Source organism: Leguminivora glycinivorella, chromosome 4, assembly GCF_023078275.1.
Source record: "Leguminivora glycinivorella isolate SPB_JAAS2020 chromosome 4, LegGlyc_1.1, whole genome shotgun sequence".
NCBI lineage: Eukaryota > Metazoa > Arthropoda > Insecta > Lepidoptera > Tortricidae > Leguminivora > Leguminivora glycinivorella.
In genome coordinates, this window is record NC_062974.1 from 5,296,247 (window position 1) to 5,440,425 (window position 144,179).

General features: G+C 38.8%; 8 protein-coding genes across 13 annotated transcripts; 6 read left to right on the plus strand and 2 right to left on the minus strand.

Annotated features, from left to right (window-relative positions):
* Window positions 1-2,195: 2,195 nt before the first annotated feature.
* Window positions 2,196-3,966, plus strand: LOC125225797. Its single transcript, XM_048129649.1, has one exon. The coding sequence runs from the start codon at window positions 2,245-2,247 to the stop codon at window positions 3,856-3,858; it is 1,614 nt and encodes a 537-aa protein (XP_047985606.1). The 5' UTR covers window positions 2,196-2,244; the 3' UTR covers window positions 3,859-3,966.
* A 6,977-nt stretch (window positions 3,967-10,943) lies between these two features.
* On the plus strand, window positions 10,944-73,031 carry LOC125225640 (zinc transporter 2-like). 2 transcript variants are annotated; one of them, XM_048129449.1, is made up of 10 exons: window positions 10,944-11,287; window positions 50,957-51,132; window positions 61,027-61,137; window positions 64,482-64,602; window positions 65,842-66,021; window positions 67,564-67,657; window positions 68,473-68,631; window positions 69,505-69,636; window positions 70,836-70,944; window positions 72,567-73,031. In XM_048129449.1, the coding sequence occupies exons 1-10, from the start codon at window positions 11,022-11,024 to the stop codon at window positions 72,710-72,712; spliced, it is 1,494 nt and encodes a 497-aa protein (XP_047985406.1). In that variant the 5' UTR covers window positions 10,944-11,021; the 3' UTR covers window positions 72,713-73,031. The 2 variants fall into 2 exon arrangements, with proteins under 2 accessions (XP_047985406.1, XP_047985407.1); XM_048129450.1 differs by lacking the exon at window positions 10,944-11,287 and adding an exon at window positions 25,249-25,434.
* A 4,891-nt stretch (window positions 73,032-77,922) lies between these two features.
* LOC125225706 (myrosinase 1-like) lies at window positions 77,923-93,036 on the minus strand. Of its 2 annotated transcripts, none has more exons than XM_048129536.1 (10): window positions 92,903-93,036; window positions 87,741-87,794; window positions 86,984-87,072; window positions 86,376-86,568; window positions 85,909-86,080; window positions 81,564-81,771; window positions 80,994-81,088; window positions 80,356-80,658; window positions 79,268-79,509; window positions 77,923-78,075 (listed from the first exon to the last, which is right to left on the minus strand). In XM_048129536.1, exons 1-10 carry the CDS (start codon window positions 92,947-92,949, stop codon window positions 77,943-77,945), a joined length of 1,536 nt encoding a protein of 511 aa, XP_047985493.1. In that variant the 5' UTR covers window positions 92,950-93,036; the 3' UTR covers window positions 77,923-77,942. The 2 variants fall into 2 exon arrangements, with proteins under 2 accessions (XP_047985493.1, XP_047985494.1); XM_048129537.1 differs by having other exon boundaries at window positions 92,895-92,946.
* A 645-nt stretch (window positions 93,037-93,681) lies between these two features.
* On the minus strand, window positions 93,682-98,214 carry LOC125225490 (hemolymph lipopolysaccharide-binding protein-like). The gene is made up of 6 exons (XM_048129231.1): window positions 98,074-98,214; window positions 97,698-97,811; window positions 95,714-95,848; window positions 94,991-95,179; window positions 94,267-94,515; window positions 93,682-93,985 (listed from the first exon to the last, which is right to left on the minus strand). The coding sequence occupies exons 1-6, from the start codon at window positions 98,129-98,131 to the stop codon at window positions 93,777-93,779; spliced, it is 954 nt and encodes a 317-aa protein (XP_047985188.1). The 5' UTR covers window positions 98,132-98,214; the 3' UTR covers window positions 93,682-93,776.
* A 3,269-nt stretch (window positions 98,215-101,483) lies between these two features.
* On the plus strand, window positions 101,484-102,238 carry LOC125225301 (protein lethal(2)essential for life-like). The gene has a single exon (XM_048128944.1). The coding sequence runs from the start codon at window positions 101,562-101,564 to the stop codon at window positions 102,129-102,131; it is 570 nt and encodes a 189-aa protein (XP_047984901.1). The 5' UTR covers window positions 101,484-101,561; the 3' UTR covers window positions 102,132-102,238.
* A 4,572-nt stretch (window positions 102,239-106,810) lies between these two features.
* Window positions 106,811-108,115, plus strand: LOC125225278 (protein lethal(2)essential for life-like). 2 transcript variants are annotated; one of them, XM_048128901.1, is made up of 2 exons: window positions 106,811-107,516; window positions 108,054-108,115. In XM_048128901.1, exon 1 carries the CDS (start codon window positions 106,947-106,949, stop codon window positions 107,472-107,474), a length of 528 nt encoding a protein of 175 aa, XP_047984858.1. In that variant the 5' UTR covers window positions 106,811-106,946; the 3' UTR covers window positions 107,475-107,516; window positions 108,054-108,115. The 2 variants fall into 2 exon arrangements, with proteins under 2 accessions (XP_047984858.1, XP_047984859.1); XM_048128902.1 differs by having other exon boundaries at window positions 106,811-107,509; window positions 108,047-108,115.
* An 8,548-nt stretch (window positions 108,116-116,663) lies between these two features.
* On the plus strand, window positions 116,664-120,810 carry LOC125225747 (zinc finger protein ZFP2-like). 3 transcript variants are annotated; one of them, XM_048129588.1, is made up of 6 exons: window positions 116,664-116,995; window positions 117,114-117,261; window positions 117,407-117,487; window positions 118,005-118,064; window positions 118,584-118,646; window positions 119,125-120,810. In XM_048129588.1, the coding sequence occupies exons 1-6, from the start codon at window positions 116,867-116,869 to the stop codon at window positions 120,675-120,677; spliced, it is 2,034 nt and encodes a 677-aa protein (XP_047985545.1). In that variant the 5' UTR covers window positions 116,664-116,866; the 3' UTR covers window positions 120,678-120,810. The 3 variants fall into 3 exon arrangements, with proteins under 3 accessions (XP_047985545.1, XP_047985546.1, XP_047985547.1); XM_048129589.1 differs by having other exon boundaries at window positions 117,120-117,261; XM_048129590.1 differs by having other exon boundaries at window positions 116,666-116,995; window positions 118,584-118,720; window positions 119,125-119,410.
* An 11,207-nt stretch (window positions 120,811-132,017) lies between these two features.
* LOC125225167 lies at window positions 132,018-133,265 on the plus strand. The gene has a single exon (XM_048128744.1). The coding sequence runs from the start codon at window positions 132,018-132,020 to the stop codon at window positions 133,263-133,265; it is 1,248 nt and encodes a 415-aa protein (XP_047984701.1).
* Window positions 133,266-144,179: the final 10,914 nt, after the last annotated feature.

Consider the following 144,179-nt stretch of genomic DNA (forward strand, 5'->3'; position numbering starts at 1 on the left):
CCGTGAGTTCAATCTCACCCAATGCAGACATTATCCACTTTTAAATTTATTCTAAGCCTAGTGGCATCAAATGCAGACGTTTCTCCTAATTAGAAGTTAAAAATTTGGCTAGTTAATTTTTACTGTATCAGTTAATATTAGTTTGTTTTTTATTTTCGAAATTAAATAAAAAAAATACATAGTTACGAATATTTCACATGCATTTCTTCTGGCACGTCCTCACAATAGACGTGTATTTAAATACCTGTAAGCAGGGCCGGATTAAGGGTAGAGCGAGTGGAGCGGCCACTCTAGGCGCCACATGGTAAGGGGGCGCCGAAATCGAGAATGTGGAAAAATCCATACAAAAAAAATATACGTTGCGTGGGCGCGCACATATCACAAAATGGCGAGAGGAGTCGGGAATGAATCCACTATTGAAAATCTAGATTTGTAATTCAGATTAAGTGGAAAGTTGCACCACATTGCCAACATTCATAAGGGCGCTGTTGCTAGGGCGCTGTAAAAGGAGGATTTTAGCCCTTGACGAACCACATTGTTGTGCGGCGAACGACAAAGTTACGTCGCTATCCAAATGCAAAAATTTGAGTCTACCCGATAGTCCAAACCAAAGCGGAGTTCCTCATAAAGCCAAAGGCGCAAAACTTTTCAGAGAGACGCAATTTTGTGAGTCCCAGCAGATGGTGAGCGAATTTCAAAGCACTAAGATCACTTAGTGGCAAAATAACGAAATGGGCATGATAAAATATCAGGCCGTCCCTATCGCACTTACAAATAGTGCGATAGGGACGGCCTGCTATTTTATCGTCTATCGTGCGACCATGCTTCCCGTGCTGGACATCACGAGAGCCCGAGACGTATAAACGCGTCACGGCCGCGCCCCTGATGCGTGACGGCGAAGGTCACGATTACTTGAGTACCTAATAGTAATTACCAATATTTACTATGAGTTTTCCGCAACCGGTCGTCGCGTCGTGACAACAGAAAAGGTACAACAGATGAGCACTACACATGTAGATCTATATATATCTGATGATGACTACACATGACTGTGGTTAAAAGGCTAGATTCATACTAATAATCTAACGAGTAGCAAAATAAAACTTAATTTTTGGCAGTGCCCAAAAAATTATAAGTATAATATAGTTATTTGTTATACAAGGGGGCAAAGTTCCTGAACTTAGTGAGTTTTTGAATACACGAGAAGTAAAATACATTTGCACCCGTGTGTAACACAAAACTTTTCCCCTCACTATAGCGAGGAAACTATAACGCCATCGTTTATCACTGCTTCCAGTAGTTCCACAGATGGTACTGGTAAATCATCTTCATTACTAGATTCACCTACTTTTATAAATTTTAAAGCAGTTAATTTGACTATATTCAAGGTCAAATTACTTTACCCACTAGTGGATAAAATGCGTTTTTACCCGCTGGTATTAAAGGATAAAACACGTGTTTCCGAGGTAGTGAGGGGAAAAATAAGAAATGCAATGTAATACGCTCTTATCTGAGTCGAACGCTGGACTTCGCATGTTTGGTTAATCATGGCCACTCAATTTATTTCCTGAAAATTGGTTGCGTTGCGTAATTTTGTGGTAGTCTGGCTCTGTCGCGACAATACTCAAGTGCGACAGAGATACATATCTACGAGCGTTTCGTTTCGTGAGCGTTTGTGCCATTCGGCTACGTCCCAGGTCCTCGGTCCTCGGAAGTCCGGGTACGATCCGGACAGAAGTTCGTAGGTACCTTCTAGTCACCAACCACTGACCCAAATCCCTCATAGTTACTTACCTTGTTAATCTCCCAGGTCGCCTACGTAGGCAAGGCCTCCACCCGCTTCACCGTGCACCACCATTGCGATCCTTTTCGAGATGTCTTGGTCACAACCAAATTGCAGCTCGATCACCCTCGCCTCGAGCGGCACTGCGCACCGAAGGGATTGATTGAAAATATCACTTTTCATCTTGCCTTACTCTACGGAGGTTTAGAAATGTTGATACACTGAGACAAATTCGTTTTGAATTTTGATTAAAAGCTCGACTTTTGACAGTTCTTTTTTGACATCCTATTTATAACTCCGTATTAGTCGATCCTCTTTGCCCTGAAATTGCAAACAAATGTCTATTGATGACAATATGATGACAGTCCACACGTCACTGGTGTTACATCGAACGTGCATCGAACGTCATGGGTGGGTTTTAGTACCTTTTGTAATAAATTAAATATTCTCAAACTTTACTTATGGTAGTGCACTCTAATATTAGGGCGGACGTGATCATACTAGGATGTAGTCTTCCCGGCATAGTTGCTGCTCATAAGTTGAAGAAGACATTTGGAAAATCGATGGATATCGTCGTCTTAGATATGTCGACAGTTCGTAAGGATATCTCGAAAGGTAACGTAGCCTTTCAGGTAAATGACGATGATTCAGATGATGATGATGATGACGCCGAAGAAACCGAAACAGTGACTAAATTTGTCGATAACATCGCTAGAGACTACCTACTCAGATTTTCCAAAGAATTCAGTCTACCCCTACCTAATGCTATAGCCAACCCAAACGTAGTAAGGTCGCCGTTAAACAAACTCTTTCAATATCTCGACGGAAGCACAGTTATGTGCACTACTGACTACCACGACTTCGACTATCTGAATGTAGTAGAGAAATTTGAGTTGAATCAATATCAGAATTTACTCGACCAGAATGCGAGAGATTTATTTCAACCACGACGAGTCAACAGCAGTGTAGAGCGTAAAAATCTATATTATTTCGATAAAACTACGATGGAAAGTCATCTCTGTGGCGCTCTGCTCTTTGCTAATTCAAGAGCAGTCATGAGAATGATGGTGCAACTAGTCTGTGGCACCTCCGCGTACTCGGTGTCGGTCCTTTTTTACTTACACCAGTGCTACAGGACTTCCAGTGTCAGGAACCATTTAGACGGAGCCAACACGAGGTTTCGCGAAAAGCTATTCGGATACTGTAGAAAGCATTTCTCCCAAAAATTGCAAAAAAGTGTAGCAGATATTACGGTGATAGCGAAGCCCATTCAGAAAATTCGGTCTTATTCGAATGAACAGGTAATTTTAGAAACTATCAAAGGTGAAACTAATTATATATGTAATCTATTAGCAATGGCTCTGAGTCCTGATGAGCTGCTAAAAATAGCAGTAGAGGATCAGTTCATGACAAACAGAGAAGCTGCAGTTGTTAGTGCGATGTTACCTGGCAGAGTGATCAAATTCAGAATTCAGTATGAACGAAATTTCTGGAAGAGTCAAGGGTACAGCGGCGATATACTTAGTATGCGAGGACCCATCGTTTGGGCTATGGAACGTCCATTCTTTTCAAGCTCAGGTTCGGAAACCAGTGCAGGCCTAGTTGGAGTATTGATAGTTAGAGATGGCGTCCAAGACTCCAGGGAGGCTGTATTGGAACAACTAACGAAGTTGTTTGGAGAAGAAGCCGCAAGCCCTCTTATTTACAAAGAGAAAAATATTTCTGATATTTTTGTACCACGCTGCGGCGACTACGTGGCTCTGCGCAACCTGACGTCCTGTATAAAACCTGAGAGCGTAGTAGAATGGGGGGCGCTGGACGTGTTTGGGGATGGTGACGTGGCGGCGGCTTTAGAAGCGGGTCATAATGCCTACTTGCATCTCCTGCGGTGCCTGCGACCACAAGCGACGACATTCGAAGACTTGGAACTGACCACTTCACCGACGATCCTTGATGAAGGACCTCTAACCCGCTCGATCCCGTGTTTCAACTATATAAATACGATAAAAATGGTCGTATGCACCACAGCCTTGATCATAGGCATAAAACTATTACGATCTTATATGCGGAAATAACAAACGTGTCTCGAAGACCTGTACGTTCGATGAGTAGGTAAAATGAATGAAATTGTCCGTGTTATTTAGAAATGTCTTTTTGTTGTTTTGATTTGTTTTGTTATTTTTCTTTAGAGTTTTAGAAATTTTTACATTATTAAATAATAAGGTATTTTTAAGTTGTATTATTCCTCATAAAATATATTAAATATCTCTATGTGCGTAGCCGAATGCCCAAACGCTTCAAGATTCGCTCACAATTCGTGAGCGTTTCGTGAATCGTTTCACAGTGCTACGTCTCGCAAATCCAAACGTTGCTTAAGCGTTATTTGGTCTCCAGGGCAGGACATCCTCCTGCTTGGTGGCCCAAGGCCCGTAGCCAAAATTCCAATTAGTTACCTATCTTTAATTGCACTTCCGTATTGGTGCCATACAGACATGTTGCATGTCGTTCCCACGGAACCTGATGATTGCATCTCTAATGTCCACAGTCTCTAGCGTCCACAAAACCACACTAAAACTCAATAATTAAGTGTTGAATGTTATCTAGAACTATCAAATTGGATCATATTTAGTCAACGCATTGACCATAGGCCGCGACCTCCACCTCAGCAGCATGCAAAGTGTGTGAGTCGAATGTAGGCCCGCGGTCAATGTCACGGCGAGGTCGCGGTCACTATGTGAACTGTGTCATCTCCGCGTAAGTAGGTAACTGGACTGTTTGCCTAGTTCACGACGGTTGAGGTGAGGCTGAACTTGTAAAATCATCAAATTCTAACACATTAGTAGGCTAAAGTTTTTGCCTAATTAATGGCGGAGAGGATGATTTTTCGGGAAAGATGATTATTTTTCAGTTGATATAAGACTAATTGTTTTTATTAGTATTATCTGATAAATGTGATAAGTAATGAATTTGCCTGATATTGCTATGATTGACAAATCAAAACTAAAAAGAAAATGCCTATAATAGGTAACTTAGTTTTGCATTCGCATTCATCATACAGAAAGATTTTTATGAAAAATGTGTCAGTATTTCCGTATATCAGTGTTTACCTATCAATAAATTCAGTAGTGTTGTATAGTTTAATGTGTTTTCGGTGCTTTTTTTGTGAAATAAAAGTGAAGCGTTTGATTTAGCAGAGCCAGGACTCGTGTGGAAGGCAATTTGTTATCTGAAATGATTGCTCTATTGTTTTTTTCAGGCGTTAACACTTTTCATGTATTCACAAGTATGAGATTTCTTCGACCGCTTGGAAGGAACTGAAATTGGTTGATCATTCTCTCAAAACATCTTAATTACATACTGAGAGAAGTTCTAGATTGGGATTTCTCAGGAAATGGTAAACATGGACTACTAAAGTAAATTTTCAATTTGGAAAGAATGCCGAAATCAAACACTAGTCCCAAGAAAATATTAACTGTAGTTTATCAAACAAAATTTAGGGCATACAAAATGAAATAAAATTGCGAGCGTAGCGGTCGCGATTTTTTTCCCTAGTAATAATTAGGTAGGTACGTAATTTGGTAGATATCCAGGATTTGAGGATTTCATGAAAGAAGGGATGGGACCAGCATCGCATAGGGTTTATAATTACTTATAGTTGATTTGAACCTCACGATTACTTCTCATATAATTATTACGTTCAGTTATAGAGGTATTAGTTATTTGACGCTTAATAATAATTGTAAGTCCAAGACAAGACTGTCACATGTCTACCCATAATGACTAAATTAGGTAAGTAATTTACTTTGTTTATAAACAAAACTACCTTAATAATTATCTAATTTGTTCAAGACGGAAGTCCACAAAAACTGTGATTCTGAATTGCACGGAACAGGAAGATTTATCCGCTTCATCGGATCGGCAAGTGACGTATTTGTGATACTTTAGGTAAAAGCTGATAACTTTGATCTCTGACCACGCTAACTATGCACACATACTTAGTAAGAATGCGTTTGCATATGATACCTACATATTTAATTACATATCCAATATCCATTATGGTAAGACTTGCTGTGCAGGATTCGAATCCTGCGACCGCTTGGAACACCAGGGTGGCTAGCCGAATGGCACAATCGCTCACGAAACGCTCACGAAACGAAGCGCTAGTAGATATCTATCTCTATCGCGCTAGAGATAGATAGATATCTACTAGCGCTTCGTTTCGTGAGCGTTTCGTGAGCGATTGTGCCATTCGGCTAGCCACCCAGTCCAATCGCTTCTGCCAATTGAATAATTTATGTACTTGCGCCAAAAAGTTATAACGCGTGGTCATGTGAACGCCGTTTACATTTTTGATAAGTAGCCGGATTATTTAACATAGGACACCTATAGTTGTTTATGTAACACGCTTTCGTTTGATGTGACCGAGTTTTGAATCAGAACAAGCATGACTTGAGCCGTTTTTAACCCCCGACGCAAAAACGACGGGGTGTTATAAGTTTGACGTGTCTGTCTGTGTGTGTGTCTGTCTGTGGCATCGTAGCTCCCGAACGGATGAAGTGATTTAGATTTAGTTTTTTTTGTCTGAAAGCTGAGTTAGTCGGGAGTGTTCTTATTACCTTTCGGGTCTGATTTATTAACTTTGACAATGTGACTGGTTCAAGCTCTGAGCTCCCACCATGAAAGCACCTGTGATTTTTTGAACGTCAACCCATATGAAATAACAAGAATCATTACAAAAGAATCATCAACAGAATCATTCACAAAACATAACATAATTATAAACAATCTAAAAAAGTTCAACAACACCTAAAGAATGATTTAACACAGCTTTAAGGTGAATGGTCGCCCGTATTCCTAGCGAGGGCCATTCATCTTCAAAACAACAGTGAATTAAAAAAAAAAAATAAAAAAAAAAAACTCTGAGCTTAGCTCATGCGGTTTGGGTTTTCGGCCTAAGCTTCTTGCCAGCCGGTCTAGTAAAATTGACAATCGTTGACGCTACATACAGAAGAGCGATAGAGACAACCAGCTACGATAACGATATTATCGTAAACTTTGACAACCGGTCTGGCTCGGTAGTGACCCTGCCTGCTGAGCCGCGGTCCTGGGTTCGAATCCCGGTAAGGGCATTTATTTGTGTGATGAGCACAGATAAATGTTCCCGAGTCATGGATGTTTTCTATGTATATAAGTATGTATTTATCTATTTAAGTATGTATTATCGTCGCTTAGCACCCATAGTACAATCTTTGCTTGGTTTGGGGCTAAGTTGATCTGTGTAAGGTGTCCCCAATAATATTATTTTCCCCTCACTAGCTCGGAAACACGTGTTTTGTCCTTTAATACCAGCGGGTAAAAACGCATTTTATCCACTAGTGGATAAAGTAATTTGACCTTGAATAAAGTAAAATTAACTGCTTTAAAATTGATAAAAGTAGGTGACTCTAGTAATAAAGATGATTTACCACCTGTGGAACTACTGGAAGCAGTGATAAACGCATTTTTTGCGTTGTAGTTTCCTCGCTATAGTGAGGGGAAAAGTTTTGTGTTACACTCGGGTGCAAATGTATTTTACTTCTCGTGTGTTAAAAAACTCGCAAGTTCAGGATTCTATTCTCGAACCACTCGCTTCGCTCGTGGTTCAACTATAGAATCCTTTCACTTGCTCGTTTCTCAATTCCACACTCGGCGTTAAAATACAACTTTGCCCCCTTGTATAACAAATAACTATTATTTATTTTATTTATTTATTTGTGCATTTGGCTACGTACCTAGGATATTCTGGGTACGTAGGCAAATGCACAACCTACTCAGGCTTCGCAGTGACTATTAATTTGAGTTCAATCCAAGATCTGTCTTGATGCACTTTATATAGTTAGAGTCGTTAGCGCATATAGCCAGGAAGGAGATGATAATAATTAAATTTGAATGATGAAATTTTACACCCCTGCTGTCCTGAATTTGAAACCATGTTGTGATCTTATCAGATGAGTCATAGGAAATTCCACATTTACTGAGCCAGCCTCACCTGGAAGTTCCCAGCCATTTGACATATCCTAATTGAATTTAATCGATTGTATGCTGTGACCTCATAAATGGCCCTGAAGACTACGCTGCTGGCATATATGTGTCCAGCTTGAATATGTTTTACTATATTTACATGTCGATTGAGGTAGGTAAGTACTTCGAAGTGTTGGGTAGAATCAGTAGAATGAAAGGTATTAAATTAGATGCAATCACGTAAGTAGATATAGAAAGCCTACTTAATAAGGGATACGTCATAGAGAAGCAAAAAATGAAAACGCCAGCGTAGCCAGCGTAATTTTTTGTTTCAGTAGGTAAATATTAAGATTCAACAATTTGATGTTACACTACACTACACATCCAGAGGATTTGTAGTGTAACATAGATATTAAGTCTATACTAACAAGTTCTATGGATTTTTAATTGGTCCGAAAAAACATTTTTTTTTTATTTGTTACAGAGATGGGATCTTAGGACAATTTTATGCTCATTGCTGCTGCATTGGTTTGATAACTCGATCGGCCGGTCGGGGTTCGATTCTACATTGATTTTTATATAAATATCGAGTTATGTTTACACTAAGTATTTCAATATTTTATATATATTTGCCATTCCCACGCCTCCTGTGGTTATATTTGTGGCACGGACCTTGTGGTTATGATAGTCGATAACGAAAGGTGTCAGCTACAAACCTGCAGATAGCAAAATATTAAGGACATAATTACCTATATTTAGATAGGTACAATATTTATTCGACTAGATCCGCAAATTAAGAATACTTACCTAATCCCCAAAGAAGCCGTGGGTCTAAGTATCCGTAATACTCAACGAAGCGAAGCGATTCTATAATTCTAACTTCTAAGTTCTAACCGTATCGAGGAATCGAAGAGTATTAATATGTACCTGAGCTGAGCATAGTGAGTAGTGAGGGATTCGAGTGTTAACACCCAGAGTGGAATTTTTTTTTTCAGTACAGATGGTGTTTTTTTACGCACTAGTGCGAGAAGTGGTTCATTATATGCAAGGTTAAAACTTCGGAGTGCTATCTGTACTGAAAAACGTCGTACGATACACGTGCGAAAAGGAAATTCGTAACTCGTGTCGATTTAAACACTCCCTTCGGTCGTGTTTTAATTTATCGCCACTCGTTTCGAACTTCCTTTTTTACGCACTTGTATCGTAATGTACTATTTCTACCATGCTTTTCTCATTACCTATGAGACAAACCAGTCAGTATACGCATAACAACTAACAAACCACTAACTACCAAGTCCATTAAGTATAGTTGAATAATGATATATTATATAAGTTGAATAATGATCATATATTACTTATGTCCGCGCAGTGTCACTTGCAAGTGGCTTAGTAATCGGGCCACGCGTGAAGAAGGTCAAGTGTCCTCGTCAGTGGCCGTGGGCCCTGGACGTTATCAGGCCTACCACGAAACACCTTTGTGTTCCCTTTCTGTCGCACTTGGGAAATTCTACAACAGTGTGACAGGAAGAGAAAATGTGTGATGTGATTCGCGGTAGACTTGATGGCCGTCAGATAACGTTCAAGATGTTTGTCCATACTCGAGAGTTCCTTGCCATGAGGTGCAAGGACCTCTAGCCTTGAAATACCAAAATAGACGTCTATCGAAATCAAACTTTGATACCTCTTAGACCCAGGGTCGTAGCTATAATAATTAATTTCGGTAATAATGTTAGGCGATGGTGATTCTTAAGGTTGGGTTATGTATCTATATCTACATAGTTTTATGTTAGCCCCGATGTGCAATAAAGACTTTATACCACACCAACTGAGAGGTAAATGCTCGCTTGGTTCTTCAAAAACGCATGAGATAGTTGTATTTTGATCCAGAAGAAGTCCTGAAGTTTTGAACTTGATGTCCTGTCCCGAGCTCGCCCGAGCTCGCTTGACCTTAATATAATAATGATTTTGAATCATGCTAGATTTGATTTAGTATGATGTTATGATTGTTATACGATTTTATGTTTAACTCGGTGGCATACATACATACATACAATCACGCCTGTATCCCATAAAGGGGTAGGCAGAGCACATGAAACTACTAAAGCTTCAGGGCCACTCTTGGCAAACTCGGTGGCAAAAGTTGTTTAACCTTCGTTACTTAAAACCCTTGCAACGCTCAAGATTCCAGTTAAGCACTCTATGGAATTGGAACTATGGGCTTGATCTAGTGTCCATATTAGTGCGAGTGCATATACAACAATATTGTGAAACATTTTTTTATGACTATTAATTATCATATCAATATTTGTTGATTGAGTATTGAGTCTACCTAATATTCATACCTATAACGAAAGGACAATTCTACAAAAAATTAATTTGAAATTTGAAATTTTGAATTTAATTTAATTTGATATAATTTAATTTAGTTTGATTTAATTTAATTTAATTCGTATTTATTTTGTTTTAATTGTGGTTTTCATTTTAAATTAATAATTGAATTCTATAGCTTTAATTTTAAATATAAGTGTAACGTAATGTAACAATATGGACTGTTATGTCTGAAATAAACGAATACAATACAATACAATACAAAAAAAAACTACCTACTATTACGATATCGCCTACTCCTAAACCTATTTAGACTGTAGATCAACAGCAAGCCAAAGCCAGGTTAGAACTACACAATAAAAATAGTTGGAAACTATTTTAAACATCGCGCCTTTTTTCCACCGCAAGTGTTTTGTGGTTCCTTTTTTTTTTTCAAAAAGCGTTTTGTTTCTCCTTAAAACGGAAGTACTTCTTGCTAGAAACTTTTTTTGTCTCGTCTGTATTATAGCCATTATGGGGCATTTGTGAATCAATAGGTACACTTCCTATTTTTTAATTAAAGAGAAAAAAGTACTTCCTCACTGTAATTATTGTTTATTTATGATGAGTCGTATATTCACAATAGACTGCGATTAGCCTTCACCCTAGTTTTTGACATTGAAAGAATTTGTCGAACTTTTTCAAACGATTGTTGTCACGCGCCGTTAACACTGCCAGATGCGAATGTCCGTCCGCCCCCACAAATAGCAGTGGAGGGCAATGTCATCGTGAACTAGGTCGCATGCTATTGTTTTGTTCTGCCGCGCGACGTCTAGCAAAACGTTTGGTTTCACACACCGCACGTCAGTTCGCCCGCGCCAGCTGAGATTGACAGAACTGACGTAGCGCGTTGTTTGGTGCGAACTGCGAAATGTCATCTAATATAATTAGCGAAAAGTTGCAGATAGATACGAAACTGAACGGTTTGAGTGCTTCGTTGAGTGATAAAGGTCTGACGCCTCTGAACGGGCGGTATAAAGCTAAGAGTCTGTCGAGTGATAAGTTGAACGAGTCCAACGCGGATCGAGCGGCGATCCTGGACGATGTGGAGGCTCACCACATCGCGGAGAAGTCAGAAACTCCTGGGTGTTTAGTGCAAAATAAAGTGATGGATCAGGAAAACCATAACGGCAACGGGTAAGTTCCCAGCCCTCTATTTCTAGACTGAACAGTTTTGGGTCACCTTGGACCTTTTGACAGTTAAAAAGTTATAGAGTGAGTGACCGATAAAAATAAATAATTCTCAATATTATGTAGTATCTATCGATTACGTTACGAGAAACAAGCATGACGCCTTTATTGATTTAAAAGGAATCTATAGTATTTATGCAATAAAAATTCTTATAAAAGTTAAGTCATAAAATGTGAAAATTATTATAAATTTATTTAGGTATATTGGTTTTCAATTAAGTATAAGTGATAAATTTATACTTGGATAAAATACACTAACATATGTAATTTAACAAGCGGCTTAGTGGGCTAGTTCTGCCTGCCTAGATGGTCCAGGGTTTGAATTTTGGTAATTGTATTTACTTGTGTTATGAGCACATACTTGTATGGTAATAACAAATATTTGTATATTAGTTATATCAATGTCTACCAAGACCACTGACTGAATACGAGAGACAGGGTTCGAACCCAGAACACAAGCAAAAAGATTTTACTTGAGCTTACTGTGTGCCTCGATCTATTTGTAAAAAAATGTCCTATTTTGGTGCAAAGTATTTATTTACAACAAGGACTATATATTTTTATTACTTAAAGGATGATGCGTTATTATCATTACCCTAGACGACAGGTAAAGTGTTACATTGCTAATTACCACAAGTGTAGGAAAACTATTAAAATTATTATTTCATAATTTTTACATATTATTCTTATTATTTTTTTATTTATTTATTTATACAAGGAATTCCAACAGCTATGAATGATACAATATACATTTAGAATAGCAATACAGAGCCAATTATAGGAACTCACAAATAGAGACTGGATGGATAGTTTTTACACAGTAATTTAAATTATGATACACAATACACATGCACATGTGATTGAGATACCTAGTACATTGGATAACCTAAGTGGTATTAAGTAACTCGAAGTAAGAAACAAGATAGTTATAATGAATGAATACCTATTTGATACTAAGGTACATTAAGTATACATTATGTTGACTTAATTGGGTAGAACATATAAGTAAGACAATTATCAGTTGAATGAACAACGTGGACCAGACACAAAGTATTACAAATTAGACTCCAAGGCATCAACAGACTGGCACTTATATTGATGTGTTTCTTTTGTAGCCGGCCCTTCAAGCTTTATGTGATGGCAGCATACTGTATAATTTTAAAAATTAAATTCACTTTTGAATTCCCCAAATGTACCTTGTGATAAACTTGCATTTAATACAGTTTTTATCTAATATGTTTTATAACTATATTAATTTTCCTGCAGGTTGCACTTACTATTCCAAAGGCATGAAAATATTTGTAAATAAAAAATAAAAAAACTATTTAAATAGTAAATATGGGACATTCTTCAACATTTTAATCTAGTCCTCTTGGGATCTAAGCTCCTATTCTTCACCATATACAATTTCAAATAGCAACATACTGGTTTAAATGCATACATACAGTAATTTAGTTATTTATAAATGGTCAGGAACATGCATAACACCTCTGTTGTTTCAAGCGTCCATAGGCTAGGGTGATTGTTTACCATAAGGCCAGTTGTATGCTTGGTTGACACCATGTGATACCTGTCCAAAAAATGCTGTTAAAAATCATCTATCAGTTTTGAACCTAGAGAAATTACTCAATCAAAACATATTATCAATATTTATCTAACTTATTTGATATGGATATTTTTTTAATGGACTCGCCATATCTGTGGCTACAATTACTGTCTGCCTAAATGGGTGTGGAAATGGAAAGACTCTGCAATGTGCAAGTGTGGTGAAGAAGTCCATACTATGGAGCATATAATAAAATTCATTAATGCCCTCTGCACTCATACTCCGGACGCAATTTCGTGGCATTGAATATTTTTTTTATTTTTTTTTATATTTATTATTTATTTATTACAATAATTAGCACTAACAGTTAAACCTTACGTACTAATTTATAATAATTTATATGGTAATAAAATAAAGTAATCAATTAATAAAATAAGTGAAACAATTACAATTAAATGACATTTAAAACAATTCAATTACATAATAATAAAAAATACAATTGATAAAAATACAATTTAGATCGAACTTTGCGTTACAATAGTTTCCAAGTATCGACTGGATGCTGTCAAAAAACGATTCTCCGGCGTGAAAAAGATGTCCAGCTGGCTGTCATTGATCAGTATTTTGTTTAGTAGTGTTAATGCCTGGTGCAAGGGGGAGGACGCGAGCGCACGTGTCCTGGTTGGAGGGACGGCGAACAAGCCGCGGTTGCGCGGGCGCAGAGGCTTAGTAGAGGCAGGCGGGATTCGTATGGGAACAAGCGCAAGTAGCGACGGATTAGGTACCATACCTCTTATTAGTCGTAATATGTATTTGACCAATTGGATATTTCTACGCAATTCTAGAGATGTGTAGTCCATCATTCCAAGTACAAAGAGGGTCGGGTATAGGAATGGGTAGTATCCGTGAACCTTCTTGTAGAGGACTCTAACGAATTGTTTTTGCACCTTTTCCAAGAGAAGGATATACTGTTTTTCATGGGGATTCCAGGCTACAGCACTTGTTTCCAATTTACTGCGCACGAATGAATTGTACAAGATGGTAATTGCTTGCCGACTTGAGAATAACCTAGCTTGTCGGATAACAAACCCTAGAGATCTCCTAGCTTCGTTACAAACATTAATTATGTGCTGGTTAAATGTGAGCTGTGGGTCGAACCGAACACCTAGATCCTTTACTTCAGTAACTCGCTGCAGCGGTTTTCCTTCTATGGTATATGTATGTAGTTTAGGGAGACGAGCGCGCGTAAATGACATGACGACACATTTATCCTCGTTTAGGGTAAGACTGTTGTTTTGCGCCCAATTATGAACAGCATTTATGTCGGATTGTAACATCCAGGCATCGTTAGGACTATTAATAGGCAAAGCCAATTTCAGGTCGTCCGCGAACAACAAACATGTCGAATATTTAAGTGTTCCAGGGAGGTCATTGACAAGAATCAGAAAAAGGAGGGGACCGAGGTTACTTCCCTGCCCAATGCCGGAAGACACCAGGAAGGGGGCATACCTGGAATCATTATATTGTACATATTGGTGTCGGTTTGTGAGATAGTCTGCAAAGAGTACGAGTAGATTAGTCGAGAACCCGCACATACTCAGCTTCTTTAGCAAAATATCACCGTTAACGCGATCAAAAGCCTTGCGGAAATCAAAGTAGGCCACGTCGGTTTGTGTTTTTTGGTCGAGATTGTTCGCTATTAATGACACGACGTTAAGGAGATTCGAATTAGTTGAACGTTTAGTTAAAAAACCATGTTGTTCATCACAGAACCAGCCATTTAATTGTTTGGATATTTTTCCGTATATGATAGATTCAAAAATCTTTCCGAATACTGAGAGAACAGCTATTGGTCTGTAGTTGTGAACATCTGCTTTTGACCCTGATTTATGGATTGGGAGTACTTTGGTTGTCTTCCAGACTGACGGGTAAGTCTTAGTTTTTAATGCGAGGTTAAATATGATCGTAAGTGGATGTACAAATAGTTCACAACAGTCTTTGATAATATACTGGGGGATACCATCTGGTCCCTGTGTGTGTTTGGGACGCAGGCGTCTAATTGCTGCGCGAACATCTCCGTCGCTTACGTCTTCAATAGTGATAAGCCGATTGTTCGTACATGCTGTCTCTGCTGTAGCAGCTATGCAAGCAGCCATGACGTCGAGGCTTGGAGGATTGCTCAGGAAAACGCTTTCGAAAAACTTAGCGAATGCGTCGGCCACTTTGACTATTGACATTTAGTATAAATTTTAATTGTAATGTAATTTGTATTCTCTGAGGGATATCCACTACGATTAATTAAATAAATGGGTGATTCTCTGTAAGGATGTTCAACAAACAGTCCCCTGGCAATGATTTTTTAAAATATTTATTTATAAAATCAGAAATAGTTTGTATAATTTAATTAAGGCAAATGGGTTTTATTAAATTATACTAACTATTTAGGATTTCATTAATATATATTTCAAAAAATCATTGCCAGGGGACTGTTTGTTGAACATCCTTACAGAGAATCACCCAAATATCGAAACTCGTGCCATTGAACTGAATGCAAATAAAACTCTCGAAAGAGCATCGTTTGATATGGGTGTGGCAATTGAGATTCGCATCTCTGTAATGCAATAACGCATGAGAGCGCAATTATTCGTAATTTGCATTATGATCAGTTTATTGCCTGTTATTAATTTAAGTATCGGTGGCTGAGTGGTTAGTGGTTACGAGTGGACAAATAGGAGGTCGTAGGTTCAAATTGGAAATGGGTTTCTAGAAATACATTTTGGTCAATTATGTACCTATTAAAATATTTTTTTTTTGTAAAGGAAAACATAAAGAAGTTAACAAATTTACTTTCGTAATCTGCAATGTTTTTAGCCGGTACGATGTGACGCGTATTCTCTTCCATCGAGGACCGGCTCAGTATCACTTTCGAGGATTTTGAAAGGGATTTGCTTACCAAAAACCCTTTAATTTGGCATTTTAAGCAGTATGGGTTTTCATATGGGATACCCTTTCATATGGGGTAACCCCTTGATGGAGTATTTAAATTATATAAGGCTTATTCCAGTTACAACTTAATATTCATAAAATTAGAGTCGATTACTGCTTATCCTATGTTTAAATTAACGGACTGGTTGTCAGCTAGTTTACAGCACAGGCGTCATATTTTTTCAATATGGGGAAGGGATTAGGATTTTGGAGGTATATCGAAAGGGTAACCCTAGGGTAGGGGGGTAGGGTGGTGGGTAGGGTAGAGCTGTCAAATGCATGGGTAAGCACTTCAAAGGGTAAATCCTTAGGGCTGATCCATCTAAAAAGCGCCAAACCGCATTTTCTAAGCAGGTGTAGAACTGTAGATTCCTTTCCTAGTCCTTGCTGCAAGAAATCAAAAAGTTACCACAAAAATTAGCTAGATTGCTCTGAATCAACTTTGACTTTTTGAAAATTCGGTCGAGCTTACTCAGACATTATAGGTTAGTGAAGACCCGATGCTTCTGTATTTGATCCCTACACGCGCTGAACTATAATGTAATAAACAGTTGCATATGCCATTGTGTTAGATCGGTGCGGGTTTCAAAACAGTATATTAATGAGACGACGTCTACGCACGGCAAATGCATTCATGCTAAACAATACTAAATATTGTGAAAACAGCTGAGTTTATTTACATTTGTTTTATTTATTATTGAGTGGCTGTAAACTTAAGATCTCATGAACCCCCTAATCTGTTATGCCTGTGGCTCCGACGTACTGAAATATTTCAAAAATAAAATCGACATTTCTTTTCTAACTACATATATAAGTTTGCTGCTCACAAGATTTCGACCATTTATCTCTATCGCAGATCCCTAAGAAACAATTTATACGCCTGTAAGAGATTATGCAACAAATCCTTCCTTAATAATCAATACATTTTAATGAAAGGGTAAAACCCTTCAGTAAATCCGTTCAGTAAGTACTTGTGAACACACAGACTTATAAAATAAAATAGTGATATCCTTCTATTTGAATTTAACCTTTAGAATAGAACGACGTTCAACTCTTATATGTATCATTCAGAAAGTCCTTCACATGCGTAAAATAATAGATTACATGTAAATGCTATACAAATAATTACTATCTTGTTCTTGATAATATATGATTTCATCATGTTTACCTGAATTACGACGCAAGGTGTCCTTTTTCTTTTATGTTATGTTAATATTGTAATATGACCGCACGGTATTCGAATTCTTTAAATCGTTTATGAACATGACAGGAAACTTAAAACGTTTTTTAGGGTTCCTTCCGTTTCAAAAAAGGTACAGTTTAAGATTTGTAACATACCTAATCCTAATGTTGCAGGCGTCTACATCATAGGATTCATAGGTTACCGTCACCTGCTTACCATTGGGCGGTACGTATGCTTGTTTGCCTGTAAAAACTATTAAAATTGCTAAAATTGCTAGAACTTCCGATTGTACGAATTCAGGTTCCATAGATGATCAAAAACACACTGTAGTAGTACCTAAGATAAGTTATCATTAAATCAATCATATTTATCTTATCGGACCTAGTACATTTCCTGTGATGCCGGAACAAGCAGAAAGTCTTGCTCTGATCCTGATGTCAGATTAGGAAGTAAACTTGCAAGTTGCAAAGGCTTAATGAATTCAGGTGAAGTTCTGAGTTTCAGTATTAAAGTAGGTGTATTATGTACACGTTCGTCATATTTAAGTTTTGGCTCACTGTTCTGGGGTCGATTCCAGATACTCCAGATAGAATAGAGGCGGTGAAAGTCACAGCAGCTGCAGTACCAAAGTAATTAATAGTAATCGTTAAAAAAAAATGTAAATTCTAAAACGAATTTAAAGTGTTCTAATTTGGTTCTACTAGATAATAATGTAGCCAGGTAACAGGCAAGGTCAGCATCCACTCAGTGTACGCCTTAGATTACATTAAAATGTTATAAGGGTATCTACGTGTAGGCTTCGGTTTCCCGCGCGCTTCCCAAAGGCCCGGAAAACCCTATGGTTTCTGTGATGGGAAAGGTTCAGTTTCTTTATACAACATTATTCTTTAACATTAGTTAAAGAATAATGTAAACAATGACAAGGGGAATCCTGTTCCACCGTGATACAGTTTTTACTAGTACGGGGATCAGATGCCGCTTACTCAAAGTTTCATTCCAGTTACCATAAAGTTATAATTATAACTTATGTAACCGTTAAATCACGATATTTATAAGTTTACTATTAACTGTAAGCATATATGTACTACACAATGCTAAATAAAGTTATTTTATTTATTTTTATTTTTTTTATTTATTTTATACAGAGACCAAAAACTTCTTTGCATCAACGCATGCTTTTTGCTAAAACGAGTCTTCAGGTCAATGATATTTGATGAAATACTCTTGATTTTAATGTTTTTTTACACAATGATGAGGAAAAGATCTTTATAAGGGTGCTAAAATTTGGGATGGCTTGGCATCTTTTATTTTTAGCTCAGCGCAAATTTTAACACTACTTTAGAATTGAATTAGAATTGTCAGTAAATTATAATTATGAAGAGATAGATATTCTTCTCTACTTCTTACTATAAATTCATTCGTCAAAAGTTACTGGTGTCCTAGACAGACCCTAGTAACTTACGAAGAATCATATTTTACTTTATATGGTATACAGGCTGATTTTTTTGATAACCAGCAAAATTATGTGAAAACGTATGTAAGTATATTTACTTTTTTATACTGAGCACTTAATTGTAATAATAATAATACATTTTATAATAAATATATGTCCTGTAAAAGTCAAAGGCTGTTAGGCTTTATTAGACGGAATTAGTCATCAGAAAAATAACTACAAAGCATGATTAATTAAACCACAATTTAACCAATTGAATATATGCAACTAACTTTAATCTAACGGTTAAACTTTAACCTCGGTCTATTGGTTCAATTCTCAGTTGGTCGCTAAACCATAAATTCATTTAACCGTCCACTTCGCCAATTAACTTTTAACTCAATAAACATAAAAAATAAATCTTTGTCTAAGAAATGTGATAATAGTTATTTGTTATACAAGGGGGCAAAGTTGTATTTTAACGCCGAGTGTGGAAAAACGAGCAAGTGAAAGGATTCTATAGATGAACCACGAGCGAAACGAGTAGTTCGAGAATAGAATCCTGAACTGGCGAGTTTTTCAACACACGAGAAGTAAAATACATTTGCACCCGAGTGTAACACAAAACTTTTCCCCGCAACTTTGCCCCCTTGTATAACAAATAACTATTATCACTGCTTCCAGTAGTTCCACAGGTGGTAAATCATCTTTTCCCCTCACTAGCTCGGAAACACGTGTTTTGTCCTTTAATACCAGCGGGTAAAAACGCATTTTATCCACTAGTGGGTAAAGAAATTTGACCTTGAATAAAGTCAAATTAACTGCTTTAAAATTGATAAAAGTAGGTGAATCTAGTAATAAAGATGATTTACCACCGGTGGAACTACTGGAAGCAGTCATAAACGCATTTTTTTGCGTTGTAGTTTCCTCGCTATAGTGAGGAGAAAAGTTTTGTGTTACACTCGGGTGCAAATGTATTTTACTTCTCGTGTGTTAAAAAACTCGCAAGTTCAGGATTCTATTCTCGAACCACTCGCTTCGCTCGTGGTTCAACTACTTATAGAATCCTTTCACTTGCTCGTTTTTCAATTCCACACTCGGAGTTAAAATACAACTTTGCCCCCTTGTATAACAAATAACTATCATTACAAGATTCACCTACTTTTATCAATTGTAAAACAGTTAATTTGACTTTATTCAAGGTCAAATTACTTTACCCACTAGTGGATAAAATGCGTTTTTTCCCGCTGGTATTAAAGGACAAAACACGTGTTGCCGAGCTAGTGAGGGGAAAAAATACAAAACGCGAACATTTTCTGCATGGACTCTTTTACATGACATGAGAAACACTACTTAAAATAGGTAATTTACATTTATAACGATGTTAAAAAAAAAAAAAAAAATAGACCAATAATCTCTGTAGTGAATAATAAAAATAATAATTTTAAGGAGGTTCGCCTAGGTTACCCAATTTCCATAAGCCCTAAAAATACATACGGCTTGGTCAGTAAAAAATATAACGTGTACAAAAATAATACAGAAAGTTATATTCTAGGTACATAGCCGGATTCGAACAATATAACATGAGCAATATTAACAGTTGATATCTTACATCATTGAAAACAACGGTTTACTGACGATTCGCCAAAAAACGTTTCCCAAAGTTTCACATCCCAAACTATTATTCCCAAATTATCATTTCTCAAATAAACGTTTGGCAAAACAACTTATCGCAAATTGACATTTAGCAAAACTTTTTTTGGCAAGTATTTGTTTCCCAAAATATTTACTTGGTCAAATTTCATTTTACCAAATATTATTTAGTCATAGGTATTGTTAGGCAAAATTTCCATTTCCCAGTATATTGTAATTAAATAGCGCACTAGAAATGTGTTTGTTGATTTTATACTTTGTGTCCAAGATTTGTGTGAAATAATGTGTATGTCGTACTTTTTTTCCTCCTGCTGCAAATGTCAAGGATGACATTTTCACTTACATGTCCGGATACATTTTATTAAAAAGAAACCTTATGTTTTCAAGACCATTATGTTCTATTAATTTTTAATTACTTTAAAAAGCCATTTTCCGGTTTGCTCACTGTCAACCTAACACGCTCCTCCTCGCTTCGCTCGTCGTCGCACCTAAACTGACCCTGCCGCACACGAGTTTTCTGTTACAATACTAATAAAATTATTACATTATATTTATGCCTTGTAATATTTATTGACAAACGTGGTTTTGCATGATGTAATTTGTAGAAACATTTTTTAACAAAAAAATAATTGACAAAATAATTTTGTGCAGTAATTAATTTGACAAAAATAAAGTTGAGCATTTCTTGTCCAACTGAAGCCTTGGGAATAAAACTGAAATTATCATTTGACAATTTTAAGTTAAATTTGGCAAAAAATCTTCGGTAAATTAAATTAATCCCGTAGAAATGAAAATGCAAAATATTTTCGAAATTTGCGATGTGAAATTTTGACCAAACATGTTTTTGGGATATAAGTTTTGCCATTAAAAACGTTTGCGAAATAAAGTTTTGTCTAAATAAAATTTGACTAAGTAAAATTGTGCCAAATGATTATTTGACTAAATAAATTCATTGCGAAACATACCTTTGCCAAACAATACTTTGGGAAATGAAACTATTGCGATATGATTATTGGGAAATGAAATTTGACGAAACGTTTTTTGGCGAAACGGCAGGACACCGAAAACAACATTCATAAATCAAAGGATTCCGAATCTTGTCTGTCAATGATAAGGGTAATGCTCCAATCTGATAAGATTTAGGCACAATAAGTTCACATAATATATCTTCATATAATTTATTAGTCATAATATAGATGATGGATTATAAAGGGTATTTGTCGTAAAATAAAATTGAGTCGTAAATCCACACTAATGTTATAAATGGGAAAGTGTGTGTGTCTGTTTGTTTGTCCTTCATTCACGGCAAAACGGAGCGACGAATTGACGTGATTTTTTAAGTGGAGATAGTTGAAGGGATGGAGAGTGACATAGGCTACTTTTTGTCTCTTTCTTACGCGAGCGAAGCCGCGGGCCAAAGATAGTAATGTCATAAAGTGAAATTTGTGATAGTCAAGTTGCACTGAGTTCAATCTTTCGACTTCTCAGGATACATTTGAACCTAAGTTTTGTCAATTTGTCTCATAGCTATACATTGTTAAAAATATTAGTACCTAGTGCGACCCTAGACCTTAAAAGTAACCTATGTGTAGGCTATGTGCCAAATTCGGAATGTTTAGCATCAGCGGCTGCGTGTTGTTTTAAGTTAGTCAGTCAGTCACTCAGGACTTTGCCGTTTATATATGTCGCAGGGAAATGGCCAAAATAGAGATTTGAATGAATCACGCAGGATGTCAAAATGGCGAATCCATTTCATCATTTCTCTAGAAAATTTCAGTCATTTGACTAAATCCCTGACTCTGTTTAGTGAGATCACAAAATCGGCCAATAGACATGCCACGTTTTGTCATTTCACTAGATTTGTTTAGGGATTTGATAAAATCCCTGAACCACGACAGTGAGTTGACGAAATTTGAGGACGTTCAGATTTGAGGAGTACGGTTCTATCATCAGCAGTTCCACTGCACCAAATGTCACTGTTCTGGACGTAAGTGCATGCTGTTCTTATAAAAATACCAAAGTCACTATAAGCGTGCCGTTCAGATTTGAGGAGTTCGGTTCTGACCATCATCAGAAGACTAGTAACCTATTAGTAGCTATTAGCTATAAGTACCTATCCATAGGCTACGTACGCTTAAAAACACAAAACACGTGTGCACTGCCTGGAATTGAAGTTGGTTATCAGCAGAGGGCGGAATTGCTCATGGCAAAAATCAAACGTCAATAGAGTTGTAATGTTAAATTTTATCGACATTTTCAGCTATCGATAAATTCAGTCTCCTTTTACATTTCTGACTTTAACATTAACCTCTTTGATTAGCTATTCGACCATTTGATTTTGACCTCTTTGATTAAATTAAAAGTAAATTATATGACATATAATTACCATTTCTGTCACTAGTCCTTTTGAAACTAATTCACGTTTGAAAAAAATGGTTCATCCAAAACGAAAAACAGTCAACAAATGGATAAAGAAGTATCCTTGTCGCACTTACGTCGAAAACAACTCAACAATATACTGATAATTTCAGTGTAATCGATAGTCGATAGAATTCAACGTTCCAACTCTATTGACGTTTGATTTTTGCCATGAGCAATTCCGCCCTCTGGTTATCAGTTATCTAAAATAATCTAATAATCCTTATGTTTATCCGTACTCGAACTTGTAGTAGCTATATCTAACCAGCTAAAGGTAATGTATGGGCTTATTATCGTGTAATAAGTAGTTATAGTCGAATTGAAAGAAAACATCACTTTATGTAACAAAAATAATAATTTATTAAAAAAGTAGTAGGCTATGGTCGGCGATCTTCGTTTATAGGGTCTTGCGGCAGAACTACTTCATAAAAAAAATGTAACGTGGTTATGCATAAAAATAACTAAGTATAATAATTAAGAGATTTATAGAGTCTCTAAATGTCAAAACACATATAAAAAGTTATGATGAAAAAAAATACAAACTGATACAAATAAAAACAAACTAAAATAACTTTAGAGTTGTAAAAGACTCTAGATGTCACAACTATAAATAAGTATACTCAATTTTTTTTTTAAATATTGCCTTCGGTTACCGCGATAGTTACTCATGAAATAAAACTATGGAAACGGATTAAATCGCGTATAATGAATTTGCAATTCATCCCGACGTTTCGAACACTTTATAGCGTTCGTGGTCAACGGGTGACTGAGGAAAAATTACAATGTGCAAAAGCTACTCAAATACAAGAAATATTAACGAACCATGACCATAAATAATATAGATTTCTAAGGCAGGTTCACACACTATAAATAAAGCAAGTTATACAATATTCAAAAAATTTACCATTACTATGTTAAAAACAATTAATCAATGAATCTACACAAAATTGACAAAAACAAACTGCAAATGTCCAACACCATACAACATAAGCGCCTCACAGCCTTCGTCGTGCTTGTTCCATAATATCAGATGTACTACTGGATCCCAAGCCGGTGGTAAAGTAAAGCCATCTTTTCTATTAAAGTTTGGATATTTCTTGATCTCAATGGCCTCGCGCAACATTCTGGGTATATACCGCTTCCCCTTAGCAAGAACCAGAGGCTTATCAAACTTATTTTTTTTTTCTTAGAGATGTATATGGTCTCCAAGAGTCAGAAAGAAAATAAACAACCAAATCGCATAAACAAAAAAACTGTACATTACTTAAGTCCTAAGACTCCTAAGGCAATCCAATTCTGATATTATTAAATTACTTAGGCATCGTCAGATTGACGAAGGAAACTTTCTCCAGTAATCTACATATTCGTAAATATCAGAATAATACCTGAGTGTCCTAAGTACATTTCTTGTGAATTATTGGCATTTGTAATATTTATAATCCAGTAACTTTATCCAGAAAGCTTTTTAAAAGACGAGTCCTTTAGGGTTGTAATCTCCAAAATTTGAAAAAGAAACGATTTATTCGAGGTTTTTTCGATTTTTGACAAAGTTGCGTTCGGCGCTCGAGGTTACAAACTTGGATTATTCATTAGGCCAACATCATAAACAAGTCTGCAAAAAATCTGAACTACCGGATTTGACGCATACGGACCCATACATTCAGGCGACCATGTCACTGTACTATTATAGGTATTTATAATATTGAGTTTGACAAGGTAGACGATGCAGTCGGACCAATTGAATTTGGCCAAAAAAAGACTCATTTGAAAGATCTGAAAGTTGATTAGTATATAGGTATGTAGGATGTACGTATAGGTATCGTCTGGAGTAAAATCATGAACACATCAAAATATTTACAATTCTGTTATCCTTCATTAAACAATTTTTCCAACCGTGTGTAGCTCCTCTAATGATGTATTCTATGAAACCAAACGTCTTCTGCGAACGTCTCAAAGTAAACAAACTATGATAAAATCCAAAAGGCTTAACAGACATACATTATATCACGGGGTTCTATTATTTGTAAAATATTTTAATTTCTTTTAGGGATATGCTAGTCTTACTATTATTCTTCTTATTAGTCTTATTTGTTCAAGAAATTATTCTGTAAGTACGCACAGAAAAGCAAATCTGAAATGATAATTTTATATTACCTTTCTCAGTAGGTTACTAAATACATAACTTAACAGAAAGAAAGCTGGCTGTAGAACTTTAAGGGTTAAAATGATTTTTTATCGCTTCCAGAATTAAAACATTTTTGAATATCAAAATAAAAATTAACTTAAAATTTACCATAACTATACAGATAAATTCGTTTGATTGGGAAATGATTTGACCGATTGATTGCTCAGAAGTGAACAAAATCGGAATACGCCCTAACAACTTCTGACCAGTAGGCCTAGCACATGATTGCCGCGAGAGTATGTCGCCGCGAGATAGACTACCCGTCCTTATGTCATTAATACAGTTAGAAGAAGACGTGGCATCTATCTCGCGGCGACATACTCCCGCGGCCATCATGTGCTAGGCCTACTGACTAATGTTACCGATAAAGCGTCTAAACAAATATACGGGACCCTAATACAAACTGTGTACAGTATTATCGGCTCCTATTTGCACATCGTAATGTTATCTCCAATGCGAAGGAGTGCCCGGTAGGTGATAACCACTCAAAGTATAGATAAGACCCAGTAGTCTGAATTAGTTCCTATCGTGCGTTTATACTAAACTAGTAAAATTATAGCTGTGTGACTCAGAGTGGTTTTTCTATATTTACTAGTTAAATAGTAATAACCAACCAACTGACTGTGTTTAGTGTGTGTTCGAAGTGGCATTAGGATCCAAGGATGTCTGAAGACAGTAAGCCGTTGATTCAGTGAGTTTACCTAGCTTTCTATGGCACGTGTCTTGCACTTGCAATATTCGTAGTTGTTTACTAAAAAGTGACTACTTTAACTACTTAATTAAATAAAAGTTAAGCTTAGGAGTATATCAATAAAATAAGAAGAACACAGGTGGCGTTTATGGGTATAATGTGATTTCCTTGGCTGGCCGAGCTGTTATTTAATCGAAAACTTATTTACAAATAGGCCAGGCACCTATTAACATGCTTGATAGTACCTACATTATTCGTATCGATACGTACCAAGTAAACTAGGCGACAAATATTACTGCAACACGTGTGTGCTGCCAGCTTGGTTAGACCACGCGACGCGATTTTATTTGACACTGAGAACCAAATTATCCAGGACTTTGTGATATTTGTTAATGACGAAGAAATAAACTCAGCCCATTTAAAAACGTAACAGAGTTTATTTTTAACTGTCTGCTAACGATTCTAAACATTTTTATATTAAAGGAAAAAATGGAAAAATTTTACGCTTCCGGCGGGACTTGAACCCGCATCATTTGCAATCCGTGCAAGGCTCTTAACCAATTGAGCTACGGAAGCCACGCCGGACATCGCAAATCTTTCCATGCCTTTCCTTATGTACACACGTCTTGATTGCAAATGATGCGGGTTCAAGTCCCGCCGGAAGCGTAAAATTTTTCCATTTTTTCCTTTAATATAAAAATGTTTAGAATCGTTAGCAGACGTTTCTGCTTGTTAAAAATAAATTTAGTATGGGTTAGCACATTGTTACTGGTGAATTCTCAATATAACTTGAGACTCCAGTGCCGTTACAAGGTGTAATAGTCTGTCGGTAGATGGCGCTAGACGTCACCCCAAGACGTGTGTACATAAGGAAAGGCATGGAAAGATTTGCGATGTCCGGCGTGGCTTCCGTAGCTCAATTGGTTAAGAGCCTTGCACGGATTGCAAATGATGAGGGTTCAAGTCCCGCCGGAAGCGTAAAATTTTTCCATTTTTTCCTTTAATATAAAAATGTAACAGAGTTTTACAAATTTACTAGTCAATACTAGATTAACTCCTACCTATCCCTTAAAGGATGACAAAGCTCCTAAAATTGGGATACCAAATCAGTTGGTTTTTTTTTAAATGACAGAATCGTTCAGTCAATACTAGACGCATGTAGAATAATGTGGATCGTACATTTGCGGATGATTTTACGACACATACGCCATTGTCTTGTGATCTCTAAGGATAGGTCTATGCATTGTGTATTATTAGTGCATTATCTAGTGAATAGCATACTAATTATATATGTGCAGATTACTTGTCATGGTACTAGACACGAGTTGGGTTTAGGAGCTAAACTGCCTTAAAAGAAAAGGTATTGCTTGTATTACGGGAGTGGTCCGAGGAATCATTTTGCTGCTTCGTCTTTACGCCATCGGTCTTTACGACAAGATTTCCATCTTTACCGATGGTTTGCAGAGCTCAACTGTGAATTTTTCCTGTAAATTCCCGTCCCGTCCCACACATAGTATAGTACCTGATTATAGTGTGCTTCATATGCATGAGTAAATAATTGAGATGAATATTTTCCTAATAATATATTTAGAGAAGAAAATGAGGAGTATGTTTGTATGGAGAAGCAATCACGGAAAAGCATTCTAAATCTTAAACTAGAAGTTCACAAACTTCCGATCAGAGATTAATCTGGTAACCCCTTCAAAATTTTAAACGCTCATAAACGCTTTCGTTGGAGCCGTGAAAGCGCTTCTTCATACGTACTCGTTCCTAACCTCTAACCCCTTGATGGGATATCCCTAACGCTTATGTCAATGTCATCTTTCTATTTATAAAAATATTGAATTTCTATGGCCGATATCCTCAAATTTTAAACTTGAATTAGTCGCCGAAGCCGAAACTAATGAAGAAACGTAGCACTTCTCGAAAATTCTTTTATAATGACAAGATTATTAGAAATACTCGTATAATGTAATACTATGTATTACGAGTACATGAGTATTTGTAACGTACCACGCGACACCCAACACAACGCGAAATGAATATTAACGACTACGATTTGACACGCATCTGTTTCTTTTATTTGCGATTCGTTGCAACGGGTTACAATTTCATATAAATCTAAGACTACTAAAGCAGAGAGAATTCTAAACTTTATTAGCAATGAAATAAGATTTAATCATTCGGGCGTAGTTTTTTGACAATGAATAGTGCTTATCAGTCATAGTTATTTAGATTTAGAAACGTGACTGGAGGTGACTCATGTCAGTATCGTGGAAAAAGTCTACTGTGTGTGTACCCTCTAGTGTAAATGTCATGCAAAAACTTGGTGTAACTGTAACATAATTTCATTCAATAACCTTGCTTTGATAAATGTCATTGTGTTTCTTGACAATGTCAATTTAATACATATAATTTGATATATGTCTACAGTGTCTACACATTTCGCCTCTCTCCTATCACGCCTGCCGCCCGCACTGTTCAGTCCCCTTAGTGCGTTTTCACATTATCCGATCCGATATCGGATGTCGGACCGATATCCCATACATTACAGGCGCCATCTTGGATTTTTTCTATTGAAATCTTTCCGAGATCCGATATCGGATCGGATAGTGTGAAAACGCACTTAGTCGTCTTACCTCGCCTCTCCGCACCCCCATTACCGCGCGGGCAAGGACTCATTTAATCTGTCGGTCTATCTAGAGATGCAATATAGATGATTTATCTATTTAAATATGTATATCGTCGCTTAGCACCCATAGTACAAGCTTTGCTTAGTTTGGGGCTAAGTTGATCTGTGTAAGGTGTCCCCAATATTTATTTTATTTATTTTATTTAATATGGTTTTCCATCAGATATGTGCTTCATGCAATGTGCTTTATGAACAATGATGACTTTTTTTCTATTTATGTTGAAATTGTACGTGGAAAGAACCTTCTTCTACTTACAGCTTTTACATTAGAAACGTTAGGACCTTTCTGTAAAGGAAAACCATATATTTTATATAATGTTACGCTGTACGGGTAATTGTTATTGTTCCATTTTAAACTGAGACCTTATTATATCTTAAACGATTATGCAGTAGGTACATGCAGTTATCGATATTGCAAATAAAGAATTTCCAATACTAATAAAAGCAGCGATACGGCTGAGTCTATTGTGAGTCATGATCATTGATCAAACTTTAGATAAAGTCGAATAGCCAGACGTATTTTTATGAGTAGAGTAGAACGTGTAAATTTACATAGATATATAAACTAACGTCTTTATTCTCAAAAGGGGCAGGCAGAGCACATGAAACTGCCGTTGTTTCAGTGCCACTCTTATTTTATATTTTTTTTTATTGCACAGGGAAACAAACAGCATATAATTACACATACAGTTTAACAAATGTAGTTAACACAACGGCCAGAACAGTTTCCACTTGTAGTTAACACAATATGTATATGCTCTGAGAGAAACATTCAGCATGCACAAATAGAAAATACAGTTATTTATTTTACTTACTAACGAGTTAACATATTATAAATTTACAATACAAAACAAGAAATCAATCAATCAAATCATTAAAATATCAATTAAAGCGTGGAAAGGAAACGAAACTGTCTCAGTGAAATTGTATCTGTTATACCTAATTTGAAATTATGAACTTATTTCCTTCCATGCTTCATCCTCGATAGTGATTAAATAATATTTTTCAGGTATTCAGGACTGTGCTGGATGTCCAACAACCCCGTAAAACCACTCGATTGAGATTCAGTACTACAAAATAGTTCGGTACATATGGTCCACGAGTTCAGAACGAAATCAATGTTCTCTTTAGTATTATTATTTGGACTCAAAATTCAAAAAACATTCACACCTGAATCTGTAAAACGTTCGATTCTAGTTCATTCTGATCAATTATTTGGTACCTTTTGGACTATTATTCATTTTACAGTTGTAGTTTCATGTTTAATTTTGATATCTGATTGACGGCCCTTGTTCATAAATCAAGGATGCGAGCGATGCTGTGGTCCGCGTCTTGTTTAGTTCTTTTTGCCTCCTGCCGAATTTCTCCGAAGCATCGGCCACCATCGGCGTGTAATTTATACCTTTTTTTATTAAACGTTATCATATTTCAATAAATATGCATTTCTGAACGATGAGAGCACATCCTGGAAAAAAATTCTAAACAGAAATACATGTAACATTGATATAATAGTTCCTGATAAAGTCACTGTCATATTTTAATTGACGTAATTCTTTCTACATACGGAAATATTTTTAGGTAAAATGTAACTACTTATAAAATGTAAATTTTGTAAAAAAAGCTTGTCTATAAGTTGCAATATGAAATACCCAATTCTAACGAAAAACTGTCATTAGCTATAGTTACCTATAAAAAGGCAAATTAGATTTTGAGAGTTGAGAATCTTGATGAATTTGCTAGCCTTCAGAGAATGTCAATGTCAAACTCGTGGTAAGGCTTTTAAGACTAGTGTTATCTCGTATGAAGTAATAAGACTTTGTCCTGAAGTAGGTCTTAGCTTATATTTATTATTTAATTTAATGACAACTTATGATACTTACCCTTCTACTACTCATACTCACCCTTCTCATATATACTCGCCCTTCTTTTTGGCATTCTCTTTAACCCTTCTACTCCGCCTTATCTCAAAGAGCGTTTCAAGTTTCTCTCTTCTATCAGATGTTCTCAAACTCATATTCTTGCTCCTCCACCATCTACTTCTAAATTCTATAGCAACTCTTTTACCTTCCGGGCTGTACGGTTGTGGAATTCCTTACCAGTAGAATTAAGACTAGCAAAATCTCTTCCAATTTTCAAAAATCAGCTTAAATTATACTATCTATCTCTATCTTAAGTTGCCATTTTTATTTATTGTATTTATGTATGTATGTATGTAAGGTGCAGTCAACCCTAGAGGACAAGCAAACCGCTCTATGTGCGTTCCTTGATGTAGAAGGTGCTTTCGACAACACGCCCACAGAAACCATACTTAATGGTATGAAATCAAAGGGTGTAGACGAAACCACCACCAGATGGGTTCACAGCATGCTCTCAAACAGGGTAGCAACTCTGACGTTAAACCCGGTAGAGCATGAGTTTCATACCACTAAAGGGTGCCCGCAAGGAGGCGTCTTGTCTCCGTTACTATGGACCCTAGCAGTGGACCAACTTCTTGCAATACTGTCAGGCCAACATTATGACACACAAGGATACGCCGACGACCTTGTGATAATTATTAAAGGCCCGTGTCTATCTACAATATCAAATCTAATGCAAGGAGCTCTTAACACAATAATCAAATGGTGTAAAGAAAATGATTTGTCCATTAATCCGAGCAAGACAGTAATCGTTCCATTTACAAGGAAACGGGACCTCGGAAAACTAAAAGAACCAAAACTGAAACTTGGAACCCTCACCTGAGAAACATCACTCATAAAGCAAAGATGGCCCTGTGGTCATGCTGTCGAATGGCAGGAGCAAGATGGGGCTTAAGACCCAACATTGCTATGTGGTTATATACAGCGGTAGTGAGGCCCATAATCACCTACGCCTCCGCAGTATGGTGGGACAAAACCAACCAAACGACAGCAATACAAGCTTTAAACAGCCTGCAACGCACTGCTTGCATTACAGCAACAGGTGCCTTCTCCTCGACACCGGGGGCGGCCCTCGATGCACTGCTTGACATTTTACCACTCCCCCTGCAAGTGCAAAAGGAGTCCAAGCAGTGTGTCTACAGGATATGCACTCTAAATAGGCCAAAATGGCGCTCCCAAGCACTAGCCAAACTCAAGGCCTGGGTATTTGCAAATAAAACACTTAGCATGCCCACCGATGACACATACACAGAGTGCAACTTTACCAAACTGTACACGGTGGAAATACCTCCTCGAGACAAATGGACTAACGACCAAATGTACGTCGAAAAGGGAAGCCACATATGGTACACGGATGGTTCCAGAAAAGGAAATGATGTAGGATGTGGGATCTATGGTGAGAGACCCAAGCTCAGGGCCAGCGTCAGCATGGGCAGACAGGCCTCAATCTTCCAGGCAGAAGTCTTCGCCATTAACAAATGTGTGGAGATTAACCTGGATAGAAACCTAAGACACCAACATATCTACATCAACTCAGACAGCCAAGCTGCTCTGCTGGCACTAGATTCTCTAGAGTCCAACTCAAAGCTAGTCCAGAACTGTAAAACAAACCTAAACGCACTGGCCAACTCCAACAAAGTCACACTTAGATGGGTACCAGGGCACTCCGACATTACCGGAAACGACGAAGCAGACGAACTCGCTAGGAAGGGCGCAGACACACCCCTGATCGGCCCCGAACCGTTTTGTGGATTCACAAAACGAGAAGCATATTCTCTGCTAAATAACCTGGAAAAAAGAAGGGCAATCGATGGGTGGAAGTTCGTGAGAGGACAAGAACACTCGAAAGCCCTAATAAAACCGTTCAACAGCAGATATGCTAAAGAGCTCATAGGGCTCAAAAGACACAAAATCTGCGCGGTATCCAGAATATTGACTGGACACTGCAAGCTGAACAAACACATGTTTCAATTGGGGTTGAAACAAGAGGCGACATGCAGGTTCTGCCAGGAAACGGAGGAGACTGCAATGCACATCCTTTGTTCCTGCGGTCCACTAATGTCAAAGAGAAGTATCTACTTAGGGCGGCAGGTACTGCAACCCTATGAGGTACAAGACCTTACAGCCCAAAGAATCTGGAATTTCCTTGATTCAACGGGCATAAGTAAGGTTATCTAACCACAAAGGGCCGTCACAATAGATCTCTCTTGGTCGACGTGACACACAAAGGCCCACTATAACTAACAATAATAATAATAATGTATGTATGTATTATGTATATGTAAGGTATATTTATTTATGTATTCGGTATATATGTATGTGTGTTTGTGTTGGTTTTCTCTATATTTTTTATTGTTCTTGCACTGCCTGTTAACTTTTGTTTCTGTTCCGTTTTTCCAGCTACCCTAAGGTTGTCTGGAAGAGATCGCATTTTAGCGATAAGACCGCCTGTTGTTACCTAGTTATACTCTCACTCAACATTCTGTATATTTATAACATGTAAAATGGTGCAATAAAGAATATTTACTTACTTATGATATCATAATCATTACCTTGGCGCGTGCAGTCGTGCACTTACGATAATGAGCGCAAACGTCGTCTATGATCTATGGAACCTATGATAAATGAATGAATGAAACTAAATTGTTTAGGTACCAAGACGAATTACGTAAATTTACTGCGGGACAGGACAACATTCAAATGTGTCTAATCATTACTATATACACAAGCCTTGTTAATTCTGAATATTTTTACCTGAACGTAGCCCGTCAAATCCGTCAATGTCTTTCATCCGCTGTTAATCTTCTTAATTGGAACTATAAAGTAGAGGTAGTATGATAACATTGATTTTTAAACGGCCATAGTTCTTTGTCACTCTTGAGGAATTGAGTAGCTGTCCCCATTGCCCTTTGTTTAAATTAATCAGCAAATCCGAAAAAAAAATACTTCGCAGAATTTCAAGTACTTCTTATATCCATTCAATAATCTTACCGTACATAAAAGGTACCAACATACGACAGCATGCTTATGAACGAAAGACATAGTGTTCTTATTGCCTATTCGTTTTTGGGACATGACTGATGGCTGTAACGGTAGTGGTCGACAACAAAGCAATTAAGCTGTCAGGAAACTACGCAGTATTTTGTTTGGGAAAAGACTTGCATTTGGTCCTGCTTCGTTGGAAATCATTTTGGAATCGACGACACGATACGAAAGTACAGTCGACTTCACAAAGTATTTACTGGCACGCGATCTTAAGTTTTTTTTTTTTTGCTTTATTAGTTACATTGCGGACTATATTGAGTAACTAATATCAGTCGAAATCAGCTTTAGATTGTGAGAATTGAGCACATATCTTTTCGATAAGTGTTAAGTGTTCAATCTCAAGAGGGTAGTCTGAGTTCGTTGACATGACTCCGACCTTAATAAGGACACCGACTGAAACGTGTACTGATATCGATATACAAATAATTGATAACGCGTTTGGCATTTATCGAAATAGGTTTTTGTACCGCAAGTTTCTGCTAAGAGTCTATTTTATGTCAAGGTAGTAAGGTTAAAGGTGCTTTGACGTTGGGACGTGTAAATATTGATATTATTGAAGAAGAATAAACATCCGATTTAGTTTGTGGTACTAGTAATTTAAATATGCAGTTCTCATGGTACTTGTACCTATTATAGTTATAGATATAGTACACGAAACGACGCTCCAAAAGTATCTGAAATCCTGAAATTATTTTCAAATGCGTAGTTAGGGATAGGAACTTCAATTTGTCGCCAGATCGAAGTCTAAGGCTATCTAATATTTCTGCCATAGCCTCATTCATTATTCTACATATAACTTCACTCGATATGGGGCGGTCACGAAGGTAACTTTTATATTTAAGAGGCCGTCAATATCAATTAAAAATTTTGAAAAAACCCCCGACCGCGACATAGTGGACCGATTTTCATGAAACATGGCTAAGAACACTCCCGACTAACTCAGCCTTCAAATAAAAAAAACTAAATCGAAATCGGTTCACCCGTTCGGGAGCTACGGTGCCACAGACAGACACACACACAGACAAACAGACAGACAGACAGACAGACAGACAGACAGACAGACAGACAGACACGTCAAACTTATAACACCCCGTCGTTTTTGCGTCGGGGGTTAAAAAGTAGAAAATCGTAAAATTGGTAGTTTTCTACGTCCGGTTTTAGTTTCAGTATATAGTTATTGATAAGAAAAGCACTTGTTTTAAACAGCGCGTATTCTTATCTACAAAATCAGTAGTTAACATCAAGGAAAAGTTACTCCTTGAATTAATTATGATTTTTTTCCTGACGCTAGTTTAAGAAAACCCGCAAATAGTGCTCACGTCTGAGTGAGCTGAGCTCAATTTTGTATACTTTAGGCTGCTAAAATTGATGCTGTCGCATTACTTATATCCTAAACTAAAAATTCAGTAGTTTACATGTGTGTTATCATGCTACTAAAATACAGTAAATGGAAGTTAAACGACATCAATATTTGTCTAAAAATACTTCGAATCAAATGGCAATTACTTCGAAAACCTTTTAGGCAAACAAAAGGCTTTCTTGATAATTATAAACTTTAAGTATGTGTATGCAAAATAGTGTGTAATACAAATCAGGAAACACTTCCAATTTTAGATACATACTTACTTAAAGTTGTAACTAAAATGCGGTCGGCCCCTGTCGGCATCTTCATAAATTTGAATATGTACGACCGTGTTTTAGTTTTAAAATAATGTTATTTCATAAGCTAGATAACTGGACTACAGAATTATTACCTTTTCATATTTTTCCTTACAAAGAGAACGAATAAAATCAATGTTGAATATAAACTTTCGTAAATTTTCCATACAAACGTCAAAACTGCGAACAGATTCTATTGAGTCAGACGCCCGATCGGGCTCGTTCGGAGCGGACGTGTCGCCAAATTTGCTCCAATGACATTTGTTTTTGACACTGAAAATCATATACGGATACAAAAAGATTGCCAGTGCTATGAATGTATTCAAAAGTAATAAGGTAAATAAATATCGTCACGTCTAAAAGAGTCTCAGTTTAAAATCGTTTTTTTTTTGTGTTGTTTACTACTTATTATTGTTGAAAAATAAAAAAATATATCTAACTTTAATACAATGATAAGAAATATAGGTATTTTATGTCTTCTAAACTTTATTAAAATGAAAGAGTTTTAAAATTTATTTTAACTCGTTGGACTTTATTTTCATTATACTGGTCACATTATTTAGTGTGTCAGTGTGTGTAACATTCTGTTTCGCGAAGAGACATTCAGTGTGGCGTATGAAAAAACTAACAGAACTAATCATTATAATTATATTCTATAAACGATTATTTACGTAAATGGCGAAATTATTAATTGTAATAATATATTATCTTATCACAAAATTGTTCTGTATGACTTACCTTCTTACGTTCAATATAATTTTTAAATGGTGTTTGCACACGGGGCACGTAACCTTAGATTCAGACAACTTTAACTAAATTTTGAAAATTATTATTTTAATGAAGAATTCTATATATGGCAACAATTTTACATGTAAACTGACTGTCAACCTCTGTTCATACATAACCTCAACCTTTGTCTCAGTGCATTTATAACGGATGTTATAATGGCTAAACCGATCAGGAACAGTGAATTATTTTAATTCATTCGGAAAAGGGTTTAACCATTTATAATTAGAATAAACGAAGCACTGTTTTTTACACCAGAGTTGTTTTGATTTTATATGGTGTTTGCACAAATTTATTTTGAAAAATAATCGGAGTCAATTCGTGTGAGATGGTAACACTAAATTGACACTATCCGCAATCTAAACACGCGGCAGCGTGTCAAGCCAAATTCAAGTAACCGAACTGGCAGACAACATCGTGTGTAATATTACACGAACTATTTGGAGCCTCTATGGGCGTCCTCACAACAAAAACTATTTCACATAAACGTCTTAAATTTGGCTCTTATATTGATATTTGTGACATACATATTATGTGCCTGTCGTGATTGTTTCACCGGATGGTCTGATCGGAAGATTAGACCATTTCGTTGGATCTCCTTCTTGTTTATGTCTTATTATTTGTAACGTTTATTTTGTGTGTGTGTTAACGAATAAATTAATTATATTCTATTCTATTCTATTATAAAAGTTATAAGAAATGATATTTTATGTCATCAATTGTCATAAAACATTTTGAGGACTGCCATTGAACTTGGCACCCGTTTAGATCTCACTGCTTTTGTCGTTGACGCCAACAACTAAGGCATATATAATATTGAACTTGGCTCATATTTCCCTTTTTTGGTTTTGATGGGATTTTAACGTTACAATTACTGATCTTCAGTGAAACTATAGACCTGTCTTAAGTTCCTCTCACTGAGGTCACTGACCTCTTCCAGTAAATTGCGGTAGTGTGCGAAAAGTATGTTGGTGAGTGTGTTGGTGTGTGTAAATGGGGTAATTTGACAGATACTGAATTTTTACCCATCGTGACGGGCTCTTAACTAAGAACTCCCGAGTTCTTTTAAAAACATACAACTACAATATAGCCTTAAAAAGCTTTCAAATCCGAATGCTTAAATGAGTCTGGGTCTTAATAGGTTATGGAACAGTAGTATATTAATTTATACAGAGTGGGGCCTGTAATGTAACAAAGGCGAAGAATTGAACTCTAGGCTATTCTCCGTATACTGATCAACATTTGTTCGGCGACTTTTAAAAATAACTTGTATTTTGATTTTTATCACCCTTGAAAGTTTTTTCTAAGAGGTAATGTGTTGCGAATTCTGTTAAGTCTAAAGTGTGACAGACAACGTCAATGACAACAATAATGGCGCACATTGAAGCTAATATTTATTTTGTATGAAAAATTAAAAATTTAAAGACTTCATAATTTTTAAAAGTCACTGAACAAATGTTGATCAGTATAAGGAGAATAGCCTACAGTTCAAGTCTTCGCCTTTGTTACAGGCCCCACTCTGTATACTTATGTAATTAAGACACTACTGGTTTGGTCATTTCTTTTGATACCGATGATTTTATAACCTTAAGTTGCGTGAACTTGAAATTAATCATACTAATTTTACGTAAAACAAGAAAGACAATTACAAAAACAATGAACCGTACACCTCATTGCATCTGACCATTTTTTTGTTACTTATAGAAAACGTTGATAAATGTAACAGGTTAGGTAATAGTGTTTTTGCACATAAAATGTGAACAAAACTTCATGGCATTTGGAAAGACACAATGTGGCACAGTGTGGCAATTGATTTATTTATAAATTTGACTTTTAGTGTTCTGTTCAAGTTCGAGTTTATAACTTAGAGACGGAATTGCTAAATTCCTATATATGTAGTTGTAGATACGTATAGTAATATTTTATCATACATTACGTTTCGATAAAGGTACGAAAAGTTTCCATTGTAACTAAAAGTATGAGTTGCGGGTTTTCTAATTTTCGCACTTGTATCGTTAATATCGTTATGTATATGTTATGGACCAAGTGATTAATAAGGGCATTATGTATAATGCCCGGGCATTATGAATAATGCCTAGCTGTATTGGGCAAAGTGATTAATCATTGTCTAGACGCCATTTTTTATCACATTGCCCGGTCATTATGATAATGCTACGTGATCGTTGGGCAAATTGATAATAAGTTTAACAAGTTTGCATGAACGCCATTTTTTATCACATTGCCCGGTCATTATGATACTGCTACGTAATCGTTGGGCAATTTGATAATAAGTTTAACAGGTTTTTCTGAACGCCATTTTTTATCACATTGCCCGGGCATTATGATACTGCTACGTGATTGTTGGGCAATTTGATAATAAGTTTAACAAGTTTGCATGAACGCCATTTTTATCACATTGCCCGGGCATTATGATACTGCTACGTGATTGTTGGGCAATTTGATAATAAGTTTAAGAAGTATACTGGGTGTTTCCTAACAAATAATGAAATGTAAATTGCGCTTTATTGAATAAGCATACTTTTTAACCGCCGCCCTTAAATCTCAAGGAAGGTGGTTCTCAATTCGTCTGTATTTTTTTTATGTTTGTTCCACGATATCTCCGCCGTTACTGGACCGATTTAGAAATATTTTTTTTTGATTGAATGTATATGCATACAGATTCGTCTCATTTTTATCAGAACCCAGTTCTGATGATGGATCCTGGAGAAATCGAGGGAACTCCTCAAATCTGAAAGGCATACATATAGTGATTTTTATGTTTTTAAAGGAACAGCATGCATTTACGTACGCATTTTGCAGAGCTAGTTCATCATCTAAGTTTATTAACAATGGCTTTTTGACACCTACAGTGCTATTTTATCCCTCTCCTAACGAGAAAGGGACACTTGGTCATACCTACTAAACAAACTAGGCGTTTCACCATCTTTGCCATGCGTGAAAGTACACTTTTAGGATAGCGCTTACCGGTAGCTCTGCCTTATGGCTCTCGCCCTCCCCCGACATCATCTATGTCTCACTAAGGCTCGAAGCGAGCTCTGATCTGCGGCCTATGTCGGACTTGTCGTTTAACTCTAAATCATTGATTATATGTCCTATCTTAGCCATCCTTGACATCGAAAGGTCCTACGGCACTGCAGGCGGCTCGCGACGGTGTCCTTTGTAATTTGATATGAAACTGCATACAGTCTCTTGAACAGATCGGCACGAAAGTCTGCTGAAGCTGCGCCAATCCATCTATTAGCATTGCTACATGTTTTGCTATCGGGCACCTGACAATAAGTCTCACAATTGTAAATAGACAGGCGGTGACTTGCCAACTCATTGAGTGGGCCCTGCAATACGGCCGCACACACGGTGCGACAACAGAGCAACACTTAAAGAGTGGCTGAAAGGTTGTCGAGAGGTGAGACTGCAGTAGCCAGATTCCGGTGATCCGCTCAGCAGGCCGCCGACGTTATGACACTTTCCCATTTATAATATTAGTATGGATTCTCATACTGTGTAATTTTATTTGTGTAAATAAAATAAAAAATCTCTATTCTTGGGCAAAATTCAGTTATTTGGTGTGTTATTATTACTTTGCCCAACAGAGGATGGGCATTATGTATAATGCCCGGGCAAAATTCAGCTATTCGTTGTGGTATTATTACTTTGCCCAACAGAGGATGGGCATTATGTATAATGCCCGGGCAAAATTCAGTTATTCGATATGTTATTATCACTTTGCCCAATAGAGGATGGGCATTATGTATAATGCCCGGGCAAAATTCAGCTATTCGGTATGTTATTATCACTTTGCCCAACAGAGGATGGGCATTATGTATAATGCCCGGGCAAAATTCAGCTATTCGTTGTGGTATTATTACTTTGCCCAACAGAGGATGGGCATTATGTATAATGCCCGGGCAGAATTCAGTTATTCGATATGTTATTATCACTTTGCCCAATAGAGGATGGGCATTATGTATAATGCCCGCGCAAAATTCAGCTATTCGATGTGTTATTATTACTTTGCCCAACAGAGGATGGGCATTATGTATAATGCCCGGGCAATTTAATTATTTGAATAGTTATTATCAAACTGCCCACTCACAATGGGCATTATTCATAATGCCCGGGCATTATGTATAGTGCCCGATTTATCACTTGGTCCATAACATATGTTATATACTATCATGCGCGTAATGTACTATGCATGTTACTATGTATTACTAATGTGTATGTTACTTATTTTTAATTATCGATTATGCTAATTCAAATTATAGTGCTGGTATTGTAATCTTGACGCATTCTTACCTGCAGTACCTACAAGGAATTAGCAATTAAAATGGAGCATGTGTATTCTAGAAGTCTAGATCACATTATTAAAAATGCATTGGATTAGATTAGGAAAACGGTGTGGAACTTGACTCATATAAGTTTTTACAAAACCGAATAAATACCTGTAGGTAAAGCACACCAACGACATTGCTGACTTTTGCAGTTTTTAGGGTTCCGTAGTCAACTAGGAACCCTTATAGTTTCGCCATGTCTGTCTGTCCGTCCGTCCGTCCGTCCGTCCGTCCGTCCGTCCGTCCGTCCGTCCGTCTGTCCGTCCGTCCGTCCGTCCGTCCGTCCGTCCGTCCGTCCGCGGATAATCTCAGTAAGCGTTAGCACTAGAAAGCTGAAATTTGGTACCAATATGTATATCAATCACGCCAACAAAGTGCAAAAATAAAAAATGCAAAAAAAAAGGTTTTATTAGGGTACCCCCCCTACATGTAAGTGGGGGCTGATATTTTTTTCATTCCAACCCCAACGTGTGATATATTGTTGGATAGATATTTAAAAATGAATAAGGGTTTACTAAGATTGTTTTTTGATAATATTAATATTTTCGGAAATAATCGCTCCTAAAGGAAAAAAGTGCGTCCCCCCCCTCTAAATTTTGAACCATATGTTTAAAAAATATGAAAAAAATCACAAAAGTAGAACTTTATAAAGACTTTCTAGGAAAATTGTTTTGAACTTGATAGGTTCAGTAGTTTTTGAGAAAAATACGGAAAACTACGGAACCCTACACTGAGCGTGGCCCGACACGCTCTTGGCCGGTTTTTTAAACATTTTTACACTAAAGTTTTAAGTCTTAACCAATATTTACGCACTAAATCCATATATACCCACCTACCTGTTGGTCATCTAATTCTGCTATGAAATAGCCCCCATTATATGCATTGAATGAATTAATGATAGGACTAATGAAGCCTTTACCTTATGTCCCTGATACCGAACAACAACACACTTAGCTGACAATGTAACGTTTTTAAGGCCCCACGGATTCAGATTATTTATTATCTCACCCAGTGTAAACGTCTGAGCTTACGGCTCGGCCACGACATTGGTCTAAGCGCGACAGCGGTGAGCGGCAGTCATACGTGCGAATGAAAAGTCCCATCGCTGTGTCTCGCTCCAATGTATGGCCGCCGCTCGTGTGTGTGTGGATTGAGTGAGCACCTTCCGAAAATAAAAAAAAATATGCTGATCATTTAGTAAAAGTTCTAAAACAATTGTAAAACGAATCTCTGAATTTGTAAAAAGATAAATCAAAAGATACAGCCATTAACATGTGCTCACTCAGTTCTCACAAACCACCAATGAAAACAGTGAATATATTCATTTAACATATAATATTTATATACTAACATTTAGTAAAAAATAGGCCAACCTACCTCTATAAATATTAGATCACCTAGTGACGTATTAAATTTTTTACAAATAGTTTCTTATGCTCACTCAATCCACACACTTTTGAAAAGCCGAATTTTGATGAAAAACATAAGATTTAGACCGCTATTATATGTGTATAGTTTAGTAAAAGTGAAATGGGAATTTGTAAAATACAAAACGAACCACTAACGTGTCAGGTTTTTTTATAATAAATTTTTGTAAGTGCTCACTCAGTCCACACGTTTTGAGAAAGTTAAAAATGTAAATATCTTACGATTTGTAGCACCTAAGACACTCGAAAGTACTTCAACATTTAGTAAAAATTTTTACTAAATATCCACCATCTAATATTTTATATTCGTTGTCTGGTTTTAAAGATATTCAGACATAACTTTTCTCATACAAATGTATCAAGTAGGGTAACCACACTATGTCGGCTCCTGATTTTCCCCACCTTCCCATTGTCATATTGAGATTGGGGAGTTTCCTTCGTTCAATTTTGATAATATTAAACTAATACCATATTAATTCTCCATCTGCAAACTGTTTTTAGGTTATGTTCTTGGCCTAGTGATGATGTGTATTGTGTAATTTTTATCGACGTCAAGATAATAACCATATCGACATGCATGCATTAAAAAGGACATGAATGATAATTGGTAAGAAACAAAGAATATAATACTTCACTAGTAAGAAACCAGAACCTGGTAATCTAATCGCGCTAACAGATGAGCGTACCGGATTTGTAAGTGGGAGCGAGAAATAGTTATTCTTTTCTCGCTCCCACTTACAAATCCGGTAAACTATTATCAAAATTGAACGAAACTCCCCAATCTCAATATGACAATGGGAAGGTGGGGAAAATCAGGAGCCGACATAGTGTGGTCACCCTACTTGATACATTTGTATGAGAAAAGTTATGTCTGAATATCTTTAAAACCAGACAACGAATATAAAATATTAGATGGTGGATATCTAGTAAAAATTTTTACTAAATGTTGAAGTACTTTCGAGTGTCTTAGGTGCTACAAATCGTAAGATATTTACATTTTTAACTTTCTCAAAACGTGTGGACTGAGTGAGCACTTACAAAAATTTATTATAAAAAAACTTGACACGTTAGTGGTTCGTTTTGTATTTTACAAATTCCCATTTCACTTTTACTAAACTATACACATATAATAGCGGTCTAAATCTTATGTTTTTCATCAAAATTCGGCTTTTCAAAAGTGTGTGGATTGAGTGAGCATAAGAAACTATTTGTAAAAAATTTAATACGTCACTAGGTGATCTAATATTTATAGAGGTAGGTTGGCCTATTTTTTACTAAATGTTAGTATATAAATATTATATGTTAAATGAATATATTCACTGTTTTCATTGGTGGTTTGTGAGAACTGAGTGAGCACATGTTAATGGCTGTATCTTTTGATTTATCTTTTTACAAATTCAGAGATTCGTTTTACAATTGTTTTAGAACTTTTACTAAATGATCAGCATATTTTTTTTTATTTTCGGAAGGTGCTCACTCAATCCACACACACACCCGCCGCTCACCGCTGTCGCGCTTAGACCAATGTCGTGGCCGGGCCGTTATATTGGGCGTGCAGCGGTGCGCGGCGTGCGGCGTGCATGACAAACAATTGAAACTCATACAAGTGTCCTGAGTCGACGATTAAGATGTACGCGGGCGAGCCTGTCCCGCTATTGGCTACGTGCATGACAATTACGCCCACTACCATGTGAACTTGAAGTGGAAAATGTCAAAAAATTACATGTAAACAAACATTATATATATATATTTTTTTTTTATACCACGTCGGTGGCAAACAAGCGTACGGCCCGCCTGATGGAAAGCGGTCACCGTAACCTATGGACGCCTGCAACTCAAAGAGTGTCACATGCGCGTTGCCACCCCATTAGAAACTTGTACACTCCATTTTGCTGTGTTAAATACGCAGAAAAAGGAGTGTACACGTTCTAAGGAGGGTTCGGGTTGCCGACGACTCAGAGGACAATAGACGGAACAAGTTAGTTCCGTAAGTCCTCCCGTCATCAGCACACCGCACTCTCGTTGAGCTCTGGCAGCCTTACTCACCGGCAGGAACACAACACTATGAGTAGGGTCTAGTGCTATTTGGCTATTTTAACGATTTTTCGTTAATTTTAAATAAATCAAATAACAAGAGCTACTATTTCAAGTGTAATTTAGGTAGATAGATTATAAAGACATGGATATAATACCAAACATCAGTTTCCAAAGCATTACTCACGGTATAAACTTCCAACCCCAGACTACAGAAAGAGTCAATAAATTGGTGCTGGCAGGGCATATAAGGAATCTTGAAGAACATAGGAGTAATGGTACAAGTTCTTCGAGCTAGTGATATGGTATTCGCTAAACCTCCGTCCCGTTAATGCCATATAAAACAAATCTAAACGTAAGTACATAGTCATGTCCGCGGCTGCAGAAATATCCGACACGGGCCTATTCCCAGGCTAGGCCTGAATCTTTAAGCATAATCTTTTACGGTAGGAAAAACACTAACAGCGTATTGAACAATATTAAGGTAAACAAAGCTTAAATATAATTTATTATAATGGTTTGTTTTGACATGTCACTTACGTTTTCTTTTCACCGTAGCTATCCATTTAGTTCTTTGATCCAATTTCCAGTGTGCTCTAAGAAACGCATAGAACGTGCAACGTTTATGCCATTATTTTTACAATTAACAACGAAACAACATTGATGCCCCATATCAAACATTGCATATTGTATTATATTTTATTATGAGTTTCGATAGATGACAACCACAATCAGTGTCGATTTTGACCACCGCAAGCACTGCGATCGCTTTGCTTACCCCCTCCATGCACTTCGCACAAAGCCAATATACCTCACCGAACGCTCCACTCAGGTTTTCTTCAGTTAGCATGCGTTTTCACATTATCCGATCCGATATCGGATATAGGACCGATATCCCATACATTACAGGCGCCATCTTGGATTTTTTCCATTGATGTCCTTCCGACACCCGCTATCGGATCGGATAATGTGAAAACGCACTAAGGATTTCCTTTTTTTTGCCTCAACAATACGTGAGTCAAAATCTTTTGGGTTCCTCTTGTTTCACGGTGCATAGCACATATGTTAACAGTTTATTTATTTTTCTACTATAGATGGGCTAAGTCATGGCCACAGACTAGCCGAGGCGAAGACGTGGCCTACGATAGTGCGAGCTCGCCCAGTTCCTGTTCAGCCTAGTTGAAGTTAATTATTGGGTTGGTAAGAAAGTAATGAGCGATCGATTGAATTCCACATAAAATTTTTGAGAGAGTTTCTAGAATCTTCTATGGTCGAAAGTATATAAAGGGCGAGTCGCACAGTTTCTCGTCAGTCATTCACTAGCTGTCGCCGAGTTAATATAAGGAAGAAAATGGACGAATTAAAAGTGCATGTAAGGCATTGCTTACTATATGAATTTCAGTCTGGCCATTCAGCCGCCGAAGCAGTGCGTAATATATGTCAGCGTGTTGCTCCTGAAGTTGTGTCTGAGGCCACGGCGAAACGATGGTTCCAGCGGTTTCGTAGTGGCGACTTTTCATTATCAGATCAACCTAAGTCTGGTCGACCGGTGAAGATTGATGTAGCCAAATTAAAAACCTTAATTGAAGGAGATCCGAGGCTAACGAGTCGTACTCATGCTACCGAGTTAGGCTGCTCTCATGTCACCATAGAAACACATTTACACGAGTTGGGAAAAAACTACAAATACAGTGTTTGGATACCGCACGAACTTGATAGAGATCAACTAAACCGCCGTGCCGATATCTGTATACAACTTCTGTCTTTTCGCCGCACATTCAACTGGTTGGACCATCTTATCACTGGAGATGAAAAATGGGTCTTATATATAAATCACACACGCAAACGTCAGTGGCTAGCTCCAAACGAAAAAGGAATAGAGGCACCAAAAACAGAGCCTCACCCGAAAAAAGTTACGCTGTCCGTTTGGTGGGATATTCATGGTATTATTCACTGGGAACTCCTACCAAGTGGAATGACTGTTACCGCATCAGTATACTGTAATCAGCTTGAAAATTTAAACCAAAAAATCTGTCAGAATCGTCCACAGCATGCTAAAGTTTTTTTCTTACACGACAATGCTCGCCCACACATTGCAAAAGTGACTCGGCTAAAGCTATTGGAGCTAGGTTGGAAAGTGATACCTCATCCACCGTACTCTCCAGACTTGGCACCTACGGATTACGCATTGTTCAGATCGCTAAGCAATGCCTTGAATGAAAAAAGTTCGATGATCAAGCCCATCTACGACAGTACATAGCTGAGTTTTTTGAGTCTAAACCTAAGAACTTCTTCGCCGATGCTATTCATTCTTTACCAGAACGATGGAGACAAGTAGTAGATAACGAAGGCCGTTATATTTTTGATAAATGATTAAAATAATAAATTAAATAAAAATTACAATATTGGTTATGATTCGCTCATTACTTTCTTACCAACCCAATATTTATTCCCCTTCCACTCGCTTTGCGTATCAATATCACGTGTGAAGGTGTCGTTATTGTATTGCGTTACGTTTAGAGATGGGCCGAATATTCCGGCCCGTCTCTAAAATATTCGGTATTCGGCATATTCGGCAAGTTTTTCAATGTTCGTATTCGGCCGAATAATTCGGTTGCATTGCCGAATATTTACCGAATAAACAAAGTAAATAACTAATGAAGATCTTACGTATTCCATTGGATAATATGCTCCTATTTTAGTAGCTTTCTAAGGAACTACTAAAAATGCGTCAAAATATAAACACAATTGTTTTGTAAAAAAGTTAAAAAACCGTAGTTTAAGAGTTGAGAAGAGTTCAGGGTTGTTTTAATTAAGTTTTAGTTATCCACTAATCATCCTATCCTATCCACTATCCATTATCAATCATTTCGTAGTTTTAATTTTAACATTCGCTTTAAAAATATGGCGTAACCGAATATTCGGCCGAATGTTCGGTTCGGTAAGAGCTGAACCGAATGTTCGGCCGAATATTCGTATTCGGCAAAGTCCATATTCGGCCCATCTCTAGTTACGTTACATTGTACTGGTCATATATTATCTGCATATCGTGCGGCCCACTGCTCTAATTAAAGTGAAAGCGAAGTCCGAGCGTGGCTAAAGGCTCTAAGGGTTCCGTCTTGTGAAACAAGTTAGGATTTCAGTTTTTTGTTAGAATTTCCGAAAATCCAATAGTACATATTTGCGACAATTACACACAACCATCTACATTCCAGAAAATTGTGTAATTGCGGCTTTTCGTTAGTGAATGGCCTTTATGCTTGAAGATAAGATCCTTTGTTTTTTTTTTAATTCTGAAATTTCAACAGGCAGCACTTTTATGGCATCATCATCACTCATTTAAGAGTTGGACTCTTATCGGTGGAGCAACGTTCATGTGTGCCAGTACTGCCAGTATTCTCTGCCTTCACTTTGACTTCCTGATACGACACAACGTAGACTCTTTCCTTTATTTGGGTCATGTACGTTCTCCTTGGTCTTCCTTTTTTTTTATGGGATAGGAGGCAAACGAGCAGACAAGTCGCCTTTTTGCCTCTTTGCTTTAATTCTGCCTTTTAATGAATTCATCTTGTAGTAGCATTTTCCTCTTCTGTTATGCCAATGCCAATATTCAAAAGGTTGGCAAATAACTCAACCCCAAGTGTCTATGGGCGACAGTAATTGTTTACTATTGTTCGACTATTCGTCTGCTCCTGTTCCTTTCTTATATGGTCATATTTAGGAAATAAAGGTCGTAATCGGAACTACGCAATAGGTATTAGAAGTATCCTGGCATCCTAGCGTGGGTTGGGCTAATTATAATTCATAAATGCGATTGAATATACGGCATAAATGTTTTTTCCCCTCACTAGCTCGGAAACACGTGTTTTGTCCTTTAATACCAGCGGGTAAAAACGCATTTTATCCACTAGTGGGTAAAGTAATTTGACCTTGAATAAAGTCAAATTAACTGCTTTAAAATTGATAAAAGTAGGTGAATCTAGTAATAAAGATGATTTACCACCTGTGGAACTGCTGGAAGCAGTGATAATCGCATTTTTTGCGTTGTAGTTTCCTCGCTATAGTGAGGGGAAAAGTTTTGTGTTACACTCGGGTGTAAATGTATTTTACTTCTCGTGTGTTAAAAAACTCGCAAGTTCAGGATTCTATTCTCGAACCACTCGCTTCGCTCGTGGTTCAACTATAGAATCCTTTCACTTGCTCGTTTTTCAATTCCACACTCTACGTTAAAATACAACTTTGCCCCCTTGTATAACTATTAAAGGCTGTATAAACAGTGTTGTGAAGTTGTAATAAAAACCTGTTAATACTCAAGGAATTAGCAGTTTTTCCTCACGGGACCTTAAGAAGCGCATGGAAAAACGTCAGATGCGCTCGAACGCGCGCATTATGGGTGCGCAAGGCTGTGACGCGAATGACGCGATAATCACACTGATGCGGGTATACGCAAGCCGCTCCGGTGTGTGAGCGAGACAGTGCGGTCGATCTGACTTGCTAGCATGAGTTGCGTTGTCGCATTCAACTCCATATATGTGACGTTATCTGGGTAAAGGGACCTTATTGTCGGTGGTCCTTACGCCGTATTTGTATACGAACATCGCTCATAACGCCGTAAGCGCCATCGACAATAACCTAACCACAAAATTAAAATTTTGAAAAACCCCCGACCGCGACCTAGTGGACCGATTTTCATGAAACATGGCTAAGAACACTCCCGACTAACACAGCTTTCAAATAAAAAAAACTAAATCGAAATCGGTTCATCCGTTCGGGAGCTACGATGCCACAGACAGACACACACACAGACAAACAGACAAACAGACAGACAGACACGTCAAACTTATAACACCCCGTCGTTTTTGCGTCGGGGGTTAAAAAGGTCCCTTTATATCTTGCGCGACTTCAGGCACAGGCAGTTTAGCAAAACTTGCGTTCTCGCGCGCGGCCCACGCGGGTCCATATCCATAATGCATACTGCATACATCAAACCGATCAAACGCGACTTTAAGTATGGACTCGCGGGCGAGACTGCAGTTGTGCTAGACCGTCAGGTATAGCAGTGTGCGCAAGACTTCCCATTTAATAATGAAGCTGATATGAATAAACGAAATCATACGAGAAGAAGAGTCAATCTCAGTTTTTATTGGATAGCAACTAGCAAGATCTCTTTAGTATGGGTATCAAAAATATTTGGTTGGTCTTATATCAAAGAGGTTGCGAACTTGCGACTTTGTTAAAAATTATGTTAGTTAGTAAATTATGTAACCTGTCTCAAGAAGGCCTAACTCCTAAGCCAAATGTTATTTTGATATTTGACGTCTACTTAACCCTTGCACCGGCGGGGGCTACCAAAATAGTTCCCAACTTGGCTTGGCCTGAGTCTATCATTAAAGCCTGACCAAATATACAACTACGCGCCATGTTGCGGAATTTCATTAGAACTATTTCCTTCATACTAAACTGAACTGTCACCCCGTACATCATAATAACAGCGCCCTCCTGACAATAGTCATATATTTCTGGTCAGTCTTTACATTAGTGACAGTGCTATTTGAAAACCGCATTGTGGCGTGGGTGCGCGCGCACCGATGTAAACACAGCAATCGGAGGCAATCAAACGTTTACGCGTCTGCCATCATGCAGTTAGTGTAATGGCCACGTGCGGTTAATGGCGGACAATTTGTATAGACTTTTCCAAATTACTTGAAAAATTTATAACTTTAATGTCTTCTTGTATCGACATACCAGTTGGCATCGATTTTGACAGCCCCGCCGATGCAAATCTTATTTCAAACGTAAAAGTCAATCATGACCCATACATTGTAGAAACCCCTACATGCATACATACATACATAATTATAATCACGCCTGTATCCCTTAAAGGGGTAGGCAGAGCACATGAACTACTGTTTCAGTGCCACTATTGGCAAAAAGGGGTTGAAAGAAATCCGAATTGTGGCATTGCCGTGACAGGTTGCCAGCCTCTCGCCAATGCCAGTCGACTTCTACGACACCCACGGAAAGAAAGGGTGCCCCGTGTGGTGACGGGTAATGAATTTCACCACTCCCCTTTCTTTCTACCCCTACAACACGGGTATATAACGTCATCATGGCATCATGGTACCACTTTTTTAATACGATAATATTAATATGTGACTGATTCAGCCTAGCAAAAGCTGGTCGCCAAACATTCATTTAATTTTCCTAAATTATTAAGTTGTTGGAAAGTAAATATATGGTAGTGTAGGTGTACAGGATGACTGATAAGGTTATTTAGATCCTGATTAAAACCTTCCGTATTTTTTCTTTGTCTCCGCCATGACCAATGGTATCTACTGCTGCCGGTGATGTCTTACTTAACTGCCTAATTAGTTTGCGGTTCCGGATTCGGATCTGATCCTGATCACGTGATGAGTACGAATGTTGGTTAATGAGGTTTTGATGTTTTTCTGTTTATTTATCGATTACATAATATGATAAATCTGTGGTTTATCGATGTTACACTCGTTCTCAAATTTTCCGTATTAAAATACCCATAAATAATAGAACATGTCAACACTTTCAGTTTCCTTGTTACGTCATTTACGCTACGCGTGAACCTAGACACAGTGACCTCTAGAGGCCTTGGATTCCGTTGCGTGAGGCGCCGACTTAGTCGCTGGCTGGATAGAAAATGTAGGTCTACGAAAGTTCAAATGTGACGTTTGTACATAAGCACAACACACCAAATTATCGCTTAGCGTCTCAATTGGTTCAGTCCATCCTCATGTCGAGATACACTGTGGTACCTTTAGTTTGAGAATGCCACATATTTTTGACGAACTTTACGAGAACGTCATGCATCTATTATCGGTGACTTTGGTTGCGTAAATGTCGGATTACCTAAGAATTATCGATGTCAGAATTTAGGTTTTTAGTGCGTCTGAATATTTAATGTACCTATTGTTTCTTTTAACGTTTAAAAGCTAAATGAGCACTGATAAATTGAGTGGGTTATAAAAATATCTGGAAGTATAAGTACCTAAGTAAACACTTTATTGTATACAATAAAGAATACAATATATATAAAATAAAAAGTTTCAGTATAAAGGCGAACTTATCTCTTCCAGATTTAGGGTCGGTTTTACCAAATCGTCCGTCACCGTCACCGCTTTCGTAATTTTCTTTTAAGGGAAACTACACTGAGAGAAAATACAACCAGTTTTCATGTTCGTTCAACAAGTTTTTTGGTTAAAATAGCGCCTACGTGCTCTTTGGTTCAAACAACAAGCTACTTGTCATTTGAATCGGCAATATATGTATTTGAATCAACAAGTCGATTTTATAAAAACAACCTGACACATATTGTTTTAAACATACATTTGGCTGATTCAAACGGATAAACCGCAACAAGTCGAACTTGTTAAATTCACAATGCAAATGTCTCTCAGTGTACATCTCAACTCATACCTTTCTACTGCGTGACATTGATCACTTTAGATCCGTGGGTGGGATCCGCGACTCGCGAGCCAAAAATGCCTTAGCTTTCTAGTAAGCCAAAAATTAACACTTACTACTAACGGAAAAACAGTCACATGAAAATAATTAACAATACAATTTCCATCTTTCCAGGTTCAAAGATGGCAAGGCGTCATACGGCACAGGCACAGGTACAGGCACAGACAGTCCAGCGAAAGGGCGACGGGTGATATTCTGCGTACACGGGAACCCTTCAACAGGCTGCTGTGCAGTTATTGAAACTGATGATGCAGGGGAACAACGCAATGGGAGCCTCGTGGAAGTTGAACGTAAGTAGCTGGATCGAGGCTTGAATGGCACTTTTCTGAACTCGGAATCTGGACATGTTTTACAGCACGGAATCGCAATTCCTTTCGATTAGTAGCCGATACCTGGAAGCTAATACGACTCCAAGTTCCATTAGCTACTGATTATGAATCAATCATAAGACCTAAGTGTGTACCCTATTGTATGAGTCTCTAAAACTACCCTCCTATTAACATGTATAGCTTGTCTGTTAGTGTTAATTTTAAGGAATTTATAAATAAAGAAGAAATAAATGTTGGGCAGCGTCCCCACTTAGGCGTCGCGTGTCTCGCGGCGCGCAACGGACGTCTCCGCCACGCCGTCTGTAATTCAAAAAACGTCTCCTCAGTACATTTTGTATAGGAAGGACGTAAGACGCGCCCCCAGGCGGCGCGGCACGGCGTGGCGGAGACGTCCGTTGCGCGCCGCAAGACATGCGTCTTATGAGTGTGGATGGTCCCTTGGTCAGACGTCAATCAATTTTCTGAACTGAGGAGTGGGTCAAAGATGGCAAATCGTTATACAGCTACATACAGACAGCCCAGCGAGAGATACCTAGGCAGTATGTATACCTAGGCAACTGAAAAAATCCATACTAATATTATAAATGGGAAAGTGTCGTGTGTGTCTGCTTGTTTGTCCGTCCTTCACGGCAACACGGAGCGATAAATTGACGTAATATTTTAAGTGGAGATAGTTGAAGGGATGCAGAGTGACATAGGCTAAATTTTGTCTCTATCTAACCTCGTGAAAGTATAGAAAGTTTCCGAAGTTTTCTTATGTGAAAATTTCAGAAATTTGGAAACTTTCCGTCGGCACATCAGTAATCTAACCCCCCCCCCCCCCACTTCCCTAAAATAAAGATGGGAAATTTGTATGAAGCATTCCACAATTTTCGAATTTAACGCGAGCGAAGTCGCGAGCAAAAGCTAGTACAGTTTATAATAGTAATATTATAGCAATTGGCCACATTCAATTCAACAGTAAAGTACCTAACCTAAATAGTTTACTGCGACAGACGTCTTCTTTGTGGCAGCACTGGCTGCAGCGATAGATAGGTTTTTCTAGATAAATACACAGTGGTCAGATCCATGCCCAACTGCTTACGAAAATATTTATCTTAGGTACCGGCCACATCAGAGCGTCGCGTGTCTCGGGGCGCGCAACGGACGTCCGCGCCACGCCACCTGAGTGTAATTCAAAAAGCGTCTCCTCAGTACATTTTGTATAGGAAGGACGTAAGGCGCGCCGCCAAGCGCCTGGGGCGCGTCTTACGTCCTTCCTATACAAAATGTACTGAGGAGACGTTTTTTGAATTAAACTCAGGTGGCGTGGCGCGGACGTCCGTTGCGCGCCCCGAGACACGCGACGCTCTGATGTGGCCGGTCACTTAGGTACTTGATACCCCTAAGTACAGACAACCAATTGGAACCTAGGCCACTCTACAACCATGTCAAAATAACAAGCAGTAAGAGATTTCATAGAATCTGATTTATAACGTCACTATGACATAGTTCTACAGTGGCCTAGGGTTCCAATTGGTTGACTGTAGGTACAAGTGTACACATAAATTCTTTAGGTTGCGACCCTGCAGAACCAAAGAAGAATTTTATCATCATCATCACTGTTTTCAGAAATTACTTTGACAAACACCTATCTGTCCAATTCAATTCATTTTATTTAAATGTCAACCATAACATACTCTACACAAGGCCGTAATTAGAATAAACGAACCCTTTTGCACAGTTAAAATTTAATGTTGTCAAACAGTGCAGTTCACACACTACAGGTCTCGTTGTTCGCACGGTGGTCAAATTTCGCACGCTGGTCAAATTTCGCACAAATATTATGTGTTGAATGCAAACAATAATTATAATGTTAATTATTATGAGTTACAAGTCAGGTATGCAGGTAGGTACCTGTATACCTTGGAACTGTTGCCTTGGGGGTAAAATGTACATTGAAATAACTGAGACTCAAAGGGCAATAGGTAAATGAAGGTTTGAATCGTTATCATCCGATGAATGTTAAATTAGGGTTTTTATAGTAGATGTCTACGTGCGTCACATTTAAGAATCCGATTTGTATGTTACCTGACGTACCGTGTTATCACGACATACCAATATAGTACATACTAGAGATGGGCCGAATATTCGGTAAATATTCGGTATTCGGCATATTCGGCAAGTTTTTCAATGTTCGTATTCGGCCGAATAATTCGGTTGCATTGCCGAATATTAATCGAATAAACAAAGTAAATAACTAATGAAGATCTTACGTATTCCATTGGATAATACTTAAGCTCCTATTTTAGTAGTTTTTTAAGGAACTGCTAAAAAGAGACAAACCTATGCGTAAAAATATAAATACAATTGTTTTGTAAAAAAGTTAAAAAAAACCGTAGGTAGTTTAAGAGCTGAGAAGAGTTCAGAGTTGTTTGAACTGTTTTAGTTATCCACTAAATAATAAAAACATAGTTGTAGTATCATGTGTAACCATTATCAATCATTTAATGGTTTTGATCTTAACATCCACTTTAAAAATATGGCGTAACGTTCGGTTCGGTAAGAGCTGAACCGAATGTTCGGCCGAATATTCGTATTCGGCAAAGTCCATATTCGGCCCATCTCTAGTACATACCACTATCACAGATAAGAAAATATAGGAAGGAAGGAGATCGGAAATGCCGGGAGATTTGTATTGAATACGCCTGTCGCAAGTTCTTAACAACAGACTTAAGCCTCCGCCACACATAAAGCGTTTTAATAGCGTATCGTTAGCGGTGCAGAATGCGCGCGCATTCCGCTCGCAATCCGCGTTCGTTAGTTCCCGCTGGCGTCCGCTGAGCGCAACGCCAGCTTTTGTCCGGCGCACCGCTACCATTGCGCTCCGCCTACACTCTCAAAACGCGCATGTGTGCGAGCTTTTAAAGATGACCGCTTCTATTGGGCTATTGCGCCAGCGTCATCTCATGACGCACGCACACGGTCACAACTGTATACTCAATGAGTTTATATGCTCTTAGATATATACCATATGCTTCCCAATATTTTCAAAAGTAAAAATAAGGTAAATCACATGTGTATTTTCGACTGGACATTCTTCTTTGATGCGTCTGGAAAGCTACAACATGATTGGTTGATGAGTTTGCATCACGCTCGCGATTGGTCGCATGGACTCACAGACCAACCCCTATAGACATCCATTACAAGACGACTCGCGGTCGCCAGCCTTCCTAGTATTTGCACTGATATAAGCGCGGGCGCTCGCTGTGCCCGATCAGTATCGACCACAGATGTCATATATACCATAGATCAAGCAAACGTATCTACTTAGCGTGTCAAATGAACTCAGTGAAATCCACTGAGTTGTCCGTCTTTACTCGCAGCTTGCAGCTTTCGGGCGTCAATTTTTGTAAGTTGAAGTCAACCAAAACATAAAAAATGCCTCGTTACGTGATATTCAATTGCAACAACACAAAAATTATGAACAATCAAGAGCCTGAGACATATTTAAAATTACAGGCAAGAATCAACTTCAGTACAAAATTTGACACGCTCGGCCCCTATACAAATATATGAATTTGTTTCTTCTATCTAAATTAAGTTCTGTGGTATCGACCAAGTAACAGACCCGAAAGCAGCGCGTGTTTTTCGCACTAAAAAATTGGAAAAGGGTATTTTGATGCCTTAAAGATGTCCACCTGTAGTGTGAAATGGTGTGGAAAGGTAACAAGAAGCTCAAATTTAATAAATTAATAGTTTAAAAAACACTATAAAACACGCTTTTATAAATGCACGTAAAAGCCAAAAATAAATTATGGATCGTTCAAGTTGTCTCTATTTGTGAACTGAAGTTTAAAAACTATGTGCTTTTAATTATAATATTTGATTGTAAAAGCGTGGGGCGCTGGAACAGGAAAGACTTTTTGTATAATTTGCTGATAAATCAAATTATGCTATGTTACGGGAAGGAGGTTACACAGATTGACGCGCTAACTGGAGTTGCAGCATGACTAGTAGGTTCTACATTAAACAGTCAAATCAATTAAAAGTCAGTGTTCAAAGTAGGTACCAGTTTGTCGAACTCAGACAAAATATGCGCTAGTAGCGAGGAGAGTCGACAATAACCAAAGTACAAAAGGGGAAAGTGTCTACAGTGACAGGATGCAGAGTTCTTGTTCGTGGACGAGATATCTTTGGTTCTCTTTGGTAACCCTTAGGCGGCATATGTAAACGTTATGTTCTTATGCAACTTCATTCGCCAGGAAGTTCGGATTAGTATTTATTTACAAGAAAGTCTTTCCTGTTCCAGCGCCCCACGCTTTTACAATCAAATATTATAATTAAAAGCACATAGTTTTTAAACTTCAGCTCACAAATAGAGACAACTTGAACGATCCATAATTTATTTTTGGCTTTTACGTGCATTTATAAAAGCGTGTTTTATAGTGTTTTTTAAACTATTAATTTATTTTATACTTTTTAGTCATTAATAATGAAATACTTTTAACATTTATACATAAATTTATTTCAAGTAGGCGGATTTTACATGCCATTTGTGGCTTAACGTGTACTTATTGCTAATTGCTACTTAATAATAACTAGCGGCTACCTTCTTATTACGGTATTATCATAAAAATGTTTATACCTAGTAAGTTATCCGTAAAAGATAGACAATATAGACATGTGCCATCGCGGACTTTTTGAAGACATTAGAGAGACATACTTTCGCCATACATTGTTTTGAAGCTCTCAGCTAGTGGGATTTTGTTTGACTCGATTAGAAAATATTGTCACATTTCAACTAATTCAAACAAAATTTAAGTATTTCTTTTTTTTGAACCCCCCTTTATTTGCTCTTAAGGGTCACAGGAAAACCATTACCAAACTTATTTTAAATACAACGTTGATCTTTCTTTTATGCGGGGGGCTTCGCCCCCCAAGCCCCCCTTTGTTTGCTCTTAAAGGTCACAAGAAAACGCTAACCCAACTTATTTTAAATACTACGTTAATCTTCCTTTTATGCGGGGGGCTTCGCCCCCCGAGCCCCCCTTTTCGTTACTCTTAAGGGTGACAAGAAAACCCTAACCCAACTTATTTTAAATACAACGTTTATCTTTCTTTTATGCGGAAGCCCCCGAGCACCCCTTTGTTTGCTCTTAAAGGTCACAAGAAAACGCTAACCCAACTTATTCTAAATACTACGTTGATCTTTCTTTCATGCGGGGGCTTCGCCCCCGAGGCCCCCCTTTTCTTTACTCTTAAGGATCACAAGAAAACCTTAACCCAACTTATTTTAAATACAACGTTGATCTATCTTTTATGCGGGGGGCTTCGCCCCGAGCCCCTTTGTTTGCTCTGAAAGGTCACAAGAAAACGCTAACCCAACTTATTTTAAATACTACGTTAATCTTTCTTTTATGCGGGGGCTTCGCCCCCGAGCCCCCTTTGTTTGCTCTGAAAGGTCACAAGAAAACGCTAACCCAACTTATTTTAAATACTACGTTAAACTTTCTTTTATGCGGGGGGCTTCGCCCCCCGAGCCCCCCTTTGTTTGCACTTAAAGGTCACAAGAAAACGCTAGCCCAACTGATCTTAAATACTACGTTGATCTTTCTTTCATGCGGGGGGCTACGCCCCCCGAGCCCCCCTTTGTTTGCTCTTAAAGGTCACAAGAAAACGCTAACCCAACTTATTCTAAATACTTCGTTGATCTTTCTTTCATTCGAGGGGCTTCGCCCCCGAGGCCCCTTTTCTTTACTCTTAAGGATCACAAGAAAACTTAACCCAACTTATTTTAAATACAACGTTGATCTTTCTTTTATGCGGGAGGCCTCGCCCCCGAGCCCCCTTTGTTTGCTCTGAAAGGTCACAAGAAAACGCTATCCCAACTTATTTTAAATACTACGTTAATCTTTATTTTATGCGGGGGCTTCGCCCCCGAGCCCCCCTTTGTTTGCTCTTAAAGGTCACAAGAAAACGCTAACCCAACTTATCTTAAATACTACGTTGATCTTTCTTTCATGCGGGGGCTTCGCCCCCGAGCCCCCTTTGTTTGCTCTGAAAGGTCACAAGAAAACGCTAACCCAACTTATTTTAAATACTACGTTAATCTTTCTTTTATGCGGGGGGCTTTGCCCCCCGAGCCCCCCTTTGTTTGCACTTAAAGGTCACAAGAAAACGCTAACCCAACTGATCTTAAATACTGCGTTGATCTTTCTTTTATGCGGGGGCTTCGCCCCCCGAGCCCCCCTTTGTTTGCTCTTAAAGGTCACAAGAAAACGCTGACCCAACTTATTCTAAATACTTCGTTGATCTTTCTTTCATTCGAGGGGCTTCGCCCCCCGAGGCCCCCTTTTCTTTACTCTTAAGGATCACAAGAAAACTTAACCCAACTTATTTTAAATACAACGTTGATCTTTCTTTTATGCGGGGGGCCTCGCCCCCCGAGCCCCCCTTTGTTTGCTCTGAAAGGTCACAAGAAAACGCTATCCCAACTTATTTTAAATACTATGTTAATCTTTATTTTATGCGGGGGCTTCGCCCCCCGAGCCCCCCTTTGTTTGCTCTTAAAGGTCACAAGAAAACACTAACCCAACTTATCTTAAAAACTACGTTGATCTTTCTTTCATGCGGGGGGCTTCGCCCCCCGAGCCCCCCTTTGTTTGCTCTGAAAGGTCACAAGAAAACGCTAACCCAACTTATTTTAAATACTACGTTAATCTTTCTTTTATGCGGGGGGCTTTGCCCCCCGAGCCCCCCTTTGTTTGCACTTAAAGGTCACAAGAAAACGCTAACCCAACTGATCTTAAATACTGCGTTGATCTTTCTTTTATGCGGGGGGCTTCGCCCCCCAAGCCCCCCTTTGTTTGCTCTTAAAGGTCACAAGAAAATGCTTACCCAACTTATTCTAAATACTTCGTTGATCTTTCTTTCATTCGAGGGGCTTCGCCCCCCGAGGCCCCTTTTCTTTACTCTTAAGGATCACAAGAAAACTTAACCCAACTTATTTTAAATACAACGTTGATCTTTCTTTTATGCGGGGGGCCTCGCCCCCCGAGCCCCCCTTTGTTTGCTCTGAAAGGTCACAAGAAAACGCTATCCCAACTTATTTTAAATACTACGTTAATCTTTATTTTATGCGGGGGCTTCGCCCCCCGAGCCCCCCTTTGTTTGCTCTTAAAGGTCACAAGAAAAAGCTAACCCAACTTATCTTAAATACTACGTTGATCTTTCTTTCATGCGATGGGCTTCGCCCCCCGAGCCCCCTTTGTTTGCTCTGAAAGGTCACAAGAAAACGCTATCCCAACTTATTTTAAATACTACGTTAATCTTTCTTTTATGCGGGGGGCTTCGACCCCCGAGCCCCCCTTTGTTTGCTCTTAAAGGTCACAAGAAAACGCTAACCCAACTTATCTTAAATACTACGTTGATCTTTCTTTCATGCGGGGGCTTCGCCCCCCGAGCCCCCCTTTGTTTGCTCTGAAAGGTCACAAGAAAACGCTATCCCAACTTATTTTAAATACTACGTTAATCTTTCTTTTATGCGGGGGGCTTCGCACCCCGAGCCCCCCTTTGTTTGCACTTAAAGGTCACAAGAAAACGCTAACCCAACTGATCTTAAATACTACGTTGATCTTTCTTTCATGCGCGGGGCTTCGCCCCCCGAGCCCCCCTTTGTTTGCTCTTAAAGGTCACAAGAAAACGCTAACCCAACTTATTCTAAATACTTCGTTGATCTTTCTTTCATTCGAGGGGCTTCGCCCCCCGAGCCTCCCTTTGTTTGCACTTAAAGGTCACAAGAAAACGTTAACCCAACTGATCTTAAATACTACGTTGATCTTTCTTTCATGCGGGGGGCTTCGCCCCCCGAAACCCCCTTTGTTTGCTCTTAAAGGTCACAAGAAAACGCTAACCCAACTTATTCTAAATACTTCGTTGATCTTTCTTTCATTCGAGGGGCTTCGCCCCCCGAGGCCCCCTTTTCTTTACTCTTAAGGATCACAAGAAAACTTAACCCAACTTATTTTAAATACAACGTTGATCTTTCTTTTATGCGGGGAGCCTCGCCCTCGAGCCCCCCTTTGTTTGCTCTTAAAGGTCACAAGAAAACGCTAACCCAACTTATCTTAAATACTACGTTGATCTTTCTTTCATGCGGTGGGCTTCGCCCCCGAGCCCCCTTTGTTTGCTCTGAAAGGTCACAAGAAAACGCTATCCCAACTTATTTTAAATACTAGGTTAATCTTTCTTTTATGCGGGGGGCTTCGCCCCCCGAGCCCCCCTTTGTTTGCTCTTAAAGGTCACAAGAAAACGCTAACCCAACTTATCTTAAATACTACGTTGATCTTTCTTTCCTGCGGGGGGCTTCGCCTCCCGAGCCCCCCTTTGTTCGCTCTGAAAGGTCACAAGAAAACGCAATCCCAACTTATTTTAAATACTACGTTAATCTTTCTTTTATGCGGGGGCTTCGCCCCCCGAGCCCCCCTTTGTTTGCTCTTAAAGATCACAAGAAAACGCTAACCCAACTTATCTTAAATACTACGTTGATCTTTCTTTCATGCGGGGGGCTTCGCCCCCCGAGCCCCCCTTTGTTTGCTCTGAAAGGTCACAAGAAAACGCTAACCCAACTTTTTTAAATACTACGTTGATCTTTCTTTCATGCTTCCCCCCTCGAGCCCCCCCTCCCCCCCTTTTTCTGTTCTTATCTTCCGGCACCATCATCAGGCCTTGAAACCTAATCGTAGTCATAGTTCATTACAAGACTTTTCTAAGAAGCCCAAAAACAGCTATGATACGATGTTCCATCATGTAGTTCCAGTTCATATCTTCCGGCTCCATCATCAGACCTTGAAACCTAATCGTAGTCAAAGTTCATTACAAGACTTTTCTAAGAAGCCCAAAAACAGCTATGATACAATGTTCCATCATGTAGTTCCAGTTCATATCTTCCGGCTCCATCATCAGACCTTGAAACCTAATCGTAGTCAAAGTTCATTACAAGACTTTTCTAAGAAGCCCAAAAACAGCTATGACACGATGTTCCATCATGTAGTTCCAGCTCATATCTTCCGGCTCCATCATCAGACCTTGAAACCTAATTGTAGTCAAAGTTCATTACAAGACTTTCCTAAGAAGCCCAAAAACAGCTATGATACGATGTTCCATCATGTAGTTCCAGTTCATATCTTCCGGCTCCATCATCAGACCTTGAAACCTAATCGACACAAGATCAGACCTTGAAACCTAATCGTAGTCAAAGTTCATTACAAGACTTTTCTAAGAAGCCCAAAAACAGCTATGACACGATGTTCCATCATGTAGTTCCAGTTCATATCTTCCGACTCCATCATCAGATCAGCTCAACAGTACCATATTATTGTATTGTCATCGGAACTAAGTACATATAGCTGCCAATTTTCATTACGCTACGATCCTTGGAAGATGGTTAAATTAGCCTCCGCAGATTCCATTACATAGTTAGTTACATACACGACGACCTAATAAAAGCGTGTTAAAAAAACAGACGGCATTACATTCCACAAATAAGTCATATTTATAATTTATTAAGAGCCGGCATAGGTCAACTTACATTGGCCACTTACGCGTCAGTAGAGGGACAGTCATACTTCTGTCCCTTTTCATCTGGCGCGACTGCCCGCCGTCCTTGAAACGGCCAATCACAGCGCGCTTAACACATTCCCCGCCCGCTCCTCGCACCCCAAACACTGGTGACTCGTATCGCGAACAAAATATACAAGATGGCTACTCTATAGGAGGTTGTCTGTGCATGGACTGCACACTTCGCTCGCAGTGCACAGCGGTGTTTCTTGCGCACTGAATTGAAACGATAAATGCATTTTTTTTTTATTTCAGGACGACTACACTGTCACAGAACGAGGAACGAAGAGATAGACAAACGAGCGAGAAGAAAACTCATCATAGCCAGTATATTATGCGTCATATTTATGTTAGGAGAAATTATTGGTAAGTGTAGTACAAAAGTCATGAAAAAAATCTTTAGAACGAAGTAATAATGAATACAAATCTTATGGTGAAACCTGAACAGAAGCACTGTTACTGAAATTAATAAATCCATACTAATATTATAAATAGGAAAGTATGTGTGTCTGTTTGTTTGTCAGTCTTTCACAGCAAAACGGTGAGACAATTGACGTGATTTTTTTTAAGTAGAGATAGTTGAAGGGATGGAAAATGACCTAGGCTACATTTTGTCTATTTCTAACGCGGGCGAAGCCGCGGGCAAGCCAGTGATAAAATAAAATTATTAAAAACAAATAAAAATAAAAATAATTATGTCGGGCGCAGTATAGTTTTTGCATCTCAAATGTAATGAAAAACTTCTGAATGGTCGACAAAATGATAACAATATCAACTATATCAAGTCAAATCCTACGTCTTCGTTCTTGTAACAAACTCTCATTCGCAATAATCCTCTTACAGTCAAGTGCAAAAATACGTATCGATTTTATCCGCTCAAAAATATGTACCGAGACCTTATTCCGCCGACATAAAGTGCTATGGGACATATTTTTGATAAGTTGTACGCATACGCACCCATATTTTTACACTTGACTGTACTATTCTCAACACACAATGTACTATTATTTATTACCAAATATTCAGCAGTAAAACTTGCACTTGTCTCACCAAAAGCGAGTAAGCGATGAACTATCGGCGATAGAAGCGAACAAAAGATAGTCGCTCTCGTGTAAATAAAAGAGAGAGTGAGTGATTTGTCGCTCGGCGACGAACTATCATCGCGTCTCTTTTTTAACCGACTTCAAAAAAGGAGGAGGTTCTCAATTCGACTGAATGTTTTTTTTTTTTTTTTTTTTGTATGTATGTTCCTCGATATCTCCGAGAATTGTGGACCGATTTTCAAAATTATTTTTTTGATCGAACGGGTATAACCCCGAGATGGTCCCATTGGCACCAAGTCAGGGTCTGATGATGGGATCCTGGAGAAATCGAGGGAACTCTTCAAATGTTATAGGCACATGTAATGTTTTTAGTGTATTTTTCAAAGGTAAACCAGTATTTACGCCTGATGGTAATAATTTTATGTGGCTGAGCTGATGATGGAAGGTCAACTCCTCAATGGTTAGGAGTTAAAGGATAATTCTTTCACTAGTGTACATGTATTCGGACTGATACATATAATATCAATAGGAACCACTAAAAATCAACAAATAAATAAACTTTTTAACAAAAAATAAAACCGCCTTCAAAAATAAGCGCGTTACAAAACACGGAGAAACTAAAAAGCAAAAAATAATAAACCTTTGAATTCAGATTTCTTATCGTATTGCAATAATCTAAACATCCAAATTATAAACAAATCAATTATTTTTGGAGTCGGTGCCAGCCTGCGTATGGTTGGGTGGGGCAAACAGGCAATAGCAAGGCGACGAACAGGTCTGGTACCGACTGCAAAAATAATTGATTTGTTTATAATTTGGATGTTTAGATTATTGCAATACGATAAGAAATCTGAATTCAAAGGTTTATTATTTTTTGCTTTTTAGTTTCTCCGTGTTTTGTAACGCGCTTATTTTTTTAGATGTCGCTGTACGTTGAACGCTCATTTCCTACATCGCGTTTTTCCTGATATTATAATGAGGTCGGTTCAGGAGCGTCCTTGCGACATGTCGTAAGTCGTAAACTATTGAAGTCGAATAATCTTGATTTTATTTGGACGTTGTCTAACAATAAAATAGTATATTAAAATATTACTTGTTATGTGAGAAATTGAGTCTTGAGGGATTTAGTCAGATCTGTAGAGGTCTATGAATAACATTTTGATGATTCAACTATTGAAAGTTTGTACGGAACCCTCGGTGAGCGAGTCCGACTCGCACTTGACCGGTTTTTTTATTTCTTTTGTTTCATTTTTATCGCCAATAATGCATACAAGCGTAGTACTCGCTTTAGTTGGGACCAGTGTATGAGTGCAGTGCGGCAGTGCCAAAAGGCTAATCATGTAAAATAAGGCTTCCTTTTGTACCTTTTTGGTACGGAACCCTAAAAATGACACGATTAGGGCCTATTTAGACGGTACGAGAACTCGCATACGAGTTTTATTACATTGCGGTATTTGATGTATGTGCAAAATTGTATGCAACCTCAACAGCCCGCAATGTAACTAAAATCGCATGCGAGTTCGCACGCCGTCTAAATCAGGTCTTAGTAACGGAATTCACATAAAAGGCGTAATCTTATTAACAGTGTCATAAATTGCATTGAATTATACAAGGCTTTTTCTAATTACGTATTGTTACCTACTGCAGCTATAATTATGTCAGTTTGAAATGATAAACATAATATGTGAGCGTGTTTAGTAAAACGTCCCACTTTGTCGGTTACCATTAAGGCGAGATTTACTTGTATCTATATGAATAAACTGACAAAGCGGCTTTATAGCAATCGACAAAGTGGGACGTTTTCCCGTGCACACTCACACATATTAACGTTAAAATAATACCGTTACTTTATGATGAGTACCTAATTACCTATTTACAGTACACTTCTATATTACCTAACTACATAATGTATTTAAGTATTTGTGTAGTGCCCACAACACAAAGCCTTCTTGAACGTAGAATTTTGCCACTTCCTTGTGTGTTGTGGAAGTCGATACTGGGATTTAGGTTCAATCGTGACCTGTCACTGCAATAATCACAATTTCGTTTTCTTCTAACCCGTTAATTGCTAAAAATGCTAATAATTTGCCCGCATCGCATCAAGGTCATCCACATACTATCCTGTATGTTCCCACGGTACAGGAAAAATAGAAAGAGGATTGGACTGCTAAGTTGCCGAGGGCGTCTCCTGCGAACTATGATCCCACCCACAAACCGCAAGGTTTCTCAGCCCCAAGACGGGAATGGTGCCAACTTGTTTAGTTCTTCTTCTGATTTAGCACTGGAAGCGGCCGATCAGGAGAATTTATGTGGGTGGCGAGACTCACCGAAGTGCGACTGTGGAGCATCCGTACAGTCCATTTACCACATCCATGAAAGCTCGAAAAGAAAATACCCAGGAGAGCCTCTGGACTTACATAAACTAAATACGCAGCCAACTGGGTGAAGAACTTAGATAAATATTAACTTGTAAAGCTACAAAAAAATCCAATTGATGCCATACGACTAAATAAATAGGTAAAATAAACGGTACAGGATAGAGATTTTTCTCGTTCTCACCTATTGATGCGGTCGTTTGTAAGCTACATAAGAGTGGCAGAGAGTTATCTGTTCTGCCTACCTCTTTTGGATTTATGCATGTACGTAAACTGTGTTCTTCTTTTTTAGGTGGGTATTTATCGAACAGTCTCGCTATAGCCACAGATGCCGCCCACCTTCTCACGGATTTCGCCAGTTTTATGATATCGCTGTTCTCCATCTGGGTAGCCAGTAGACCTGCTACTAGAAGGTAACTTATTATTATTATAGATCATAATAGAAATGTATATGAGCCGAAGAACGAGCAAAATATGCCATCGTTCTATCACTCCTTATTTTACTAATAGTGCCAAACTCGGGTGTTATAGAATAGTTTCTTTTTATCAGATTATCTCTGATTTTATGACTATAAATAGTGTTTGACGGGTTATAAGTTAATTATCCTTTTCTAAGGCCAAATACACACAAATGGTCAGTTCCGTGAATGTTGCCCCTTGTTGGGCGCCAATTATAACTTTATATCTCTTAGAGAAATCAAACAAATTATTGTACAAATAATGTCTTATTCAACAGTCTTACTTGCTAAGTTATCGTGCCAAGCACTTCAATATGGTGTTCCTAGATCTGTATAAGGTACAGGAGATATGATTACTCCTTCAAATTCCACTACTTACACTCGTATTATTATTCATTTGATATTTCCCAGCCGCTTTTCGGTGAAGGAAAACATCGTGAGGAAACCTGGCTAATCCCAATAAGGCATAGTTACCCTTCGGGTTGGTAGGTCAGTTGGCAGTCGCTTTTGTAAAACTTGTGCCTACGCCAAATCTTGGCATTAGTTGTCAAATCGGACCCCAGGCTCCAATGAGCCGTGGCAATATGCCGGGATAACGCAAGGAGGATGATGATTGGCTATCTATTACTTTTAAAATTTTATGATCATAAATTATAGTTATATTTTGTTAGTAACTAATTAATTATAAAAAAATATATTATTCAATTCTCATCTCAATGTATAGAATTATATTAAGACTAATTTTACTTTAGTTTTAGTTCACTAAGTAGTCCTTAAGATTATTGCCATGCCATAACAGGGTATCATGTACCTGCCTTATAATATTTGAATACCATCCTATGTAAAATGAACATGGTTGCAATAAATAATAAATAATAATAATAATAAATAAATATTGATATTGGGGACACCTTACACAGATCAACTTAGCCCCAAACTAAGCAACGCTTGTACTATGGGTGCTAAGCGACGATATACATACTTAAATAGATAAATACATACTTATATACATAGAAAACATCCATGACTCAGGAACAACATATATGTGCTCATCACACAAATAAATGCCCTTACCGGGATTCGAACCCAGGACCGCGGCTTAGCAGGCAGGGTCACTACCGACTGAGCCAGACCGGTCGTCTTATAAAGAATGATATGATATGATATGATGACACTCGTATTGTTGTTTTCCAGAATGCCCTTCGGCTGGTACCGAGCGGAGGTGATAGGAGCTCTCACCTCAGTCCTGCTCATCTGGGTGGTGACTGGAATCCTAGTATACTTGGCTGTACAGAGGGTCATATATCGGCAGTTCGAGATTGACGCTACTGTCATGTTGATTACTTCTGCTGTTGGCGTGCTGGTTAATCTTATGTGAGTTTCAACTTTAGACTATTACTGCAAGGACTGATCGGAGATAAAGCTACCAAGCTGTAGATTAGAAGGCGTTCTTGAAATCGATAAGGTCCAGAAAAACTAAAGTTTTTAAAGAGGCATATGTATTTATTTACAACAGCTGAAAGCGCCTCTACTAGAAACCAACGTGATCCTGGAAGACTAGTACATAATTATGTTCCCAGGACAGCATTATATTCCAATCACTGTTTTGTGATGTGCAGGGAGCGTACTTTTCGTGCCGATGACATCAATTTGACGTCACGCTCCATATAGGGTGATCACAAATTGTTTTATTGTTAATTATTAATCATTAGTCATCAATCATTTTAAGTTATGAATTCCTTTGCATGGTAATGAATGCAAGAAGGATGGTGTGCTTTACGTTAGAGAGAAATTCTCTTTTCTACGTATTTCTTGTAATGTGTTGTTAACAATACTATTTAATTAAATTTATTTATAAAAACAAATCAAATAATTTTATTCACGTTTCACATTTCAAGTAGGTATTATTTATGCCACATGTAAATGGACTACTGTATTTGAAGTAATTTGTATACGATTAAAATGATTGACGACTAATGATTAATAATTTACAATAAAACTATTTGTGATCATTCTATACGGAGCGTGACGCCAGATTAATGTCATCGGCATGAAAAGTACGCTCCCTGGTCATGTGTATGAAAGTTTTTAATAAGTTACCAAAATCTTAAGGAGAGCTACCTGTACATAGATTTAGAAATAAGTTGATGCAGTTGCTGACTGAAAAGAGCTATTACAGTGTAAAAGATTTCCTCTTTGAAGATATACAGATAGAATAGTAGTTAATTTTAGATTTTTGCATGCTAGTTCAACCTGTATAGTACAAATAGCAGAATAAGCAACCAAATGTCACCTACCAACTAAGACACTAATGTACCTACATATTCTTCGCAAATAAACTTACTTACTTACTTACTACTGAATGGCAATTGACACCGGAGCACACAGGACGGAAGCGAAAAAGTCACTGGGCCAGCGTAGTAAGTATTGAAATTGGAGCCATATAAATAAGAAGTTGTTTTTTGAATGGTGTTGAGTTGTTGACTAGTATACACTTAATAGGTGGTGATCCTAGTAAACATGGCTGTGGCAATACCGATAGATGTATATCGACAGATTAAGATCGGAAAGTTATTGGATTACTAAGTTATTTTTTATTAAGCGACACAATTGCAACCCAAACAATCGTTGTTGTTCTGGATGAAGTTCAACTACTTGACAACAGATGGCGCCACGCAACGCCTTTCGAAAACATTCGTTGTTGTTCTGGATGAAGTTCAACTACTCGACAACAGATGGCGCCACTACACTTAATCTTCAAGTTGAAGGGTTGAAAAAACGGGAACTTTCTTGTTCGAGGGGGGATAAAGGGCTATCACACTATATGTCCCTTTATCGTGCCGGGACTCCTTTTTAAGTTTTATCGGCACGCACATTTTATCAACTTAGTTTTATTATATATAATGATTATTGCAGTATGGGCCTAACACTGCACCAGCATGGACACAGTCACGGCGGCGGCGGACACGGCCATTCGCACGGAGGCAGCAACCCTGTTCTTAATAATAAGGTGAGTGTTTACTCTACTTCCAGCCCTTTACATCAGTACCTTGAGCCCTATTAACCTACTGCACAGTATAATAAAGAGTACTATCGTACAGTATGGCCACTCCCGCTCCCCGCTGAAAGTGCCGCCCACCCCCTCTCAGTTACCTCACAGTTACTGCCTGTCAAAATCACGAACAGTCGACCTGTTATATTTCACTCATACAAGCATAGTACGCGTTCACCTACACGAACTAAGACTGTGTGCTAGGAATGCGCCTCATTCAATATATTTGATCGCTAGTGTCCGAGGTGTGCCTACTGACTGACGTGGGCTATCAGGTTGTTTTGCGCTGCCACTTTTTACTTTATCTAAAATGTAGATGTGTTAACTATCTATGTCCTTTTTATGATGAAAGTGAAACTGCTGGGACGATCGTTTTCTTTGCATTCATAGATATTTTTTGAGGTCACATAAAGGCACACCAGAGAGTGGAACAGCTGCGCTCCCTTAAAATTTCTTGAAACTGTCTGCTCCGGAACACACAGTCGCTGTGGCCGGAATCGGCCATGACAGCATCATCATCATCATTATACTTATATGTAAAAATATAAGGATACTGTCCTGTATCTGTCTGTCCTGACCAATATACTAAATCTTAGAGTGTGTTAGAATCTAAGACATTAATTAAAGCATAATTTATTTATTTAATAATACAACGTCGCCATTGTACATCCTCCTTCTTTCTTTTATATTTGATGTCTTGTATATTTTATGTATATTTTATGTTGGTGGTACAATATAAGAGTTTACTTACTTAGATACAATGTATGTTACAGGATCGAACGAGCGAATCGGACGTTGAGAGCTCATCGTCCCACCAACACGACAGGGACAACAGAGAGAACATCAACGTTCGAGCAGCCTTCATCCACGTTTTAGGAGACTTTTTACAGAGCTTCGGCGTTTTAGTCGCCGCGATTGTTATTTACTTCAAGGTGATTACACGGTTTTTCGAAGAGTACATTACCCAGAGGCGTAATTACCCTATGAGGTTCCCTGTTTATGTGATGGCACGGCAAGTTTTCTTAAATTAAGTACTTTACCGTCATAGGGCGTCAAATACTTAAAATACGTCAGTACTCCACCACTCCCCCCCCAACACCCCCTTTCTTCCCGTGAGTGTCGTAGAAGGCGACTGTGGGATATCATGGGTTAAATTGTGGCGTAGGCGAGAGGCTGGCAACCTGTCACTGCAATGTCACAGTTTCGTTGTCTTTCAACCACTTATTTGCCAAGAGTGGCACTGAAGCTTTAGTAGTTTCATGAGCTCTGCCTACCCCTTTATGGGATACAGGCGTGATTGTATGTATGTATGTACGTCAGTACTACGAATAAATGCATTAAATGAATAGATCCATTAGCCCAAATGATAGACCTGCGATCCACTACAGTGCATATGTCTCTTTTGGGTTTTCTTTACCGAAAAGTAATGGTAACTTGTGACGACCGGTCTGGCCTAGTCGGTAGTGACCCTGCCTGCTACGCCGCGGTCCCGGGTTCGAATCCCGGTAAGGGCATATATTTATGTGATGAGCATAGATATTTGTTCCTGAGTCATGGATGGTTTCTATGTATATGTATTTGTATATTATATATATCGTTGTCTGAGTACCCACAACTGCCACAACAAAAATTCTTGAGTTTACTGTGGGACTCAGTCAATCTGTGTAAGAATGAATGTCCTATAATATTTATTATTTATTTATTTAACGTGACTTGAGCAGTTTCATGCGCTCTGACTACCTACAATCCTCACATAGGCATAAAGGCGATATGTCTTCAGTGACGCTAATGTTTTTTTTTCACAGCCCTCGTGGGACCTGGTTGACCCGATCTGCACGTTCCTGTTCTCGGTGCTGGTGCTGCTGACTACCTTCAACATCATCAAGGAGACACTGCTCGTGCTCATGGAGGGCTCCCCGAGGGGGCTGGACTTCCAGGTATGTTAACAAAATGGTGGCAAAAAGATTTCAGAGATGCCTTCATCATATGACCTTGACTAGATTTCTCCTTAAGCATTAGATACTAACAAAAGAGTTCTAGAGGTAGAGATGTCTACAAGATGCCTTCATCCAGAGATTGGTCCCAAGGCCAGATCAGTTCCTTAAGGTTTAGGGTTTCAGGTCTATAAACTTATCATCAGACCCCACACATGGGTTCCAAGGATTTAGAGGACTGGTCCCTTCTCATCAGATCATCTTTTCCCAAGGATCAGGTTCATAGGTCTGTAAACTCATCATCGGAAGCAAACTACACATGGGTTCCAAGGATTTCGACTACCGATGCCTTCATCCAACCACTAACCAGGTTCGACCAGGATATCATACACAAGAAGGAGAACTCATCATTATTACCAGGGAGAAAGACATTTTAGAAATCTCTCCAAATACTTTAATTTCCTACAATACCCGGAGGCAAATCCGTGGTGAACTCAAGACTTCGGTTGTCGTGGGATCTGGTGGACCCGATTTGCACTTCTTGATCTCGGTGTTGTGCGAGGAATCACTCAGCCAAGGGATCACGGGTGGGTGATTCCATCGAATGTGGTGCAACTCGGCCCCTTGGCATTTCCATTTTATGAGTAATTCTCACCGGGTCCCATGTAGGGTTGCAAAAAAAATTTTTTTTTTATGACTTGGAAAAAAACCGTGAAAGAAAAACAGTTTTTTTTTCTGGACTATGTTTTTTTTCTAATCTCAAAATTTGCAAAACAGTTAATACTTTTACACGGTTTTTCAGACTTTATGTTAACTATTAAAGGAATTTAATTTAATAACTTTAATTTCTGGTTTTATAAAACTAACACTACGCAATACACAATCTGTAGTTAGTAGTTGTCGCTATTTACGGTTGGCAACACCACCGCCTCTCCGATTCCCCAATCCCCAATAAACGTTTGCATACTAAATGTTTATCGAATTAAAATGTACGTTATTGTTATTGAAACGTTACAAATCACGAAAAACCGTTATTGTCGTATTATTTGTTTATCTGAAAAAAAAAACATATTTAGAAAAAAAAAACATGGAGCTTGGTTTTTTTTCATGATTTTTTTTCATAATTCTGAAAAAAAAAATGGTTTTTTTTCTATTTGCAACCCTAGTCCCATGATCATTCCTAAATGTTGTGTTGTTCGCAGGAGGTGGCGAACACGTTCCTGACGCTGCCGGGCGTGGTGCGCGTGCACAACCTGCGCATGTGGGCGCTCTCGCTCGACAAGACCGCGCTCTCGGCACATCTCGCCATCCGTGAGTACCCTCTTCCCTTCTTCCATGTATTCATTCCAGAGTTTCACTAATGTCTGGCAGAAATTTTTTTCGCATTTATTTGATTCGTTTAATAGTTCTTGGCAGTAGTTATGTTCGGCAGAATATGCTTTGGCATAAATAATTTCGCAGATTTTTATAATACCGAATGGTATTGTCATATTGTTAATTAGCATAATAGTCTTCTAGTCGAATAGTACTTTCGCAGATAATATTTAGGCGACATATTGTCCTTCTCCTTTCAATTTGGTTTTTGATAGCGAGCCCGACGTATTAGTCCTCCTCGCTTCGCTCGTCGTCGTACCTAACGGTGGTTCTGGGACAGTATTTCCTTTTTGATAGCGTGTCAGAACCTTGCTCTTGTAATAGTATGCTACTTATATATGATTATTATGGCATATACAATTATGCTAAATCAAATTCGACCAAAGTAATGTTCTGCAGAACAATATCCTACCAAGTGTGTCGTATGCGTGGTTGTAATAATACCAACTATTTTTTTTTTTTTCAAAGTTAACATTCAACCAAAAGTGTTTCTGTGAAACATGTTATGCGAAGTGTGTTTCTGGCCAAAATTATTCTGCCAGATAGGGTAACCCAATTCCAGATCACCACCATCACCAGTGGCAAAGACATATATAACTCCATATAGACAAATAAAGTCTAAGAAAAAAACGTGCCTCAGTGCCATACAGAAAAAGGTACGGTGGCCTAGATGGCGTTACACCTTTGGGCGACGCTCAGCTAAATGGCGCTAATATTAAAATCTTTGACATTTTAACTCATATCAAGCTAAGAATATGGGCCAAATTGTCAAAACTGAGGTTCAAAAGTTTTAAGCCTGTGTCAAGAGATGGTAGTCTATGCGCTGTGATTACACATTTTACTTCGACAGTATCTCTATAATACTCGATCCTTTTTGCCAGTGGCCTGTTTCTCCACGATGATAATCGATGATCGATGATGATGATCTCGACGACCGGTCTGGCGCAGTCGGTAGTTACCCTACCTGCTACGCCGCGGTCCCGGGTTCGAATCCCGGTAAGGGCATTCATTTGTGTGATGAGCACAGATATTTGTTCCTGAGTCATGGATGTTTTCTATGTATATATGTATTTATATAGTATATATATCGTTGTCTGAGTACCCACAACACAAGCCTTCTTGAGCTTACCGTGGGCTTCAGTCAATCTGTGTAAGAATGTCCTATAATATTATATTAATATTATTAATTATCGCTCGATAGTGACACTTCGATTGTTCAACTAGTATATATTGACGATGAGTACCACCCGACACAGAAATAGGCACAACTGGTGGAGAAACAGGCCACTCTTATATAATAGTTTACTACTGTCAATAACCTAGTACACACATTGCGCGTACATTTTCCTAGTCTCATGTTGGGTACCATTCAACCAGACAAAAATTAATTTAACCACTGTTATCCTTTTAGACTCCGGCCACAGAAAGTTTTATTTTAGATTTATTTGGGCCTATTTTAGACATAAGCTAGCCGTAGCGGTCAACCGTTTTAGTTTCTTACATATGTAAATATATTCATGTAAATAAACAATTCAACTATCAAAAATTAATCCTTCCAGGCACCGGAGTGAGTCCTCAGAAAGTTCTAGAACAAGCCACGCGGCTCGTCCACGACAAATACAACTTCTTCGAGATGACGCTGCAGATCGAAGAGTTCAGCGACGGCATGGAAACGTGCGGACAGTGCAAGATGCCGCAGTCGTGAGTCTCTCATTGCAGTAGAATAGAATCCTGTACCCGTCGATGGATATTGTAGTATCCAGTAAGTAATTGAATGAAAAGCAACCGAACCCGTTCATGTTTAGGTCACACTGTGCAACTTTTACAGGTCAATTCACGAAGGAACGAATGGAATGAACAAAACTTTCATTGAGTGACACCTGTATCGGTATACAGTCGTAACCACAGTATAATAAAGAGTACTATCGTACAGTATGGCTACTCCCGCTCCCCGTTAAAAGTGGCGCCCACCCGCTCTCGGTTACCTCACAGTTACCGCCTGTCAAAAACACGAACAGTCGGTCTGTCATATCTCACTCATACAAGCATGGTACGCGTTCAGCTACACGAGCTTAGAATGTGTTAGGAACGCGCCTCTTTCATATATTTGATCGCCAGTGTCCGAGATGTGGTTGTAATTGTCAATAGCCACCATTTTATTGGTTAATCTGTCACACGCATGCATGATTTCATTCACTCATTCGTTCAATTCGTGCCTACTCTCGTATCTAAACTGACCAACACTGATATCGCTGGAAAAAATTGGACCTCCCAAAGATATTTTCAGCTTCACACGACCAAAATGTAACAGCGAATTCATCATTTCGTAGTAAAAGTTGCTCAATGAGAGTTACCTAATCATGGATTTAAGTATTTGCTTTTCGTTCTGTTACATACTGTATAGTTTATTAGTTGAGTTCAGCAGCATAGAGGCATGTCAGTTAAAATCAGTCGTGAGTCTTGTTGATGTCGAATTTCCTTTACCTGTTGATAGCAATTGTAAGCTCAGTCGTCAGTCGTATTATTATTGTAGAAAAGTCGAATTTACTTACTTTAAACGCAAAAGTAACTGACGACCATACTAGCCCCTCTAGCACAACTTGCCTTGTCGCGCGCGAGTTCATACTTGAAGTCGCGCTTGACGTAGGCATGGACTCGCGCGCGACAAGGCAAGTTGTGCTAACGGGTCAGGTGCCGTAGCCGAATGGCATTTCTGCACCGCGAAACAAAAACGAAACGCCGCGAAAGGTAGCCTGGCTCTGTCGCGCTAATACGCAAGAGCGATAGAGATAGATATCTACGAGCGTTTTGTGCTATTCTGCTACGTACCCTGGGTCGTAAAATTTATCATTTGCACTTGAGTGTTTGTAGGTAGAATGAGATAGCAATATGACCTCGATCGTCAGTTAGGTTTGCTTATACTGTAGTAATACTGGTATAATGTATGTATTTAATTTAAAAATTATGGATAATTCTCAAAGTTTGCCGGATTACGAACCGGACTTCACTTCGGCGTAAAATAAAAGCCTTCAGAAGTTGAGTTATTTAAAGTATGTCGTGCGGTTTTTTTTTTATATTTATCAAATCTCATAAATGGCACATCGATTTTATGTCAATCCGAATTTAAAGTATTTTGTATATAAATCAGTATTTATTATTAACATATAGATTGTGGGTTTATTTTGACGTACTTATTCTATCAAAATTGTATTTATTTTTCTTTTAGCTTACAGGTTATCAATAAATTTTGATCAATGTTGTCTATAAAATTCACAAAAAACATGCTTTGTGCCTTATTTTTATTTTGTATGTTAGGTACCGAAGTATATTTATGTACTTTATCTGAATTGTATTAAAATATTTGTACACAAATACCCATAAAAAACAATGGATGCCAAAAATATAAGAAGTATATTCTAGCACAATTTTTATATCATATCAAAGGTGCTATTACAAAACCTTTGTTGATATTATTGATTAATAAATTGCTCAAACACAGAAAAGCAATAACCGCTATATATTATGTAGATAATATAGAAAAATGTATAAGATAAATGTTGTTTATTATAGTAATAAACTAGTTCCTATCGATGTTATAGAAACGATGTAAATATTATTATTTCTTAATAATAACTAGACCAGACTCTGCAATCAAATATCTTTGCTAGTAATAATAATGTAGTCATTAGGTAAAAATGTCTAAAGAAATATTAGTTTATCAACAGAGTAAAATGTGCCTTAAAATGTAAATGATACAGGAGATATCCGTCCCTTTCACAGATCGATTAGGCTTAAAGATACTTGAAGTGTGCAAAAGAGACAGACTACAAATGAAAAATCCTGACCGGATAAAATGAGGAGTCTACAAATGAAAATCCTGACCTACTGTGTGTACTAGGTTATTAAAATGAGCTGCTCAAGAGAGTTTGAATCCTCGGTACGTGTATTGGGAATATACTTACGTATTTAGTAGACATAGGGCCAGTTGTATCAACCACAGTTACGTCAACTATCGCAGCAGAAGTCTGGTTAGTCTATGGACGGTTTGCTGCAACCGACCCATAGCCTCGTCCTGCCCACCATATCATACAGTTTGAGCCATTGAAATAGGCTAGTTTCCTATACTTAAAATAAAATATTTTATGCAGTGCACGAAATAAAGCACCACATAATTAGAAGAAAAATATGGACAGTAGTTATGTTTAAACATAATTTCTATTTAATAAGCCAAAGAGAAAGATATAAAGTAAATGAATTGACCGTGACGTCACTCCTCAGTATTTCATAGTAATTCCATATTAGCAAATCGTTTTGACAGTTATTAAAAAGAAGCTGATTTGACTAGTAGGAAACTAGCCTATTTAAATGAAATGGTTGAATAAATAATGTAGATTTTCCTCTGTACCACGATTTAAGTAATACATAAAAAAATTAAAATTGACTATATTTGAAAATATATTTGACTACAAAGAGTTTACGAAGTAGAAATATATGTTTAAATGGGTTTTTTATTTATTACTTTACAAATGTGAGCACTTTTAAAGATACTCCTCACTAAATCAATTATTTCACCAGAAAATATAAGGGTAAATATCTCATTATAGGATATTTTGAACTGTATAATTCTCGCTATATTTTTACGTAGGCGAGATCTTTTACCAGCTTTAATGTTAAAATCACATTTTTTTAACAATTTAGAATGTTTTTTAGCAAGTCTGTGTCTTTGCATGTATTGAACAAACGTTCTTACGTATATTAATGCCTATTTTGAATGAATTGTATCAAACTGTAGTAAATAATCTAATTTATATGAATAATAATTATAGTTATTATGTAAGTACCCTTAGAAGGAACTGAGTCTTCCACATATGTTGTTTAAGCAAACTCGTTTAATGTATTTCAATGGAAAATATATTTTCTGAAGTTATATTCCCATCTTTTATTCTTAGAATAAGTCACTTCTTGACACATGTAACTGGCAAGTGTTTATTAACCTTTTACCTATGTGTTTCTTTGGTGATAAAAAGCCAAACTTAGATTATCTAATAGATTAGCGAGACATCACCCCCCAAAAAAATACACAAAGTAGGTATTTTTGCCTGCATGTTTACACCAATTATCAGTGTTTACTGAGAGTTCACACCACAGACCAACCCCTATAGACATCCAATTACAAGACGACTCGCGGTCACCAGCCTTACTTGTATTTGCCATGATATAAGCGCAGGCGCTCGCCGTGCCCGATCAGTAGCGACCAAGTAACCGACCTGAAAGCAACTCGTGTTTTTCGCAATAAAAAAATTGAAAAAGGGTATTTTGATGCCTTAAGATGTCCACCTGTAGTGTGAAATGGTGTGGAAAGGTAACAAGAAGTTCAAATTTAAAAACGGACGGTATCACATTCCACAAATAAGTCATATTTATAATTTATTCAGAGCCGGCATAGGTCAACTTACACTGGCTACTTACGCGACTACCTTTTCATCTGGCGCGACTGCCTGCCGTCCTTGAAACGACCAATCGCAGCGCGCTAAACACATTCCCCTCCCGCTCCTCGCGCCCCAAGCACTGGTGATTTGTAGCACGCACAAAATTTACAATATTTATCTATTGGTTCACACGTTTACCACTAATCGTGAGTACCTACCTAGTCTACCTACTCACAAAAACACTGTGACAATGAGTAAAAATTTCAAATGTGAAGGCCAGACACATTTCACCTTATGACACAGTTACCCGTGTTGTTACCTAACCCAGTCTTGGCAACGGTCTCATAATGTGAAACACTCCTGTTTTTAACCGACTTCAAAAAAGGAGGAGGTTCTCAATTCGACTGAATGTTTTTTTTTTTTTTGTATGTATGTTATTCGATATCGCCGAGAATCGTGGACCGATTTTCAAATTTTTTTTTTTTGATCGAACCGGTATAACCCCGAGATGGTCCCATTGGCACCAAGTCAGGGTCTGATGATGGGATCCTGGAGAAATCGAGGGAACTCTTCAAATGTTATAGGCACATGTAATGTTTTTAGTCCATTTTTCAAAGGTACACCAGTATTTACGTCTGATGGTAATAATTTTATGTGGCTTAGCTGATGATGGAAGGTCAACTCCTCAATGGTTAGGAGTTAAAGGATAATTCTTTCACTACTGTACATGTATTCGGACTGATACATATAATATCACTAGGAACCACTAAAAATCAACAAATAAATAAACTTTTTAACAAAAAATAAAACCGCCTTCAAAAATAAGCGCGTTACAAAACACGGAGAAACTAAAAAGCCAAAAATAATAAACCTTTCAATTCAGATTTCTTATCGTATTGCAATAAGCTAAACATCCAAATCATAAACAAATCAATTATTTTTGGAGTCGGTACCAGCCTGTGTATGGTTGGGTGGGGCAAACAGGCAATAGCAAGGCGACGAACAGGTCTGGTACCGACTACAAAAATAATTGATTTGTTTATAATTTGGATGTTTAGCTTATTGCAATACGATAAGAAATCTGAATTGAAAGGTTTATTATTTTTGGCTTTTTAGTTTCTCCGTGTTTTGTAACGCGCTTATTTTTGAAGGCGGTTTTATTTTTTGTTAAAAAGTTTTTCATTAAGTAAAACATGACAACTCAGTCTCGTATTATGTACATTTAATATTTATAGTCATGCTTGTCGGGCAAGCACCCAGTCTTAGCAACGGTGACGATCGTACGCACAAAATTGAAATCTCGAAGAAAATAAAAATGGCTATTCCATACATTCAGAATGTATGGAACAGCTATTTTTATTTTCTTCTGAACTGATGCCGCTCATATCTATGGAACAGCCAAATATTTTTTCCCGATTTTAGCATTGGTTTTTCATTATGGCCTCAAAAGTCAATGCAAAGTATGGTATTTAATAAAACAATAGCGCAGTCTCGCATTCTGTACATTTAATATTTATAGTCGTGCTTGTCGGGCAAGCACCCAGTCTTGGCGACGGTGGCGTAGTAGTGCGCGGAGCGGCGCGCGGTCCGCGTTCGGTCCGGGCTCCTGTAGTCCACTTCGAATAGACCGAAACGCTCACTGGAATAACAATAACCACAACATTTTAAATTAAAAAAAAAAAACAAAAGACTGTGGACCGATTTCCATCTAACATGGCTTTGAACACTCCCGACTAATTCAGATTTCAAACAAAAAAAATCTAAATCGGTCCATCCGTTCGGGAGCTACGATGCCACAGACAAACAGACTTTACTGCATTTACTATAAGGTAATATGGTGATATTCATGACACATGGACGTATCAGTTCGCAAAATACTTAAAGAAAATGTATAACTTTTAATTAATTAAATATTGTTTACACTAACTATCATTGCAAATATTAACGTAATCAGAGTAAAGTTCAAGAACAGGATTACATTGAAATTTACGAGTAGATAACGACATTCGACCCGATGCCAACTTTGAGATAATGTTATATTTATATTTATCAAAAAGTTATATTTATATTTATAAAAATTACGTCATTTTCATAATTATCTGGTGGTATACTACAACTTGCGTTTTCGCGCGCTGGGGCCCATTTCTCAAAACTGAAAGTTACAAGTTACAAGCGGAAGTCTCTTTCCAACTTGTCATATTAGACATTGACAACCACTTGTAAATTGTAACTTGTAGCTTGTAGCTTCGAGAAATGGGCCTCTGGTCTGGGCGCGCACTGGGGACCGATTTTTGAATCTCACGGCGTTCGAATTCAGAAAATTGTCACCGAAATTGCCTACTTACTATTTTCAGTGACAATTTTCTGAATTCGAACGCCGTGAGATTCAAAAATCGGTCCCCTGGTCCCAAAAGAGAGAGCGAGCGATTTGAAGTTCATAGTTCGGCTACGAACTATTAACTCGCCCGCGCTATCATCGCGTCTCTTTTACTTACACGGGGGCGACTATCTTTTGTTCATTTTTACAGCCGATAGCTCATAGCTTACTCGCTTTCGGTGGGACCAGTGCCTATACATCAAACGCGACTTCTTTGACAGGCTTTGAATTTGAACTCTTGAAGAAGTTCTTATAAGCATATAATGTAAAATACGACCTCGGTCTCTTTAAACGTAGAGTGAGTGAATAGGCTATTACTGAATCGGTGAGCTCCATCTTAGACTCTGTCTTCACTTCCCAACAGGTGTGACTAGGGTCAATCGCCGATCAGTCCATAATAAAAAAAAAATGTCATAATGTCATGAGAATGGGAGAAAAATAAATAAATACTCACGAGAACCCTCTCATCCACTCAAAGTTGTCCAGCAACGACCAATGCGTGTACCCGACCACATCACAGCCGTCCTTATAAATCGCGGCATGCAGCGACCGCAGGTAGCTGTCGATGTAGTTAACCCTTTTAGCGTCGTCTAACCCTTTCTCGAGGGATACCCCGTTCTCTGTGACGACTACGAGCGGGTTGTTGTAGGTGTTCTTGATCCAGTTCAGGGTTTTTCGGAAGCCCCATGGTACAACCTGGAGAAAAATATCTAAGTTAAGGGTTTTTTATTTTTGATGGGAATTGGTGGAAGACAGATTGAAACAGCGATATGTGGAAAGGGAGGATGGGGACCTTTACCCCGCAGTAGGACACACAGAACTATATATTTATATAATTCTGTGGTATGGCACTTTATTGGGCTTTTATAAATAAATGTAATGATGAGGGTTCAAATGTCTACAGCCTCTACGTCATTTTCAGAAACAATTTTATGGCCAAAGTGTGTCACGATTTCGGGGGGTTGCTCTCCTGTCACACATTAAATTTGTTCGAAGTTATAAATAAGTGCGACAGAAAGGCATCTTGTCCAACGTCCAAGTCCTCACAGTCGCAGCAAGGTTGCGTCAATGAGGAGGCACACTCAAAGGTAATGACAGATGGCGCCACCCTATTAGTCCATTACACAGATAAAGAATTTCATACGTAAGAGCGAGAAGCTAATATTTGTTTTCTCTCTCTCACATATGAATGACAGTGACATGCCTAGACACTTGCACAGGCGCCGCCTGGCGGGATAAAATGTCAGTGTGCCTCCTCATTCCGTGGAAAAAAAACCTTCAAAGAGGAGATATTTCACGTACGTACGTTTAAGGGACCGGCCACATCAGTGCGTCGCGTGTCTCGGGGCGCGCAACGGACGTCCGCGCCACGCCACCTGGGGCGCGTCTTACGTCCTTCCTATACAAAATGTACTGAGGAGACGTTTTTTGAATTACACTCAGGTGGCGTGGCGCGGACGTCCGTTGCGCGCCCCGAGACACGCGACGCTTAAGTGGGAACGCTGGCTAATGTAGGAAATCATATGTTATTCTTAAACTCACCCTCAACCAAGTAGAATTACTCTTCGGCCACTTCGGGTTCACCGTCAACTTTACTCCCATATCATCGTCATAGCTCGGCTTCAAACTGATCTTCCCCGTCCCAGGCTTCACCAAGTTAGTTGTATAGTGATTGAGCCCCAGAAAGTCGTACGATCCTCGTATGTTGATGATTTCTGCTTCAGTGAAGGAAGGGAGCCGGGAACGAGCGAATTTCTGACGTCTGGAGATTGCGTCGATTCGTTGACGCATTATTGGGGGGTAGTCGCCTTGGGTGGAGAATATTGGGTGCGCGAACCAGCCAAACTGTGAAGGAAACAGGAACAATGGAAAACTACGTCTCAACCTGTCAATACTGCGATGGGTAAGTTGAATCAAGCGAGCCTAACTCGTGCTTCGCTATGAAAAATGTTTAAGTGTTGGAGGTACCATGAATGTTAAATTTCGAGGCTTCTGCCTGCCTGAGGGGTTATATACTGACTTACTTTTTCTTGTCAACTCCAGCACAAAGTTGCTATTTCAAAAATGTATGTCGCTACTTAATGTCATGAATTCTAATGCCTTTTTATACGGTAACGGAGAAGCGTGTAAAAGTTATTATTTATGAAAAGTTTATCAAAGGTAGGAATATTCTTACTAACCAGGAATTGTCTTGCAGTTTCAGCAGCAGTCTTGTCCGCAGCAGAAGGAGAGGCTGGCTCCATCCAGGGCATGTCCAGAGAGATTCCTACATAGCCTGGAAACAATTTTAAACAGACTTCATAATTTCATCTCTTCAAGACATATATGAGCAAGAAATTTGACCTAAATTTCAATAAATTACGGTAAGTCCATGGTAAGTCATTTAACTCAAGTTATTATACTTTTTATTGACACCTTTTAAGCTGACTGTTTAGGACTTGAACCCACTTCGGTAAACTTCTAGTGTTCTAGATTTTTTTTTTTAAAGTTCCTCGTTCGCGGATCCACGTTTCGACATACGAGCCATCAAAAATGTCAATTATAAATCCCAAAATGCTTCATACAGCTCTTCTCATTTCGTCCATTAAAGCCTTTTGATAACTTCATAAAAGTATTCCTAAATAAAAATATAAATATTCCTCAAGACCACTGGCGTAACCGCCGAGCTTGTCCCAACTATTATTGCAGAAGATTAGGACTTAGGGGTTTAGACTTGGGGGTGGTTAAACAGGGCCTATTTCTAAACTCACCTTGGCGATCCTTATCAAACTCTTCCTTGTACATTCTGTACACCATGCCATGTGCCCGCAGAACATTGTGGGCACACATATAGTCCTCAAGACCACTGGCGCGGCCGCCGGGCGCGTCCCCACCCCCATAGCCGTCGTGGCAGAAGGTCAGTGGTTCGTTGAAGGTTAACCAGGTCTTTACGCGGTCGCCAAAGGTTTGGAAGAGGACCTGGGGAAAAAATACTTTTTAAAATATGATAGTCTCAAAAAATCCAATGTTTTAACATTGTGAAATCCTTGGGCCTCTAACGCACTACTTGGTGAATGTGGTCGCACATTTACTGCTAATATTGTATACTTATGTCAGTCACTTTCTGAGAGCTCACGAACGTCGCTCTAATAACCAGAAACAGTCACCGTGACAGTTAAACAGTCGCCGTGATCGAAATTGGCCAGGACAGTATGATTTGATTTGATGACTTGGTTAAGTTTTAGATTTTTATATTAAAGTCTAGCGCCATCTACCGTCACCCTAAGACGTGTAAAAAAGGAAAGGCATGGAAAGATTTGCGAAGTCCGGCGTGGCTTCCGTAGCTCAATTGGTAAGAGCATTGCACGGATTGCAAAAATGGTGCGGGTTCAAGTCCCGCCGGAAGCGTAAATTTTTCCATTTTTTCCTTTAATATAAAAATGTTTAGAATCGTTAGCAGACGTTTCTGCTTAATAAAAATTAAGTTTTAGATGTTACCAAGATGTTACATGGTTAGAGATACTATAATATGTTATGAACACAGAAAACTGTCCCTGTAATTGTCAGCAGTCTACTCTACAGTGATAAAGTTCACGCCACTTCCTCAGCGCCCAAAAGTTTATTCAGTTACATTCCATCACTACAGAACAGGACAATAACATTTGCCTCCAGACCCCGTAGCCGAAAGGCATTTCTGCGACACGAGATGAAATCGAAACGCCGCTGAAAGGGTAGTCTGGCTCTGTCACGCCAATACGCAAGAGCGATAGAGATAGATAGCTACGAAAGAGATACTAGTGGCTCTGGGAGCTGTAGACCTTCGCGAAATGCTTAGAGAACGCAAAACTGAAAGCTAATTAGTGATTATCGCAGGCAAATCATGACCTCATGACAGCAACAGTTTCAAGCGACATACGAGTATACTCGTACGCTATAGGCACTCAACTCAAGCCCTTAACGGCAATTTCTGCATTTAACATATAAAAACTGTGGGGCTATCATGCTTGCACTTTTATCACTTATCAATGTGGATAACACATATGTCAATCTCACACTGACTAACTTGCCACAACGTGACGGATGCTTTATCCGCGTAGATAAGTGATAAAATGGCAAGCATCATAGTCCTGCCCTTGGTTTTGTTATCAACTTTTATTTTGTAATCGTGGCGACGCTAGCCCGCAAAGTGGGCTTTTCGCTTCTAAGCGTCACAAGAAAATCCTAACCTAACTTAGTTTGGATATTTAATAGGTCTTTCTTTTTTCGGGGGCTGGGCCCTTCAAGCCCCCCCCTTATTTTCACTCTTGTTCGTCGCAAGAAAACCTTAAACTAACTTATTTTTAATAGGTATTAAGTTGGTATTTCGTGGGGGATACCCCGAGCCCCCCGGGTGGGTGTTTCGCCGCAAGAAAACCCTAACTTCTTTTCAATACGTACAACGTTGGTATTTCTTTCTTCGCCCCTCGTCGTCCATTTTGGTTTATTTATCAATTTTCGATTTGTAAGCGTGTCGACGCTAGCCCGCGAAGTGGGTTGCCTATTTTCGCTTTTCAGGGTCACAAGAACACCCTAACCTTACTTAGTTTGGATACTTAATTGGTGTTTCTATTTTTCGGAGGGCTGCGCCCCCCGAGCCCCCCCTTATTTTCGATCTTAAACTTCGCAAGTAAACCCTAACCTAACTTATTTTCAATACGTACTACGTGGTATTTCTTTTTGGCGGGGGGCTTCGCCCCCCGAGCCCCCCTTGTGGATGCTTCGCCCCTCGTCGTCCATTTTGGTTTTGTTATCAATTTTCGATTTCTAAGGGTGTCGACGCTAGCCCGCGAACTGGGCTGCCTATTTTCGCTTTTCAGGGTCACAAAAAAACCCTAACCTTACTTAGTTTGGAAACTTAATTGGTCTTTCTATTTTGCGGGGGGCTGCGCCCCCCGAGCTTCCCTTATTTTCACTCTTAAGGGTCGTAAAAAAGACCCTAACCAAACTTATTTTCAATACGTACTACGTTGGCTTTTTGACGGTGGGCTTCGGCCCCGAGCCCTCTTGTGGGTGCTTCGCCCCTCGTCGTCCATTTTCGTTTAGTTATCAATTTTTGTGTTGTAAACGTGTCGACGCTAGCCCGCGAAGTGGGTTTCCTATTTTCGCTTTTAAGAGTCACAAGAAAACCCTAACCCAACTATTTTAAATACTACGATGCATCGCCAACTCACTAATTCAATCTACTTGAAAGTTGGCAGCACATAACACTTAAATTCGCACCGTGTAGTATAAACCACGGTGGTGCAGTGTCATTCAGGGTACATTTTTGCCCTGACGCTAGTCATATTTCTAGGTTCGATTCCCGGCAAATGCAAAACTTTTTGTATTTTTATTTTTATTATTTTTCGTCTTGTTGCCAACAGCTATCATAATTATGTTACGAAGTTTCACTTATGCCGCGCGGAGGGACTCCACTCTGTTTTCTTTAGTCAAACACAATTTTGTTGATTTTTCCGAGGTAAGTTTTTATCTTCTGTTTAACGCCATCTGTGAGAATATTGTGGCGTGACGTTGTAGGAGAGGCATCGTAATTATTTCAGCTCATCCTTTCTCTATCAAATTGGTTAGTATTTATTTTTGCCATCTTCGGCACTACATTTATTTATAAATAAAGATCGTTATCAGCGTGCTGTATTGGTGGCAGAGTATGGTTGACAAAAAAACAAATACACAAGTATTTAAAACACTACATATACTTAACAAATTATGAAATATATACATATTTATAATTACTTAGCCAAATTACATTGAATAAATAACTAAAATTTGTTCAACATATTTGGCTGTCAGTCGTTCACGTCGATTAGAAAAAATCCATTTTAAATAACTAAATGACCTTTCTACGTTGATAGAAGTTACAAGAAGGTTGTTATAAAATCTAGGTATTGTGTCATATCCATACTGTTAATGAAGATACTGGGATTATTCGTGCACTTTATTACACTCCTCCATGCTCGTCTTACTTCGTGCACTACTTTTGACTTGAACTACTTGAATAACAATTCTAGATAATTAGTCGTATCTAGAGTGCATTTGATTATTTGGATTTAAATAATATAATTACACTTTTCGTAATGTATTTTTATGGCATACATAATTAATGTCATTTGACGTATATTGTTTTAATAAAAATATAGGTGTAAAACCTAAGAAGGTAAGTATTTATTTTGTAGTTAAGAACAAAGTGAATATTTAAATGTATTTGTTTTTTTTTGCCAACCGTATCACTTGCCACGAAAAGTGCACCCTGATAACGATCTTTATTTATAAATAATACGTTTTTTTTGTACTTCAAAATTATTAAACACTGGATCATAAAAAATAAATATAAATAGTCTCGTTACATAATTAAATTTTACGAGAATCGGTTGAATAGAGGAAAATATACGGACATAAAAATGCAAATTTCGATCAACAAGCAAACAGGATTTTATTTTCTACTGAAAAAAAAATGATTATATGTATATAAAATGTATATATCGCTTAGTTGGTTAAAATATAATTATTAATATAAAATTCAAATGCAAAAAAAAATACAAAAATTATGGCACCTGGAGGATTCGAACGCAGAACTTGATGATTAGAAATTTGAAAAAAAAGCACGGTGAATTACCACTGAGCCACCCTAACACATACGTTGATTGGCGAAATTAAAATGCTTATTCTCATTCAAAATCACATATTTTTACATCTACCGTCTAAACCTGTGTTCTAAAACGTCTGATTTTTTTGCCAAGCACCCTATATACATGCATCTAAAAGACAAGACTTTTAAGATATCGATACGGCTAAAAGTTAAGGCGTGAGGCCCCATGACTCTGTCAATTTTAACAATTTCCAAAATCTGGGACGACAAAAAAATTTTATTGAGTCATAGAATCTGGTCACAAAATTTCACGCGAATCGGTTGGGAAATGCGAGCTGTAGAGCGAGACATCCGGACATACAAAAGCAAATTGCTTGAGTTAAAACGTAGCCCTTGCTTCGCTGCGGTCAATTATCGTGAGCGTTTCGTGAGCGGTTGTGCATTAACGTAAGCTTGGAGCCATTAAAGCACCTATTACTGGTTTTATATACCCTGGCATAGTCAACGAAGTAGTCAGCCATGATGGGATTGGTCCAGCCTCCGAGATCCTGGAGAGACTGCGGGAGGTCCCAGTGGTACATGGTCACTAGGGCTCCAATCTTGTTTCCCTCCAATTCGTCGAGGAGCTCGTTGTAGTAGCGTACGCCATCCTCGTTGATTTTGCTGCGAGAAAACAAAATTATTAGCTGTGGGTGCACTGGGTGCTGGACTGCAGGTATTGCTCAGATACTCTTACTCTTTCCTAAAGATGTATTCAGTAGAACAAAAACAACCCGTAGAACTAAATGCTCTGGGTCCAGATCCTGGTCCTGGGACGTCCTCTTTGAGTTTGTGGTCATAATCTGCCGACATGTTCACATTGTGCTGGTCTTAGACCACCTATGGGTGGCTATGGGTCTATTCCCTGCATACCTATCTCTCATTATTGCTAAGAAATTTATTAGTCAAAAATATTTACTTATTGAATCCTTCCGGCAGAATCCTCGGCCAGGAGATAGAGAACCGGTAAAACTGAACGCCCAGGGTTCTCATCAATTGGACGTCTTCTTTGGCCTTGTGGTAGGAATCTGTGGCCACGTCGGCATTCTCGTGGTCGTAGACCCACTCCGGGTGGGTGTGGGTGTAGCGGTCCCAGATGCTCTCACTCTTGCCTAGAAATATACAATATTTACAATTAATATTCTATTTTGGGTCACTGTACGAAAGGCCTCCAGTATGTTTGCCGGTCAGTAAGTAAAGGATTAACCTACAAGGTCCTACTGCGGAGGTTTCGTTAAATACCAGAATAGACCTCCAGTTAGAATGGGAGGCTGACATCAAAAACATGTTTTTGACGGCGTATCAGCCCTCTTAGCTAATTTGAGATTTGAGCCTGTTTCGAGGCCATGTGACCTGGTGGTAGATGATATCGACAGGGGTATAGAGGTATATCATGTCTGGTGGAAGGATAGAATTTGTCAAAACGAGCAGCGGGAATCGAAGTATTCGCAACAAAGCTACGTTCTGGCCATCTAATGTTTATGAAATCATCTACAGGAGAGAAGAATAGAAAAGTAAATGAAGTACCTGAAGCGTTCCATCCGCCTTCGATCTGATAGGCTGCGGTGGCCACTCCGAACGCAAAACTTCGGTTGGAGAAGCAAAGCTGCGCGGGACTGCATGAAGAAAATAGATTCGTTAAAAAATATTGTAAATAGGATACTTAGTTAAAAATAATTGTACACTTCGTATATCATAATACATATTGTCTTTGGACGTTTCGGTTAGCGAACAGTAGTCAGGCCAAGATATAGCCTGGGGGCCGATTTTTGAGTCTCACGGCGTTCGAATTCAGAAAATTGTCACTGAAAATAATACAGGCATAGGCAAGCGCGGATCCAGCTTCGTGCCCAGGGGGGGGTCACGTGATAAAGGCCCAGGCCCCCCCGGGGGGTCACGTGGTCTATTTGTATGGCCAGCCTAGGCTCCAGGGGGGGGGTCATGACCCCCATGACCCCCCCCCCTGGATCCGCGCATGGGCATAGGCAATTCACCGTTTTCAACCGGTATTTTAGTGACAGTGAGACTCAAAAATCAGCCCCTTGGCAAAAAAAAGAGTAGAATTTTGCATGTGGCAACTATTGCGCACTGCGATAACAGTAAGTGTTGCTATGATAAAAAATTCACTTCTACCTACTCCTTTTGTCAGGTTGTAAGTTGACTACGATATTGATAGCCCTGCCTCCTCAAGGGTTAAGCGAACGTCATAATTGCAATGGGCTGACTCTAGTTACTCCAAAGTTGGGAAACGTAGACTATGTGTTAAGTATAGTAGTTTACTTACTTATAGCTTATAATGTTCTCGCCTTTCTGCAGTCTAACGAGCTCACCTGGATTCCTGGACAAAGCAGATTGAACACCTTTATTTTTCATACGAGAGTAAAGTTACAAGATATGCTTGGTTAATATACTCAATAATCTTGGAAGTCAAGCCTGTAGCCACTAAATAATTATAATGATTATTGTGATACTAAGTTAAGATATGTATGTATATATCATATAAAGTACCTGTTTGCCATTTTGGAGGAAATATGATGCTTGTTTACTCATAAGGGATCATCCATAAATTACGTCACACTAAAAACATGATTTTTGACCCCTCCCCCCCTCCTTGTCACAGCTGGTCACATTTGTTAGACTCCCCCCTCCCTAGTGTGACGTCACATATTTTGCAAATTTACACGTAGAAATTATTGAATGAAAACAGCGGTTTGAAATCAATCTTATTTCCATTTATGTCCTTATACTTCATCGTATCCACATAGAAAACATCCATGACTCAGGAACAAATATCTGTGCTCATCACACAAATAAATGCCCTTACCGGGATTCGAACCCAGGACCGCGGCTTAGCAGACAGGGTCACTACCGACTGAGCCAGACCGTCGTCAAAATTGTTTGATGTTTTACAGTTAATATTTTCCATGTGTTGGTGTGTGTATGTGACAAATTTATTTAACCTAATACGTGCCTTGAACACACCGAAACGCTCAAGATTCCATATTCTGAATCGGTCGACATAACAATTGGTATCTTATATAGACCGTCAACCAAATCTTGTCACTAGAAAAAGGCTGCCGCCAATTTGCCAATTTGAAAAATCGCGGGCTAGCAACACTAATAGTTTTGAAAATTGGTGGAAATTCGCGTGTCATTTGTATCTTATCTGTGGAAATCTTCAACCTACCAAAAAGAGAAATGACTAGCACATATCCGTCCCTTTTTAATACATTATCTAATTCGTAAGGAAGGAGGGAGCCCCTTGAAAAAAAATATCTGTGGCTGTTCGACGTGCATTGCTGGTTTTTGTTCGTTTCATAGGGATACCATACTTTAGTTTGATGTACATTGCTACTGCCAAAATTTGGTTGACAGGCTATATTTAATTTTATAACCAGATGCAAAGTCGAAAACACGTGATAGTCTAGGCCATTTAGGACATTTTTAGCTATATGTACATGGCTTAGGCTTGCCACAGACAGTCTTAAAAATTCATAATCTTAAAAAAGATTTGTATGCAAACTGATAGTTCAAACTGACACTGACAGATCTGTCAGTGTCAGTTTGCATACAAGTCTTTTTTAAGATTATGAATTTTTAAGACTGTCTGTTGCCGGCCTTAGACAAATTTATTTTATGGTATACGATAGACATTTTACAACACAAAATAAAACCAAAACAGTTACCTACAGTAACAAGAGTACGCTTATCGATTTAGTCTGAAATTTTGGAGTTTTCACTGAGAGGTTTAAAAAAAAACGACGAATCAAGTTTTGTCCAAGACATTTATAGCTGAAGAATGCTCCTAATGGCCTAGACTATCGCCTAATTTCGGCTTTTCATCCGGTTACCGAACATCCTGTATTTGTATATGTTTATGAGGTTTTCATAAAGTAACAGTTTAAAGTTCGTGGTTTAACCCTTAGAATATGATAGATTTTTGAAATGTGACGTCACGAAATTTAGGACACCTCCCTCCCCCTTGTCACACATTGTCACACTTCGTCGACCCCCTCCCTCTCCCCTAATGTGAGACGTAATTAATGGATAATCCCTAATACATTTTCGTGGAGATTGCACATTTGGTGGATGCTAATCTGTGCAGACCCCATGCTTTTTCATTTTTGACCAAAACTTTTCTTGCTCTACATAGTGTACATACAATTAAGAGCAACTAATCATTAGTAAATATGTATAGGTACCTACAAAGTTATGATGTCTGTCTACAAGTGCATATTTACATACAGGTTCGTCTCACTTTTAGGTACAAAATGTCCTCACTTAACGAAAGAGAAAGTCGATACGGTAAAAGATTCTGTGTCACGAGAACAGGACCAGGAGGCCGATTTTTGAATCTCGTTCAATAATATCTCCACTACTAGCGATTTAAATTCTACTAACAGAATCGAAAACTAGTGGTCATTACCATTAGTTTTAAAATTTCTAGCGGTCCTTTTTCAAAAATAGCATTACTTCGTTTTCCACAGACTTTCGAACGGCGAATTCGTGCGTTCGAAATTCAAAAATCGATCCCCAGAATGTACAGTCAACCAATTGGAACCCTAGGCCACTCTACAACCATGTCAAAATGACAAGCAGTAAGAGATTTCTTACAATCTGATTTATAACGTCACTGTGACATAGTTCTACAGTGGCCTACGGTTCCAATTGGTTGACTGTACATAGTCAGAACTTCAGAGTCAGTACTTTTATAGACCTAAATAATTTTGAATAAATGCAACCGATATACACGACAAATTATGACTGAAAGGGTCCTTAAAAATTTGGGATGCCGAAAATTACATAAAAGCTCATGGTACTGTGTGCGTAGCCGAATGCACAAACGCTCACTATAATATCTCTTTCATATTCTCTATCTATCTCTATCGCTCTTGCGGATTGGCGCGACAGATCCAGACTACATGACCTGACCTGAACCTTTAGCACAACTTGCCTTGTCGCGCGCGAGTCCATACCTACATCAAGCGCGACTTCAAGTATGGACTTCGCGCGCAAGGCAAGTTGTGCTAGAGCGGCTGGTCAGAGTATTCAGAGTAGACCATGCATTACGTCACAGGTTACGGTTATAGTAATTAGTTAATAGTAGTGGTTATGGCATCGCAATCATTAATGATAAGGTCTTTGACCTTGACTTGCTGTCTGCAGTCTTACTTAAAGAGGGATCTCCTTAACTCCATCTGTTATAGTATATGTAGTATAGAACTTATAAATCGCGTCATTCATGAATTTCATGATAGCATTGATAGCGCGCCTTTAAAAAGCTATAATTATTGCTTGTATATCGTCGCCTAGCACCTATAGTACAAGCTTTGCTTTGTTTAGGCACAGTATAATAAAGAGTACCTACTATCGTACAGTATAGCCACTCCCGCTCCGCGCTGAAAGCCGCCCACCCGTCTCGGCTACCTCACAATTACCGCCTGTCAAAAACGCGAACAGTCGACCTGTCATATTATTTCACTAATAGAAGCATGGCACGCGTTCACCTACACGAGCTTATAGACTGTGTGTTAGGAGCGCGCCTCTTTCATATATTTGATCGCCACTCGCCAGTGTCCGAGGTGTGGTTTGGGGCTAGGTTGTTCTGAAGGTGAATAATGATATTTATTATTAACTGTGAATATGCATGACGATACGAAACAAGGCACGCTCGTCATCAATGGCTAGCATGGCATGATGCGTAGGTAGGTATCATCATCCTCCTTGCGTTGTCTCGGCATTTGCCGCGGCTCATGGGAGCCTGGGGTCCGCTGTGACAACTAATCCCAAGATTTTTCATAGGCACTAGTTTTATGAAAGCGACTGCCATCTGTCCTTCCAACCCAAAGGGTAACTAGGCCTTATTAGAATTAGTCCGGTTTCCTTACGATGTCTTTCTTCACCGAAAACCGACTGGCAAATATCAAATGACATTTCGCACATATAAAAAATTCTGAAAAACTCATTGGTACGAGCCGGGGTTCGAACCCGCGCCCTCCCGATTTAAAGTCGCACGCTCTTACCGCTAGGCCACCAGCGCTTATAATTATTCAATATTTAAATCAGCCCTTGACTGAGGTCGTGACCAAGGAAATTGTATGACGATAAACACAAGTCAAAACAACATAGGACCAATGTATTTCTTATTCAGTTTACAAAGTACACCATCGTTACGTCACAGGGTCATCAGTAGCGTCCAGCTTATCAATTGTATCGGTTATGGCATCCCGGTCAGTAATTGGGTCATTGACCTTGACTTCCACAGCTCCGCACCCCTCGGTAATTCCGTCCGTTATGTGTTCTAGGTGCACGAGAAAATGCAAGTAAGAACCTTTTAGGTAAGTACTTAATTGAATTTAAAAGAATAAAACGCAACGCAATATTCAACTTTTTTATGGGAGACGATCGGACGGTGTAAAGAGCGTTTTAGGGAAAACACAGAACGCCAGTCGGCCTAGATGTTGATGGAAGGTTGCTATGGATGCGGATCTGCTCGAGATTCAGGCTGAAAACTGGAGAGAAACTGCACAGGATCGGAGGAAGTGGCGAGAATAGGTATGTCAAGACACACTTTGGGATACGTAATACTAGAAGTACATTACTGCAGACAACAAAAACTCTTAATAAATTATACCTCTATTAGTCATAGGTGAAAACAGCATTAAAATCCGTTTAGTAGTTTTTCGTTGAGTTTTTGAGTTTATCGCGAACACACATACACATACACACAAACAAACACACACACATAAGACACTTTGTTTTACAACTAGTTTTATAAAGTGTACCTAGTGACAGTGATTATATTGTTCACAAGGGCCGAGATGGATGCTTATTTATATTTTATAATATCTATATAAGTATGTATATCGTCGCCTAGCACCCATACTACAAGCTTTGCTTAGTTTGGGGCTAGGTTTGATCTGTGTAAGGTGTCCCCCAATATTTATTTATTATTTATTTATTTATTTGAACCTAAAACCTCCCGCTTTGTAAGCATAATCATCACTAAAGCTAGACCGGTCGTAACTGATATTATTTTTATCACTAAACAATTGCAGTCGTTATAAGCGGAATCAGGAGTTAAACTATCAGAATGCAAATTATTAAGTGCAACCCAGTTCAGTTTGAAAGCAAACCTAGCTCTCAAGAGCCAAAATCTATCACTTTCCCTTCACATATTAGACAATAATCCACTTTGAACGCATGGAAAACGAAGAGCACTCTGTAGAATCCATTCGGAGGACACCTGCAGGACTAGCATATGATTAGCGCGAGATTATGTCGTCTAGAGATAGACTACCGGTTCATGTCATTAATACAATTTAGAAAAAAAGTCGTATCATCTATGTCGTGGCGAGATTTTGTCACGCGAATCATGCGGTAGCCCTGCCATAAGACTATGGACACAACTATGGATGAAAAGTAAATACACTAATATATTCTCACCCGATCCAAATGACCGCCAAACTGAGTAACACAGCGTATCGCGACATGTCTGTCCGTCCCTGCGTCCGGCCGATCAGTGAACGCTGGACGATAACTTATGACATTGCTTACAATAACAACCCTATATTACGGTCAACAGAAGTACTTACTTAGTTGTGCGAAAAAAGATATTGGAATGATTTTAATCCCAGTAGGAAAAGGCGTAATAACTTCGGGTATGTATTCTATACTGTACACGTATGTTTTGTGTGTCATGATTTTCTGCACAGTAGGCGCATCTTGTGTCAGATTTGCACTCCGGTGCCCGGTGACCAAATCCGAAGCATTTAAAGCATTGAAGGACAGGTGGACAGGAGAGGACAGGATCGACAGCCGTCACCGATTGGTATCCTATTCTGACCTTTTGTCCAGTCATGACGGCCCAGACTTCTGGGCTGACATCCACGATTACATTTTTAATTGACTCGTTTCGGCCTTTACTGTCCGCACAAACTTTATAGTTCTGTTCTCTTCCGCAATGCCCTCTAAGAGTCTTGTGTTCTGCTTTTTCATACTGTTTCATACTGGGTATGTATGTATTCATAGTGCATGTCGAAAAGTTACAGTAGTGGGCAAAGTAGTTGTTTATGTCAAAACTTCAAAAGGCCATATGTACAAGTACTGTAAAACGTCGTGTGACATACGTGCGAAGAGGGAACTCGTAACTCGTGTCGATCGAGTCGAATTTCTTCTAGTCCACACTTGTATCTTAGTTATAAGTTAAAAAAAAAAACTACATATAATTTTTATGATAATCAATATATTCATTAAAGTTCGTTAAGCTTACAGAAAATTGACATGTGTGAACGATTTCACACGTTCGATTTCATTCCAATCAAACCATGTTGAGAGTAAGTTCGCGTTTGTTGTCTGTGTTAGTTACAGGATTTCGTGGGTCTGCTTCACAGATAAATGCGCAAGTTTTTTGGCAAAAGTAGTCGTCTAGCAAGCCATCAACGCCGTACATGGCCCCACACAGAGTATCTTGATTTTCCGGCTGCCCTGGATGCCACAGGTTGAAGCCAGCATCCTTCAGAGTTTGTCCTGAAAATTGTAAACTTCGTAAAAATACCAATCACAAGTAGTCAATGTACATAAATGCTACGTAAGTACGCATGCACTACAAGTCTCAGTTAAATCTGTAAAGACCTGCCATCATTTATTTTATATCGCGACCATACTTGCCTGCCTGCAATTATTATGAAGCTGACCTTTAATTTTCCTATAAGTAGTCCTTAAAAAAATTTTATGAGAAAATCTATTAGTTTTAGTAAATCAAAAAAAATATATACGTTTGTGACGAAACGCATCGATTCAGAACTTACCATGTATAGTCATCCATGTCTTATGGTCTCCCAAGTCGGTAAAACCAACAAATATAACCTCATAAAGAGGTTCATCCAGACTGGCGTTGACTTTAGCGTACATTTCCTGGAAGACCCGAGACTCAACCTCACTGTTGATGACTGCTAAGTGCGAGTTCTCATCCGAGCACGTGGCAAAGGCTTCAGACCAGTTCTTGGGTTCTATATGAAACTTGTAGCAGCGCTTGGTTCGGGACTCATATTTATAACCTGCAAAACAAGCAAGCATCGTGTCTTCAGAAACATCCCCCAAGACTCTCCAGGCCTAATACACCGTCTCGTCCGATCCATAGCTTCTATTAAATTCCAATCCATGTGGTACCAGGAACCTTGGCCACTGGCATAATCGTTCACGATCCCGTATTCGTGTGACAGAGCCAGTTGAGAATTATTGTACCCTTGGTTACAGCCCTCAGGTAGTGTGGTAGTATCGACGCCAACACCAACGGAATTTCACGAGAAACCAAGCCAGCAAACAAAACATGCATCTATTATCATCATGAAAGTAGGACTTAAACCCTCTCCAAAATGTAAATTATAAGTAGATGCGGCAATTTTTCTCTCAAACCACATGCGAGATTCAATTTAAGTAAGAAGAATATTTGAGGCACGGCGAGCATACCTAGTATGGTCATTGTCGTCATCATTTCTTAAGCTAGTACATATAAAATATTAGGATTTGTACCTTTATCATCTGTTCCACAGTCTACAGCGGTAGGTGTCTTCCTTGTAAAGCAGACAAAAAGCAGAGCATCCAAACAGCTACCGCGAGTCATTTCGGTATCATCTTGTGTGAGATATAAGCAGTTTTCAGTTCGACTAGCGTTTAATGGCTCCTCTTGCACCGATACTGCCATGCTGGACAATGGAGTGCCTGAAACAGAATAAGAACTCAAGAATACCCATTTCACAAATTGTTTCTACCTACTTTGTTTAATGAAAACCTCGTTTAAGAATACTTTTGGATGTATACCTTAATTGAACCTTTTCATTCCGTACCGTGTTCAGATTATTGTAATACTGGGGTAAATCAGTGCCGGTGAGCATGCATTTTTGTCTCAGGTGGGTATTCTCTGACCACGTTTCAAGCGCTTTCACTTTGACTTCCATGACAGCATTATCCCTCCCGTAAGACGAGCATGATTTTTCATCCTTTCTGGTAGAAATCGGTGACTTCCAAATTTAATTACGCTTACGGGATTCGTGCGCTGTACGTTTGAAATACTCGGAGAAATACCCAGGCAATGCCGCTTGGCATTATTGTTCGTTTGGTCAACAAAGGTGATGGTGCCTCCCAAGAAGAGGAGGGATAAGGTAGATTTCAACTAGGGCAAGTTGCTAGGAGCAGAATGAATAGAAGGGTAGATGAGAAGCTGATGCTATATTTTTTGGGATATGGCGTACGTACCTTCAATAGAGTAATAGTGTCCAGTGGCGAAAGTGTCATGTACTCCTGTATTTACTTTCATAGTCTTGGATTTGCTCATTAAATTACGGATTGCTTGTTCTAAAGCATCGTTCTCGGGTGAGGCAAGTACAGCACCTGTGAAGAAAATATTTGAATATGAATTTTCTCAGATTTTTATTCAGACTTAACTTCCTAAGTATAACCCCTCTATGCAAAGAAAATTACACTCGCATTGTAAGAAAAAGCATTTAAAACATTTTATTAAATCAAACGCTTCATATAACTTCATTTTTTTAGCATTAGAGAGAACGTAAAAGCACGAAGCTCGAGGTCTTTTATATGAGGCACTTTTGGCACAACTATCACTCATCAACTGTCAGTATCTTAAACAGACATTTTAATAAACTACTCTATTGTTTTCTACACTAAATAAAATTATAAAACGGTGTTAGATATTTATATATAAATAATACTTACAATTATACATTTAATTTGAAAGTATTTTTTTAGTCTGTATTATTTATACAATTTCCTAATTCAGTTCTGGAAAGGTTGCATATTAAAAAACCTAAAGAAGCAGACATTTGAAACTACCGGTTCATTTTATGAGCTGTCAATGTTGTTAATATTATTTTTCTACTCCCGTACTGTTATTCGTGAGTTACAAGGTCTTGCATAGAACTTTAAAACCCTACATAAAAGATGTCAGGACAAGTCTATCTAGTCTGATACCCTGAAAACATTTAGTAGCAGTCGCACGATATAGCTGTTACAGTTCAGTAAATACATTGCTACCAACTTAACAAACCAATTCGCAGAGTCGAGACTCCTTCGTTTTCTGCTGCGTTCATTGGCGACGCGTCGAATCGCATTCAAATGTAGAACTCGATTCAACTCGGCTCGATTCGTCTTAGTGGCCAGGCTTCAAAGAACCATACCATAGACAGTTTTTAGGGTTCCGTAGTCAACTAGGAACCCATTATAGTTTCGCCATGTCTGTCTGTCCGTCCGTCCGTCCGTCCGTACGTCCGTCCGCGGATAATCTCAGTAACCGTAAGCACTAGAAAGCTGAAATTTGGTACCAATATGTATATCAATCACGCCAATAAAGTGCAAAAATAAAAAATGGAAAAAATGTTTTATTAGGGTACCCCCCCATACATGTAAAGTGGGGGCTGATATTTTTTTTCATTCCAATCCCAACGTGTGATATATTGTTGGATAGGTATTTAAAAATGAATAAGGGTTTACTTAGATCGTTTTTTGATAATATTAATATTTACGGAAATAATCGCTACTAAAGGAAAAAAAAAGTGCGTCCCCCCCCCCTCTAACTTTTGAACCATATGTTTAAAAAATATAAAAAAAAATCACAAAAGTAGAACTTTATAAAGACATTCTAGGAAAATTATTTTGAGCTTGATAGGTTCAGTAGTTTTTGAGAAAAATACGAAAAACTACGGAACCCTACACTGAGCGTGGCCCGACACGCTCTTGGCCGGTTTTATTTTCATGTTTGCACTCAAACTGCATATTCAAAATGGTAGGCGGTCCACCTAGATAACTAAGATGACTGAAAGTAGGTATTTGTTGAATTTATAATTTTCTTTAAAAATAAGTGCTTGGTCGTAGAAAAAGTATTGTATGCAACGGTGTTTAACTGAGTCAAAAAATGCTCGTGGCGTCTTTATTAACAATTTTCGGCTTCGCCTCAAATTGTTACCCACGCCACTCACCTTTTTTGACCTCTTTTAACCACCAGTTGCATAAAATACTATTATTTATATATACATATTAGGTACGTCATTTGGTGTAACTATTAACGTATAGAATTTCATGATACGAGCACTTATATTATTACTGTATTATTAATATTCTATGTAGTCCAAGATAGGTTGACGACGACTGCTCCTTTGTTTACCAAATTTCTAATTCTAAAAAAAGAGGATAGTATTGTGAAATTGACTCGTTGAGCTACGTTTACCTTCTTGTGCGCAAGTCAGCCGCGCATCTCTCCATGTAGCGCGGTCCAGATGCAGTTTTAGCCAGCCGCCCGTCTTGGGGTAGTAAACGTAGTCGCGTTGCTCCGGGTTCGCCTCTGCAAACAGATAAATCGGTTTAGCCCATGGTTGATTGTTAGGGCCCATTTAGACGGTACGAGAACTAGCATACGAGTTTTATTACATTGCGGTATTTGATGGCTGTGCAAAATTGTATGTAACCTCAACTGCCCGCAATGTAACTAAAATCGCATGCGAGTTCGCGCGCATGCGAGTTCAGGCCTTAGAGAGCGGCTCCTAGCATTACGCCATTTGTACTTATTTGTGTTAATTAAATTGTCCAGGCAGATAATCACTTACCTATGAAACTGATGGTAATCAGCAGTGGACCAAAAACTAGGTAAAACATCTTTCCCATCGTATTTCACTGGTCGAAAACGTATGATATTTTTTACGATCAGCACCACTATTTATATTGCTAAGATGTAATACGAGTACACCCCGCGCCTGTTAAACGGCCACATCTCAAAAATTTACATTTGTGAGATTATTGCAGATTTGGATTCAGAATCATTCAATGGGCAAAAATAAAAAAAGTCGCCTTTTTGGGAGATGCATTATGGCCACAAGCCACATCTTCACAAAAATCGTTCACTTTTGAATTGGGGCCGTATTGTACAAACTTATGAATGTACGAATGTACGAAATAGAGGGCTCTCGTCGGTCACATTACTAAATATCTCCAGAACTACTTATTGCGCCGTTTTCACATTAGGTATCCGATCCGATATCGGATCGCGGAAGGATTTCCATAGAAAAAATCCAAGATGGCGCCTGTAATGTATGGGATATCTGTCCGACATCCGATATCGGATCGGATAATGTGAAAACGCACTTATGCTATCGATTTAAAATGTCGAATGTTAACCTCTACTCTAACAATGTTTATAATTAACAAATTGAAAGTAGGTACAACTTACCTACCTATTATTTTATTTGTGATTTTTTTGAGATGTTGCCTTTTAACAGACACGGGATGAACTATGGTCTGTTTTGTTATTGGTTAGGTCCTATCTGACGTATTTTTTCCAGATAAGTAATAGAGTTTATATTGGAAAGGCCCATCATATCACAAAAGTTCGCAAGGTTAAATAAAATAAGACCATGTTTAATGTATGTTGTACCTAGTAACATACTACACATATACATACATAAACTCATACCAGCATTCCAAAAAAGGCTAAGCAGAGCACATGATACCGCTCACTCTCTTTATCACCACTCGTTTCGAACTTCCTCTTCTCCGCATTTGTATCGTCATATTCTGTTTAAATGGTCACTTACCAATAAATCTGATGGATGTATCAGCAATGAACATAAAAATAGAAGACATATTCCTGACATGGGCGACATGACTGATGATCTATAGCGAAAGATACTTTAACGACGTGTCTTGCGTGGGCGACGGTCGCGCGACCGTCGCCGTCGCGTCTCATACTTCCATATCGATAAGGTTTGATTTCGTATGCGTCGCATCGCCATCGCGCGACCATCGCGCGACCGTCGCCCACGCAAGCCACGGCGTAATGTTTGCTGAACAATAATTTACTTTACGCTCCATAGTATGTGTATCTAGAGTAGGTACACATACTATGGAGCGAGCCATTCACAATGACCCGCGAATTTGCTTTTAAATGCTTGACAATACGAACTAAGGCACGCGTCATCGTTAAAAGCACGATTTATAAAGAAACCTAAGACTTTATATAGCAGACTCAGCATAGGAATGTGCAATACAGTTCTTGGAAAATAATGATAGGTATACCCAAGTACATACTTAGAAAATAACTGATTAGGAATAGATATATTATTAGCATTTTTTTTACCTTTTTTTAATTATAAATGGGCTTACTCTTGACCACAGACTAGCCAAAGGCAAAGACGTGGCCTACGATGGAGTGAGCTCGCCCAGAAGATGCCTGTTCACTCTTGATTTGAAGGTTGCCGGGTTAATGAGCTCGGAAATATAGCCGCCGGCAAGGAATTCCACTCCTTATTGGCAGTGCGCATAAGAAAAGAAGAAGCAAAGCGCTTCGTGCGGATTCCTAAAAGTGGCGACACCGCAGACCCACATTCCAGATGGCCCCTTTATATAGCCCTCGCCTCTGCGCTTGCCTTAACCGGCCGGCCAGAGTGGATTCGCCAGACCGACTCCAGATTGAAAGGGTAAACTGCCTGTCGATCGGAACACCGGGAACCAAGCTACCGCAGACTCCCCTCTCGACAACCTCGCAGCCACTCTCACGCTCCGCGCACACGGATGCAACAGTTGCACGGCGACATTTTTTGTCTCTGTCGCGCGTCCTAGGAGTGACGACAGAGACAAAAAATGTCGCCGTGCAACTGTTGCATCCGTGTGCGCGGGCCCTCAAGTGTTGATCTGTTGTCGCACTGTGCGTGCGGCCTTTTTGCAGGGCCCACTCAATGAGTTGGCGAGTTTTGAAATTTTGAGACTGATTGTCACGGCTGATGTTAGCTAGTCTCCTCCCATACATCGAGATATATCCAGTCCATCCAACATTCAAATCCACAGCCGTCTGTGAGTGGCAGACACCTTTCCTCGTCATCATTCATTTGCCCTTTTCCCATTATTTGATGGGGTCGGCGCAGTATACCTAATAGATGTTTCCTCATAAGGAAATATTAAGCTGGCGTAGTATGTACACTTTTTATCTGGGATCAATAGTTCATGAAATATGTAGGGGAAAAGATGGACAATAATAGTACATTGTGCAACAAGGGGAGGAAGTTGAATAATACTAACGAGAGTAAGTTGGCTTGCCGGAGCGATTTAAAGACTCGAGTTAGAGTTCCCTACAATTATACCAAAATTCGCTTATACACGAATTATTTCCGATGAGGTAGGCTTCGTTGAGTGTGCTAATCATCAGACCCCGACAGTTTGTAAGCCTCATAAGGGTGATTAATGAAATTAGATAGGTACTTAATGTGATCTGTCACAGATATCATCCATATACAGTCTGCAGCAGAAGTTCCGTAGCGGGCAAGGTGTTCACAATGATCCTAACACGCTCTTATTGTCTTAAAAATAAGATCGTGTCAAGTTCATTTTGAACACCTTGCCCGCTACGCAACTTCTGCTGCTGACTGTACGTGTACACAGAAGCAGTCGCACCATAACCAAAATGTCCATAAATAACCTAACCACAAAATTAAAATTTTGAAAAACCCCCGACCGCGCAATAGTGGACCGATTTTCATGAAACATGGCATGGTTAAGAGCACTCCCGAGCTTTCAAACAAAAAAAAACTAAATCTAAATCGGTTCATCCGTTCCGGTGCTACGATGCCACAGACAGACACGTCAAACGTATAACACCCCGTCGTTTTTGCGTCGGGGTTAAAAAATAACCCAAACAAATGTAACGGTGGCGCCAATACGAATTTGCGAGCAACATCTGCAACTTTATTGATCAGTCGAGCAGAAGCCAGACAGAACTTTCTAAAATAGTTATGTAGTTTATAATGTAGTTTCGCTATTCAACACGAGATGGCGTAAAACTCAAACAATTACGGCAACAAGCGACCAAATCGAGATGGCGCGTATGTACACAAGCGTCCTATACTTGTCTTGAATATTCTCGATGCGGCTGGATATAGACCTTGCACTTGAACCTTCTAGCACTTTCCGGGCGAGTCAACTAGGTGGCGCTGTTGTGCGGCACCTATAAATACGGTGGACCGCCGACTAGCCGCCAGTATGTAAACTGAAAAGCGCAAGTGCGAATTTGAGAAGATAACAAAGTAAACAAAACCGTCTAGTCGAAATGTCTATCATTCCGCATTTTTACGACTGGGAGCGGCCTCTTCGTAGGATGGAGAGGGATTTCTTCAGATCGGACCCTTACATTGACTTCCCCTATGGATCTATGGCGCCACGAAACTTCTTTGACCCTGAGTACTTCTTTAAACCCTGGAATAATATGCTACGACCATTCGAACAGTTGATGAAGCCTATGGAGCAGTTATCCTCAGCCATGAATCAATTGGCGTTGTGCGACGGCTCGATCACTTCGGATAACAAGAAATTCCAAATCAGTGTTGATGTTCAGCATTTCAAACCCGAGGAAATAAGCGTCAAAGTGATCGACAAACATGTTATTGTGGAAGGTAAACACGAGGAAAACCAAGATCAACACGGCTATGTATCCAGGCAGTTTGTAAGGAGATACGCCTTGCCCGAAGGATGTTTGCCAGACACAGTGCAGTCCAACCTGTCATCTGATGGTGTTCTGACGGTCACAGCTCCAAAAGTGTTAGCGTTGCCATCTACCGGGGAAAGGATCGTGCCAATAGCTCACACGGGACCCGTGCAGAAGCAAATTGGATTTCAGTAGGTGCATAGTGTTTCCAAAATGTGATTATTTTCTAAGACTGAATTATTTGAAAGTGTAAATTTAACCGCCTTTATTTTTGTTGTAAAATAAATAATTAAGAAATTAAATTATTGTGTTTGCATTATTCACCTTTCTCGTTATTAAGACATAGTTAATAGATCACTTATATAGGACCAACAATAAACCTGTATCGCGTTTTCAGAATATTTTTTATGATATCGATTAATAATTAAGAAAATGTACCTCGGAGGGCGATTTTTGAATCTCGCATACGGGATTTTGTCACTAAAATACCGGTTGAAAACGACTTACCTATTATTTTCAGTGACAAATTTTCTGAATTCGAACGCGTGAGACTCAAAAATCGGCCCGCTGAATTGTGAAAATTAAGCAGTTTGAGGTAATATTTACTAATCACCTAACTTACTTTCTATACATCTCGCTCGTACAGTCACCTGCAATAATAATATATGTTACCTGGTCAATGAAACTCTTGCTGACACAATCTTACGTGTAGGGCCATAAGAGCGTGTCACATACTTAAGACAATTTTGCGGCCTTCGATGAAGATATTATTGCAGGTGACTGTACCTTACGTGGCTTACCTGGGTTTGTTGTCATATGTATGTCATTCCTTGATCAGCTTGATCTATAATTGTATCAGATTGTCACACTAATTAAATCAACAATTAATATTTTAAGCCTACGCACACATGTTGGATATACAAATATAGGCACTTGTCTATTATTATACGCCCAAACATAAAAATGTACTTAGATAATATATAAATAATTCATCTTAATATGTAATAGGTACTTACTACGCCTTATTTCAAGTGCAAAGGGCCTACCGCGAACACCGCAGTTTGCAAATTGCGGACATCTTTTTGTACCACGTTGGTGACAAGTAATTCTCCGTAGCCTGGACACTTGAAACTCCAGAGTTGTTACATGCTCGTTGTCGACCCTCCGCAAGCTCTCTAATCTCTGACAAACTTATTTGCTGAAAGGAAAGGCAACCGTAAGAGTAATAGGGTCTAGCATTATTTGGCTTTGGTTTTCAGTAAAGTACTTTCGCTTCCCCAATTGGACGCTTCTATATATTTGGAAAACATCCACTTTGCTGTGGGTATCCTTCCACACAAAGCGAGATAACATTCAAATTGTCCATATTAGTCCATATCATACACGTATACACGGTGCCCTTCTGCCCTTGTATACCTATCTGAAATCTTTTACGTCAATAGTCTCCTGCGTGCGTTTTGCTGCTGAGGCACGTCTACATTGGACGATTGGCGCGCTAGCACATTGCCTCGCGACGTGCCTCGCTCTGTGTGGACCCAGCTACTGAAGTCATTATATAGCGTAAAACAAAACACCGGAGTAATTTGCGTATTTGGTTGTTAGTGGTAGGCCCCTGGGAAATGCAATATCTTGGCCTGAACTGTTTATCTTGATAGGTGCGTTCTATTTCTGATCTGGCGGGGCACCAAATCTTTCGATACTTTCGTTAGTCAAAATTGTTTTTAACCGACTTCAAAAAAGGAGGAGGTTCTCAATTCGACTGAATTTTTTTTTTTTGTATGTATGTTATTCGATATCTCCGAGAATCATGGACCGATTTTCAAAATTTTTTTTTCATTCGATCAGGTATAACCCCGGGATGGTCCCATTGGCACCAAGTCGGGGTCTGATGATGGGATCTTGGAGAAATCGAGGGAACTCCTCAAATGTTATAGGCACATGTAATGTTTTTAGTGTATTTTTCAAACGTACACCAGTATTTACGCCTGATGGTGATAACTTTATGTGGCTGAGCTGATGATGGAAGGTCAACTCCTCAATGGTTAGGAGTTAAAGGATAATTCTTTCACTACTGTACATATATTCGGACTTAAAATATCAATAGGACATAAAATATCAATAGGAACCACTAAAAATCAACAAATAAATAAACTTTTTAACAAAAAATAAAACCGCCTTCAAAAATAAGCGCGTTACAAAAAACGAAGAAACTAAAAAGCAAAAAATAATAAACCTTTGAATTCAGATTCCTTATCGGATTGCAATAATCTAAACATCCAAATTATAAACAAATCAATTATTTTTGGAGTCGGTGCCAGCCTGCGTATGGTTGGGTTGTGCAAACAGGAATAGCAAGGCGATGAACAGGTCTGGTACCGACTGCAAAAGTAATTGATTTGTTTATAATTTGGATGTTTAGATTATTGCAATCCGATAAGGAATCTGAATTCAAAGGTTTATTATTTTTTGCTTTTTAGTTTCTTCGTTTTTTGTAACGCGCTTATTTTTGAAGGCGGTTTTATTTTTTGTTATTGATCTATAATATGTATGACTGTAATGCCTAAAATAGCGCGCTTTTTAATCTTTTTATCTCTGAAAGTTTATGTATGATAAACATTGAATTATTATGTACTAACATTATGTATTAACTCAATGATGATAAACATCATAGCTAGGTACCTAGGTATCATAAGGCAGCGTTCCCACTTATGCGTCGCGTGTCTCGGGGCGCGCAAAGGGCGTCCGCGCCACGCCACCTGAGTGTAATTCAAAAAGCGTCTCCTCAGTACATTTTGTATAGGAAGGACGTAAGGCGCGCCGCCAAGCGGCGCGGCGCATGCCCCGCCGCCGCCACGCCACCTGGGGCGCGTCTTACGTCTTTCCTATACAAAATGTACTGAGACGTTTTTGAATTACACTGAAGCGGCGTGGCGCGGACGCCCGTTGCGCGCCCCGAGACACGCGACGATCTGGTGTGGCCGGTCACTAAGTATGTATGTTTTATCTTTGATACTCTCGAACTAGTCATAATGATTAAACACCTCGCTGGGTGGACATTGTTAAGGAGGCCATCACGGATCTGCTGAGATGCCTATTTTAGGACGACAGAAAACCGTGCAACATTCAGAGCTTTTAGTGCATGTGTGGTCGCGCGCGACCCTCAGGAATCGAGGACGTCACAAATCTTTAAGTACATAGATACAACCAACAACTATGCAGATTTGAGGGTAGAAAGACTAGAGAGTGAGTCTTCCTGAGTGAGAATTTTAAGTTATGAACACCAAAGTTCGTGTCGTCACGACGCTTATATCATTTTTCAAGGCCTACCTAGTGGATAATGACCCTGTTTGCCAAGTTGATATTACATCAGAATTGTAAGAATGTCATCTTTGTTGCAAATTATAGCCTTAAGATGATGATGGACCCTTAAGGCATGGAAGACCACATACGCATTGTGGGTGGTTACGACCATTATGGGATTCTGCGCAATGCTGAACTGCGCAATAATAACGTCGTAGTAACTTATAGGTATTCCAATTTATTGAGTTGCCACGCTGCATCGAGTTATTTTTGTAAAGGTTAATAATTTTCAGTATACTAATACCATCTAATACAGTAGTTCTAATTTTGCCCTAAGCCCAATCATGGTTACTTTTAGTTATTCCCCAGTGACCTTTATTTATGAAAGTACATAATTATTTTAAGTTAAATTTTAAGTTACTGATAGCTATATTGCCTATATTGTATGCCAATAAAACGTTTCCCCGGTACTGTACCTACCTACCTACCTAAAGGGTCCCCCCACATCTAGCGTCTCGCGAGCGTCGCGTCGGGCCAACTGTATGGGCAAAGCCTTGCCCGTCTAGAAGTTATATTTGGTTATTTCAAGTAATTTGTTGTATAGGTACTAGAAAAAGGCGCGACATCTATCGATCATTAATAAAACTGTTTATGTACGGGTGTTACTAATAATAGTAATAATTAATAATTATTTTAATTCATATCTCATCAAAAGATTATAATGTCATACCTAATATTTGCGGAAAGTATTAACGAACGTGTCATGCTATTTCAGTCAGTGTCAGTAGGTACAAGATGTACTGACATTGACTATGCATTGACTGAACTAGCATGACAAATACGAACGTATCCGAAGGAAACCCTTTTCGCACTACATCTGTAGTTAGATGTTTCCAGAACGTCTGGAAATAAACGGACTTTAGGTGAACTTTCTCGAATATTGTAACGTTCGTACTGCCATCTAGTGTCGAGTAGCATTCGTATACATTACTGTGCAGGGCACGTCAACCTTTTGATAGGACGATATCAAAATATCCGTTCATGTCTATTTGCTATGTTCATGTAAATTTTATGGTATAAATTTGTACTCACCATATTATCAAACTATACACAGAAGTACCTACTTACAATTAAGTATAAAAATGGGAGCGGAACTAAATATACACTATACAGTATTCCTTTGATCTCGAATCACGACTTAATGATGCGGCTGGTATAACAATAGTTTACAAACCTAATTATAGTAATAGCTCTACTGTTAATCTGGTTAGTAAGACAATAAAAAAAAACCGTTATAATTTGAGCCTGGTTATAAAAGTAAATTTTGATGAATTTCGTTTGTTCATGGTGAAAGGTTTAATTCATTTGCATTTAGATATGATTTTGAAAATTTTTATCAGATTAATAATTATTATGAGTAAAAAATGAAAAAAAAATAACCTAAATTAATAAGAAAACGGTTACTGACCCCTGGATACTGAATTTTCTGGAATGACGTACGAACTTCGCGAGTTTCTAGAAATATCTAGTAACTGATAGATGGCGCTGTAACCAGAGTATAAATACGAGAGCTAGTTTGTTGACAGACGTCATTTGGAAAACAAAATTGTGCGAATCGTTTCAAAGTGCTACCGGACCGGCGAGTTTACAAAGCAAATAAGTCTGCTATTACTTCGAATTGTGTGTGAATATTACAAATATCAGTGAAAAATGGCTTTCTATCCTCTTTACATGGAATACGAGCGTCCGCGACGACCTCGGCAACTGACAGATCAACACTTCGGACTTGGGCTGACTCCTCAAGACTACCTGACCATCATTGCAATGCCGCAGAACAAGGAATACTACAGACCATGGCGAAATCTCCAGGCAGCGGCTCGTGACGTCGGCTCAAGTATCAAGGAAGAAAAGGACAAGTTTCAAGTTAATTTAGACGTTCAACACTTCGCACCCGAAGAGATCTCAGTCAAGACTGTCGACGGTTACCTAGTCGTTGAAGCTAAGCACGAAGAAAGGCAGGACGAGCATGGATATATTTCGAGAAGTTTCTGTAGAAAATATGCTCTTCCTGAAGGCATTGAGGCTGATGCCGTGATCTCTAAGTTGTCTTCAGACGGTGTATTGTCTATCACTGCGCCGTTGAAGGCGCCTCCTAAAGCTTCAAACGAGAGAATCGTTCCTATAGTCCAGACGGGACCTGTGAAGAAGCAAATCGAAGGGACAGAAGAGCAGGGATAAATTAGTTTAGAAAATTAGGACTTATTTAAATTTTGGTTGTACCACAGAATATATAATAGTACAAGTACAGAAGGCCCACTGCTTTGATGTTTCCGAAATGCCGCCTTTTTAAATACCTACAACATTCTTACAAAGAAACGAGCCGCACGTGCGCGGCGTCCGGTGATAGGGTTACCAATGGATCTAAACGAATTAATACTCACATTAAATGTTATACTATTATATTCAAGTCTTGAGTACTTTCTAGGTATATACGCTGTATTTATATATTTTTGTTCAAGGTTCCAACATCACAAGCCTTATTGAACTTTTCCGTGGGACTTAATCAGTAGTAGATCTGTATAAGAATGTCTTTTGGTATTTATTTTATTCAATATGTCTATTTAATTAAGTATTATTAGCCATTCCACCCGCGGACATCGCTTAAAAAAACCTCGCGACGTAAAGTAACAATAGAAAGTGCGAACGAGCATTCCGTGAGAATGCGCGCCACCCCTGAGTAGGCCGCGAACTCGCGGCCGCCAGGATATACTTGTAGCGCGGCAATAGGATCGCGGAGTGAGCCGCCCTTGGTTGTACATTCCTATTTTGTGCCAGTGTTGTGATGAATTGAATAAATGTTTTGTGTTATATCTACTTTATTCTGTTGTTTCACTAATCTTGTTAACACTTACATATGACATTTCTGCGCCAAGCATTCCACTGCCAATACAAAATGTATGGTTGACCAGAAGTGTCATACTTTCTAGCGGTGACATGGTATCGTATGGAATCCAAAGCTACATCAAAAAAATGTACGAAAATTGTTCTAAATTGTACGCTTATTAAAAAAAAAGTACTACACGCATTTACAAGAAAACAATGATCAATATGTCACCGCTAGAGAGCATACTTTCTGGCGGGCGCTATCTAAGTATTTCACTATGAAACAGTCCACTTTTCAGCTTTTTTATGAATCAGAAAAAATGTACGAGAATTGTTCTAAGCTGTCCGATACTTTTTAAAAAAATAACTACGCGTATTTACAAGAAAACAATGATTTATATGTCACCGCTAGGAAGCAAACTTTCTGGCGGGCGCTATCTATTTCACTGTGTAACAGTCCAGTTTTCAGCTTTTTTATGAATCAGAGAAAATGTACGAGAATTGTACTAAACTGACCGATACTTAAAAAAAAAATAACTACACGTATTTACAAGAAAACAATGATGTATTATGTCACCGCTAGGAAGCATACTTTCTGGCGGGCGCTATCTATTTCACTATGTAACAGTCCAGTTTTCAACTTTCTTGTAAATCATAAAATATGTACGAGAATTGTTCTAAATTACACGACAATCTTAAAAAATGTACTTCACATATTTACAAGAAATTTCACCACGCCAACTGGTACGGTCAGCTACATAAGGTAAATATATTTACCTGTATTCAATTTTGACCTGCGTTCTTCCCAAGTAATAAGTTTCGATATGTATAGATATTTATAGACGAGACTGTAAAGGCTCATTTGATTCTTCGAAAACAGATAGTAAAATTGCGTATTATCCACAAGAGTGCAAAGTAATTTCATACAAATTTTAACTTGATATCTGCTTGCTGATAAAATTTACCTGTGTATAAATGATGATTTAAAATCATAAATTATGAATAAATTGATGGATTACATTTAGGCCGCCTTTACACCTGTAAGTTACTTACGTAAATCTTTGGTAAGCGACTGATGGTTCCATTTACACCTATGAAAAACTTATCGTAAGTTTTGCTTACGGAAGTTTTGTGGTTTTCAACTTACTAAATGTCTACATTGTTCCAAGCAAGCAAAGTTGAAATGAAAAAAAAAACGACCGCCCTAGTTCTTAAGGCCAAAACTTATCAGTTTATTTCGATAAGCTGTGAGTCGCTTCTGTAAGCAAACTCGTATACACTTGAAAGTTTTCAGCTTACGAAAGTAGTTAAAACTTACCGTAAGCTGCTTACAAAAACCATTAACATTTGAAAGTTTTACATAAGTCGCTTACGTAAGCGGTAAAACTCACAGGTGTAAGGGCGGCGTGCTACCCACCAAAAATATACCTGTTAAAAAGGGGGCCAAGTTCATATCGGCTAATTGGGTAGGTAAAGTTTTCCTGGTAGAATACTTTATAACGATCTTGGAAAGGTGGCTCGTTTGTTTTTATTTCTTATTATTTATTAATTATCTTTTTTTAAGTGACCGAAATGACGTTTGTGAAATTTACTGGCGGATGAACTATGAAGTGACAATGCATTTGCGCGTTCTGAATGTATGAAATTCCCAAGAGTCGCCACCACACACAGTTCTCCGTTTCAGAATACTTCTAAATTTGACCTTGGCAGGTTTTCATGCTGTACGTAATTTAAGATTAAATGAATCTATTTATACAAATAATTAAATTAACCTGCCAAGTTCAAATTTAGAAGTATTCAGGAATGGAGGACTGCGTGTGGTAGCGCTGGCGAGTCTTGAGAATGGCAAATGTTTACCAGTGGACCCGGCTGTTGATGAAGATGATTATGATCGATTTTAAAGTGCATCTAAACATGGCATTGGATTGGATTTTAACCTTAGGGTTTTAGGGTTGTAAATTAGTTTAGGCGAACAATTAGCCGATAGGAACTGAGCTACAGGGGGTCAAAAGTGGGTCGAAACGGTTCGTGTAAATAGTGCACAGTATGTGCGCCGCCTGTTGCTGGAACTTGGCCTGCGCAGTGCTACCGTGCGTGTGTTTTTGTTGCATAGTAACATAGCAGTAATCTATAACAATTTATTACAACAAACTTGTAATTATTTCTACGCATGTCAGGGGCACCATTGGCCTATTGCATAATGGTTAAATATATATAATTATCTTTGTCAAGTTAAAATTTGTATGAAATTACTTTGCACTCTTGTGGATAAAACGCAATTTTGCTATCTGTTTTCGAAGAATCAAATGAGCCTTTACAGTCTCGTCTATAAATATCTATACATATCGAAACTTATTACTTGGGAAGAACGCAGGTCAAAATTGAATACAGGTAAATATATTTACCTTATGTAGCTGACCGTACCAGTTGACGTGGTGAAATTTCTTGTAAATATGTGAAGTACATTTTTTAAGATTGTCGTGTAATTTAGAACAATTCTCGTACATATTTTCTGATTTACAAGAAAGTTGAAAACTGTACTGTTACATAGTGAAATAGATAGCGCCCGCCAGAAAGTATGCTTCCTAGCGGTGACATATACATCATTGTTTTCTTGTAAATACGTGGTTATTTTTTTTTAAGTATCGGTCAGTTTAGTACAATTCTCGTACATTTTTTCTGATTCATAAAAAAGCTGAAAACTGGACTGTTACATAGTGAAATAGATAGCGCCCGCCAGAAAGTTTGCTTCCTAGCGGTGACATATAAATCATTGTTTCTTGTAAATACGCGTAGTTATTTTTTTTTTAAATATCGGACAGCTTAATACAATTCTCATACATTTTTTCTGATTCATTAAAAAGCTGAAAAGTGGACTGTTACATAGTGAAATAGATAGCGCCCGCCAGAAAGTATGCTCTCTAGCGGTGACATATTGATCATTGTTTTCTTGTAAATGCATGTAGTACTTTTTTTTTAAATAAGCGTACAATTTAGAACAATTTTCGTACATTTTTTTGATGTAGCTTTGGATTCCATACGATACCATGTCACCGCTAGAAAGTATGACACGACCAGAAAATGTGTTAAATTAGTTTGTCTAGGTAAATCTAGCAAATGTTGAATAAGTTTTTGGATTTCACTATAATTTACCTGGACAACCTATAGGTACACGCAGAAACCACTATATCCTCTACTAAACAGGTTACCTCGCCAAGAGATCGGCTCATATTGCAGTGAAAAAAATATGGCCTGTTTTTAAGCATATTTAACCCTTAAATGCATGACCTTGACAAAGATTTATTCAAATCTGAATTTTGACATGCTGTCAATAAAGTCAAAAATGCATGATGCATATAATTATACATCACTATGCATTTAAGGGTTAAGAGAAGATTGAACATCTTAGGGTACGTTCAGATGACAAGCGTTCAGCGCTAAATTTTTGTATAGTGTTCACATGACACGCGCTTGCCGAGCGTTGAACGCGCGTTGCCGCGACCACTATGGTTCAGTCAGTAGATTTCTTAGGGCCCCCACAGACGGGAGACAAAACTGTTTTGTCTCCGTCGCTCGGTCTATGGGCTAGTATGAAGGTGCGCACACGAGGCGACGCAACTTTTCATACAAATACGAAAGTCGCCGAGCAACTGTTGCCTCCGTGTGCGCGGGGCCTTAGGGCCCCCACAGACGGGAGACAAAACTGTTTTGTCTCCGTCGCTCGGTCTATGGGCTAGTATGAAGGTGCGCACACGAGGCGACGCAACTTTTCATACAAATACGAAAGTCGCCGAGCAACTTTGTCGCCCGTGTGCGCGCACCCTCATACAAATACGAAAGTCGCCGAGCAACTGTTGCCTCCGTGTGCGCGGGGCCTTAGGGCCAGCGCACACGGAGGCAACAGTTGCTCGGCGACTTTTTTGTCTCTGTCGTCACCCCTTGCGACAGTTTCCAAGGTGCGCACACGGGAACGACAGCGACGCAACCACAGACTAAAGCTTCCCACAGACAGTCTTAAAAATTCATAATCTTAAAAAAAATTGTATGCAAATGTGGACGTCATCACTGTCATTATTTGGGGATACCAGTCAATATTCAAAGTTACTACCAAATCTACTAATACCGAATTAAAGGTTTTTTTTAATTGCGCAAATCTTTGGTTTTATTGGTCTCTGTTTTATGGCTTCATAATAATGACCTACCAATTCGTTACAAGGTATTAATATCCTTGCCTCGATATAATACAAAAATAATTTAAGAAGTTTATAAACTTAGTTATCATACATAAATTGGTGTCGGAATTACTTGCGAAACAGAATGTATCATGTTAGGATAGGGAACGCTCTTAGCAATGAAGTATTGGTGACAGAGGGCACAGCACAAGGCTCCGTGCTCGGCCCACTCCACTACTTAGCTTATGTTGATAGTATGAATAACTGTGTCAAAAAATGTACCGTTTACCAGTTCGCGGATGATACCTGTCTCTGTCTCATTGCCGCCGATAAAAATGTAACTGTAGCGGAGAAGAAACTGCAATTTGATTTTGATAACGTCTGTAAGTGGTCCCACGATGCAGGGCTAGTCCTAAATACAGATAAAACCAAACTGTAAGAGAAGTCAGGATCATAGGGCACGACCACCAGTGTCTACACATGCTACCGAATATTGATCAAAATTGCAAGTGTATGCCGCTGGAACAAGTTAGTAAACACAAATATTTAGGTGTTATAATTGACAACCGCTTCAACTGGAGTGACCAAATCGACTTAGTGTGTACTAGGTTACGAGCAATAATGGCAAAAATATATATTCTACGAAATAGGATCCCGTATCATATTAGACACGATGTTTATAATGCACTCGTGGATAGCGTCATTTCTTAGTAGTTATGGACGCACTTTTAAATCATACCTAGACAAAATATATAGGCTACAAGTCAGGCTCTTAAAGATAAATTTTGTAAGGTATTTCCGATTTAAATTTAAATATCACATGTTAAAGGATCAATACTTCAGAAATGAAATTAAACATTTAATCTCTCATCCAATAAATACACGGCAAGTAACAAACCAAATGCTTCGGAAACCACAATTTAATAATTTTTATGGCAGGAGAACGTCAGATTATATTATACCAGATTTAATTAATAAGTTACCTAAACAGTGTAGAGATAAGTAAGGCTGGGCGCAGACGGGCGACGCAACAGTTTTGTCTCCGTCGCTCGGTCTATGGGCTAGTATGAAGGTGCGCACACGGTGCGACGCAACTTTTTTGTCGTAGGGGTCGACGACAGGCCTGCGACGCAACTGTCTCCTTCCCTATGGGTTTCAATGCAAGTGCGCACACGGCGACAAAACAGTCGTCGGTCGGTTGTCAATGTTGCCAGTTATTCGAAAAAAAAGATAATTTTAAATGCAGATTGTTGAAGACGACATTGATATCTGTCTTTTAATTGAAGAAGTAGAGGAAAGACTGATTTTATATGACAAGAATTTAAAAGAATATTCCGACAATATTAAGAAAAAACGATGCCGGGTTGTAAAATCATCAAAACTTTTAAAAACTCATTCTGAAGTACCAAAAAATGATTTTAGATAGGCTCTCAATTTCATGAAAAAAGAAAAAGTTGCATCTGAAATATCCAAAGATAATAGAATTAGTCTATGGTTTTAGCTTAGTCTGAGGTTACTGTCGTTCCCGTGTGCACACCTCGGAGACTGTCGCAAGGGGTGACGACAGAGACAAAAAAGTCGTCGAGCAACTTTGTCGCCCGTGTGCGCGGAGCCTTAACACCAACTAATATAGTAAATGTACTTAAAAAAGAAATGCTTAACCAATTAAATAATTTTAACTAATAAAAAATAGTTCATTTGTAATAAATGGAGAATGGAATGAATTGTAATTTGTGGTGTTTAAGTAAAATAAATAAAATAAAATAGGTAAAAATACTACTACTATAGTAATCTCTTTAAGGCTCCGCGCACACGGGCGTCAAAACTGTTTTGTCTCCGTCGCTCGGTCTATGGGCTAGTATGAAGGTGCACACACGAGTCGACGCAACTTTTCATACAAATACGAAAGTCGCCGAGCATCTTTGTCGCCCGTGTGCGCGGAGTCTAAGGCTCCGCGCACACGGGCGACAAAGTTGCTCGACGACTTTTTTGTCTCTGTCGTCACCCCTTGCGACAGTCTCCGAGGTGCGCACACGGGAACGACAGCGACGTAACCATAGACTACTAAAAAGCTATTACCATAGACTAATTCTATTATCTTTGGATATTTCGGATGCAACTTTTTCTTTTTTCATGAAATTGAGAGCCTATCTAAAATAATTTTTTGGTACTTCAGAATGAGTGTTTAAAAGTTTTGATGATTTTACAACCCGGCATCGTTTTTTCTTAATATTGTCGGAATATTCTTTTAAATTCTTGTCATATAAAATCAGTCTTTCCTCTACTTCTTCAATTAAAAGACAGATATCAATGTCGTCTTCAACAATCTGCATTTAAAATTATCTTTTTTTTCGAATAACTGGCAACATTGACAACCGACCGACGACTGTTTTGTCGCCGTGTGCGCACTTGCATTGAAACCCATAGGGAAGGAGACAGTTGCGTCGCAGGCCTGTCGTCGACCCCTACGACAAAAAAGTTGCGTCGCACCGTGTGCGCACCTTCATACTAGCCCATAGACCGAGCGACGGAGACAAGACAAAACTGTTGCGTCGCCCGTCTGCACCCAGCCTAAGGGCCCCCACAGACGGGAGACAAAACTGTTTTGTCTCCGTCGCTCGGTCTATGGGCTAGTATGAAGGTGCGCACACGAGGCGACGCAACTTTTCATACAAATACGAAAGTCGCCGAGCAACTTTGTCGCCCGTGTGCGCGCAGCCTAACACTGGTCACACGTGCGAGAGGGACACCAGCCCCAACTTTGACCCTCTCATGTGGACACACTTTTACTAGTCTGATAAGAACGCCTTTCTGCACCAGTGATAAAGTTCAATTTAGTATGGCAAAAAAAGTGTGAGCTCAGTCCCCTATTGTAAGTCCATATCTAAATCTATGGCCCAAACGTGGCCCAAACAATGACTTCCCACAGTCTTAAAAATTCATAATCTTAAAAAAAACTTGTATGCAATCTGACAGTTCAAACTGACACTGACAAGACACTGACAGATCTGTCAGTGTCAATTTGCATACAATTTTTTTTTAAGATTATGAATTTTTAAGACGGGTGTGGGCAGCGCCGGCCCGTGCACTCGATCAGGGTAGAGCGAGTTTGAGTTTCGGCGCCCTTGGGAAGAAGTCTCACTACGTAGGAAAATAAATCGCGAGCGTAGCGAGCGCGAAATTTTTTTCATAGTAATGCTGTAATTTGAAGATTAACGCAATACAGAATTTATGGATTTCATCATACAGAGTGCAAAAGGGACAAATGCTTGAACTTTCGTAGTCGCACCCTAGTATAGTTACGTGTGAAATAACAAGCAAAATGGAGCACTATAGTGGCCAAGTCAGGAAAGCAGATTCGGAATTTGTCCTAACTAAAAGAGAAGATAATTATAAACAGTATTACCGCGAGCGAAGCGAGCGCGATTTTTTTTTCTATTGACTCAATTAATTATTCCCCGCCAGCGTGGAATTCGCGAACTTTCAAGCTTTTATAGTCTGCAGAGCTGCGGTCTTTGACATATTTTGGGGTATTTTGACTTCACAGGGCGCCTATGTTCCTTTTAGGCCTTATATTTCGCCATCACTATTATTTTTATAATACTAAGAGTTAATTAAGAGATTCACTGCGGACTCGATCGTCACCGTGGGGATGCCCATTTCAGTATTTTGCCACTAAGTGATCTGAGTGCTTTGAAATTCGCTCACCATCTGCTGTGACTCACAAAATTGCGCCCCTCTGAGACGTTTTGCGCCTTTGGCTTTATGAGGAACTCCGCTTTGGACTATCGGGTAGACTCATATTTTTGCATTTGGATAGCGACGTAACTTTACCGTTCGCCGCACAACAACGTGGTTCGTCAAGGGCTAGAATCCTCCTTTTACGGCGCCCTAGCATCAGCGCCCTTATGAATGGCAATGTTGTGCAACTTTCCACTTAATCTGAATTACAAATCTAGATTTTCAATAGGTGGAATCATATCCGACTCCTCTGGCCATTTTGTGATAGGTGCGCGCCCACGCAGCGTATAATTTTTTGTATGGATTTTTCCACATTCTCGATTTTGGCGCCCCCTTGCCATGTGGCGCCTAGAGCGGCCGCTCCACTCGCTCTACCCTTAATCCGGCCCTGGGTGTGGGAAGCCAATGACCTCTCATGTGGACACACTTTTTGACCTAACTACTCATTCTGGTTTAACTGTAATTCTGTAGGGATAAGGTTCAATTTAGTATGGCAAAAAATGTGATTGCGCTGTCCGCTATTTGGGGATGAAGATCTGTGGTTGACAGATAGTTCGTTCAGAAGCGCTAAAAACGTTCAGAAATTGAACAAAAATATCTGACGATAAGCGACGCAGTGCTTTCTCTCGACTCTCGGCACAACGTAGTGATTATATTCTCTTTGCTCGGCACATGTATACAATATACATGGTAATCGTTTTATTCACGGAAGTGTTTTATTCTTGTTTTATTGTTATGTAAAACGTAGATATTCCCGTTGTTGGAGTTTGGCGGACACGGCTATTTGTAGAAATTGGCGAACACAATACACATACAAACGTAGCGGTTGCCGTGATGGACGTGATGCATGCGTGTCGCTGCTGCCTGCTGTGTCCCCCGGACAAAGACCTGACGACGCCGCACACACATCTCGGCAAGACGGAGATATATGCCGACATGATCGAGGAGTGTTTTGATATTCATGTAAGTAGTGCAGCCTGTGTAGCAATACGTACACAATTTAAAAGTGCGTGGAGTCAATGGATGTTACCGTTAGACATGTTAGTATAGCATGGTATTTAATTAAATAAGATTATTTAAGTTGCAGCTGGCAGTGGGCGGCTCGGGCTCGAGCGGCATCTGCTCTGCGTGCGTGGGCCGCCTGCGAGACGCGAGCGACTTCAAGCTGCAAGTGCAGCGCAGCCAGGCGGAGCTGCAGGCGCGCACGCAGGGAGCGAGCCACGTCAAAGGTCGGGAAGCACCACCTGTTAGAGCTCTGTGCTAAATATAAAATAACCACGCTCCTGCTGGGACTGCCCCTATTTGAGCACAAAGTGAATAGTGACATGTTTTGTGTTTGTAGTAAGTGAGTTGTTTTGTATTTGTTTGTTCTAGAGGAAGATTCTGCAGTCAAGTATGAAAACTCAGAAATGCTGGATACGGATGATACAGATGAGACTTGTGGGCCTGTACCAGGTGAGTCTACTTCTCGGCAATGAAACATTGTCATTATTATTATTTAACATCTCATGAGTTCAAGCGTGGACATACATACAAGTAGAATAGTTGAAACCTACTTGCAGCTCATGAGAGGTATACATATGTATAAGCTAACAGGCAGTTATAACTGATGTTGCCTGTGTAGACAGATGGATTCATTGTGAAGTATTAGAAGACACTGTTTGATGACCGGTCTGGCCTAGCGGGTAGTGACCTTGCCTGTGTAACCAGTGGTCCTGGGCCTGAATCCCACTAAGATTTGTCCGATGAGCCTAAATATTTGTTCCTAAGTCATGGATGTATTTGTATTTTATATGATTTGTTGTCCGGGTACTCAGACTTGTGTTTCTTGAGCTCTCCTGGGACTCTGTCAACTTCTTTAAGAATGTCTGTAGACATTGTGGTTTGACCACATATCTTGAGTTAGTTCCTAACCCTCATTACTTGGCTTGTGGCTGTACTAACCTGCTGCTTATAAACTTGTTTGGTACAGGTGAAGAGCCCGCGGTCAAGTCGGAAGCACTGGATGAAGACACACCTGATGAGATATTGCGTGAGTAGTCAGTCTAACTATAGGTTCACAAGTAAATTTAGATATCTCTTTAACCTTATAAGTCATAACTTCTGTGTTTTATAAACAGTAGTAGTCATAACTGCTGGCTGTACTACTCCTAGTACAAACTAAGAACCATCGAGCCAACGGATAGCGGCCACCATTCTAACGCCGTGTCTTGCGTGGGCGACGGTCGCGCGACCGTCGCCGTCGCGTCTCATCGCATCGTCTACTTCCATATCGATCCACAGCGTTACATTTTAGCCCACCTGCCATCACTCTGCCTAGCAACATGTCCCGCCCAACTCCACTCCGCTTTGCTCAGATATTGGTTATTATGGCTCGCTACAGTAGCCGTCATATTCACTAGAGTATCTAATCATCAGATAGAGTAATGACTATTCAAACTGAAATAGCCTTCAATCACTAGCAGCGTTGGCGCACTGAACGAGATCTGTAGCAGCAGGCACGGCCCGGAGCGAGGTCGACACGATCCCACGAACAGTATGTTTGTTTCAGAGGAAGAGCTCCCAGTCAAGCCGGAGCCGGCGGACGGCGGCGAGGCCGGCGATGAGATGTCGCGTGAGTACCAACTCCAATGGGGAACACAAACCGTAGCGTTGGGAAGCATTGCCCATCGACGATGCCCCGTGCAGGTAGATATTGTACCCATACCGGGACCGCACCGTGGGCCAAAAATTGGCTAATAGAAATAGAAACTCAATTTTAAAATTATTATATTTTCGTGAAAAGATTTTTTCCTTATCAATATACGCCACTATAAATGTAAGTGAAAAAACAATACTTTTATTTTTCATCGTAATTACAATAGTAGTTTAATGAATCACGAGGGGAGAGTATTTATAATGGAGTGTGCAGAGCACATGAAACTGCTCTAATACCACATTCCACAATCCAATACTACATTTTGCAATTTATAACAAATAATTTTACGAAATGAGGTTTTTTTTATGTTGTTAGATAATAATAAATATAATAATAATAGATATGGTGTTAGTGTCATCTATTTGACTGGTAACTGGTAAATTGTATGTTGCAGTGTCCGCCCGCGCCAGGGAGCAGCTCGCAATGGCTTGTTCCGCGGTGCTCGAGCGCCTCCGCGGCGACGCGACTGCTCACAGCGGAGCCAAGCCATGTGCCTGCGAACACTGTGGCGAACGTTTTAGAAACAAATCTATCTTAAAGAAACACATTCAGCACACACACTTGCCGTCAGCGCCAAAACAGTTTGCTTGTGATTTTTGTAGTTCTACATTCCAAACTGAATTTAATGTTTTAGAGCATGAAAAAATTGAACATGGTGTCACAAATTTCATGTGCGCTCATTGTGAGTATACCACAACTTCCAAAAGTAGTTTGCGAGTTCATGTAAAAAGTCACTGCAGTTCCAAAAGTTTGACTAAAAGTGATTTACACAAACATCAAGCAATACACGCCGTGGATAAGAAGACACACAAACCAACGCAGCTAAGAATTAATACCAGAGTAGAGCCTTATAAGTGTAGTTATTGCCACTACAAGTGCAGTGATAGATCGACACTAACAATACATGAAAGGACACATACCAGAGAAAAGCCTTTTCAATGTAGCTACTGTGATTACAAATGCATTCAGGAATCGGACTTACAAGTACACCAAATAATACACACCGGAGAAAAGCCTTACGAATGTAGCTACTGTCCCTACAGGTGCGGTAAGAGGTCACAACTAAGAATACATGAAAGAACGCATACTGGCGAGAAGCCTTTTCTATGTAGCCACTGTGATTACAAATGCGCTGTGAAATCAAACTTACAAAGACACATGAGTATACACACCGGAGTTCTCCGGTGTGTATACTCATGTACGGCTGTTCAGCCGTACGCATGTATGCACTGTGACTACAAGTGCAGTGCTAGGTCAACCCTAAGAACACATATAATGACACACACAGGCGAGAAGCCTTATCAATGTAGCCACTGTGATTACAAATGCAATCGGAAATCACTGTTAAAAATTCACATGAGAGTACACACCGGAGAAAAGCCTTACAAATGTAGTCATTGTGACTTCAAGTGCAGTAATAGGTCAAACCTAAGAACACACGTAATGACACATACTGGCGAGAAGCGTTTTCTATGTAGCCACTGTGATTACAAATGCGCTGTGAAATCAAACTTACAAAGACACATGAGTATACACACCGGAGAACTCCGTACGGCTGTTCAGCCGTATGCATGTATGCACTGTGACTACAAGTGCAGTGCTAGGTCAACCCTAAGAACACATATAATGTCACACACAGGCGAGAAGCCTTATCAATGTAGCCACTGTGATTACAAATGCAATCGGAAATCACTGTTAGAAATTCACATTAGAGTACACACCGGAGAAAAGCCTTACAAATGTAGTCATTGTGACTTCAAGTGTAGTGATAGGTCAAACTTAAGAGCACATGTAATGAAACATACTGGCGAGAAGCGTTTTCTATGTAGCCACTGTGATTACAAATGCGCTGTGAAATCAAACTTACAAAGACACATGAGTATACACACCGGCAGTGCATACATGCGTAATACTGTGACTACAAGTGCAGTGCTAGGTCAATCCTAAGAACACATATAATGACACACACAGGCGAGAAGCCTTATCAATGTAGCCACTGTGATTACAAATGCAATCGGAAATCACTGTTAGAAATTCACATGAGAGTACACACCGGAGAAAAGCCTTACAAATGTAGTCATTGTGACTTCAAGTGCAGTGATAGGTCAAACTTAAGAGCACATGTAATGAAACATACTGGCGAGAAGCGTTTTCATTGTAGCCTCTGTGATTACAAATGCAATCGGAAACCACTGTTACAATTTCACATGAGAGTACACGCCGGAGAAAAGCCTTACTCATGTAGTAACTGTGAATTCAAGTGCAGTGATAGGTCAAACCTAACAACACATGTAATGAGACATACTGGCGAGAAGCGTTTTCATTGTAGCCTCTGTGATTACAAACAGGGATCGGAACCCGTTCCCAAATACCATTTGATATCGTTCTTAAACCGTTACCTATAAATTTTGTTCAATGGGAACAAAATAATTTCGGTTACGGTTCTTATATCGTTCCCTAAACGAACGGTTCATTATAAATTTTGTTCAGTGGGAACAAAATAATTTCGGTTTCGGTTCTTATTTCGTTCCCTCAAAGAACAGTTCCTTACAGTAACGTTTAAATGAACGAACAGAATTTTAGCGTTCCTAAAACCAATATTATTTCGTTCCGAGCCGCGCGGGAGTAGGTATAGCGACTGTAGCGAGCGCCAGAGCCGAACGTTTTCGCCGACGCACGAGCCGCCTTTCGCTGTCTCTTTTTCACACGAAGTTCATGTATATTTCTGTTTCGGTTAGCCGGCCGGCCGCGGCCGGCAATGAAGGTGAAGGTAGGTTGTTTGTTTTGTTTACTTCATTTACTTGAGTTGCAACTTTCGGCGTATAAACAGCGAACGTGCAGTGATAGTGTATGCTTGATATTGAAACTATTAGGATAGGAAGAAACAGCATAGAATATACACCATGTATAAAGGGCGGCAAATTTTAAAATTGTAGGGCTCACCGGCCAATTGTCTTCATAAAACCTGTCTACTTAAAGTTTCACGTTAACGGAATCATTAAAGGATTAAGACGATACAGGAGGCAAGCACGAATTCAGATTTTTAGGTCTTTATCGCCGTCGCGTTGACGGGGCGGAACCCACAGAGAGGCCCTGTATAGTAAAGTTGTGTGTGCGCGTGGCGCACGCACACAGACGCGTACGCCGGCGGCGCAAGTACTCGCGCTCGAGCCGACCGGCGCCCGCAATCGCTCTCTATAGTCTCTATCTATATTTTTCTAGTTTTGGACTTCTGATTTGCGTATAGTTTTGGACTCCGTGAAGTATACTCGTACTGATTTGAATAGAATGCAAATTTGTCATATTTTAGGTATTCTAAATATTATTCCTTACCTTATACATAATGTAATTATCTTAAAAGGAATCATGATACCGAAATAAAGTTATTCGGTATGTAAAAAACTAAAGCCTTTTCGATGTCAAAAAGAAAGTTTAAAATAATTTTGTGATAAAGTAAATATTTTCTGAAAGGATTGGGTTATACCTAGGGATTGCAATAATATAAAATCCGGATTTTCGGATTATTTTTAGGGCAAAATCCGAACTCCGGATTAAATCCGGATTTTTTTAGTAACTAAAGCCTGACAAGTTTTTATTTGACCCTGGAAGAGTGTCGCTACAAATCGTTTTCATATGGCAATAATGTGCCGACGTCATGTATAATCGGGACAGCGAGTACTGGGTTTCGTTTCGCGTTAATATTTGTAGAAAATTAAAGCATGGTTTTAGAGAATGACAATTTAATAAGCTAGGTTTGAAGACTTGCTACTTCCACACAGCCTAAAATTCATGAAGCTTGTGCCTGTATCGAAGTCGTCGATGTTTATTTTCTTCTTACGTGGGACCTTGTTTTGTACTGGTGGCGATGATGAAACGGCCTCCTTATTTCTTTAAATATTTTTCACGGCAGAGCTAAATACAGACACCATAAATAAGAACAAAAAATATATTAAGCTAAATCGAAACCAACTAATCATTGCATGAGAACATTATTAGGGTGCCCGCCCCCTACACGTAAAGTGGGGAGAGATTTTTTTTTCATTTCAACCCTGACGTGTGATATACCTATTGTTGGATAGGTATTAAAAAATGAATAGGGGTTTACTACTAACATTTTTTGATATTGTTAATTTTTTCGGAAATAATCGCTCGGAAATGTATGGGACATTTCAGAGGTAAACTTTTGTATGGGCTTTGTCAGTCCCGGTATCTATCGTCCTTGATATTAGGCAAGTCAATGTGCACCTCTAACGACTCTTACGCAGTGGCCATTGAGGCCAATCAATTAAAGGTGAGGAAACAGTCTCAGCTGTTGCCATTAGATTTGGTGAAAATAACATTGATCGCGTTGGATATGGTAAGTATGGTTAAGAAACTAAAGCCTGACCAGAAATATAAATAACTATTGTCAGGCAGGAGTGCGCTGTTATTCTGATGTATGGAGTGACAGTTCAGTATAGTATGATGACTATGAAGAAAATAGTTTTAATGAAATTCCGCTACATGGCGCGTAGTCATATATTTCTGGTCATGCTTTACATGTGTATAAAATAAAACAAAACTTATGAATCTTATGATATAATCTTTCCAGTAATTGCCTATGGGAAAATAACATTGTAGTTACCACTGGTAACAACTTAGTGGTAACTCTGACTAGTGGAATAACCCTTATTTTATAACGATATTTCACTAACGAATGTACCAAAATATGATTGACTTTTACACTGAAGCTATAATTATGATAGAGTACACATAATCTTGATACACATTTAATAATATTTTTCTATTTTATTTTCGAGATCTTCTAAACAAGCCCGTAAATTCTCTTCGGGAACTTGTTCTAACTTTTTTCTTATAACGACTGCAACTATATTACGCTTGCATGAACAAGGGCACATCGCGTCCGGTTCCGGTTCACTATAAATGGATTGCATGGGTTGTGCTCTCTCAAGGACTGCATCTTGGTCCTTAAAAACATTTAAAAACATATCACTATTACAAATTCACACAGATTAAGTAACACACATATTTATACAAATTAGTGCAGATTATATTTTATACAGCTTTCTCACACTATAAGCACTTACATCCAACTCAAGGTCATCAGAATCGCTTGGATATGGGGTAGTTTTTTCTCTATATATATTTTTTTGAAGGCTAGATCTTCATCATCTATGTCAAAGCTTTTATCTGCAATAAAAATATCTTATTTATTTTGCATAATGTACTTACATTTCTAGAAAATTATTACAATAAGTTACAAGCTTTTGAGAATTGGGCCCTTGGTGTATCTACATGGAATACACAACTGTAGTTGGCGAGTGTATTAGTGTCTACACTGTCTACAGACGACCAAACCGACCAAGGTCCAACAAGTACGGGATTGTAAGAGCGGGAGAGCTACGTCAACCGGGGTGGCTTTAGGAAAATTTGGGGTTACTTTGATGGTATTTGAACGGCTTTAAAATTAACATCATTCATTATTTACTGAAACTGTTCATGTAATTAGTAGATAGATAATAGATCAATAAATATTCTTGTAAATCTACCATAGAAAATCGCGAATTTACTTACAGTATGACTTTAAAACTAAATTTTCAAAGTCACCCCTGCGTTTTAAAGCCACCCCGGTTGACCGTATAAGGCTTTCTCATTTTTTTACAAATAACTGCGTCCCTAATTGACATATGTCGGTACGGTCGCCTGTAAGTACCTACTTTAGGAGTGACACCGAATAGGGCTTGTATTGTAATCCGGATATATCCGCTGATTTTGAAATTCGGATAATTTGCACGTTAAAATCCGGATAAAACGAATAATTCGAATATTGTGAATGACAGAAATACCATTGCAATTTTTAAGAAGCTCATTTGGAAAACAAATTTTAAAGTAAAATTAACACATTTACGATATTAAAGCGATTTATATCAAAAATTACTCCTTGAGTGGCACTACTACCTTATTTAATAATAGTCATACTAGTTATGAAAAGAAAGCTGCACTTTTGGATGGAAGCAAGTCGCTTTGCATGGTGATAGTAGACATCATAGTAAACGATTTTTTCCGAGGATATCGAAATTTCATCCCTTAAGAAGCCGAGCGTAGCGAGGTGTTTTATGAAAATGAAAAAAATTCTATCTTTTTATTGTATCGTCCGATTTTGACAAAACGTATCTCAAATGAAAGGTATTAATTTGTGTAATTAAAAAAAAATACAAAGAAAAAAATTTAAAATAAAAGTAAGAAAAAATAAAAAAAGTAAATTTCCGTCTCGCACTGAATAACTTCAAAGAATGACAGACAAAATGTACAATGTCGATATACAAGTTTTTTTTTAATCGAAGACAGATAAATTTTTAGTTGAAAACTGAAGACCGCATCGAAATCAGATCAGCATTTTTTAAGATACAAGTTGCCAAAGTTGGGAAAGATCGCTTTATATGGCCACTTTGAAATTCCTTTGCCAGAAAGTCAGAAATAATATGTTTTTCGGACACAGAAAAATACATAGTAACAGTACACATCAAAATAAAATTAAAAATTCCGAGGATATTATAATTTCATCCCTTAGAACGACGAGCGTAGCGAGGTCGGTTACGAAAACCGAAAAAAAAATCTCATTTTTTTGTACGTCGTCCGATTTTGACAAAACATGTTTCATTTGAAAGGTATTACTTTATGTAACTTAAAAAAAATATTGAAAAAAATTGGAAAAAAAATGTAAGATTTAAAAAAAAAAACCTTAATTTTCGTATCACACTGAATAACCGCAAAAAACGGTAGACACGGTGTATAATTTCGATATATGATTTTTTTAAATTAAAGACAAATAAATGTATGATTATAAACTAAAAACCGAATCGAAATCGAATCAGTAGTTTTTAAGATGCAATTTGTCAAAGTTGGCTTAGTTTGTTTATATGGTCGCTTATAAATTCCTTAGCCAGAAAGTCAGAAACATTATATTTTTCTCACAGTTAAAAGTATGCATAGGTAATAGACATCATAATAAACAATTTTTTACGAGGATATAAAAAATTCATCCCTTGGAAAGCCGAGCGTAGCGATGTCTGTTACGAAAAACAAAAAAAAGGCAGTTTTTTTTATTGGATCGTCTTTGTAAGGGTTTCTAAGGAATGAAATTTTTATATCCTTGTAAAAAAATGTTTATAATGATGTCTATTACCTATGCATACTTTTAACTGTAAGAAAAATATAATGTTTCTGACTTTCTGGCTAAGGAATTTATATTATAACTATTATAAGCAACCATATAAACAAACTAAGCCAACTTTGACAACTTGCATCTTAAAACTACTGATTCGATTTCGATTCGGTTTTTAGTTTATAATCATGCATTTATTTGTCTTTAATTTAAAAAAATCATATATCGAAATTATACACCGTGTCTACCGTTTTTTGCGGTTATTCAGTGTGATACGAAAATTAAGGTTTTTTTTTTTAAATCTTACATTTTTTTCCAATTTTTTTCAATATTTTTTTTAAGTTACATAAAGTAATACCTTTCAAATGAAACATGTTTTGTCAAAATCGGACGACGTACAAAAAAATGAGATTTTTTTTTCGGTTTTCGTAACTGACTCGCTACGCTCGTCGTTCTAAGGGATGAAATTATAATATCCTCGGAATTTTTAATTTTAGTTTGATGTGTACTGTTACTATGTATTTTTCTGTGTCAGAAAAACATGTTATTTCTGACTTTCTGGCAAAGGAATTTCAAAGTGGCCATATAAAGCGATCTTTCCCAACTTTGGCAACTTGTATCTTAAAAAATGCTGATCTGATTTCGATGCGGTCTTCAGTTTTCAACTAAAAATTTATCTGTCTTCGATTAAAAAAAACTTGTATATCGACATTGTACATTTTGTCTGTCATTCTTTGAAGTTATTCAGTGCGAGACGGAAATTTACTTTTTTTATTTTTTTCTTACTTTTCTTTTAAATTTTTTTTCTTTGTATTTTTTTTAAATTACACAAATTAATACCTTTCATTTGAGATACGTTTTGTCAAAATCGGACGATACAATAAAAAGATAGAATTTTTTTCATTTTCATAAAACACCTCGCTACGCTCGGCTTCCTAAGAGATGAAATTTCGATATCCTCGGAAAAAATCGTTTACTATAATGTCTACTATCACCATGCAAAGCGGCTTGCTTCCATCCAAAAGTGCAGCTTTTGGCCAAAAATTCTCCATAACAAGTATGACTATAAGTAAATAAATAATAAACAAAAATATTGGGGGACATCTTACATAGATCAACCTAGCCCCAAACTAAGCAAAGCTTGTACTATGGGTGCTAGGCGACGATACGAATACATACTTATATAGATAAATACATACTTATATACACAGAAAACATCCAAGACTCAGGAACAAATATCTATGCTCATCACACAAATAAATGCCCTTACCGGGATTCGAATCCGCCGGGACCGCGGCTTAGCAGGCAGGGTTTTTTTCATGAATATTTGTGGATAATCTCATGTAAATGTATATCAATTTAACTCAATCAATCAAGTGACACTGAGTACCGTATCAAACGCTGCACTTTCATTATTGTTAGCATCCGAATACATTATAAATAAATAAATAAATTGCAAACAGAACTAAAACTGTTCAAATTTTCTGACAAAAAGAAGTCTTCTATGTATCCCGCGGCGGAAGACCTGTTTAGTATTGAACTGCAGAACAAGATGAAGTAGTTAAGCAGATACGCTTTTACATTTTATCCTTTCAAAATAGGTTGCAAGTGTTGCAACACCAAAACTTTTTCGCTGTATACGTAACGTAAGGCCCTCTGGCTAAGAACGTCTACCCGAGAGTCCCAAGTGTAACTGGAATGGAGTCACGAAGTCATCAAAGATAAGAGGTGAAAATTATTAGAGAGAAAGATCATTCAGCCTTGTTATTTAACAAAGCTAAATGGTGTTTGTAATATGTCATAGTTCTTTTTGCATTTGAATAAATCGGCAATGAAAACCTCGTAAATGCAATCTGATATTTAAACAAGGAGTAGGTAGGTAATACCTTTTTTAGGTAATATTCGATCTAAACGATCACAACATGACGTTTTGCCTCATATGGCAATCAGATTATGTCTCTAGCATTAAAATTCATTAATATCAAATATTAGTCAAAATTACATAAAAATAAAATCATATATCTTATGGGCAACTGAAGTCATTTCATAAAAACCGGCCAAGAGCGTGTCGGGCCACGCTCAGTGTAGGGTTCCGTAGTTTTCCGTATTTTTCTCAAAAACTACTGAACCTATCAAGTTCAAAACAATTTTCCTAGAAAGTCTTTATAAAGTTCTACTTTTGTGATTTTTTTCATATTTTTTAAATATATGGTTCAAAAGTTAGAGGGGGGGGGGGGGGGGACGCACTTTTTTTCCTTTAAGAGCGATTATTTCCGAAAATATTAATATTATCAAAAAACGATCTAAGTAAACCCTTATTCATTTTTAAATACCTATCCAACGATGTATCACACGTTGGGGTTGGAATGAAAAAAAAATCTGCCCCCACTTTACATGTAGGGGTGGTACCCTAATAAAACATTTTTTTCCATTTTTTATTTTTGCACTTTGTTGGCGTGATTGATATACATATTGCTACCAAATTTCAGCTTTCTAGTGCTTACGGTTACTGAGATTATCCGCGGACGGACGGACGGACGGACGGACGGACGGACGGACGGACGGACGGACGGACGGACGGACGGACGGACGGACAGACAGACATGGCGAAGCTATAAGGGTTCCTAGTTGACTACGGAACCCTAAAAAAGGCAAGAATGAAATAACTAAGTAACCTAACCTAACATTAAGGTTACGAACAACAGCTCAAGCCTGATTATAAAATAACAATTTCCTACGACGTGTTTTTCGTATCGTAGTACATAATTATGTTACTAATTATGAGATTTATTAAATAAAATAAAAAATATTCGAAATATCCATTTTATCCGAATATCCGGATTTTCAAATATCGAGTCGAATCATCCGGATTTCGAATTGGACGGATAATTGCAAGCCCTAACACCGAACCACCGGGCAGAGTTTCAGTATTTAGGTTTATGAAGGTTTAGTATAGGTAAGTACTTACTCAGTGGCTCATTCTGTGCATCGATCAAGTCATAAATATCATCATTAGTGCCCCTTTCACTCGCAGCAGTATAAGAACATTGGATGAATTGGGATTCTTCGAGTTCTGGGACACGGGAGTGTTGAATACTAAAAACAATTTATTTTTGTGACTAATTGCACATTTCACATCTTTCATTGTGACGTTTTTAGACTAAGGGCCCGTTGCATCAACCACATTTGACACACACATCATCGTCACGCAGCAGACGCCTATGGAACTGTCCATACAATAAAATTTAACGAATGCTTTAACGGTGACAGACGGTTTGGTGCAACTGACCCTAAAGGTCCATTGTTGATAGTAGCTGATGTAATTTCTATGGTAATTGACTATCTACAGTACCAACGACACAATTAATGGGAAAGTAGTGTATATTACACACGCACACGCACACGCACACGCACGCGCACGCGCACGCGCACACACACACACACACACACACACACACACACACACACACACACACACACACACACACACACACACACCACACACCACACACCACACACCACACACCACACACACACCACACACACACCACACACACACCACACACACACCACACACACACCACACACACACCACACACACACCTGAGATGACCGTACCAAGGTCAAATAAGGACGCTCGCTCTTGCTAATAGCGGCGTCCCGTCCTTATTTGACCTTGGACTGTACGATTGCCTGTAAATAAATACTTAAGCGTCGTGACATTACTTAAATTTTAAAATCGGTAAAATTGAAAGCACTAAGTTAAAAGAAAAAAACTTACTTCATTGTGGTTGTGGTGCAGAATGTTTTCGACGTATTTGTTTCGTTCGACGCCACGTTTACTCACCGCTAGTCTCAAATCAAACTAAAGTTACTAAAGTGATGGCCGTGGCCGACACCGCTTGCACTGTTCGTTCAAATTCTTGGAAATAGAAAAACCGAAATAATTTCGTTCCTGCGAACTGTTCTTTAAAGAACGTATCATTTAATTCCGTTCCCGCGAACTGTTCTTTAAAGAACGTATCATTTAATTCTGTTCTTCGGAACAGTTCTCACTCATAAACGTTCGTTCACTGAACGAAAAAGAATACCGGTTAATGGAACCAGAAACGCTAAAGTAAAGTTCTCGGGTCAACGTACGGAACCGTTCCGCTATATTAATTATTTATTTATTTAATCAAAAAAAAATACCGGTATCCGATCCCTCACCAACAAAGCGGACCCTCAGGCTCCCATGAGCCGTGGCGAATGCCGATGCCGGGATAACGCAAGGAGGATGATGATTGTGATAGCACCTCAATAAAAATCATTCTTGTAACTAATAACTAAACTGTGCATTTTTACTTACGTTTACTAAGTTAAATTACCAACTAAATATTCTAAACTAATCAATCAACTAAATAACACTACAGACTCTACAGATTCTAGATAATTATTCACAATTACAAATCTGCTTTCTTTTATATTTCATAAAATGGTAGCACATGGTACGAACGGTAGTACGAAGTTCCCGCAACAGACATAAACTAACATGGCCCCATCCCTAGTCATTTACGTGAAAGGGATAGCATATCGCATTGTTAACTAGGCAAAAAGGGATGGACGCGCCTCGGCGCCGCTCAGTACAACCATTTTGACCAGTATAAATGAACTCCGCGGATAATAAACAATATTCAACAAAATAATTAATTCAGTTAATTCAGTTTCATTTTCTTTCAACCCCTTATTTGCCAAGAGTGGCATTGAAACCTGGGTAGTTTCATGTGCTCTGCCTACCCCTTCATGGGACACAGGCGTGATTGTATGTATGTAATTAATTTGACTTAACTGTGAAATGTTATTCCATCTTTTTTATATGTAGAAGTGAAAGAAGTGAAGAAACCTATTTTTCAGTTTCATACAAAAAAAAACACATTTTATTTTTTTCTGCTTAAAATAAGCCTCATTTTGAAAAATTTTATATAACATTTTTTATTTCTCATATCATTTTCAACCGAAGAGCATTTTTTAAAATAGGATTTTTGGAAGAAAATGCGAATGTCCATTTTTTATTCATTTCGATCCACTGTGCGTCTCCCAAGCGGCGGCGTCTAGTCAACTCTATGGTCTTGCGCAGCTTTGCCTTTTTTCAAACGCCGCCGACGCTCAAAGATGCTATAGTGTGGTGGTTCCAATATTGGAAGTCGTGTCTATTCCTGGTCCCGTAGTTGAATGGCATTTCTGCGACGCCAAACGCCGCAGTAAACTAAATGCAGGGTGTCCACTTTCTGGAAAGTCAGGGAAAAGTCAGGGAAGCTCATAGTGGTCATGGAAAGTCAGGGAAATGATTTGGAGGTCAGGGAAAAATTTGGCACCAAGAAAAAAAAAACCAAAAAGTATTGAAAAATTTATATGATTTCTTGGGTTGGCCACATCCACATCCATGAAAGCAAAGATGGATCCCGGTAGTGATTTTAAGGCATCTTAGAATTGTCTCTTTAGACTTTTTATGACAAGTATAGTGCCTGGCCTCCATCTCAGTGATTAGGTACTAATGAGGGATATCTTCATGCTCTAGCTGACCTTAATTTATTTATATGTCGGGGACAGGTCAGGATTGGCACCATTTTCAGACATCGGGGCGTTGCTGGGTCATCGAGGATTGAGACGAAGACGATAATAATCAACGATTTATTTTACACACTTTAAATTTTACAATAACTGATAGGTAAACAACTTGGTTTAGAACAATTATAGCGTGGACAGTTCCGAGGAGGCTCTAAGACTTCTTGTCTCTAGCGTGGTCCGCCAGAGAGTGTTGGGTCTCAGGTATCCCGGCTCCGTCCTAGCGCGCGCTCAAAATCGTCGAACAATGGTGCTCGGAGCAGGGACTATCCGTAAATCCATCCAAAACTGAATTAGTACTGTTCACGAAAAAGCGTAGTATAAGGAACCTTCAGTTACCTAAGCTCCAGGGAGTGACACTAGCACTTACCAGAGAGGTAAAGTATTTAGGTATCACACTGGATGACAAACTGCTATGGAATAAACATCTTGAGAATAAACTAGATAAAGCCCGCATCACATTCTGGCAGTGCAAGAGACTTCTGGGTAAGACCTGGGGCCTTCACCCAAGAATTACCATGTGGTTATATACTGCAGTGATACGGCCTATTATTGCATACGGCGCTGTGGTTTGGTGGCCTAGAACCAAACTCACCACAGCGAGGAATAAACTGCAGCGTTTCCAAAGGTTAGCAAGCATTGCTACCACGGGCTGCATGCGAACTACACCCTCAGAGGCCCTGGAGGTCCTTTTAGGACTACCGCCCTTGGACCTATTCATACAGCAAGAGGCGGCCTCCGCGGCGGTGAGGCTTAAATCACTCAACCTCTGGGGTGCATCGAACGGGGCTCACACCATGATCCTTAGGAACGCCATTGAATACCAACCACTAATGATGGCTCCTAACGACAGGGTACCCAAAGTATACATCTTCAACAGAAAATACAACATACAACTTGTTGAGGAGGAAAACGATTGGTCGAGAATACACGAACTACGCATATACACCGACGGTTCTAAAACCAAGACAGGGTCGGGTGCGGGCGTGTACTCTCCCGAAATAAACACGCATATCTCAACAGCCTTAGGCGAGTATAGCTCCATCTACCAATGTGAATGCTTCGCCATTATACAGGCTGCCAACGCAGTAGCTAAGCGACGTATCACAAACCAAGAGATACGCATCGTGTCTGACAGCGCTGCAGTACTGCGAGCCCTAGATAGCAAGACCATTCAGTCCGGGCTCATACTAGAGTGCCACCGAGCATTGGAGGTGATAGGGTCAAACAACCTAGTCACGCTACAATGGATAAAGGGGCACAGCGGCTCTCTAGGGAACGACGCAGCAGACGAGCTGGCCAGGAAAGGTTCGGACCAGAAAGCGACTGGGCCAATCCCGATGCTTCCCTTACCGTTTGGTCAACTCAGGTCATGGATGCGTCAAAAAACCAGAACACAACACGCTGAGCAATGGGCAAACACCAGTACCTGTAGACATTCCCGGGAAGTAGTGCCACACCCGGATGCGCGCTTAACAAAGCGCCTACTAACTCTGAATAGAGCATCGCTACGAATAATCGTAGGCAACATTACTGGACACTGCCCACTTAACAAACATTTACATGTTATAGGTAAGACCGACAGCCCTCTATGCCGAGGATGCCTGTCGGCCGAAGAAACGGTCGCCCACGTCATCCTGGAGTGCGAGGGAGTGAACACACAACGGGCTCAAATCCTCAAAACGACGAGGTCACTCCGAGAAGCCTGTGGAGACACCAGGAGGATCCTGCGCTTCTGGGCGGAGTTAGGCTGGCTAGACCCCTAGCTGGCAAATACAGCACGCACAATGGCCTCTATCTTTGAGGCTAAGTGCGGAAACCGGAGCCCATAACCATAACCATATGTAGAAGTGTTAGAAGACTTGCCACACCACTTTATGCTGCAAGAGACCATTGTTTGCAACCAAATTTGATTATTTAAGATTTTTTCCCGAGCGGACACGAACACTGTTAGCGGGTCGTATACTTGGGCGCTACTGATCGGTGTCGCACGCGTTCAAACTTTTATAAACCTGATTTGTCGTATGCTTGGTGACCGCGAGTCGCCCTGTAAGGGCCGTCTTGTTGTATTGGTCTGTGCACTAAGGTCACCCATTGTATGAGCCATGTCGCTTGATTTAAATAAATAAATGAAAATAAGGCACTGTGAAACTACAAAATACAAAACTAGATATAAACGATAAATAATACAAAAAATAAACAAATTAAACAGTGAGCGTCAGGACCCCTGGACCACTACAGATATTTGATGTTTAGTACATACTAAAATTTAGTACCTATTTGATACTATTTGGTACCTGAGTACATATATTTGGTACCTCCACTGATATCGAAAAATCGAGCGAATAAAGTGGCCAGACATTCTGACGTCAGGATGTCTGGACCATTTTTGGTTCACATAGTTCTAGACAACACTACTAATTGATATCTTAGTCAATATTTACTACCTATTTGGTACCTGTCAATATATTTTTTTTTCAAATTTTTTTGGCGTACCAGAAAAAAGTTATGACGGAATTTAAAGTTGTGAGCCCGGCCGTGCCGTTGAAGTATGTAGCGCCTGTCAAAAGTATAGAGGCAAATCCGCCTGCCCTCCTGCGCGCGTCAACTTAAATAGGAATTTAGTTTTAGGCACTCGCACATCATCTCTACTACTGACTAGTGGCATTAATATAGTCGAAATATAAAAGTAATTAGTGTAATTACACTAGTTTTCCATTTTCCTCCTGAGACCTAAACACGTGGCAACAGTTGGGCAAATTCTAGGGGGGAAATAGCATAACTGTTATAATTAACAGCGTCATTGGTAATATTGGTATATAGGATGTATTTTGATGATTTGGACCAGTCTATGGTCCACGAGCTCCGTTATAGGGGTTTATTATATAAATAAACCACTGCTTTCGGTAACATTTGTTTTTTGCATCGATTAGTGTCAATTATGAATTAAGAATAAATACAAACATCAAATCAATCATCTACTATCAGTACCTACAACCACAATGCCGCCAAATCTGCCATACAGCTCTACAGCTGCTGAACAGTCGCAAAAATGACCGGCTCTCAGGGACATGACATGACATTTATTAGACGTTATTGAGACTGTAGGAGGTTTTCTCAGGAGGAAAATGGAAAACTAGTGTAATTACACTAATTACTTTTATATTTCGACTATATTAATGCCACTAGTCAGTAGAGATGATGTGCGAGTGCCTAAAAATAAATTCCTATTTAAGTTGACGCGCAGGAGGGCAGGCGGATTTGCCTCTATTCTTTTGACAGGCGCTACATACTTCAACGCCGCGGCTGGGCTCACAACTTTAAATTCCATCATTACTTTTTTCTGGTACGCCAAAAAAATTCGAAAAAAATATATTGACAGGTACCAAATAGGTAGTAAATATTGACTAAGATATCAATTAGTAGTGTTGTCTAGAACTATGTAAACCAAAAATGGTCCAGACATCCTGACGTCAGAATGTCTGGCCACTTTATTCGCTCGATTTTTCGATATCAGTGGAGGTACCAAATATATGTACTCAGGTACCAATTAGTATCAAATAGGTACTAAATTTTAGTATGTACTAAACATCAAATATCTGTAGTGGTCCAGGGGTCCTGACGCTCACATTAAACATTAGATTTGGGCGACGAAGTAACTGCGTGGCTCCGTTGCGTCGTCTGACTCGGCGCAGGATTCGGCAGGTTGCCCCGAACCGCCGAAATACCACACCCTTCGGCCAGAAGTCTGCGCACGCGATGCGTGTCCTGGATGGTACCCTCGAAATTTTAACTCGCCTAAACTTGGCTGGTATAATTAACGTTTAAATTATACAAATTGATGAATTCGATTTAGTGTAATACATAAATAAATATTATAGGACATTCTTAACACAGAATGACTGAGGCCCACGGTAAGCTCAAGAAGGCTTGTGTTGTGGGTACTCAGACAACGATATATATAATATATAAATACTTATAATCTTATATATTTTTAATGGGGTGGCAACGTGCATGTGACACTCTTTGAGTTGCAGGCGTCCATAGGACCGCTTTCCATCAGGCGGACCGTATGCTTGTTTGCCACCGACGTAGTATAAAAAAAAAAAATGTACATAGAAAACATCCATGACTCAGGAACACAGAGAACCAAATATCTGTGCTCATCACACAAATAAATGCCCATACCGAGATTCGAACCCGGGACCGCGGCGTAGCAGGCAGGGTCACTACCGACTGCGCCAAACCGGTCATCAAATGATAAACAGTCAATACTTACCTCGTCTTGCACTCACAAATAGTGCGATAGGGACGGCCTGCTATTTTATCGTCTATCGCGCGACCATGCTTCCCGTGCTGGTGTGGTGAAGAATGTGCCTCAAGTCCGTATTATGGATTGACATGAGCGCTAGTTTGAGACGGAGCTAGCCCGCCCATATTGAACACACATTCAATCACTTTCAATAGGGACTGAGCTCACACTTTTTTCGCCATACTAAATTGAACCCTATCACCAGCGCAGAAAGGCGTTCTTTAGATCGGTCCAATCTTACAAGAAAATCGGATAAAAAACAGTGTGATGTAAAGCTGCATTTTTGGTATATTATTTAGGGTATATGTTTTGCAAGCAAAAAAAGGGTGTGCTTTTTTCTTAATTTGCAAAAAAATCGGAAATTTTTAGATTTTGCAGTGTCATTTAAAAACTGGAGATTTTAGGCAATAAGTTGCTTTACAAAGTTGAAAGTACATTAAATTTGAAATCATTTGAGCCTACTCGCAATGTCGTATTTCAAACAGTTTTTGAGATATGACACTTCAAAAAAGGGTATTTTTTCCCCTCTTTATGAAAATTTTCGTTTTGCCAATATTTTGAGACAGATTTCAGCAAAACATATCACGGTATTATATATTTTGCGAAATAAAGTGGTAGAAAATTTAATTAGCTTTCATTTAAGACCAAAAGAGAGCCAGTTAGTCAAATAATCAAATTTATAACCTAAAAAAATAAGATTATAATGGCATAAATCTAGTATATAACTGGATCAAAAATGGTGGAGGGTGATGGCCAAACGGGATAGTTTCAGTGATATATATTTCAAGGGACGTAACAAAGAAGGCGTTGTAATTTGGGGACTGGTCAAGATTACGTAAGCACTATAACAATAATAGGCATTATACGTAAGCACTATAATTATAGGGGCCGAGGAGGTGATTGCTCTGCTTATAGGGTTTTGGTGATGATTTAGAGCTTTCCTTACTTTCTTGCTGACAAGGGAAATGGGGGGATGGTATATATTTTTAATAAATTAGATTAGAAACCTAAAAAAATAAGATTATAGCATAAATCTAGTATAACTGGATCAGAAGTGAGTGGTGGAGGGTGATGGCCAAACATCATGCCAAAAGATGGATAAAGTTAAGAATGGGGGAGGGTTAACTAACACTTGTTATAAATTTTGTCTTTGGCTTCCCACAGACAGTCTTAAAAATTCATAATCTTAAAAAAAATTTGTATGCAAATTGACACTGACAGATCTGTCAGTGTCTTGTCAGTGTCAGTTTGAACTGTCAGATTACATACAATTTTTTTTAAGATTATGAATTTTTAAGACTGTCTGTGGGAAGCCTTTTATCTATTTTACTCACAGAATTACAGTTAAACCAGAATGAGTAGTTAGGTCAAAAAGTGTGTCCACATGAGAGGTCATTGTTTGGGCTGGTGTCCCTGTCGCACTTACTGACAATGTCAACATTATTCAGTAACGTCATCAATGTCATACATTGGGGATACCAGCCAATTTTCAAAGTTACTACCAAATCTACTAATACCCATTTGAACATATTTTTTAATTATACAAATCTTTGATTTATTGGCATCAAAATAATTACATTATAATTATTTTCCAATTCTTTGAAATATATCGAAACCCTAGTTTGAATATCACATTAAAATAATATAGAAGTTATAAAGTAAGGTAATATACAGATAAAAATACTACTACTATGGTAACCTCATTAACACTGGCCACACGTGCGAGAGGGACACCAGCCCAAACAATGCCCTCTCATGTGGACCGTTTTTAACCGACTTCAAAAAAGGAGGAGGTTCTCAATTCGACTGAATGTTTTTTTTTTTTTTTTTTATTTTTTTGTATGTATGTTCCTCGATATCTCCGAGAATTGTGGACCGATTTTCAAAATTTTTTTTTTGATCGAACGGGTATAACCCCGAGGTGGTCCCATTGGCACCAAGTCAAGGTCTGATGATGGGATCCTGGAGAAATCGAGGGAACTCTTCAAATGTTATAGGCACATGTAATGTTTTTAGTGTATTTTTCAAAGGTAAACCAGTATTTACGCCTGATGGTAATAATTTTATGTGGCTGAGCTGATGATGGAAGGTCAACTCCTCAATGGTTAGGAGTTAAAGGATAATTCTTTCACTAGTGTACATGTATTCGGACTGATACGTATAATATCAATAGGAACCACTAAAAATCAACAAATAAATAAACTTTTTAACAAAAAATAAAACCGCCTTCAAAAATAAGCGCGTTACAAAACACGGAGAAACTAAAAAGCAAAAAATAATAAACCTTTGAATTCAGATTTCTTATCGTATTGCAATAATCTAAACATCCAAATTATAAACAAATCAATTATTTTTGGAGTCGGTGCCAGCCTGCGTATGGTTGGGTGGGGCAAACAGGCAATAGCAAGGCGACGAACAGGTCTGGTACCGACTGCAAAAATAATTGATTTGTTTATAATTTGGATGTTTAGATTATTGCAATACGATAAGAAATCTGAATTCAAAGGTTTATTATTTTTAACCGACTTCAAAAAAGGAGGAGGTTCTCAATTTGCTTTTTAGTTTCTCCGTGTTTTGTAACGCGCTTATTTTTGAAGGCGGTTTTATTTTTTGTTAAAAAGTTTTCGCTAGTCTGATACGATCACCTTTCTGTCTCAGTGATAAGGTTCAATTTAGTATGGCAAAAAATGTGATTCCACAATCTAGTTTAATAATTCTAAATCTATGATTTTACTGTACAGCTTCTTACTTAATTAATAGTTGAACGGCCCCTTGTCTTTGACATACTCCCACTGACGTCCCACTTGTTACTTCCCTCTATATATTTTGTATGAGGCAAGGTGTGTAGAACAATGTATTTTTCCCCTCACTAGCTCGGAAACATGTGTTCATAGCTGGGCACCGTTAATCAAATAGTTAACTTCGATAATCGTTAATCCGTTACTTAAAAAGTTAACTTCGTTAACCGTTAAAGCGATACATTTCGGTAGATTTAACGGAAGTTAAAGTTAATCGATAATCCGTTAACACGTCATAAAAATAGGACTTCACTGTAGGTATTATGTATTTGTATTTACTAAGTATCCACCAAAAACCATTTAAACCTGTGACGCCAATCGGTAAACAACCGAAATGTAATAATTACGGCTTCTTCGGGCTTTTACCGCCGTTGGTTGGATAAATCCTAGGTTGTACTTCGGATTGGTAATTATTGGGTCATTCATGCGGTCGCGATCGTGGTACGTCGGTTCTTCAGATTGAGATTTGAGACGACAACTCGATGCTGTGGGCCACGATAAATTGCATGGTAGAGTAATCTAAGGCCCGCGCCGGACTCTAACTCGATGCGTCGGTTGCGCGATTTGTCTGTCATGCCTGATGATTGCACTCTATTCCCAGGTTAGTGATCGATCTAGCACGTCTTATAAGATTTAGGAGATCTCAAATAAGTGATCCAAAGTCGCCAATTGGTCTGTTTATAACCGACGGATCTGCTTTTACCGATAAATCCTGGGTTTTGCCGTACTACGGGCTTTTACAGTAGCAGTCAGAACGTGGTTTTCGCGGCGCAGCGAGCCGCTTGGGGTGCTGGATTAACGATTAACGGACTCGATGAAATTTAACGGAAGTTAACGAATCCGTTAACATTTTTTAAAGTTAACTTAAAAGTTAATCCGTTAACCGAAATGTTAACTTCGTTAATTAACGATTAACGGATTAACGAGTTAATGCCCAGCTATGCATGTGTTTTACCCTTAAATACCAGCGGGTAAAAACGCATTTTATCCACTAGTGGATAAAGTAGTTTGACCTTGAATAGAGGCAAATTTTCTGCTTTAAAATTGATAAAAGTGGGTTAATCTAGTGATGAAGATGTTTTACCGCCTGTGGAACTACTGGAAGCAGTGATAAACGGGTTTTTTGCGTTATTCTTTCCTCGCTATAGAGAGGGGAAAAGTTTTGTGTTACACACTCAGACGAAGGATACTATATACTTGACGCAAGCGTACACCCGTAAGGGACAGATATAGAATAATGGAGCGAATTTAAGAATCACTTTAAAAATGGCTGACAGTTTACCATAAACAACCTACGTAATTTGGGCGGATAATAAGCTTGACAAGCCACGGCCTTATTGAAAAGTTTATTTTCCCCTCACTAGCTCGGAAACACGTGTTTTGTCCTTTAATACCAGCGGGTAAAAACTCATTTTATCCACTAGTGGGTAAAGTAATTTGACCTTAAATAAAGTCAAATTAGCTGCTTTAAAATTGATAAAAGTAGGTGAATCTAGTAATAAAGATGATTTACCACCTGTGGAACTACTGGAAGCAGTGATAAACGCATTTTTTGCGTTGTAGTTTCCTCGCTATAATGAGGGGAAAAGTTTTGTGTTACACTCGGGTGCAAATGTATTTTACTTCTCGTGTGTTAAAAAACTCGCAAGTTCAGGATTCTATTCTCGAACCACTCGCTTTGCTCGTGGTTCAACTATAGAATCCTTTCACTTGCTCGTTTTTCAATTCCACACTCGGCGTTAAAATACAACTTTGCCCCCTTGTATAACAAATAACTATTAAAAGTGAAACTATGACAAAGACAAAAAATAACATTTTGCTCTCTGTCACTCTTATTATAATTTGTATGTGACCATCTCGTTCGGTAGTGGTATTATTATTTGGCTGTATAGTCTATAGTATCCTTTGTTTAAGGTTACACACGAGTGCAAATGTATTTTACTTCTCGTGTATTGAAAAACTCGCAAGCTCAGTGTAAAACACTCTGTTTGAATCAGTATTTGTCTTTATTCATAAACCTTTATTGTTTACATTTATATTCAGATTATTTCAGATTTAACTTATGAATCTAACCATAACAAGATCCTCCATTTTCATAGATCAAATTCTATCTGTCAAAATAGTGATGTCCCCATTACCCTAGTGATGGGACTCTACAAGTCTACAATCTCTTTCTTTCTTATTAAAACAAAACTTGCAAGTAATTACTGAATATACATATATATTACAATTTCAGAAGGTAAAAAAATTGGTTGTCTGTAAAGTCGGTTTACGGACGGTAGTTTGGCGTGATAACGTCAAATATTACAGTAGTATAGACAGGGGCGGCTCACTCTGCGATTCTATCGCCGCGCTACAAAGTACATGCTGGCGGCCGCGAGTTCGCGGCCTAAGTAATCAGGGGTGGCGCGCGGCGCGTTTTCACGGAACTCACGTTCCCACTTTCTATTGTTACTTTACGTCGCGAGTTTTTTTAAGCTTCTTTTAAAGTGAATGACTTATAATGCTTAGTTAAATAAACATCATGAATAAAACAGGACAATATTACACAGATCTACTATTGCATAAGTCCCACGGAAAAGTTCAATAAGGCTTGTGATGTTGGGATTTCAACAATAATATATAAATACTGTACATGTATATACCTAGAAAGTACCCAAGACTTGAATATAATAGCATTTTATCTGAGTATTAAATCGTTTTAATTCATAGGAATCATAGGCAACCCTATTGTGCATGCAGCCCGTAGTAACGAGTTACGTTGTCACGTCAAAAATACGTTCAAATGGGTATTAGTAGATTTGGTAGTAACTTTGAAAATTGACTAGTATCCCCAAGGTATGACAGTGATGACGTCACTGAATAATGTTGACATTGTCAGTAAGTGCGAGAGGGACATCAGCCCAAACAATGACCTCTCATGTGGACACACTTTTTGACCTAAGGGCCCCCACAGACGGGAGACGCAACTGTTTTGTCTCCGTCGCTCGGTCTATGGGCTAGTATGAAGGTAAGGCCCCGCGCACACGGAGGCAACAGTTGCTCGGCGACTTTCGTATTTGTATGAAAAGTTGCGTCGCCTCGTGTGCGCACCTTCATACTAGCCCATAGACCGAGCGACGGAGACAAAACAGTTTTGTCTTCCGTCTGTGGGGGCCCTCACAGACGGGAGACGAAACTGTTCATACAAATACGAAAGTCGCCGAGCAACTGTTGCCTCCGTGTGCGCGGGGCCTTAGCATGTGTACAGCCTAAGTTGTTATTTAGTTGTAAACGCGCGTTATCAAAACGCGCGTTGAGCGCTTGTGATCTGAACATGCTCTTAGAACAAACTATTAACAATGCTCGTCAAACTAAGATGAAAATTGTAATTTCAATTCTTAGGCAGCGTTCCCACTCATACGTCGCGTGTCTCGGGGCGCGCAAAGGGCGTCCGCGCCACGCCACCTGAGTGTAATTCAAAAAGCGTCTCCTCAGTACATTTTGTATAGGAAGGACGTAAGGCGCGCCGCCAAGCGGCGCGGCGCGCGCCCCGCCGCCGCCACGCCACCTGGGGCGCGTCTTACGTCTTTTCTATACAAAATGTACTGAGGAGACGTTTTTTGAATTACACTGAAGCGGCGTGGCGCGGACGCCCGTTGCGCGCCCCGAGACACGCGACGTATAAGTGGGAACGCTGCCTAATGGAGATATCTGTATGTCACTGTTTTAATTTGGTTATTTTTTTGATTTGGTTTACTGGTGAAACCCGATGAGTTGAGTTGGTTTTTGAAATTCGAACTATGTGCATCCACAATGTTTTTATTTGAATGAAAAATTATCTCGATTTATCGGGTTTCACCAGCAGGCCTAGCACATGATGGCCGCGGGAGTATGTCGCCGCGAGATAGACTACCTGTCTTTATGTCATTAATACAATTAGACAAAGACGTGTCATCTATCTCGCGGCGACATACTCCCGCGGCCATCATGTGCTAGGCCTACTGTAAACCCTCGACATTAGGTACTTGATAACCTTTAAAAGTAAAATTAATATTAATTTATGGTCTTCGTTGGACGAGCGTTGTGTTGTAATACAAATGTTTGCAGAACAGAAAAAAAACATCCTATCCTCTTGGCGCTCAATGTACTTTCTGAAGTACATTTGGTTTCATTGGAATTTTAACTTTCATGTAACAAACAAATAAAATATAATTTATTTTGTTTCTAAAAATTTTCGGACGAAATTGAATTCAATCTCAAGTACAATAAGAAACAAAATTCCCTAGCAAAAATTTTGTATGGTGGGCGCTACGAGGCTAATAAATTAAGAGCGGAGCAAAAGTAGCTAAACTAACACGATGTATGGAGATGATGACGAACTCTCACCAAACTCTCAGTATTAAAAATTACTTTGCAGTGACATCTAGCAATATAATCGAAAAACTGTAGCAAAGCCAGTCTCCTAACTGCCAGCACTGTATGTTGTGTAACAGTTCTTGTAGTCAACGCTAGATGGCGCTATTATAAATATGCCAATTTTATTTAATATTACCAAAGACCTATATAACTTCGTATAGACGGTCAAGGTCTAAGAAAAAAACGTACCTCAAAGCCATACAGAAAAAGGTACTGTGGCCAAGATGGCGTTACACCTTTGGGGAACGCTCGGCTAGATGGCGCTAATATTAATATTTGACATTTTAACACATATCAAGCTAAGAATATGGGCCAAATTGTCAAAACTGAGGTTCAAAAGTTTTAAACTTGTGTCGCGAGATGGCAGTCTATGCCCTGTGATTACACATTTTACTTTGACAGTAACTCTCTATAATACTCGATCCTCTTTGATATTACGTTAACGTCGCTAACACTGCCAGCAGGAAAGATTAACCAAAACCAAAGAGGATAGAGTATTAAAGAGAGTTACTGTCAAAGTAAAATGTGTAATCACAGTGGATAGACTGCCATCTCTCGCTCGACACAGGCTTAAAACTTTTGAACCTCAGTTTTGACAATTTGGCCTATATTCTTAGCTTGATATGTTTTAAAATGGCAAATATTAATATTAGCGCCATCTAGCCGAGCGTACCCCAAAGGTGTATCGCCATCTAGCTCACCGTACCTTTTTCTGAATGGTTTTGAGGTACGTTTTTTTCTTAGACTTTATCGGTCTATACGGAGTTACATAGGTTTTTGACCAAAACAAAACAATAACAGAAATGATAAAACAGCAGATTCAAATACAACATCACTATTATCTATTATATTGGGTTGGCACAAAAGTAATGACACACTCTACAAAACTCTATACATTTCCTTTCTTAAGTTAATTGTTTTCGATAATATTCTAGTATGTTGTAGAACATTCTAGGTACTTCTAATGTGAGGGTATATAAAGCCGCCCTCGTGATTGGTTTAGTTAGATTGAAATAAAATGGACGAGCGACAAGTTCGAACACTTTACTTATACGAGTACTTGTTAGGCCACAGTGCGCGGGCTGCGGCTGACAATATCAACACTGCATTGGGCGCTGGAAGTACAAGCCATGCCACGGTGTCCAGACGGTTTGACCGTTTTAAATCAGGAG

Excerpts from the sequence above, each read along its gene's own strand:
- LOC125225278 (XM_048128901.1), top strand. The coding sequence starts at position 106,947 with ATGGCTTTCTATCCTCTTTACATGGAATACGAGCGTCCGCGACGACCT.
- LOC125225301 (XM_048128944.1), top strand. The coding sequence starts at position 101,562 with ATGTCTATCATTCCGCATTTTTACGACTGGGAGCGGCCTCTTCGTAGG.
- LOC125225167 (XM_048128744.1), top strand. The coding sequence starts at position 132,018 with ATGTGGTTATATACTGCAGTGATACGGCCTATTATTGCATACGGCGCT.
- LOC125225747 (XM_048129588.1), top strand. The coding sequence starts at position 116,867 with ATGGACGTGATGCATGCGTGTCGCTGCTGCCTGCTGTGTCCCCCGGAC. Across the intron at positions 117,262-117,406 it reads GGGAGCGAGCCACGTCAAAG|AGGAAGATTCTGCAGTCAAG; the intron begins GTCGGGAAGCAC and ends TGTTTGTTCTAG. Across the intron at positions 118,647-119,124 it reads GGCCGGCGATGAGATGTCGC|TGTCCGCCCGCGCCAGGGAG; the intron begins GTGAGTACCAAC and ends TGTATGTTGCAG.
- LOC125225490 (XM_048129231.1), bottom strand. The coding sequence starts at position 98,131 with ATGGGAAAGATGTTTTACCTAGTTTTTGGTCCACTGCTGATTACCATC. Across the intron at positions 95,180-95,713 it reads ACACTATTACTCTATTGAAG|GCACTCCATTGTCCAGCATG; the intron begins GTACGTACGCCA and ends ATTCTGTTTCAG. Across the intron at positions 94,516-94,990 it reads CTGTGGAACAGATGATAAAG|GTTATAAATATGAGTCCCGA; the intron begins GTACAAATCCTA and ends CTTGTTTTGCAG.
- LOC125225797 (XM_048129649.1), top strand. The coding sequence starts at position 2,245 with ATGGTAGTGCACTCTAATATTAGGGCGGACGTGATCATACTAGGATGT.
- LOC125225640 (XM_048129449.1), top strand. The coding sequence starts at position 11,022 with ATGTCATCTAATATAATTAGCGAAAAGTTGCAGATAGATACGAAACTG. Across the intron at positions 11,288-50,956 it reads GAAAACCATAACGGCAACGG|GTTCAAAGATGGCAAGGCGT; the intron begins GTAAGTTCCCAG and ends CCATCTTTCCAG. Across the intron at positions 67,658-68,472 it reads ACCCTGTTCTTAATAATAAG|GATCGAACGAGCGAATCGGA; the intron begins GTGAGTGTTTAC and ends TGTATGTTACAG.
- LOC125225706 (XM_048129536.1), bottom strand. The coding sequence starts at position 92,949 with ATGTCGCGATACGCTGTGTTACTCAGTTTGGCGGTCATTTGGATCGG. Across the intron at positions 87,073-87,740 it reads GAGAACATTATAAGCTATAA|TCCCGCGCAGCTTTGCTTCT; the intron begins GTAAGTAAACTA and ends TTCTTCATGCAG. Across the intron at positions 86,569-86,983 it reads AGGCGGATGGAACGCTTCAG|GCAAGAGTGAGAGCATCTGG; the intron begins GTACTTCATTTA and ends GTATATTTCTAG.